At 39.1% G+C, this 123,228-nt stretch overlaps 6 protein-coding genes and 1 non-coding gene across 9 annotated transcripts; 3 read left to right on the top strand and 4 right to left on the bottom strand.

Annotated features, from left to right (window-relative positions):
• Nucleotides 1-3,737: 3,737 nt before the first annotated feature.
• On the top strand, nucleotides 3,738-19,652 carry st13 (ST13 Hsp70 interacting protein). Its single transcript, XM_038309321.1, has 13 exons — nucleotides 3,738-3,898; nucleotides 4,275-4,426; nucleotides 13,609-13,657; nucleotides 13,921-14,011; nucleotides 16,120-16,193; nucleotides 16,296-16,362; nucleotides 16,479-16,563; nucleotides 16,648-16,758; nucleotides 16,953-17,055; nucleotides 17,152-17,268; nucleotides 17,356-17,395; nucleotides 17,581-17,669; nucleotides 19,022-19,652. The coding sequence occupies exons 2-13, from the start codon at nucleotides 4,317-4,319 to the stop codon at nucleotides 19,154-19,156; spliced, it is 1,071 nt and encodes a 356-aa protein (XP_038165249.1). The 5' UTR covers nucleotides 3,738-3,898; nucleotides 4,275-4,316; the 3' UTR covers nucleotides 19,157-19,652.
• Nucleotides 19,653-22,482: 2,830 nt separating this feature from the next.
• On the bottom strand, nucleotides 22,483-26,234 carry rbx1 (ring-box 1, E3 ubiquitin protein ligase). The gene is made up of 5 exons (XM_038309334.1): nucleotides 26,078-26,234; nucleotides 24,282-24,360; nucleotides 23,303-23,373; nucleotides 22,735-22,820; nucleotides 22,483-22,656 (listed from the first exon to the last, which is right to left on the bottom strand). The coding sequence occupies exons 1-5, from the start codon at nucleotides 26,153-26,155 to the stop codon at nucleotides 22,644-22,646; spliced, it is 327 nt and encodes a 108-aa protein (XP_038165262.1). The 5' UTR covers nucleotides 26,156-26,234; the 3' UTR covers nucleotides 22,483-22,643.
• A 124-nt stretch (nucleotides 26,235-26,358) lies between these two features.
• On the bottom strand, nucleotides 26,359-26,430 carry trnaq-cug. Its single transcript has one exon. It is a non-coding gene; the product is annotated as a tRNA-Gln (tRNA).
• A 1,420-nt stretch (nucleotides 26,431-27,850) lies between these two features.
• On the bottom strand, nucleotides 27,851-54,178 carry LOC119771674 (chondroadherin-like protein). The gene is made up of 11 exons (XM_038267792.1): nucleotides 54,034-54,178; nucleotides 53,503-53,658; nucleotides 51,105-51,299; nucleotides 50,858-51,013; nucleotides 50,632-50,777; nucleotides 50,266-50,504; nucleotides 46,203-46,468; nucleotides 28,930-29,266; nucleotides 28,500-28,843; nucleotides 28,203-28,369; nucleotides 27,851-27,956 (listed from the first exon to the last, which is right to left on the bottom strand). The coding sequence occupies exons 2-11, from the start codon at nucleotides 53,656-53,658 to the stop codon at nucleotides 27,851-27,853; spliced, it is 2,112 nt and encodes a 703-aa protein (XP_038123720.1). The 5' UTR covers nucleotides 54,034-54,178.
• An 815-nt stretch (nucleotides 54,179-54,993) lies between these two features.
• rangap1a (RAN GTPase activating protein 1a) lies at nucleotides 54,994-78,274 on the bottom strand. Of its 2 annotated transcripts, none has more exons than XM_038309308.1 (16): nucleotides 78,117-78,274; nucleotides 77,416-77,535; nucleotides 77,017-77,144; nucleotides 76,519-76,578; nucleotides 76,258-76,437; nucleotides 76,034-76,168; nucleotides 74,749-74,907; nucleotides 73,869-73,982; nucleotides 71,688-71,787; nucleotides 71,467-71,551; nucleotides 71,159-71,303; nucleotides 58,820-58,936; nucleotides 57,487-57,592; nucleotides 57,071-57,159; nucleotides 56,797-56,960; nucleotides 54,994-55,604 (listed from the first exon to the last, which is right to left on the bottom strand). In XM_038309308.1, exons 2-15 carry the CDS (start codon nucleotides 77,525-77,527, stop codon nucleotides 56,835-56,837), a joined length of 1,656 nt encoding a protein of 551 aa, XP_038165236.1. In that variant the 5' UTR covers nucleotides 77,528-77,535; nucleotides 78,117-78,274; the 3' UTR covers nucleotides 54,994-55,604; nucleotides 56,797-56,834. The 2 variants fall into 2 exon arrangements, with proteins under 2 accessions (XP_038165236.1, XP_038165227.1); XM_038309299.1 differs by having other exon boundaries at nucleotides 56,839-56,960.
• Nucleotides 78,275-82,317: 4,043 nt separating this feature from the next.
• Nucleotides 82,318-105,019, top strand: LOC119799406 (zinc finger CCCH domain-containing protein 7A-like). Its single transcript, XM_038309287.1, has 22 exons — nucleotides 82,318-82,532; nucleotides 82,652-82,732; nucleotides 82,849-82,885; nucleotides 85,209-85,406; nucleotides 87,731-87,889; nucleotides 87,991-88,071; nucleotides 90,193-90,250; nucleotides 90,352-90,497; nucleotides 90,610-91,171; nucleotides 93,157-93,218; nucleotides 93,305-93,401; nucleotides 93,484-93,645; nucleotides 95,882-96,096; nucleotides 96,177-96,277; nucleotides 96,357-96,538; nucleotides 98,514-98,599; nucleotides 101,186-101,340; nucleotides 101,619-101,724; nucleotides 103,007-103,115; nucleotides 103,260-103,396; nucleotides 103,494-103,663; nucleotides 104,256-105,019. The coding sequence occupies exons 2-22, from the start codon at nucleotides 82,674-82,676 to the stop codon at nucleotides 104,434-104,436; spliced, it is 3,063 nt and encodes a 1,020-aa protein (XP_038165215.1). The 5' UTR covers nucleotides 82,318-82,532; nucleotides 82,652-82,673; the 3' UTR covers nucleotides 104,437-105,019.
• A 3,996-nt stretch (nucleotides 105,020-109,015) lies between these two features.
• Nucleotides 109,016-118,015, top strand: tefb (TEF transcription factor, PAR bZIP family member b). 2 transcript variants are annotated; one of them, XM_038309274.1, is made up of 4 exons: nucleotides 109,016-109,289; nucleotides 114,184-114,747; nucleotides 115,631-115,833; nucleotides 116,123-118,015. In XM_038309274.1, exons 1-4 carry the CDS (start codon nucleotides 109,184-109,186, stop codon nucleotides 116,336-116,338), a joined length of 1,089 nt encoding a protein of 362 aa, XP_038165202.1. In that variant the 5' UTR covers nucleotides 109,016-109,183; the 3' UTR covers nucleotides 116,339-118,015. The 2 variants fall into 2 exon arrangements, with proteins under 2 accessions (XP_038165202.1, XP_038165192.1); XM_038309264.1 differs by lacking the exon at nucleotides 109,016-109,289 and adding an exon at nucleotides 112,215-112,540.
• Nucleotides 118,016-123,228: the final 5,213 nt, after the last annotated feature.

Raw genomic sequence — 123,228 nt, 5'->3', positions numbered from 1 at the left:
GCTTTCCGCACTTTTACAGTTTTCCTTAAAAATTATATTCTTTGCCTTTGAGGAGTGTTGGCCTAGTGCTTAGAGCAGTGCACTTGTGCTCTGAGAAGGTTGCTAGTACTCGGTTTGATCCCCTCAGCCTGCACTCTGGGTCCCTGAGCAAGACCTTTAACCCCCAAACTGATCTGTTGACTGATTAATGAAGAATTTGAATTCTGAGCAAATCACGGCTCTTAGTGGTCAGATCTCCTCAATCCATTCTTTTGCCGGCATTAACTGTTCATTTGAATAGTAGCATTAAATTGTTTCATTTCCTATTGGGATGAATGAAGTATTTTTATTTATAATTATTGCAATCATTTGTGCTGTGTATATAGATAAACCTTAATTTAGCATTCTCACTATATTGATTTTGAATTCTGGAACTACAACTGCTGGCCCGTTTGACCAGATGAACCTTAGGATGCATCTGTATCAATTTGAGCTTTAAATTTGTTCTATACTATTTTACTGTTATTTAATTGCATAAAAACATTTTACCTTTAAAATAAGATAGAAAATCCCTTTATCTTCCCACAATGGAGAAATTGTTGTGTTAAGTAGCATTACAGCAAATGTTATCACACAAATGTGGACCTTAAAAGTGTATAAAAAAATAACAGAATAAGTGCCAGAGTAAAGTACTGTTTCAGATGCTGATCCATAAAGTATATAACTATAATCAACTTTAGGTCTAATCCGGCTAATGTAGATAATTTTCTAAGCTTGTCTATCATTCATACCGAACTACATATCTCATTATATTCAATATGTTTTGATATTTCTCAATAACCTTTTCCATGTGTATTTTACAGGTTCTTCTACTGTATTTAATGGCAGCCTACATATCAACTGTGCAGCAATGTCTTCAAACTTCAGCTCCCCAGTAAACCACAATAAAAGGTTTCCTTTGAATTACATACCTTTTGCATGCTCTGTTGATTGTATTGCAGCCACTATACCAACCAAGGAGATGTATTGCCATCTTAAAAAGGATACTATTTAGGAAACAATGACCTGTTCTTATTCTGTTTATCACTACCTATATTAAGTGAGCCACAAAGCCAAGGTTGCATACTCCTGATCTAACTCTAATAACTGTGATCCTACCTTAATATGCCTGGAGCTTAAAGATGACTGTAATTTCCAAATAATTGTTAAAGCTACAGTGTGTAATTTTCAGCGACATCTAACATCCAGACTGCAGACTGCAGCAACATGAACATCTCCCCCCCACCACTTCTCCCCCCTAACAGTACGGCGAGCGTTACGGGACAAAATGTCTTCCACGACGTCCGCATCACCTACCCTCTCAAGTGATGAGGTTTGTTTACATAGATAATTTTACAGATAGTATTTCATTAGTCTGTGTAGGGTATAGATTTCAGTACCGTCTCAGTTCATCTCTCTCAATTTGCCGTAGTTACTTTCGAGCGTAATGGGCGATCTCGCAATCGCTAGTTTGGTGGCTCTGCGCTACTGTAGCGCAAAGATGTCAGCCTCCATGGCTGCGAGACCCGCTCCTATGTAATTATAAATAATGAATTCTAAGGCAACGCAAATATTAAGGTTAAGAGGCTGAGCTCGTAGATGATGATAAATAACATAGTTATGTATAATATATTACATTTCTGACTGTATATCCCTGTAATTTTTACACACTGTAGCTTTAAAGCAAATTGGACAGATGAAATATGCTGGTGAAGGTTCTTTTTGGAAACAAAGTCCAGTGGATTGTTTTTAATTTTCTTTTTTGGAATGACAGATGAAATGTTGAAAAGGCACAAATCAGTTATAGTCTCTGCTACCAAGTCATATCATCATAACTTCCTTTATTTAGTATCAAACTGCAAAAACTGATTAAAATATATATTTTTATTTTTCAATCTGTGTATTTGCTTTTAATTTGAGCAGGTATATAAGATGATCTGCCAAAGGAATGAGTGTTTCTTTCCTCTTAAAATAAGATAATTAGATACGATGCACTTGATATAAGATAATTAGTTCTTTTTCCTCACTTTAAGCATAAATTCATCCTATTCCATTGTAGGGTTGTCACGATACTAAACTTTTCAACTCGATACCGATACTAAGGAAAATATTCGATACTCGATACCATTTTCGATACCACAAGGATAAAAACAAAGATTCCAAAATTCTACAGAAAATTTTCATTAATAAATAAAATACAATAAATAAATACAATAAAGGTTGTATGCTGTGCACAATATTAAGCAAGCTTGATAAAAAACGTATAAAATTAAAATTAAGTGTTCCTTCCTTGGCTATGCTTTGCATACATAACAATGACACTAGCCAAACCGGTTAAGAAACAAAAATAATCCTCAGCAGCTGCACCTGTTACAAAAAAAAAAAAAAGTCTGAAACTGAAAAGTGCGTAGAATTATTCAATCACACAGTGTTCTGATTATGCATTGTCCTCTATTCTGCACTTTAGATGAATGACTGCTTAGGTGCCACTGGTGGTGGCACTGTATCGATACTTTTAAAAATGAGTATTGTATCCGGATACAACATTTTGGTATCGATACTTTTTTGAGTTTCGATACTTTTGACAACCCTATTCCATTGGTACATTGTCTTACTGTGTGCCTAAATAAAGGGAAATATAACAAATTAAAGAAAAAATTACTCAGATTTTATTTTTTTAGTGTATTTCTTTCAGTGACCTGTTCTACTGGGCCATTGGCCGCTGTTAGCCCCCATCTAGAACCGCCCATGTTGCAAATTAGCCTTCAAGAGGTTATAATTTTATTTCATAGATAATTTTCACAATTTATTATTCAATTTTTTTCTAGTATTGGAAATATAAGTGCTTTCAAAATAGGATATTTTTTTTAAATGTGTTTTTTTTCTTCTATTTTCATCTTGCTATATTTATTCTAGATATGTTCTTTTTTTTCTGGTGGAAAACATTTTAATCTACCATGTAGTCTGACGAATGTGGCCTATTATTTCCCTTGTAGAGATTTAAAAACAAAACAATAAAAATACCCTATAACCATTATCTGCCTTTGCTAGCTCCCTGCACTGTTAGCCACACTCATTCTGTGGGTCAAAATTCTCCCTGGGTTTGGTTTGTCAGGCATAGAACAGTTTTTCAAGAAATTAATATAAAATTTTAGCATAAGTTATGTGTGGGTTATGTAGATTAAGACAACCATGATACATGTTTATTTTGCGCACACACACATAATCATGGTATCACAGACAGTTCCCTGTTTTGATCAGATTATAACTAGCTTCAATTTAGGTAAACACTACATTTCTCTGTGTATATTTCATTCGAGGGTGTTTTTAATTTTTCTGCGTATTATGGGTTTCTAGTTTCATAATCATAGTAAGGTTAGTTTTGTCACTTCAGTGTTTCAGATCTTTAAACATATTTTATTATCCTGAAAACATAGCCGGAGTAAACTTTATTTTAAGTTCCTAAATTAGAAAATGATTTACAAAGATGTCTCTGAAAAATACTCATTGTCTGGCTGCATAATCCAAAAACCTAATGACTGGACAGGTTCCATCGTGTTTTGGAACATTTGAGATGGACCTTTAAACATTTATTTTCAATGTTTTATTCAAAACCCAAGCTTTGTTAATTTGGCAATATTCCTTTCATATATCTTGTCCGTGTTACACAAATTTCTATAAAACTCATCCCGTCAAAAACCCTTCCTGAAAAACCGCGTTCAGGACAAACTTTACCCATGCTCCTTGGGTCTGTCCGATTTGTCGCCTGAATGAAACATAAAAGCGACGCAGCCTCCAGCAGGGCATTGGTTGAGGCGATAAAACCGACCACAACCTTCTTCTACATCGCTTCTGCTCCTCTTCAAGCATTCCCAGTCAGGTTTGTGTGCTTTTATTTTATTTAAAACATGCAAATACCGAGTTTCATTCAGCGGAGGATGGTTGTTTTCATGCGTCAAAGGATCGGCGCGTCACGCGCTGATCCACATTTCCAGAAAGTTCTCTCTTTGAACTATTGTAATATTTATTTAAATTGTTCTAATTTTTATTTTTTTATTATTTATGTTGGTTGCTTTATCTTTCTTTTTTTGGTTAAGCTGAAATATTTGGTGAATTAGAGAAAGTAGAGCAGGTAGCTCAGGTTTATTATGCCATGACATGCTAGCATCTCCTAGCTTACAGAGGAGGGTATTATCCGCTCAGCATTTAAAACGCTCTACTTGGCTGAGTTTGCCTGTCTGTTCCTCTACTTCCAGGCCGATCGCAGCGCTCCGCGTGCTGGACCTTGAGGCGCCAGCATGGACCCTAGAAAAGTGAGCGAACTGAAGAGCTTCGTGCAGCTATGCGAGTCTAATCCAGGGATCCTGCACCTTCCAGAGATGGGCTTCTTCCGCACCTGGCTGCAGAGGTCAGGATCTCTGAAACACACCGTTCATTGGGGCCTGTTTAAGGGATAAACTGACAGAGACGATCTTTGTTTGAGTTTTATCTAATATTTTAAGTCTATAACACTCTGCAGTCTGACCACGTGTTCTGACCCGCCCACCTTCCAGTTAGAACCAGCAGCCATTTGTGTTTGTGCGGAACCAGCAGGATATCAACATCCATTCAAATAGATCTATTCTCCTCCTCTAATGATATTAAAAACAGAAAATCAGGGTATAAACTGTAATGTTAATCACTGAGGAGGGCCTGGCAGGTTGCAGAGCATTATGTATGAAACAGATAGCTCAATAATGTAAACTGAGTGACACATTTTTATTTAAAGGTGGGATATCTAAAAATGCATTGCCTTGTAACAATTTTCATACCCCTTAACCCTTTATTGGGCACTAATTGAAATACTTTGAAAATCAAAATTTCAAGCCGATGGTGTTATAGCAATCCAGGACAAGACCTTATTCTTTGTAATTATTCAAAAGAATGTGGATATTTTGATGTTAAAAATAAATGTCAATGTAATAACAAGAAACACCAACTTGGCAGAATATATTAAGAAAAATAAAAAGCCCAGTCGACTTTAAAAAAGCCCAGATTGCTTTGTTTAGTCAGCCGCGGCAGATGGCCGCTCACACTTAGCCTGGTTCATCTGGAGGTTTCTTCCTGTTAAAAGGGAGTTTTTCCTCTCCACTGTTGCTACAAGCATGCTTGATGTGAGGGATTGCATTCGAGTCAATGAGTCGATGTGATCAACTGGTTTTCCTTAGATAGAAAACTTTGAATCAATTGGACTGGATGATCTGGTGAACTGTAAAGTGCCTTGAGATGACCTGTGTTGTGAATCGGCGATATATAAATAAACTGAATTGAATTGAAATAGTGCTTCTTTAAGAAATTCCTGATAAACACTCTTTGTTGCAACATAACCTTAAAGGCATTAATGCTGATACTGGCACTAACATTTTTTTACTTTGTGACTAAGCATATTAACTTTTTAACTTTTCACATAACTTTTTAACTTTCACATAAGCATATTAACTTTTTAACTTTTCAGATGTGTTTGTAAGGGGTATTCAAGTTATCAAAAACGCTAACTCGCCTTATAGAGGGTTAAACAACTAGGTTCAGTTCGGCTACACACATTAAGAAAGAATTGTGTGCCTTTTTTAGCCTTTTCTTTTATTTGGCAGTAAAATAATGATTTCACAGCCAGCCAGTTAGTGTTAACCTGACTCCGTCAGATGGATTTGCTCCAACAAATAAACAAATAATAACAACAAATAATACAACAAAGCAACAAATAATAAACATATACATAGCCGATTACTTAACAACTACCAGTTTTAACATATATAAACACAAGCCATGCATCTAAATGCAGAGAGAAAAAATATATAGAAGTTTACAACTATCACAATATTAATGAACTGTGAGAACGGCTCTGAAAATGCCATCAATGGGCGCTACATACAGAAGCTAACAAGTTCATTTAACTCTATTTTTAGCATTAGACTCGACTAGCACAACACCACAGTAAGCTAATATAACAGTTTAGCTAGCAAGAACGTGGCTATAGTTAGTACCATCAATATATTCATTTTACATTACACTAAACCTCAGTAACATTACACAGAACTGTCCTAAAACTATTTACTCACTTTATAATTCACGCACAGCTCTTTCAGAAACTTCTACCGTTACAGCTGTCTGTGTAACCATCTAGCGATCTGCGATTGTAAACTCGAACGGCAGTTGCTGTGGGCGGTCCTAGAAAGTTATAACTGGAATGCGATTGGCTGGCTGTGAGGATGACTGACAGCTAAATTAACCAATAAAGAACAACAAAACTATAACAACGGGACTGGCCTTTTTAACAGCCGCCCCCAGATTTCTTATGGAAATCTGCACATCAACATAAAAGGCCCAATAATTAGGAGAGATCCTAGTCAGGCAGCAACGGGAGGCAAATGACCCTCGCTGCTGGACGCAGGTAGTTGCGGTCTCCAACTCGCACTCTCACAGTCCTGACTCGTTCATCCGGGCCAGGGAGGACCTCTGAAACCTTTCCCACCGGCCAAAAGGCTCGAGGCAGCTGTGGATCCACAATCATGACCGGGGTGCCAACCTGGAGGTTAGGCGTTTCTGTGTGCCATTTCTGACGTGCTTGGAGACCAGGTAGGTAATACTTCAGAAAATGTCTCCAGAAATGGTCTGCCAACAGCTGACTGTGTCTCCATCTCCGCCGGCTCAACATCTCCGACTCCGGATACACGACTTGTGGGAGCGAGGCATCTAGCCGCCCCATAAGGAGAGAATTTGGGGTTATGGGGTCCGGGTCCGAGATATCTGAGGAGATGTAGCCAAGCGGTTTTGAATTGAGGATCCCCTCAATCTCGATGAGGACTGTCCTCAGGACCTCTTCTGTCACCGACTGAGCCCCTAGAGTGACCTGCAAAGCTTGCTTGAGGGAGCGGATCTCTCGTTCCCAGCAACCACCAAAGTGTGGAGCACTTGGAGGATTGAAGGCGAAGTGGATTTGTTGGGCTTGCACTTGAGGCTGTAGAGCTGCGAACGCTTCCTTCAACTCTCTTTCGCCCCCTTTGAAGTTTGTCCCTTGATCGGACAATAACTCCATCGGTTTCCCTCACCGAGACACAAATCTTCGAAGAGCCATTAAGAACGAGTCAGCATCTATGCTGCTGAGAAGATCAATGTAGACTGCACGCGTGGTCATACATTTAAAAAGAATGCCCCATCTCTTTTCACTCCTGCGGCCAATTTTAACCTCGTAGGGGCCAAAGCAGTCTACTCCGGTGGTGTAAAACGCAGGCTTGTGGAGCCGTAGTCTATTCGGGGGCAGATCCGCCATTCTTGGAATCTGGGGGGTTCCACGCCATTTCCGACAGTCAACACACTCTCGCTGATGACGACTTATGGCCTCTCTACCACGGATGACCCAATATTTGCGCCGAACTTCAGCGAATACTCTCTCCGGGCCAGGGTGAAATAGCTTCTCGTTAAAATCTTTGATGATCAACTTTGTGATCCAGTGCCGGGTGTCAAGCACAATAGGATGTATAGCATCCTGATCTAGCAGGGTGCTGTGCCGCAGACGACCCCCCACTCTGATTAACTGAGTGGTATTATCGAACTCTGGAGCAAGAGCGACCAGGCGACTACAGCTGGGTACCACCTTTCCTGCCTTCAAGCGTGCCACATCTGTGGGGAAACAATCTTGCTGCACTCGCTGGAGAAGGGATGTCTCTGCTTCCTTGAAGTCGCTAGCCGAGGGGCTCCCTTCTGCTGGTTCGTGAATGGAGCGTGCCGTAGCCTCCAGGAGCTTGCCAAAGGTGGTGAATTGACTAGCTTCTGGGATGTGTGAGACTGGCGCTGCAGTGGTGAGGCCACAAACTAGAGTTTGTCGGAGCTCATCTCCTTCTGCGGATGTAGTGACTGGTTTCTTAGGCCACTGCTCAGAGGTCCCTTGAAGGAAAGATGGGCCTTGGTACCACCGACTCTTTGTACCTAACTCCACTAGAGTTTTCCCTCGAGTAATGTCATCAGCGGGATTACTCGATGTGTCCACATAGCGCCATGCCTCACGGTCTGTGAGGTCTTGGACCTCTGCCACCCTCGTGCCAACAAACACCTTGAACCTGCATGAATCTGATTGAAGCCACGTAAGGACTGTAGTGGAGTCAGACCAGAAGGTGGTATGGCGGATGGGCAGAGAGAGCTCCGTCCAGAGCACCTTAGCCAACTGCGCTCCACTAAGGGCAGCACATAGCCCCAAGCGTGGGATTGACTGCTGCTTCCTTGGTGCTACTCTTGATCTGGCAGCCAGGAACGCCACCTCAACTTTACTGCAGGAGTCCTCTGTCCGGAGATAGGCCACTGCGCCATAGGCCTTTTCCGACGCATCGCAAAACACGTGGATATCTCTGACACTGGTGATGGAATCCATCTCCCAACTGCTGTAGCACCTGGGTAGGGAAATCTGCTGCAGGTCTGGTAGCTCACTCTCCCACCGAGTGCTGATTCTTGAGTGTCTGTCTTCCCTTGAGCAATCCAGAGTTCGGCGCTGTCTGACCTTGCCTCGGGGGGAAGGTGGCGGATCACTGAAGGGACGTTGCTCGCCCATTGGCGCAGGTCAAACCCTCCTTCAGCTAGAAGGTGTCGAAGCTGGTCCACAAGAGCCTTGGCCTCCTCCTCAGAAGCCAGACTCAACATGCAGTTGTCCATGTAGAACGACTTCTCGACTGCTTCCCTGGCGGCGTCCCCTGCGTGGTGGCTATTCCTGGCATGTTGTTGAAGGGCGAATGTTGCACAGCAGGGACTGGATGTTGTGCCAAACGGGAGGACACGCCACTCATAAACACTTGGCAGTTCTTTGCGGTTCAGATCTCTCCATAGGAATCTAAGCAGTGGTCTATCTTCAGGGAGAAGCCTCACCTGATGAAACATCCCGCGGATATCGCTACTGATGCCAACCGAATGTTCTCGGAACCTGAGGAGAACTGCGAGGAGAGAGGGACTCAGTGTGGGCCCAGGGAGGAGGAGCTCGTTGAGGTTATGACCTCTGAACTGAAAAGAACAATTGAACACCATGCGGTTCTTGCCGTTATGTTGCACCATATGGTGGGGGACGTACCAGCTAGTAGCTGTGTCCTCTTCAGCACCAGGTGCCAGTTTGACCACATAGCCAGCTTGTTCCAGCTTCTGGATTTCAGCTTTATAGGCTTGGGCTTGATCTGGTGCCTTTGCAAGCCTCTTTTCGATGCTCCTTGGCTGCGGAAGCACCGCCTCTTTTGGCGCTCGCAGTTGAGGCATTTTCTTGACATGCAAGAGCGGGGTGGCGTACCGGTGAACCCCGTCTACTTCAACTCTCACAGTCTTGGCCTCGAGGAGGTTGATGGCCTCTTGGTCTTGGCGTGATCTTACACTAGTCTTCTCACTGCGCCACGTCAGCACGTCCATCTGCCACAGTCTTTCCACCTGACTGTACAGGTCCACAGATGAGGGAAAGGTAGAATTGAAAAGGCACTGCTGTTCAGTGAAGTCGTGCCTCAGCTCCTGTACAGGGCCCTGCAGGGTCCATCCAAGGCGTGTTCTAATGGCGGCTGGCCCTTCGGGCGGCCCAAGACGAACTGGTTCCACTGGTGTTATCAGATGGGGGTAATCCGATCCAATAAGCAACAATGGCTGGGCTTCGTCGATGTGTTGCAATGGCAGTCCCTGAAGGTGATGAAACTTACGTTGCAGAGTCCTGACTGGGTGAGTATGCTTTGCTAGGCTGAACTGTTTTGCAGTGAATGCTCCCCAGATGGGGTACAGCCTTTCGGGTTCTGTAACTGGAGATATGGTAAATGAGACGGCTGCCCCATGAAGAGCCTGTAATTCCTGTCGTACTGTACGGAGAGTTATGTCTTCTGATTGTCCCTTGAGTCCAAGTTGCTGCGCAGCTGTATGAAGGAGGATGGTTCGTTCAGATCCATCGTCTAGGATCGCAAAGGCCTCCATACTTCTGTCTCCGTTTCTCAACAGGACCTTAATTAACTTCAAGAGGACCTTGCGACCTGCGGCCGGCCTATCTACGTACAGTACCTCATTGGTGGTGTTAAGCAGGACAGAGTTGGCAGCTTCGGGGGCATCCTGCATTTTCTCTGGCCTTTCAGGAACCCTTTCAGAGAACTCATGGAGCACCATTAAGTGTCGACGGTTGCAGGTTTTACATCTCATCTTAAGGTTGCATTCCCGCGCGTGATGGTCTCGGCCACAGCGCCAACATCCATTTTTCTCCTTAACCCAGCTTTCTTTCTGTTCACGGGTTAACCGCTGAAAATTGGAACAACCGTTGAGCGTGTGGTTCCCGCTATCACAATACGGACACTACATTTTCACTTTATCCCTTTTTGCAGGAGCCCTTTTCTGTGCACCTGGTGGCTCTGTCTCAGTACCCAGGAGTACCATGGTTGTCCGAGCTGCAGGCTTGACCTCCTTTCGTCGGTCACGGCTTCTGGCTGGGGGCTCCCTTCTTGAGCTACCAGTAAACCTTGTGTTATCCTCCTGTACCTGGATCTCGAATTCCAGCCAGTCTGCCAGATCAAGCAGAGTGGGAATGGGAGTCCGGTGTGGATGGATAAAACGGCGGAAGTTAGACCTTAGGTCATGTGGGAGTTTCCCTAGCAGTCTTGAGACATGTGAACCACACTCAAGTTCCACTTCACCTTTCCTCCCCAGCTGCTCCAACAGACCCACCAGTGAACGCACTCGCAGAGCGAACAGCCTGAAAGCCTTGATGTCACCACTGGTGATATTTGAACCATCCATCAGCTCAGCGATTCGCTGTAGAGCTAACTGGTGTGGCTGCCCGTACTGCTTGTCAAGAGCGGCCATCGTGTCAGAATAGGGGGACCTTGAGTTGTTTTAGGAGTCGGCAACCAATAGAGCTTCTTCCAATTTGAGATGGTCCATGAGAATCTGGAATTTGAACCTCTCATTTGCATCTTCGGGGAGGAGATTTTCCAGGGCTATTTTCATCCGGGAGAACTCTCTGGGATTTGGATGTGTGAAGTCTGGTATGGTTGGCGTAGGTCCCTTATACAGCCTCAAATGGCTGGTTGGTGAGGGTGGACTCTGCTTACTCTGGTGCGAGCGCCGATGGTAGGAAGGTAATAATGAGCTCTCCTGCTGGTAAGACCGATGAGAGTCTCTGCGGTGAGTGTAGTCTCGCGGTCTAGGCGTCTCCTGCCTATACCTGTCTGCACTGGACGAGCGTGAACAGAAAGTGTCTTGGTCAGTGTGAGACGACCGATCCTTTGCTGGCCCCTGTGGTCCAGCCTCTGGGCCAGGGCTGCCTGAGTGTGCTGGGTTGGCAGTGGGTCTCCTGGTTCGTGGGGCTGGAATAGGTCGGGTTGGTTCTGTCTGTTCTCTCTCCTTACTTCGCCGAGGTGCTGGGATTGGTCGTGTGGTGGAGGAAGACCGGGAGAGGTAGGACGGCTCCACTCTTTCATATCTAGGCTGGTGCTGATGGTCCGAATGGTCGATATCCATTCTCGCCATTCCTAACTGCAGGGCGTCTTGCCGACGACGGAGGTATTCGATTTCTTGCCTCATTTGTTCCTTAGTAGTTTCCCAACTGTCCTTTACCAACCACCTTGGTGGTGAATAGGAGGCTTGACTTACAGGAGGTGAGGATGTAGGGGCTGCTGAGAATCGCCACACCTCATTGTCCGCTACATAGCGGCTTTGTATGTATGGTGGTGACGAACGCCTCATGGAGCCTAGGTCTCGGTCACCATGGGCTGTGGCATAAGATGCTCGTAGCTCAGGGCCCCTGGCACATTCCTCTTCGTCTGAATAATCCAACATCTTATTCTGCAGCGAGTCTGAATCCGGCTCGAAGGACCATGAAAAATACGGTTAGCTGTATGAAGCTCTCACCCGTACCAGAACGGTTGGCTGGCAAGCCCTCACCCGTTCTACTGATGCTGATTAGCTAAAATTCAGACACACTGCAGCTGTCCAGTAAGAGACAGATTCCAAAAGGTTGAGTGTTGGATTTTTATGTAGAAGAAGTTTCCAAAATACAGTTAGGTGTGGTTCTGCAACAAATAATAAACATATACATAGCCGATTACTTAACAACTACCAGTTTTAACATATATAAACACAAGCCATGCATCTAAATGCAGAGAGAAAAAATATATAGAAGTTTACAACTATCACAATATTAATAAACTGTGAGAACGGCTCTGAAAATGCCATCAATGGGCGCTACATACAGAAGCTAACAAGTTCATTTAACTCTATTTTTAGCATTAGCCTCGACTAGCACAACACCACAGTAAGCTAATATAACAGTTTAGCTAGCAAGAACGTGGCTATAGTTAGTACCATCAATATATTCATTTTACATTACACTAAACCTCAGTAACATTACACAGAACTGTCCTAAAACTATTTACTCACTTTATAATTCACGCACAGCTCTTTCAGAAACTTCTACCGTTACAGCTGTCTGTGTAACCATCTAGCGATCTGCGATTGTAAACTCGAACGGCAGTTGCTGTGGGCGGTCCTAGAAAGTTCTAACTGGAATGCGATTGGCTGGCTGCGAGGATGACTGACAGCTAAATTAACCAATAAAGAACAACAAAACTATAACAACGGGACTGGCCTTTTTAACAAAACCAATCAGATCAACGAAGCATATGATGTACTGACAGACCGACAACGAAAACACAACCACAAGCCAGGCTACTCTTGCCGAAACCAGTCGGGAGAAGAGCAAAAACATCTTTTCCTCTGAGAAAAGCCTCCAGAGCAGTGTTTTGCTCTTCTTTCAGTGAAGAAATACTCTGTAATTCCGATAAAACTTGCTCGATAGCCACGATAACGCTAGTTTCATCAGCTGAAGCCGCCATGTTCTGTAGACTGAACTGTCGCGCTTCTCGTTGCGTCACACCTCAACCCGCCTCAAAGCCAACGCTGATTGGACGTTCGTTAGGTGAACGGCTCCAAATTTTCTTCAACGGAGAGTCTCCAGACTGATCTGCGAGTGAAACCTTGAAAGCTCGCGAGATCAGAATGGTCTCACGAGGCTAATTTAGTGTTGACATGGAGCCGATTGGAGAATCTTTGAAAAGGTTGAAGATGAGTGAAATGATACAAAAACCAGTGAAATGTTAAAGGCTGCTCAGTAATTATATGAAAGATTTAATCGCTGTAAGACCAATGACTAATTGCTAATGGAGAAGGGTATCTAATTTATAAATCCTATTTAATGAAATTAAATAAAACAGTTTTTTTAGAATATTTTCTTATTTTGTATCTAAAAACAAAGTTCTTTGTTGAATGAAAATGATTATGAATCATTGTGTGTTAAACTGAAAGCTTTTATCTAACCCAGTGGTGGGAATCCTCACTGCTCCTCCTCCTACTGTGCATTTTAGGTGTCTTTATAACCAATGCTGGTTCAGATACTCAATCATCCCTATGAAATACACTGGACTTTGTTGCTTTAAGAAAATATGTTGAGAATTGATAGGGATGTTATCCTTTTCTGAATCGCAGAATAAATTAAAATATTTTGGATCCATTTTATAATCATAGTTGCATTTACTATATCCTCCTCATGTTCTCTTGCAGTATGGGCGCTAATATCCCTCCGCCGGCTAATAAACAGGATTCATGCCAGGTAATGTGCAGATTATATTTTACTTTCCAAAGGTTTTGGTGTCGTTTATGAGAAAGAAACAACCCCCCCACTCTATAAAGCCTCGAACTTAATGCTATTCCTGACATTTTGAATTGACAAAACTTCCTGGATGGGAAGCGAAAGGTTTTCAAACTTGGAAACAATGTCTAGCGGATTGTTTTTTTTTTTTTTTTTTTTTTTTTGGGAATTTTTTTTAAAAACAACAATAATTATGAATGACAGGGTGTTTGTGTGATGTTTAGGGTGGCTGTCCATGCGGTCCTTCTCCTTCAGCAGCGTCGCCTCCTGAGCCGGAGTCTCCAGTGGACCCTGAGAGCGAGGAGAGTGAAATAGGTACTGAGGAGATGCAATAATTGTCTGATCACAGCTTATGGGTTGATTTTATGTCTAGTGATTTGGTTATGTGTGTTTTCTGGTGAAAGATCCAGTTAGACCAAATTTAAGTCCAGACAGAACCCTCAAACCTAGTATTTATGATGCCACAGTTTTTTTTGTTTTTTTTTGGGGTCTTTGGAAAAGAAACGGCTCACAGTATCAGTTTATGCACAGCAGGCATGAGGGGATTTTCTACACCTTTATCATCTGATTGTCAACAAACACACCTGAGAAACTCCGTCATAGTTTCATCGAAGTGACGGTTTGGGCTCCAATGGTTATTTTTAATGTCACTCTTAAAAGACTGGTCAGCTTGGTGAACTGACATCGACGTTTTGTCTAACTAGACATGGTAGCAACATAAACATGCGTTCTCCAGGAAATTAATATCAGTGTCATCCTTAAAGGGCAGTTTTAGCCAATTCTTTAGAGCTAATATTGGTTTGAAAATGACGAACCAAGTTCTTCTCTTTGTTTCTCGTTTAATCGGCTTCAAAACACAAAAGTCTCTGCGCCTTAACGTAGGACCAGGATGTTGGTTTCTTTATTGTATTTTTTCATTAAAGGAGTAATTTTACCTGAAAAATCCCTCGTAAATTGTCTCTAATGTTTAATAATTTTAGTAGAAAAAGCAAGTAGATACAGTCCATTCTGACATCAGAATTTGTCTTGTAAATCTTCTGTTCGTGGATTTAGCATTAGCAGCTTTAGCAGTTTGCCTTGGTTCGTTTGTTTTCCCGTCTGCTACACAGTAGCCGTGTTTCCATTCAACTGAGAATAATATTTTAAACGAACTTTGAAAGTTCTTAAAAAAGGAAATGCGAGTTGGCTGTGTTTCCATTTGGTTCAACTAATGATTATTTTGCAAATCAGTCTGTTGATTATTATTATTATTATTATTTTTCAATTAATTGATTATTAATCCGATAGCCAAAGGTTCCTTAAAGATTTTTTATGAAAATAAACCCGATCAAACGAAAGCTTTACCACTTGAGGAGTTCTGATTAGATCATATTGACAGATGAAAAATATTTTTATCTTAAATGCAAAATATTTATATATTTTGATATAATTACTGCTCTATGTGGGTTCCTCTATCAGCTAAAGGCATGTCTTAAAGTCTCTGTACTCCAGGCAATGATTAATAGATTTTTTAATTAGTTGACGATTATTTCAATAATCAGTTAATTGTTTCCCCCGGGTTTAAAGAGAATTACCCAGCAGCACAAAGCGTATTCCCATGTTACGTCATCACGCATGGCTGTAGTAAATAGGAAGTAGAGACTTTAATCTAGCACTGACCACGGGTCAGATAATGGATGTAAGTTTTAATGAAATATACATGTACACCCATAATGGGAACATCCTGGAAGACGTTGACAGTTTTGGCTGATAAGTCATGTGAAGTGAAGTATGTCAGAGCTGATTTTAAAGTGTTTCATCTCCTTTGTGCATTAATCCTGTTTCACAAAAACAAAAAATCACCTCAAGCGAGTCAAAAATTAGATTTTATGGGAGTTTATTTAAATTTTTCTGTTTTTATCAAGCTTTACTGATGCGATACCTCGAAATGGCTAATGGAAAAACACCTAATGGTTGCTATCATCGCAGTTAAAATTCAGCACACCTCATCAGGGTTGAGGTCGATACAGAGGAAGGGCCAAAACCACACTGATTGGATTTACTGATTAAAATAATGAATCCAACAAAAAACAAAAAAAACAAAAGGATTTTATGACTGTGTTTAGCTGAAGCCCAACATTATTCTTTTTTTTTTTTTCTCTTGTTCTCTCTTCCTATTGAAAGCGACTTCTGACGGCATCCTTCTTGCAGCTTAATGCAGTACGTTCAGCTGTATTGTATTTCCCATTTAGCTGAATGTTGTCCAGCCTGGGAAGCCATGACTTAGTTTTAAAGCTTCTCTGTTGCTCCGTTTGTCCTCAGTAGGGTCGAGGCTTTAGATATGTTGAAGATAAGAGGATAGGAAGCTGACAAATGCAGATAAGATTGTTTGGAGTGTCTGCTTTGGGAGAAAAGAAAAAAGACCTAATGCTTCTTTCTTTTAGAAATCGACAACGAGGGAGTGATTGAGCCGGACACAGATGAGCCGCAGGAGATGGGAGAGTTTGAAAACGCTGAGGTGAAATGTTTCTCCTGTACCAATGAAGAGGTTTAAGTGAAAGCTCAGCAGTTCAGTCAGACAAAGGCTGGAGATGAATCATTTCAATTTGTTTTTTTATAGATTACAGAGGAGATGATGGACCAGGCCAATGAGAAGAAGACTGAGGCTATCAACGCTCTTGGAGAAGGTTGCAACTCAGATCCACGAGTGATCTATTTATTTAAAAAATAAAATAAAATAAAAAGCAATCTTCAGGACTAGAAGGGATTGTCTTCATTAACCTTTTCTTTCATTATATCCTAGGTGATCTTCAGAAAGCTTTGGATCTTTTCACAGAAGCCATCAAGCTGAACCCTCGTGTTGCCATTCTTTACGCCAAGAGGGCGAGGTGAGCATGTTGGATTGCTTTTAAATGGACCTTCCTACCTCAAACATAAAACGGCTGTTTAAAATGTTCCTGTCTCTGTGTTAGTGTGTATATTAAGATGCAGAAACCCAACGCGGCCATCAGAGACTGCAACAGAGCCATCAGCATCAACCCAGACTCTGCACAGCCCTACAAGTGGAGGGGCAAAGCGCACAGGTACTAGAATAAAACCCGGTAATAGAAATGTTTGTCTCCTCCAAAGGGGAGGATGTTCAGTTTTAATTTTACAACCTCTTACTCCTTGCACAAAGTAAACATCCCTTAAAACTCAATGCATGAAGGATAAAGGTTGTATGATGTTGAAATGTGCAGCAGTTTGCTTGTTTTACTTCATGCGTGTTTCTTTGCAGGCTGCTTGGTCACTGGGAGGAGGCAGCCAAAGACCTGGCCATGGCCTGTAAGCTGGACTACGACGAGGACGCCAGCGTGCTGCTAAAGGAAGTCCAGCCCAAGGTACCAGATTGGGGAAGCATAGATGCTCTGCAACTTTACAGATGGGATTTTAAAGTATAAATGGTTTAAATTGCTCACTTTACTGTCGTTTATCAGGCTAATAAAATTCTGGAGCACAGACGCAAATATGAGCGGAAGAGGGAAGAGAAGGAGATTAAACAGAAACAGGAGCGCATAAAGAAAGCCAGAGAGGAGCACGCACGAGCACAGAGGGTGAGTCTCCCACTTTCTTGGAGATTTTAAATCCAATCTGATCAAATTGCCTCACTTTTATTTTTATTTTTTTTGGGGTCATGGCAGGAAGAGGAAACCCGACAGTTTGGAGGAGGATTCTTCCCAGGTACGAGTGGCAGTATTTCCTTTCTGCTACGCACTGCATGGAGTTATTAACAAGTTGATCATTGAAGTCCTACTCATGTTAATAAGAGGGTTGTGTTTAGATTTGTTTTCAGAAGAAACACAGGTTATTTTATTTTAGACTATTGATTCTGTTCACCATAGTAACCATTTGGATCTGTTCTACAGGAGCTGCTGGATTCCCGGGGGGGGTCCCTGCTGGTATGCCCGGTCTGGGTGATTTCCTCTCAGATCCCGAGGTTCTCAACGCCATGAAGGTGACTCTCAAATTAACAATAATCCCTCATGTTAAACCACCTTTCATTATATTTTATAGATGCTCAGCTTCAAATATGGAGTTTCTTTTTATTCAATAAGTCTGGAGGAACCAAAATGCTAATGTCAAAAATGTTTGGTTTATATCTGGATCGTTCTGTTCATGCATGTTTTTACGACTCAATCAGCAAACAAAACGGTTAATATTAGTTATAAGAGCTGGATTAAATAAATGTACTAACTTATTATATACATGCACTGCAGACTTGAACCAAAGTCTGACAGCAAATAGGAGTATATTTTCTCACAAGTCAACACTAACTCACCATGGGGGGAAAACAAGAGGGCAAAAGGAGCGTCTAGAAATTTTAGCATCATAATAATATATATATTTCAGTAATTAGATTAAACATTTTAACTGTTAAAAATATATTTGAGATACTAAATTATTTCCATTCTGATCATGAAGACTTACATTTGATTAAAACTCCAAATCACAGAGAATGCTCAAGTATTCCATTAAAATAACAAACCTTGTTCCAGAAATGAGTTTACTGAACAGAATATTCATTTATTACTGGAGCGGGGCTCCTTTTGCTTGCATTACAGCCTAAATGATCAGCCAGCGGTTCTGTTGAGGGTTTAAGCTAGCCCAAGATGCTTCAGCATTGACTCTGTATTCTTCAGGAATGTCAGAGTCCCGTCATAAAGATTTACTAACAATGGCCTGGTAACGAGACAATTTTTGTTTCAGCTGAGGTGGAAAAGGGATGCATCTACACGTAATAGGATAGTAGCTCCTTAGGACTGAAGATAAGGACCTTTTATTATAATTAATTTACTGATAGGAGAGATGCTTGGAATAAATTACTGCAGTGTTTCCCACAGGATTTTAGAAAAGTCTCTGACCCTCGGGGGTTTTTATGTGTACCAATTTTTAAGTGTGGTGTATTCCACTTAAAGGGGAATGCTGTTTTTTTTTTTTTTTTTTTAAACATTGGGTCCATTATTTTAGCTATGACATCATGTTCTACTCACCCATATGGGGTTTGTTTCATTTGGAGCCGTTCTGAAGATTTTCCGTTGGGTTACACCAAGTGCTTGGAGTGGGCCCCGCCTGGGTAGTAGAACCGTCACTGACCATCTCTCTTTCTCCGTCTATATAAGACTGCGGCGGGCCCAAACTCGTTCATTAATGGGAAAACACAGTTACTGTTTAAGAGTTTCACTGAATTAGAGGAATAGTTTAAGTCTTTTTACAGCAGGTTGAATTATTAAGATGTTCTTTATGTCAGTCAGATTTGTTTCTAAGGGTCTGTTTTAAGCTGATTGTCTGTTTCTGATCCAAATCCAGGACCCTGAGGTCATGGCTGCATTCCAGGATGTGGCCCAGAACCCGGCCAACATCTCCAAGTATCAAAACAACCCCAAAATCATGGCTCTGGTCACCAAGCTGAGTTCCAAGTTCGGAGCCCCCCCGCAGCCGTAGGCGGGAAGGAGACCAGAACCGAGTGGTGGGAGGATCCAGAAAGCGCCGCTTTTCAACAATTGTTCACTGTGTTTAGTTCAGAGTGGGGGGGTGATGTCAAACTGGTGCGATGGCACAGAAAGAAAAAAAACCCTGTTGAGCAACTTTTTTGCGATGTTCTTACTCAGCCTGTTAGCACTTCACTGTACCAGTTAATGAGGGGGGTTCAGATTCTTGGGCCACCTCTCAGACGGGACTTTTCTTAACCTCTGTCGCTGGAACGGCTGATCTGAAGCCGCCTGCATTAAGACTCTAGTGTTTCCTACAAACATTTAAATACATTGTCCAGTTTTTGGTTTTTCCCTCTGGTTTTCTCTGAACTCTGTCTTAGATCACTCACACAGCTGTCGGTGTGCTTTATCTGATCTGTTGAAGCTAAAGAAAGTACTAATGTTAATGTTTTAACCTGCTGGAAAAAAAACGTTCAAAATAAAAAATGACCCTTGATTTAAAACAGGTTTTATTATAACTTCAGCTTGTATTTTATTCTAATCCATTTTTTTCTTTCCTTATTTGGCCCTTGATTCCCTTGGTTGGTTTTTACAGGGTCGATTCCAGTGGACCAGGAGACTGGAAGTGATGAAGCAGAGTTATTTTTTCTCCAGCAAAATGGAGAGAAAATGGTTTGATGGGATTGATCTGAAGTTATTACATAGTCGTTAATGATTGTAATAAAATATAAAGGAGCGAATTTAGCTGATGAGCAACTCTTTCCCCTTTGTTTTTAGCGTCAATTTCTAGGATTTTGGTTTCAAACTTCTTTACTTAAAATAATGAGAATTGTTTACATTAATCAAATCTTTAAAGAAAATTAAAAACTGACTATTTTAGTGAAAGAAGCTACCTGGATTTGCAGCATCTCAGCCTGTTTGACCAATGGAGATTCAGAAATTTAAAATTATCAGCTACATTTGAGCTGCTGGCTTAGATAATTTACTACTTTTTCCATAATAATCATGGTTTTAACTATTAAAGCAAAATTCTGACATGCCCTCAGAGGTGGACTGCTGTTTTTAAGACTTTAAACTTTTATGGAATAATGGAGCAGATTAGGAATCATTTCATTTAAAACTTTAGAAAAGTCAGACTTGGTTGTTAAATTCGGATCCAACTTAGGCTCCATAAATCTCGATTGGTATGAGCCTCAAATTCAAACCTGGTTCAACTAATGTGTTTTGCCTTTCACAAAAGCAAATGATGCAGTCGATCATATTTCATTGCGAAAAAGGAACTTGCAGTATTTTATTTTATTCAAATATAAAATGCAATTCCTGTAACTATCAATAAGAGCAGAAAGGGATGTTGGGACATTGCTGAGATTAAATGTGCAATTTGTCACTTTTTTCATATTTCAAAGTGATATATCCAAATGTAACTGGTGTCTATTTGGTCATTTAAAAAAAGTGTTCCATTTTCAATAAAAAAAAGGAATTATTTTAATGAAAATGTAGTCTAATACTTATGTCCCAGTTTGAGAGTTTCTGTCTGAATATCTAAGTCACAGTTTTATTCTTGAACTGCTTTTAATTAAAGTAGTCTCATTTTAGCCAAAATCTTGCATGGATTAAAGAAATGATAAAATATTCTAATCTAAGGAATTAAAACTTTCCCACATTTAACGCCTTTCAGTAACCTCAGCAGTGGAACACCAACCTTGTAACGGGTGAAAAAGAACAAAAAGCTCCTTTAAAAATGATTGCTCTGATTAAACTGTCTTTATGTCAACATAAAGACCAGATTTTTACGTTGAACTGTATTCATATATTCATGACTTTACACTCCTGGCAGAAATGCACAGGCTTCTGCACAGTGTGTGGCAAACGAGTTTTCTGTTGGAACGATGAGGTCGAGTTCAAGTAGTTAAGGAAATTAACCTTGTCTGGAAATTAGTAACATTCAAGCATATGAGTCAGGGATGATTTAATTTTGTGACATGTAGATTATAACTTTCATTTTTAATGACACCACTCATTCGGGCTAAATGATGACGCTAAAACCTTTCTGTCCTGACTGTGGCCTCTGGTGCTGGATTCGACAAAGACACAGTTTGAACTCAGTCGGTCCTAACCCTGGAAACTAACCGGTTAAGTTTACTGGCTTTATTGTCATAGTAACCGAGGCAGACTTATAGAAGCCAGACTTGTTCAACTAAGTCTGACTAGAAAATAAGCCAGTTTAATTAAACAACCCTCTATTGTCATTTTCTCAGTGTTATTGTTTCGGCACAGATCAATCCTTTTCCTGGCATCCATAGGATCTGAATTAAATATTAGATGGTATTTTTAAGTACCGGTAAATAACTTCAGAATCAGCGGAACTAATGTGGTGTTACATTTCGAAGAACAATACAGTTGTATTAAGAAAAATCTGTTTAACTGCAGCCAGTAATGTTGATTCCAGCCCTTAGGTTTTAAAAGTGTCTAATATATTTGTGATGTGGAAGGAGGACTGGCAAGATCTTCCCCAGATAGCTCTGAATAGGTTCCCATCTGCTTAATGTACCTCCCTATTAAAGAATGATGTGTGCAATGACAGACTAGATTCCCACAATCTGTCTAGTGTGAGCTCTAAACTAGAGAGCTCATTTTTAAAATGTCCAGGCATTTATTAAATTAGTTCTGACTCCACTTTATTACACATACCAAATCTGCAGTCATTTTTTTCCCCACTAAATGCACACAAATCCAGGTACCAGATGTTATATACTGTATTTTCATGACCATAAGGTGCACCGTACTAAAAGGCGCAGTCCCAGTTATGTGTGCCATTACTGTATTTAACACACACATAAGGTGCACCGGATTATAGGGCACAGGTTTTATATTACCGGTACATGTCCTCTACTACGTTTAAATACCTCTACTGCGTATTTAAAAATAGAGCGGGAGCAAAACTGAGTATGTTTGTGCTTTATTCATGTATTTATCAAACCTGGGAGCTGGCCGTGAGACAGATACATCGTTGATGACACAGAGCGCTGTGATCACTCCTCTGATACAGTTTATTGACGCATAAATTAACTTAAAATGCAGAAATCTGCCGGTATAATATGTTTGCACCACACATTTTGAGGGGAAAAAAAGATGTTTGTATGCTCCTTATAGTTGTGATAATATGGTAAATCTTTTTAAAACAAAGAGTAGGCCAGGACATAACTAAGAAACCCAAATCAAGAATCATCGGGCTTTCTTCCATAGGATTACTGCTCTGTAACACAGTGAGCCCTCTGGACGCTCTGAGCCTTTATCCATCGCGATGCGATTCATAAACCAACTCATAAACAAGCGTACCTGTTTGTGATAACATTACTCTTTATTCATGTACTCACAACATCCCAAAAACAAATAGGTGTAAAACAACGTCTAGTATTATAAGCAAAGGAGGGGGGGTATGAAGACAGAGAGGCCGGTGTTTGCAGAAGCCATTGATCGAGTCTAGAATAAAACAGCTAGTGTCCGTATCTGTGAAGACATGATGGAGACAGAGAGTCAGCACAGCTGTTAGAGGAAAATCTCCACCTAGCAACTCATCATACTCACTTCTGAAACTCCCACTCTCTGTTGTCCAGAGGACACACCTGTCTGGTTTTCAGCCAACGGGAAATACAGTGAAAATGAAAGGCGTGCTGTGGAACGAAAAAGGAAATGAGTTAAAAAACAAAATGGAAGTAAAATGATATTAGCAACTTATTGGGAGACGTCTGTTATGTTTCTATTTTTTAATGTAGCCCTAAAACCAAAGGTTTGAATCATGAGCTCAAATGTTTAACAGCCAATTAAAAATAATGTCAATAAAAAAGTTCATAAAATTGAATATTCTGCTTAGATAATTTTGTTATCAGATAAATTAAATTATTATTTCAAATTCAAACTACACAGTGTTTTATTTTATAATTATTTTTTTTTGCCTGAGGTTTACCCATATGATGATAGTTTCTAACCTTTAGCATTTTTAGGAGCAGATTTTTTTAAAATTAACGTATATTTCCAGAAAAGAAGTGAAGGAATTTCAAAAACATCTAAGCCGCTTTAAATGAAATCACTCAAAATTTTGAGATTAAGAAAAAAAAAAAAAAAGATCTTGAAAAATGTCAGAGTTAAAGCTCACATTGCAGACGCCCCAGGCCACGGTGCACTCTTCCGATGTGGCAGAAGCCTGGTTGGCCTGACACTCTATACCTGAAGGAGAAGTTTTAAAAATCATCAATCGACAGCATGCAGAGACAACAAAATCATTTGCTCTTTAAAAAGTGGGCAAAGGATTATGATGTAACACAGCAGACAAGTAAGCCCCAGATTCCACATCCTCTGTCACCGCTCTGCTCACGTACGTCTTCTTTATCCTTTACCGTCAAAATACGGAGCCAAGATATTATTGCTCCGCTGAAAGCCAGTCATGTTAAGATACGCAATTGCAATCGAAACAAACAGGAAAAATAATGTCGAGAAGATACAGTTTGTCAAATTAAAATATAGTAACAATAGATCGAAGACTACAAATTAGAGCACAATTCTTATATATTCCCAAAAACTAAGACTGTTTAATTAAATTATTGGATGCAAACTATTGGTACTTTAACATACCCGGAGGCAGCTTTCTCATCTCAATCAAAACATTTCTTTTTTGCTGAGAGGATTAAAAAGTTTCATCAAATCCAGTCAAAACTTCCAAGAGCGCATCTCACAACTTCAAAACAAACTTCCTATCACAGGTGTGGATGAAGAGATAATGAGTTTGGAAGTAGAGAACAAACATAGTTAAAACAAGCCAATTTTGTATGATCCTTGTTATCCCTGATACAAAAAAATAAATAAATATTTAGGCAGAAACTGTACATATTCTTGATGAGGGGGATTTTTTTCAATATTTCATTTTACATTTTAAAGTGTTAATTTCTGCTTGTTTTGCTCCTATGAATTTAACAATAATATCGTGCATGCTCTCCTTGAGCCTCGTGGAAGTCAGAGTGGAGGCAGATGGGAGGGAAAGCCGAGGCTATATGCTTTGCTTTGCACAGGCGGTCTGGAGCGGAGCGGAACAGAACAGGGCGGTTATGTAGGATGTGGATTTCAGTGTGAAAACTCACAGAGATCCATGATGTGGTTCCTACAGATGGCACAGTTATCCACCACTATGTCCCAGGCCCACAGCGCAACAGCATTCCACTGGGGAGGAATACAAACAGGAAAAATTATCAACATGGCCTGAAGCGTGCTGTCTGGTGGGCAACAATAGCCTTAAAGTATATGGAGATTTATATCTCAAAATACCTGGTAGTAGAGGGCAAACATTAGACATTAGGTAGCCTGTGAATATATAGTTCTGAAATCAATGTGATAAGTTCTGTAGTTCTTGCAGGTCATTTTTAGCCTGCAAGGGTTTACGATAAAGGTCGACTGATAGATGTTTTTTCTTTAGGCCGATGCTGATTATTTTGACATAAGTATAACCTTTGTACAGCTGATTTTTGTTTTCTCTTCCTTCCTTCATTTATAAAATAAAAATGACACAATGATAACAAATAGAAGCATTTATTAACAAATCGTAGAAAACATTAACGGATAGCAAATGAGTGAGTGGCAATACATGTGCCTTACATGATCTAAAGGCATGTAATAATGGGCTGATAATGATAGGAAAAAAAAACAAAACACAAATATCACCCAAAAATACCTAGTCATTAACTGTCATAAGTGGTTCCCAGGAATAGACGGTAGTGTCGAGGAAACACAAATTTGCTCCCCATCTGTCTTCTATTGAGCGTTTGATCCAAGGGGTTAATGAAAGACCAAAACATCCACCAACCGATATTTTTCGCTGATATTAGCGATATAAATGTTGTTTAAATTGAGACTTGTATAACAGTTAAAATTGAGGAAGAAAAGCAAATATCGGCTAAAAAATATTGGCAAAATATGTCAGGGATCAGTAAAATGCTGTCAAAATTATTCATATCAACCTTAAAAGACCTAGATTAGTCAATCTCTACAAGGGATAGTCAGAGCAGTCCAATTCAACAGACTTTGGATACATTAAATAAGTTGTTGTTTGGTCCGCAGTATTTCAATATCTGACTACTTGCGTTTACCCCACGTCCTTGAACCATGAAGTAAGAAATTCATAAAGAGTGATGCTTTACAAGGCCTAAATAATCCAATGCTAACATCATGATGATTGATCCCACAGCACACCTTCTAATAAAGTCCATCCTGCAATGAGGCAGGGCTGATCTGGCAGCAGAATTAGGCAGGTGGTCATTATGTTATGCTCGACCAGTGTATGAAATAAGAAAATGGGAGCAGATTATGTTTGTCACCTAAATATCTTAACATAATTAAAAGGTGAAAATGTATTTTGTCTTTAATACGGTGACGACAACGATGCAGGGCTGATTGTGTTAGAATGAAAGTGAGTTCTCTGTATATTAAGATGGGGATTAAGAAGTAATCCGTCTGATTCGTTTGAAAATAAGCCAAGATGACATTGCAAAACCAAAATACATACATAAAAAACACAAATAAAGAGTACAACTAATTGGTTTTGTGAAATTACGCCTGTTGAAGCTAACTGAGTAAGCTAACGTAGCATATGGGGAAGCATTAATTTGTCTTAAAACAAGGGCGGCTTATCTGTTTCCACTAAAAATAGTTAGTATCATACAACTAATAAAGACATTTGACCTCTTTTATTTAAAGCTGATTCGAGGCTTTTTGTTGCTAGTATGACGCATGCAAATCCCCAATGGGACATGCTAATAGTTTAGTAGCTAACGTTAGCTGTATTAAAAGGGCTTAATCTGGGTTTAGCGTTAAACTGTAACTAACAGCATAATGTCGACATTTACGAAATACAATTTGACCACTCTACTTCACACAAAGATACCTTTTTGACTTCAAATCGCTTCTTGCTCGCTCCACTGTTAGCACCGCTCGGTGTGTCAACATCCATAGCTGCTGCCATCTTGGATAACCAGGGTAGCTTAGCTTAAATTGTTCTCCCGGAAGGAGCGGCAATTTCCGTTAACATGTTTCCAAATTAAGTATTTGGTGTGAAAATGTTGCCACAGTAAGGTTATGTGAATAGACTATACCATTTAAACGATTTGACATAATTTAATGTATTCTTTATATATAAAGGCTTATTTTAGAGAAGAAAAAATAATTAGGTTCCACCGAGATTTGAACTCGGATCGCTGGATTCAGAGTCCAGAGTGCTAACCATTACACCATGGAACCCCATGACTACGCAATGCACAAAAAGCGGTTTAGATAACTGGTAAGCGGTAGCGTACCCCCGACCCGAGTGTATCAGCTGTAGTATTCTATTCTGATAACCCTTTATAGTTGCAGGATTTGCAGATAATCTTGCTTACAACTGGTGTTGGTGTCTTTTTGACTGTTTTGTTAATGGGTAGACTCATTTTCTTTCATCATCACTTTCTTTTTGACTTGAAAGATTGTAAAAGTTTGGTTTGCACTACAGGTGAGCGTGAAGTGGTATTTGTTGGTTTATCCAATTGTCTGCCTGGGTATGTATTAGTAGATTTTGCAATTCTGGTAAACAGAAATTTTTTTTCCAGTGCCTAAAAAAACTGCCTACATTGGCAAGAACATAAGGTACAGGTTTTATAACAACAAAATAAATAATATGCTCTTACAGTCTTCTTCAACATGTGTTTTATTGTTGCCAATTTATCTTACATTTAAGCTGTTCATTTGTTTGTTTCCCCCACAAATACAGTTCAAACCATTTGCTGTCTTGGTATAAAATACAAGTAAACACATTTGATCCCTATAAAAGCTGAATACAAAGAAGACAAAAATCAGAAAAAACAAACAAAAAAACCAAAACTGAGCTTCTTTTAGAATAAAACTCCCATCAGTTGGTTTGTGAATGGGAATGTCTTTAATCTGATTGAATAATGATATGCATACTCTAAATATATATTACCATACTGGATAACAAATAATATGTTTATCAACAACTAATACTGGCAGTTAAATACATTCAGAATTAAATAAAACAGGAGCATTAACCTTTGCTTAAAGCTTGGTGTTACTAAGGGGTGGGTCTATGTAGGATCATTGTTGACAAATAACCAAGGTTAGAGATACAGATTGTTTATGTAATGTTTTTTAATCTTAATGAAGAAACTTGGGTTTGTAACTAAACTTATTTATTAAGGTAACAAGTCAGGATACAGGTACACCGTGAAGTAGACATTCTTCATCTACTGATGACTTGCAACACTCAGAAACACATCCGAGGGATTACATAGTATCTGTGGCCATCTATAGCAGGAGGTAAAACTGCAACTCCTTAACTTATCATCATAGTTTGTGAAGTTTAATGGTATCTATTATTATTATTTGTTCTTAGATGTGACAGCAAAGGTCATCTAAACATGTCAGAGAGCTCCAGTATAGGCCTGGTCTTTATGTACCATCAGGACAGGTCATCAAATACACATTTATTGCTATCATAAGATAACACTTTCTAGACTAATTTCAAACAACCCAGAAGAAAAACTCAATTCCCTCTCTTAGTCTTCTTGTTTTTGGTCTTTTTATGTTTTCCAGTCTTCTGTAGCCTTGGTTTCTCTCCAACGGATTTTATTTTTGCAGGTCTGGGTCTCAGCGCTACTGTCTCGGTGTTTCATGGACAGGTTGAGAAGGCACTGGTGTCCCCCACCTGCTGACATCTAAGCTTAAGATGGTTGGCACATGTAGCTGAAACTTCTAACTTCACACTCTCTATCCACCTGTGCAAAGAAGATAAAAGAAGTTACATGTACTTACATGTGTTTTTAGTGTTATTGGAGCATTTAAAGATGAGTAGAAGGCCCTGCTTTTCAAATGTATCATAATGTTAGGCTGCTTTTCTCATTCACAAAACAGTTTTGCTTTGGGGGTATGTCCTGTTGAAACAGTATACCCTAGAAAATTGGTTACGATGGATTCAAGGACAACCCAGAACCTCAAGACTAACATTAAATGCATGTTCTGACCTGCAAAGGGCCAATAAGGAACAGTCACACAGGAGAGGGTTGTCCCACAGGTCGATCATCTCGAGGCCAGAGAGCGCGCTCAGGTCAGGGAGCTCCTTCAGCTGATTTCCTCTCATAGACAGAACTTTAAGTCCTGGACCCAGTGCCAGCAGGGCCTCCTTTGATATCTAACCGAAGGTAAAAAATGTAGACATGGATGTAGTTCAGTAAACAGTATCATGGAGAAATCATTCATCAACACTGTCATATCATTGCAATTTAGTACAGTTGTTCTAGAAAGAAAAAAAAGCCTTCTACCTTTTCAATCCCCATCTGGTCCGTGTAAAGTCTCTTAAGATTCTGCGATATGTTCTGGAATGTCTTGGGTCCAAGCTGGCGAATGACGTTACGAGACAAATTCAGGTCCTCCAGATGTAGGGCTTCAGCCAGAGCATCAGTAGGAACCGGGCTCAGTTGGTTGGAGTCCAGGTGAAGCGATTTAATGAGAGTGGAGCTCAGGATACCTCGATCAATTACCCTGATGTTGTTGTTGCTCAAGTACAGTTCCATCAGTGTCGGAGCGGAGGAGGAAAGCGGTTCCAGCTTTGAGATGGCATTTCCCTCCAGATGTAAAACAAACAGATTGGGTAATTGTGACAGAGCTGGAGAGAGAAAACAACACAAAACATCAACTTTACTCTAGTTCCTTACATGGATTCAGTTCAAATCTCCAAACTTTTAACCTGACCTGCTGCAGGGAATCGTGTTAGTCGATTACCATCCAAGTGAAGATAGGTGAGCTTTGGAACTCCAGCAAAAGCTTTGGGATTCAAGAATGTGATGTCATTGTGAGAGAGATACAAATAAAGCAGGTTTCTCATTCCCTGGAAGGCCCCGCCTTTGATTTTGCTAATTTTGCAGGACTCTAGATCGAGAGACACAACTTGGCTGGTGCCTGGAAAGCTGTTGGACGGGATGTAATGGAAGTGGTTTCCACGGAGATTGAGCAGCTGAGTCCCGGCAGAGAAGCCCCGTGGGACTTTGCTGTAACCACGGCTCTCACATGTGGCATGAAGGGCTTCAGTCTGCGATTGGAGAAAAAGAAAGTTGCAGGCGTCTTAAATCATAAAGATCTATTTAGTCCTATCAGACTTTTCAGTTCGTTCCTGCTGAATGTCTTCTGTCTGAGGCTTTCTTCCTGTTCCAGAAAATGTTTCCTGCCCACTGTCTCCAGCTGCTTGCAACCACTGATTATTGAACTGAATCATATTTTCAGGGTAACATAATTCTTGGTGTTATTCTCCCATTTCATTTCAGAAATAGTGGAAGAAAATGAGCAGAAAACATCAGGAACATGAGATATATTTCTCAAAAAGTAGGCTAATTAAGATGAAGGCCTCCATGGGGCCCTGAGCAATCAACGGCACGGTGATCAGATCATTCACACACATACTTAAAGTGATTGCAGCTCTGTTTAAAGTCTCCTATTTACATGCTAAAAGTAATAAACTAAACAAGTATGCGGTTTATTTATGCTTTTAGGTTATAACCAGAGATGGCAAAAGTACTCATTTTCCGTACTTGAGTAAAAGTACAGATACTTGTGTTAAAAAATACTCTGGTAAAAGTGGAAGTACTGATTAAACTTCTTTACTCAAGTAAAAGTAACAAAGTACAGGCTTGTAAATTTACTTAAAGTATAAAAGTAAAAGTAGAAACCACTTTTTTCATGCCGTTGCCTACATTTTAAATGGATGTCTGCCAATAGGACTAGATCTCCGTTGTGTTCATTTTCAATCATCTCATCGTCCATGCTACTATGCTAACGCCACCGCCACCAAGCTGCAATGATTTGCCGCGAATGAATACCGCCGAATCTGTCGATTCATCTTGTAGTGGTGCGTCAAATGCAATGTAGATTCCCATCCAATTAGATTGAATTTGGTATTGATGACGTGAAAAATAATAACGGTAACTCCATTGAAATGATTCAAAACTAAAGTAACGAGCCAATTTTTTAAAATGTAAGGAGTAGAAGTAAAAAGTCGCCATAAAAATAAGTAGTAAAGTAAAGTAAAAATATCAGAAAAATCTACTTGAGTACAGTAACGAAGTATTTGTACTTCGTTACTTCCCATCTCTGGTTATAACTGCAAAAACAACCTGAAGGGCAATAATAATAACAACAAACCAATAAAATAGCTTTGATGAATAAAAAATAATAATATTTTACAAAAACAGAAAATTATCTTAAATATGCAAACAAATATCTTCTTCTTAAATATTGTAAACCAATATTTTTTCTTTAATGTTTCAGGTCATGATTACAATTTGATTAAAACGATATTTATGTTAAAAAAAATGCACAATTTAATCATGAAATTGTGTAATTATTATAGTAATGATAGAAATAGCATTATGCATGCAATAAGCAAAGAAACAGGTTATTGTCTTAGGAGGCTCAGGGGGGCCCTAGCCAGGGGCGCAACTACATATTTTTGAGGTGGATGCGAAAACACAAAATCGGCGCCGATTTTGTGTTTTGGCCATGTACTGCCATGGCCAACTGGTTGGCCATTTTCAACCATGTACTGCCTAAATATGTCCCCCATTTTGTGTGGGGGTCAACTTCTGCCCATTGGTTGGTTAGCAGCCACTGGCTACAGTCACAACAAAGATGGCTACCTACGATAAAGTGGTCAGTGAGCTGAGGCATTTAGCAACTCTTTTTGAAAACAATGCTAACGTTATAAGTTTTGACTTTATTATTTTTCTTTTTGACACTCTGACAGAACTTGTGTTTATATTAGCGGCAGACATGGACACAGATGTCGACAATGTAGTTTTTCAGAATCTGGAGGAAGAGGCCCATCTTCTTAACTCGGTCGCTAAAGTTAATTACACACCTGGGATAGCTGGTCGCCCTGCTTATATGTTGCGTGTGGGCGCTCCATTTTTTTGACTATTTCGAAAAATTCTTTGAGATAGGGCCAAGGATGAGGGAGGTCTTGTTGGTCTCCATCTCTCGATACACTCTCGCCTGTGTCCAACCTTTCAGACATTTCAACATCTTTTTCTGAATCCGACATCATAGCATGGCATAGACAATTCACATTTGCAGTTTGAAGAACTCATCCAGTTACACTAGTTTTCACTAGATGTGGATGGAGCCAATGATCTGCATTGGATGGCACACATGACGAGAAATAAATATTTATAAACATTAAACCAGGGGTAACCAATTAAAAATCAGCAGGGTGAATAAAAAAATCATCTTTATGAGACATTTTTAATTTTAATCTGTTACTTTAAACAGAATTTAACACTGAAATAAAATTAGGTGTTTATGCATCCATGTTATACATTGAATTTTTAAATTAAAACATTTTAAAAAATAGAAACATTTTCCATTTTGTTTTTTGAAGTAGAGAACAACAATTGTTCAGTTTGGTATATAGACAATTTCCTGATTCACATATTTTACAAAACACCTAAACTGACCGTTTTTTTTTTTTTCTGTCTTAATGAGAGCAGTGGGCTTTAGGCTGCCCTGCAAGGCTTTAAACCTGGGTTTGAATGGAGACAAAGCCATTCTCTAGCATATATCAAGGTGCTCATTTTGAGCCTGGATCGATACTTATTTTTTATTCTGTTCATGATGGAGAATCCTGCTTCACAGCAGCAGGTTGAGCCAAACATACTCATAATATATTTGATTTATACTGCACTTCTTATCAAAAAGACCTCAAAGTACTACAAAAAAGAAAAGCATTAAAAAAGAAATACATAAAAATAGAAATGAAAATAATAATAATAATGACAAAAAAATTATAATAATAATAAAAGCTGTTTTAAAAAGAGAGAGAGAAAAAAACAAACATGTAAAGGTGACCAAACACTCAGTCGATTGAGGTGGCCTTAAGGTGTCAGGGAGGGCCTGACACCTTAAGATGTTGGGCAGCAGCACAAAATGCTCTATCTCCCACTGTCTGGTTCTGGGAGTGTGGTTCTGGGAATGTGGAGCCGGTTTGAGTGAGTGGAGCGAAGGGAGCGGGTTGTGTTGTGTGGGTTGATAAGTTCTTTAAGGTGGGGGGGTGGGGTGGTGGGGGCATGTCCATGGATGCAATGATGTGTGAGGAGGGAAACCTTGTATTCAATCCTGGTGGAGATGGGAAGCCAGTGTAGTGAATGTATAATGTATAAAGTGCTCATGTTTCCGTACTCTCATTAGGATCCTAGCTGTAGAGTTTTGAATGTACTGAAACCTCTGCACTCTTTCTAGGGATCCCAATGAGAACTACGTTAGAATAGTCCAGTCTGGAGAGAATGGGATGTTTTGGAAATGTTATGGAGGCGATAGAAAGAGGTCTTGCATAAATGATTTATGTGGGCTTCAAAAGTGAGTTGTGAGTCGATTCTTACACCAAGATTACTAATTGTTGATGAGAGCGGGATGTTAGTACCAGAAAAAGTGATGCTGGTTATGGATGATGATTTGGTTTGATGAGGAGTTCCAACCAGGATGGCTTTGGTTTTGGAGCTATTGAGTTGAAAAAAGTTTTGCTCCATCCATACCTTTATCTCCTTCAGACAGGTGGTGAGTTTTGATGGGGATGACTGTGAGGGTTTGGGTTTCATCTGTGACATTTACATAGAGCTTTATGTCATCGGTGTAGCAGTGGAATGAGATATTGTGGCAGCTGATGATTTGGCCAAGGGGGTAAGGTAAAGGATGAAGAGGAGGGGGGCTAGGACTGACCACTGGGGGACACCATATGTAACTGTGAGTGGATTTGATTTGGGCTGGCCTAGGGAGATGTATTCTGTCCGGTTGTTGAGATATGATCTTAACTAACTGAGAGCAGTGCCATTTAGTCCAGGAGTGAGGTGGAGCCGGTTTAAGAGAATGACATGGTCAACAGTATCAAATGTGTTAGTTTAACGAGTTTTTATTTAAAGAGAACAGCAGCATTTCTGCTACATATACAAATCTTATAAGCACTAAACACACAAGATGCTGTTTATCAATGTTTAAAGCATCACTGCCTCTGACCAATGTGGAATTAGGACTTTTTCCACTTTTATAAAGGTTTGTATTTAAACTTACCAGCGACTAAGACAGTTGGTAACTATATGCCTATTTAACAAAATATAGTCTAAATATATTATATGTGGATTTATCCTGTTTTCTTTTAAAGATATAGAATTGTGCACAGGTAAACCCCACTCTTAGTTTTTAATAACTAATATGCTTTCTCTGTATAATGCAAAATAATACATTCAAGGGACAGCAAATAAATGTATTATATTCACACGTGCACGTGAACTAGAAGAGGAACTGACACTGAGCATTTAAAATATTAACCTCACTATACAAGTTGTACATCTGGGGTGTAGTTACTCTGTGTAGCCCATTTCATTTATTTTATCTAGGGCTGAAACAATTCATGACATTAATTGATTATTTAAATATTCACAAATTAATTTAGTAATTGATTAATCATTAACTGGGCCACTTAAAGGGCCACTAAAATGTGCCTTTAGCCGATTATACCAAGATTGTAAAAAATATGTCAACATTTTGCATTTAATATTAAAAAAAAATTGTCTGTCAATATTCTCCATTCAGAACCCCTCAAGAGGAAATGTTTCTGTTTAACATAGTTTCATTTCGTAAAAAAATCTGCTTTAAGGAACCTTTGGCTGATCTGATTATTAATCGATTCATCGGAAAAATAATCGACAGATTAATACCTTTTCAAAATAATCATTAGTTGCAGCCCTAATTTTATGGTAACATTTCAAACACATTTCTTCCATCATGCAGCACTGAAGGACAGCTGCTTCACCCTGAGGCTTCCCTGCAGCATTATATCTGTTTCCTACAATCATATAATGTTTCTATTATACATGTGTGTTTTTCATAGTAAAGGATTAAATGTAACACAACCTTTTATCATCATCCTATATTGCTTACTGTCTGACTGTTTAAATTGCTCTTTATGTCTATTTTCTTTTTTAGTGGCATCATCTACAAACACAACACTAAGAATAAGCCTAAGTTTATTAAAATATAAAATCACTTTTAACAATTATAAAAGACAATATAACACTATCTTATCTGTAATGTAATAATATCCAAAATAAACAGCCAGATTCAAGCATTTTTACCAGACATTAATGTCTGTACTAATTTACTTATGGACCAATTGGAAATCTAGAAAAATAGAATCAATGTAAATAGAGTTCCTCTGTTTGTCTTTATCCTATTTCTAGAATAGAAGTCAATAAAACAATTTTTATGTGGAAAACAAAAAACAGCAGATCTTTAGCACCCTTCTTGTTTCGTTATGTTCTACAAAAGAAATAACAGCTGTTATTTATACCTGAACTGCCTTCAAAAATGAAAACAAAGAAATATTGGTGAAAGGGATTCAGAAATAGTTTACAGTCTTTGTTCATTTTAACAGCAGTTTTCAGAACTTCTGTCTGACTCAGAATATTTCGTTTAAGAAAAGAAATCCTAACGTTGGTTACTTACTTTTTTCAAGTTCCACAAATCCAATCTCTCTCCTGCTTCTTTACAGAACTGCAATCAGAAGCCTTCGCCTGTTTTAGCCTAGATAATATTTATTTTTTTCAATTGGTACTAGTTTCGTAGCCTAATATTAACTTTTGTAACCGCCCTTTCTAGCGTCATTTTTTTTTTTTTCGCGGTCCAAGCAGACATGGGCGCACACATACCGACTAGAAAACAAGCAATCAGAAAGAGAGAAGGAGGAAATTCAGGCAGAAAAATCAGAGAGTTAGTATGGGAGAATTATCCTGCCATAATGCAAGAGCACATAATTTCAATTTGAGAGAAGAATTTCATCTTCTTGCACTCAAAACTTATAATGCTCACACTCAAAACATGCACTCTCTCTCAAATATTTTCTCTTCTCTCTCAAATCTTTGTTTCTTCTATCAGATTTCATGCTTCTTGCACAGATATTTTCTCCTCTCACTTGCCTCCTTCTCTTCGCGCACAAACCGCGCACTGCTCGGGTCTCAAATACGCTCGCAAACCCGTAGGCTCTGCTTACGGATTTTTTCTGCTCTCTCTCAGATTGCAGCTGGATCGTCGCCTAGCAACCTTTCCAGCCAATAGAACGATAGCCTCGGAAAGGGTGCGCTTGTTTAACCCTACTGAGTGTGCCTGTGCTACTACGCCACTTATAAGAACGTCAGCTGAAACTGAACTGCTATTTACAGTTTTTTGTTGCTCGATTCAGCAAAGTTCAGTACTTATGGATAACCCCAAAAATTCTGAATTAAGTAATTTTAAACAATTAGTGGTTTGTTATGTACAAAAGCAAAGAACAGACTTATTAAATTATTATCTTGAAATGCTTTGTTAATATTGATTTCAAAATGTAGGGGAAAAAATACATTTTTTACAAAAAGTTAAAATGTTGGATAGTTATTTTTCAATTATTATTATAGTGTTATGTGTCCAGTCAGCTTTCTTATTGACGTGAACACCCAGGTATTTGAAACTCTCCACAGTTTCTATGTCCTGCCCCTGAATTTTCACACGGGGGTCGTCTCCTGAAGTCGATCACCATCACCTTGGTCTAACTGGTGTTTAAACACAGGTGTTTTTTCTCACAACATTCCACAAAGTCCATGATGACTGACCGGTACTCCAGCTCATTCCCCTCAGACACACAGCCCACAAGGTGAAGTTGTAGAGGGGCAGGACATAGAAACTGTGGAGAGTTTCAAATACCTGGGTGTTCATGTCAATACGAAAGCTGACTGGACACATAACACCATAATAATAATAATTGGAAATAACTATCCAACATTTTAACTTTTTGTAAAAAATGTATTTTTCCCCTACATTTTGAAATCAATATTAACAAAGCATTTCAAGATAATAATTTAATAAGTCTGTTCTTTGCTTTTGTACATAACAAACCACTAATTGTTTAAAATTACTTAATTCAGAATTTTTGGGGTTATCCATAAGTACTGAACTTTGCTGAATCGAGCAACAAAAAACTGTAAATAGCAGTTCAGTTTCAGCTGACGCTCTTATAAGTGGCGTAGTAGCACAGGCACACTCAGTAGGGTTAAACAAGCGCACCCTTTCCGAGGCTATCGTTCTATTGGCTGGAAAGGTTGCTAGGCGACGATCCAGCTGCAATCTGAGAGAGAGCAGAAAAAATCCGCAAGCAGAGCCTACGGGTTTGCGAGCGTATTTGAGACCCGAGCAGTGCGCGGTTTGTGCGCGAAGAGAAGGAGGCAAGTGAAAGGAGAAAATATCTGTGCAAGAAGCATTAAATCTGATAGAAGAAACAAAGATTTGAGAGAGGAGAGAAAATATTTGAGAGAGAGCGCATGTTTTGAGTGTGAGCATTATAAGTTTTGAGTGCAAGAAGATGAAATTCTTGAAATTATGTGCTCTTGCATTATGGCAGGATAATTCTCTCCCATAGACATGTCCCTATGCAAACCTACGCCCATGCTCTAAACATTGTTGAAATTCCTCACCTCCTGCACTCCCAGGGGAATCTCCAGGTTTTTGCCAATCCAGGCCACCTTCAGCTTGGCGTCATCACAGCTGCACCTTTTGGGACAATTTCTGGCTTTGATGGTTGAGCTCAGAGATAAAGTGAGCAGGAACACTGAAGCAGGGATCTGCATCTATGCCAGAAGAGTGCATTAGAATATTAAAACATCAGAGATTATTCTGGAAATCACTATCTCATAGAATATTCCCTTTTTGATTCTTGGAAATGTGATTGATCAAAACTCTGGATATTCTTTTCTGTGGTACTTTTTTTTTGGAGTTTTTGTGGCACTAATGGTTCGTCCTTATGACAGAAGGCTGACAGGACGAGAGTGGGGGAGAGACACGCAGGAAAGGATCACAGGCCGAACAAGGCCCACGTGCAGGACGTGTTCGGGGCGTGTATATGACGTACGAGTCCAGAGTCCAATCACAGCCACTTACAGTATGCAGCGCTTTGCTCGAAATTTCTCGTCGACGTGTGCCAGCATTCTTGAGGGTGCTCCTCATTTATACAAAACAGACTCATAACTTATCGAGTGTATGCCTGCGTTTTTGCTAGGGGTGTAAATCACATCCATCATGGCGATTCGATTCAGTATCGATTTCCTGACCCAACGATTCGATTATTTTCGATACTTAAGAATACACCACGATTCGATTCGATTCGATTAATCGATTAATCGGTTAATTTTTTTTTATTATTATTATTATATATTTTTTTTTTTTACACCTTACAGGCTAAACAAAGTTTCAAGTTTGAAATAAATCAATGAAAGCTGTAAAATCATTATGCATTTTCTTTAGAAACAACAGCAAATAACAGAAGTAGAAAAGTTGCATCAAAAAATACTGCAAAAATACTGCACAATATCAGTGTAATGAGTTCAATGCAATACCTCGGCTCCAGAGAAACTGTCCAACATATTTTTTTAGAATGTAATAAATATATTCAGGAAAGAGATATGTTGTGTAGAGAGTTAGACAGGAATAAAAATAAACTAGATATAAGGGAATTGTTTCAAAGGTCATCTGGGGATGTAGTTTTTGGTAGTACTTTAAATTTTCTAAGAAGAACGGGTATTTTAGGGAGAATATAATAGTTTGTCTGGTCCATACTCCATTCTGGAAGGTGGCGGTAATGCAACTATAAGTTGTTTGCCAACCGCCATTAAAAAAAAGAAGAAGAAGAAGGCTCCAGAGTGTCGACGTCACCGCCCCCCTTGAGAGACGCTCCGCTGCTCCTCTCCCAGATTGTAGCTGACCGCAAACAGTGCACCAGACAGGAGGCCGGCTTGTTTTGTTTTTATGACCGAAATTGCGGAAAACAACTCGTGAAGTTTGACCCGCTAGAAGAGCGAGGTGCGCGAGAACGCTGGGAGCCTTTTTCCAGCTGAATCTCCGCTCTTTTTGCCCCATTGTCCCTCCGTCGTCGGACTAAACTCGCCGCCACTTCCTCATCGCCTCGGCCGTATCTAGACCCACAGCGTGTAGCCCAGACCACGCTTCAATACTGAGCATAATTTAAAAATGTCTGTGTGAAGCTTGCTGCAACAAACTGCTGTAAGAGTATAACCAGGAAGTGCGGTAGGAGGGCAAAATAGGTTTAGCGCCACCGCAGCACGGGAGGGAGAATTACGCCCAGGAGCAAATGGATAAAAATAGACCGGAGGAAAAAAAACATTAATCGATTATCTTGCGGACGTGTCGATGCATCGGATCGTCGGCTTTTGGATCGATGCATCGATACAAAACGATTATTATTTACACCCCTAGTTTTTGCTAGATTTTTACACATTGAGTACCTTACACTGAATTTAATCAGGTGGAAAATAAGCTGCAAAAACAGCTGGCACTACAGTCAAATCTCTTATTATTTGAAAAGAAAATTAAAGTTTTAATTTATGGTTTATAAACTTCCTATGCACACATAACCATTGAAAGCCTAAGTAAAGCCAAAATCAAATTAGGTGCAAATTTTAACAGCAACAAACAGTAGTGTTCCTTACCTTGGAGTCCAATCCAACATTAACCGTTCCTTTGGTGTTCTTTAAATACTGTGTCGGCAGCGAACAAGGCTTTGGTAAATTCCTTTGCGTTCAACCCCTGATCTCTCTGCTACTCTAAAAAATGATACACTGGCGTCCCATTTAGAGCCAAGTCAGAGAAACAGAACAAAATTGTTTCCTTAAAGGGATAGTTCGGTATTTTTTACATGAATCTGTATGGCATCCCGATCACCAGCGGCATGCAATCACACTGACTTACCCCTGGCAGCGTCCTGTGAGCAGAGTTATCGTCCAGTTTTGGTCAAGCCGAAAGTAGTCCTGCAGGTTTTTAGGTACAGCGAAATAAAACGTTTCTCTTCCCAAAACATTATGTGTCCAAAAGAGTGATATTTTCGCATCCCAAAAACATTGTAGTTGAAAAAGTCACACGTCGTTATCAATTGGTCCTATTTTCTCTCTGTTCGTATCAGTGCGCGCCGTCATTCAGACAGCGAGCCCAACAACAGCCATGTCTCCTTCCGCGGCGGAGGAATACCTGACAGTATTTTTCCAACTACACCGGCCCGCTTGGGTCAACGTGGGCAATATGTAATAATGTAATAGATGCAAAACCCCATCATGCACCACGACATATTTTTGCAAAAATATTCTAACATAAATTCGGTAAATATAAGAGGAAAATCGTAGTTTGGTTTAAAGAAAAGATTTTAGTTTTATTATAATTTAGTTTGTTGGAAGGATTTCACAGTTTGAAGTACACCATGCCAACCGTCCTAAGGATGTGCATGACAAGGAAGGACTATATACTGCATGCATCATTGACGTGCAACTATTATGATTCCTTTAAAATCTCTTAAAGCTGATGGAAAATGTTATAAGCTATCAGAAATTCTGATACACGGCCGCAGTCGTTTAAAAAAGAAAATGTGAAAGTGTCCCTTTTACCAATACTTCTATAATGTTACTGTTTTCATTTTTGACGATCCTTTGAAGCAGTTCAGGTGTAGCTCGTGTTATTTCCCTTCTCAACACGAGATGGCGCCTAAACATCTGACACCGGAGTCTCCCTGATATAGATGCTCACGGATGCCCGATAGTTGGATAATTATCCCGGATTTTAGACTTCGTGCGCTATGTGGGGATTAGAACTACTGCGATTGCGCAAACACAATAAGAGAGTGCTGGTGTGGGGAGGAGATTGCTGGTGAAATCTGTGCAGCGTATCTTTCCAAAGCGATGCTCTGTTCAACCAGCGATCCAGGCGACTGGTTGAATAGAGAGCTGGTTGGATTAATCAGAAAAATAAGCCAATAAGATTCCGTTCACTCTTTTACAGTCACCTCATTTTACAGTAGAATATACTAAAGTGTATCCATGTCTAGTGAAGATGAAGAATGATCAGGCGCGGATTCAGGCGGGGGCGCGCGCACCCCCCTTTGGGATATGGCAAGCCGATTGGGCCAATAATCGTCCGTACAATAACGCGCGGTTCCAACCCGTATTTTACGCGAGCGCGCGTTTTTGACGTCACCGCGCGTTCTGGCTGGTGGCTGGAAACGCGCGGTGACGTAAAAAACGCGCACTCGCGTAAAATACGGGTTGGGACTGCGCGTTATTGTACGGACGATTATTGGCCCAATCGGCTTGCCATACCACAATAGCGTCGTTGCGAGCACGAGGAGACCTGGAAGATTTAAGGCCAAACAAGAAAACCAGACAACCATCTCTTTGAAGATTCTGGTCCAATCCAACAAAAGGGTAAGTAGAAACCAACTTTATCACTTTATTTTCTAAAGGCTTATATCTATAATCTAAATAACACAGATTGAAATGTTTATATCTTGTTTTCTATTCTTCAGTGGACCTGGCACAACTACAGAAATGACCACAGCGTTGACCAGTATGAACGTTCAGATATTGGAGACACACAGATAAAAGGTATGATGATTGCTAGAAAATGTTGATAATGAGAAAACATTATCAACATTGTTGATTGTTGATAAACAAGTTGTTTAAAGTTGCAAAGTAATGCAATTGTAGGAATACTTTAACCAGTAACGGGAAAGTTATGAAAATTGCAGTGTTTGATAAGTAATAAAAAGAGTGTACAATTAACAAAAATAAGCAACATTAGTTGCCATTGACATGTATACAATAGTTATTTTGTAGTGTGTATTTTTGGGTCTAAACCTGTACCACATGTGTTGTACTGTTAAAAATAAGAATGGTGTCCTTTACGAAAACATTACTAACTTTTATCAATTGGTAAGGATCCAAATCAATGAATGCTCTAAGCACATGCTTGGAGTCTAAGGGAGTCTTGTTAACATTGTGATATGATAACTACAAATCTGGTGTTATTTGTTTTCAGTGCATTTAATATTTTACAATAAAAATACAATTTACTTTTAAGTAAATTCAGTTTTGTGCACCTGGTGATATGTGTTCAGTGAATTTAATAATTTACCATAAAAACACAACATTAAATTGTTTTGTGGCTCCTCCTGAGATTACAAGGTTTACCTGATCACAAAAATAATTTTCTTTTCCAGATGAACAAGGACCGTGTTTCGATGTAAAGACAACCGAAGAGCCGGCGCTCAACCAAGCGGATTTGCCCCAAACAACTTATGACATAGGTTAGTAATAGTTGTATTTTTTTCAATGTCAAAACAACTAATTTTGTTTTACATGATTGACTTTTTTGCTTAATCTTGAAATCTTACATTTCATAATAATTATTTCATAATAAAGCAAGACTATACAAAATCTTCATGTAGGCAGATTTACAACTCCACCAGCACCCATGCAAAATTGACAATGTAAATATCAATCTTCTTACAGATATATCAAAGGCCAAGGACCAGATTAGTGAAATGGACGACTCTGGAAAATTCCAACTTCTTCAGACCAGAAAACCACCCAAATCTTTCAATTTCCCTGCCAGAGAATTTAAAGACAACCGAAGAGCCAGTGGGGTGACCAAAAGAACATGCCAGAGGGACTGGCTGGACAAGTATGACTTTTTATCATTTTTACATCATATAAAGATGATCTACCGTCAGGATCAACATTCAGGCAGGAAGTGAAGTTGTGGCACACAAAGTGGTCATCAGTGGAAAAACCCTAGCCTGGCGTAGTCCGACTCAATTCTAGTCAGAATATGAGTCTGATACTGCTCCATAGAGTTGTGATTATGGGGCGTGTTTTGAACGAACCAGGGAAAAAAATGCCTCTGCACTCAATTGGATAGACCTACAACCAATAAGAGCAACGGAGTGCGTGACGTATGTTAAGCGAGGCATAGTTGTTGTCCACAAAAATCAAAGCGTGCAGTTTCACGCCTAGAATAAGAAGATGAGACTTGATCGCGTTTCTCTGTTCCTCTTTTAAAATTAATTTGCTGTCGATATCTTCTAGAACAGACCTAATAGCAGAATCTACTCACCCAAACTCTCCAGCGGCAGCCATTATTGTTGTCACCCTAGCGCGCTTTGGTCACGTGGTTGATTACGTTACTCTTGATCATCTGTCCATCATCGTATAAAGTCCACCCTGACAATTTGATTGGATCGCCTGACAGTGGGCTTTAATACTAGCGCTACTATGGAGCAGAGCCAGACCGAACTTCCCCGAACTCAAACCTTGTGGGCGGGACTAAGTTCTGACTGGCACCCAGGCTAGAAAAACCCAGCTCTCTCCCTGAAATTCTAAAGATAACAAATATGAAGTGCTACCCAAACATTTATATGATTCTTCACCTTCTGTCAGTCATACCTTTTACCAGTGCTTCTGTGGAAAGTGCTAAGTCGGGTCTTAAAGCAGTGAAAACTTTGCTGAGGTCAACAATGGGACAGGAAAGGTTTGTGGCTTTGCTACTTTTGTATGTGCACAAGGACATTCAGTTAGACATCAACAAAATCATAGACATATTTGCCCAGAAGCATCCCAGAAGGTTGACATTTGTAAATTCATTATCATCATCATAAAGTTTGTAGTAGAGAACAATATTCTTTGTCTGGTTTAACTTTGTTTTTTTTTTTTTTTTTTCAACAGTTTATCTTGTTAAAATATATTCAAAACTCCTTTGTCTTACTTGAACCATACTTGAACCCAAGTCCTTGTTTTTTGTTTTTTTTTTTATTTAATGTTCTGTGTAAATATCATTTCTGGAAATAAAGAAACTCCTTGTTTGATTAATTGTTGATAAGGATCATTTTTTTCTTCAAACTACCTTTTAACCTTGTGCATGCTTTAAAAACCGAGAGATCCTTTTTTAATTACAATAATGTAATCATGCTAATTCTACTTATGTTCATCCATTAAAATTATCAATTATAAACCCTTGGATGAATAATTAGGGTAGCGTGAAAGAGTGAAGATGGTATTCTTTGGTCTTTTAGCCTCACATAGTCTTGACCTGTGACCCTTGACCCCATGACCCTTAGGTGCGCACCCCCCTTTGAAAAATCCTGGATCCGCCCCTGATGATGGAGTGTGCATGTATGGGGCACGGTGCGGCCAGGGGCGTCAGCTGACCCAGCACTATACAGGGCACAATAGGGCACCAAATAAAATGCGAGCACGCAAAGCACACAAGCAGAAAATTTTTGGGCAATTATTTATTTAAAAAAAAAAACATGGTCACAGATAATTAATGCAAGCACGCGAGCAAATATTTTGTGGCACTTATTTATTATTATATAGCGTCATAAATAAATTGTACAATAAGATTGTTATTTTCTGAATCATTAAATATCTACCTGAACCAAACTGAATTGAATTGGCCCACTTGTGAACTTAACTTTATATTTCTAATGCACTGCTGATGAAGGCCCATTTTATCTTCATTAAGTACTTGAAAACTACCTTGAAATGTGCAACCGTAAAAGGAAAAACAACAAAAAAACACCTCTACATACATACTTTTAATTTCTATTCCAGCCCATCCTATGATGGTGTGATGATCCTTTGAGGTGTGTATATTATGGCCATAAAGATGGGAGAGCTGTTAGTTTATTTTTTAACAGTAAACGGTAGAGTCTTGGCCAGTGGCTACTGGTGGAGTTTTCTCCGAAGGGGGTGGGGGTGCTATAAATTCAACATGTATATACAGTATACGTATACTAAGTTATCACACCAGTATATTTATGTGAATGCCAACAACAAAAAACATTATAAAACAAAACATAATTTCATGAACAGCTTTACATTTTGTACATAAATCTTGCCCTTCTGAGGCTTTGTGAAGGTAAATCTGTGTTTTGCATGGTCCAATTTTATTTCACAAACCTAAAGAAATAATGTACCAGTTTAATAATAGAGAATCTACTGGTCATTATTATATTTTTTTAATATATAAAAACTGTTTATATTCTTAGAATGTGAGCAACTGTCCAGATTAATAAACATCTACAAGAAGTACACTATATTCTATTATCTTCCATGTGAATACCAGATTCTTGGCCTTTTCTAAAAAGTGCGGCCGCGCGCTGGACTGGAGTTGTGACAGGCAGCCCAGGGCCACAGGCGGCTACGCTCTACCCCTTCTATTCGTTCAGCTAGCTAATCTGAACCATTCAATTCCATTTGGAGAGCGAGATCATCCGTGGTAGTAGAACTAGACATCTTCCAGGCATGTGAGTAACACTAGCAGCAGTTCAGAGGACAGGATGAATTAATGGTAGCCGGCGCGCGTGTGTCACATCACACACACTCCGCTTTGTTTTTAAAAGATATAAATATAAAAAATATAACCGCGGATGTCTGGGGGACAGTGATTTGCCTACATGTTATGAATGCTAAAGTACCATAAAGAATACTTTATGAACAGTTTAGTTTGTGCCTTCAAGTCGTTGCCCATAGGAAGACATTACTTTGATATAACCTAACGGAATATCTTCAGAACAGCTCCAAATGACACAAAACTCATATGAGTGAGTAGAACATGATGTAATAATGTAAAATGAAAAAAAAAAAAAAAAAAAAACGTTCCCCTTTAGTAACCCTTTTTTCCTTTTCAAGTTCCATACAATTTTCATCTTCCATTTCAGTAAGTGGCTTAACCCCGTCCTCTGGTGAGTGAGGTTTAGAAAGACTCTTTGCCATGACATCTTCACACATTTTCATTTGTTCAAACTGACACAGATGAACCCTCTTTTAAAAGTTTAAGCATTCATGATTTATTTAATTTCCACAAATGATAGGTATGCATTCAATTTGAGTTCAATGTGGCATTGCTGGAGAATTCTCATTTCAATTAACGTCATTATGCATTCAGCTATGATTCTGGTTGTTGGGTAAACATTTGCTCCGTCAGGGAGCATAAACGTATTGTATCATTGTCTTGGAGTTGGATTGTTGTGTTATCCACTTGACTTGACCACAAGCTGGCGATGTTCTTAATGCAGTTTTTGATGAAATTTTAGCACAATCTTTCCAATAGAGATGCTTGGTTCAGAAGCATCCAAGTTAGACTCACTTCAGCGCTGTCAGATGGTTTTTAAAGTGACCATGCAATTATTTTGCAACTATTTGGTTCTGGCCTGTACTTTTCACACTCAATGAAATTGACATACAGACCAGCCCACTGGTTCACTGGCCCAAGAACATGAATAGAGGTAGATGTAAGACACCTGTTGAGCCTTTTTCTGTTCCAGAAAATGTTTCCTGCCCACTGTCTCCAGCTGCTTGCAACCACTGATTATTGAACTGAATCATATTTTCAGGGTAACATATATTTCTAGGTGTTATTCCCCCATTTCATTTCAGAAATAGTGGAAGAAAATGAGCAGAAACATCACGAACATGAGATATATTTCTCAAAAAGTAAGCTAAATAAGGTGAAGGCCTCCATGGGGCCCTGAGCAATCAACGGCGCAGTGATCAGATCATTCACACACATACAATAAACTTATTGCAGCTCTGTTTACAATCTCCTATTTATATGCTAAAAGTAATAAAGTAATAAACTAAACAAGTATGCAGTTTATTTACAGTAAAAGTGTCACATGGTTTATGCTTTTAGGTTCCAACTGCAAAAACAACAAACCAATAAAATGGCTTTGATGGATAAAGAATAATATTTTACAAAAATAGAGACAATTATCTCAAATATGCAATCAAATATCTTCTTAAAAATTGTAAACCGTCTTTTTTCTTTGTTTCAAATCATGATTACGAAATAATTAAAACTATATTGATGTTCAAAAATGCACAATTTAATCACAGAATTGTGTTATTGCTACAGTAATATTAGAGGAAGCATTATGCATGCAACCAGCAAAGAAACAGGTTATTGTCTTAGGGGAGGCCTGGGAGCCCCTAATTGCCCTAAGCAGATGCTTAGTTTGCTTATGCCTTGGGCCGGCCCTGAAGATTATACTAATATTTATACTTCCTATTGTCGTAGTGAGGTCTGGACTTACCCTTTTCTACATTTGATAATAAACTTACATCACATTCACAGTTATGTGGACACTTGACTGTCTGCTTCGGCTTGGCAGTGACTGTGATGTTTCCATTACTCTCCTCCTCTTCCTCCTCCTCCTCCTCCTCCAAAGCCTCAGCCCTGCTTCGGCAGCGTAGATCTGAGGATGAAACGGCCTGTAGCGGCTCATCGGAGAGGTGAGGAGGTACTGCACAGGCTCCCAGCAGTTTTACTCCAGCCGTTGCCCACTCCTTCAGCGGCCTCATGTAGCAGTCACAGTAGATCGGGTTGCCTTGAGGAGAAATCACTGTTACTTTACAGTCATTTGGTAAAGTAATTCAAACCTTAAACGTTTCCATACCTCATTTCAATACAAGCATAAACTTCAGTGCAGTTTATTTAACATTTATATGATAGACCAAACTAAACAGTGTGTGGAACACAGCAAACATACCAACACAATAAATTTGAACTAAATTTCAGTTTTTAAGGTTAATAATTCGGAGTGCTGCAGGTTAAAGTAATAATCTTAAAAATACATTAAAACTGTATTGATGTGAGATTTTTGTTTGTTGTACCATTTAATGGCGATTAAAGGCTTTTTTTGCTGATACATGTAAAAAAGAAAGTACAATAGTCTAAAAGATAAGAAATAAAAGCATTATAAACGCCCTCAAGATAGTGTTATTTCCTAGTTTGGATAAAATTCCCAGATAATTATGACAGTTTCAGACAACTGGTTCAGAGTTAAGTTCAAGACATTGATTGATCTGAAACAGCTCCTTTGTTTCATAAGTTGTGGCAGGATGGGGCTGATCAGACGAAACCTGGCACTTCTTTGAGTTATATTTTTAACCAGTTTCTTATTTCTTTTGGACCATAAGGTTATTCTTATAATTTGAAGATTTAAGAAATTTTAAACTATAGTACAACTGAGGCTCATCTGCATAAATAGGTGATGAAAGATGTTATTAATAAATAAATGATCTCCCAGAGGAAGTGTCTAAATATAAAAACGGGGCAAAACCAAGCCTCAGAGTTTACATAAGTAGAAAAAACTTGGTCAAATGAGTTTAGGGTTTAATATTTTCACTTGGGTGGGGCAGCTGAGTAGGCAGCGTAGTTATGACACATCTTGATGTGCCCTTGGGCACAAAAGGCATTTAACCTATGTTGGCTGCTGATTTGCATATCTGTTAGCAAATTTGCTCTGGTGTAAAGTGCTTTGAGTGCTTTACACCAATATAGATCAATTCAGTCCATTTAACTCTTTACATGTACAGGTGCTGGTCATAAAATTAGAATATCATGAAAAAGTAGATTGATTTCAGTTATTCCATTTAAAAAGTGAAACTTGTATATTATATTCATACATTACATACAAACTCATATATTTCAGATGTTTATTTTGTTTAATTTTGATGATTACAAATGACAACAAATGAAAATCTCAATTTCATCATATCAGAAAATTAGAATATTGTGAAAAGGTTCAAAATTGATGGCCCCTGGTGCCACACTCTAATCAGCTAATTAACTCAAACCACCTGCAAAAGCCTTTAAATGGTCTTTCAGTCTAGTTCTATAGGCTACACAATCATGGGGAAGACTGCTGACTTGACAGTTGTCCAAAAGACGACCATCGACACCTTGCACAAGGAGGGCAAGACACAAAAGCTCATCGCTAAAGAGGCTGGCTGTTCACAGAGCTCAGTGTCCAAGCACATTAATAGAGAGGCGAAGGGAAGGAAAAGATGTGGTCGAAAAAAGTGTACAAGCAAGAGAGATAACCGCACCCTGGAGAGGATTGTGAAACAAAACCCATTCAAAAATGTGGGGGAGATTCACAAAGAGTGGACTGCAGCTGGAGTGAGTGCTTCAAGAACCACCACACACAGACGTATGAAAGACATGGGTTTCTGCTGTCGCATTCCTTGTGTCAAGCCACTCTTGAACCACAGACAGCGTCAGAAGCGTCTTGCCTGGGCTAAAGAGAAACAGGACTGGACTGCTGCTGAGTGGTCCAAAGTCATGTTCTCTGATGAAAGTAAATTTTGCATTTCCTTTGGAAATCAAGGTCCCAGAGTCTGGAGGAAAAGAAGAGAGGCACTTCATCCACGTTGCTTGAAGTCCAGTGTAAAGTTTCCACAGTCAGTGATGGTTTGGGGTGCCATGTCATCTGCTGGTGTTGGTCCATTGTGTTTTCTGAGGTCCAGGGTCAACGCAGCCACATACCAGGAAGTTTTAGAGCACTTCATGCTTCCTGCAGCTGACCAACTTTTTGGAGATGCAGATTTCATTTTCCAACAGGACTTGGCACCTGCACACAGTGCCAAAGCTACCAGTACCTGGTTGAAGGACCATGGTATCCCTGTTCTTAATTGGCCAGCAAACTCTCCTGACCTTAACCCCATAGAAAATCTATGGGGTATTGTGAAGAAGAAGATGCAATACACCAGACCCAACAATTCAGAAGAGCTAAAAGCCACTATTAGAGCAACCTGGGCTATCATAACACCTGAGCAGTGCCACAGACTGATCGACTCCATGCCACGCCGCATTGCTGCAGTAATACAGGCCAAAGGAGGCCCAACTAAATACTGAGTGCTGTACATGCTCATACTTTTCATGTTCATACTTTTCAGTTGGCCAACATTTCTATAAATCCTTTGTTTTTATTGGTCTTCAGTAATATTCTAATTTTCTGATATGATGAATTTGAGATTTTCATTTGTTGTCATTTGTAATCATCAAAATTAAACAAAATAAACATCTGAAATATATGAGTTTGTATGTAATGTATGAATATAATATACAAGTTTCACTTTTTAAATGGAATTACTGAAATCAATCTACTTTTTCATGATATTCTAATTTTATGACCAGCACCTGTAAATGCTAATAAATGCACCATCCCAACAGTGAACTGTGGTGCACATAGCATCACACCGAGGCAATGCTTTCTTTCTGCAGGTTTAGGGAAGTTTCTAGGACTGGTGGGAGGAATACTTGAATAAATACAGAGTCATTCTACACACACTGTATAAAAGCAACAACTTGGAACTGGTGCAGAGGTTCCTCTTCCAAGAGTGTAAAACATTCAGCCAGTGGTTTAGATCAAAGTATGGTCTGTGGAATGGTCCACTAAAAGTATGGATCTAAAGCAATTAAAACTCAGTTGAAAATTGTTGTTCATTGACATTTCATTAAATCCAGTCCCCACACTGTTTGGATTCGTATTTGGAAAAACATTGAAAATCATAATTTTTTTTTCTTTCCTGTCCATAAATATATGTTTTTGTGTCAGTTAACCATATAACATTTCAATAAAATACATCAAGCTTTGCAGAGGTGTCAAGTAACAAAGTAGAAATACTTCATTATCTACTTAAATAGAAATTTTGACTATGTCTTACAGGAGTAATTATTATTTTCTCAATTTTCAATCAACTTTTTACTTCTGCTCCTTACATTTTTTGGCAATTATTTCTACTTTCCACTCCTTACATGTTAAAAGTAGACTCAGTAGTTTTGTTTCCTTTTAGCTCATTTTCATTATGGCCTGCTGGTATTAACAAATAAATCAAATGGTAAAAAAAACATCAAAATAATTTGTTTCATCCAGACAATTAATTTCTTTGTGGTTGGACTCGGTATTGCATCAACTTGTTGTTCACCACATCCCAAAAATAAAATATAGTTTTTCAAGATGGTGAAATTACCTTGTAACCGTTACTATTAGTTATAGTACTAAGAAAATTAAGTATAAGAAAGTTATCATTCAGAGTTGCAGAAAAATGTTTATTTAATAGGGTAGTGCAGTAAAGCATCTGTCCTTAACATTTTTTCCTGCATTACTTTTACTTTTATACTTTAAGTAGTTTTAAAAATTGTACTTTTACCCAAGTAATAAGCTTAAGTTGATACTCTAACTTCTATAAAAGTGTTTTTTAAACAGTAGGATTCCTATTTAATATGCATAAATACTTTTGAGACCTCTGGAGCTTGGTACTTGCAAAGGACCCCCCTTGCTCAAGGCCAGACTGTCGACTGAGGCGGACTGAAAGTGAGTGCAGAGCTACAGCATACCGGTGAGGTTAAGGATGTGCAGCTTTGTTGGGCCTGAGAAGGGTTCAAGATATCGGAGCTGATTGTGGCAGAGGTCAACATGGGAGAGGAGCCGGGCCTGGGAAAATGCCTGGTCAGACAGGTCCTGAAGGGACATATGATCCAGATAGAGGTGTGTCAGCTTCCCCATCGACACTGATTCTTCTCCCAGGTATGTCATGGGGTTGTAGCTCAGCTCCAGCCGTTTCACCTCACGGAGCCTAAAAGGGAAGAACAAATCTATTGTTAATCTATCTCTCTTAAATAATCAAGTTAAACTTTATAGTTTTCCTAAGAATACTGAAACTCCCTCTGTGTTCGGGTCATGGTACTACATCAGTGTACGACCTTGTCATTGTCTGGGTGGGGAAGAACTGCAGCTCGTTGTGATCCAGGCTGAGGCGGCTGAGACTGAACAGCCCAGCAAAGGCTTCAGGTGCCAGGTTACTCAGGGAGTTGTAGCTGAGACGAAGCCACTTAATGTTCTGTAAGCCCTGAAGGAGCACTAGTGTTACAATCGAATAATGCGTCTAACTGCATCAACGCTTTTAATTCCATCAGTGCATTTAAGTACCTGAAATGCCATAGTGGGGATGTAAACCAGACGGTTGTGGGCGAGGGTCAGCATGTTGAGAAAGCCGAGCTGCATAAAGGCTCCAGGCTGGATCTCCTCGATGTGATTATGATCCAAGTAAAGCTCCTTCAAAGATGAGAGGCCATCAAAAGATTCCTGCAAAGAAATAAAGCAAATGTTACTTTTTGGTTCCACCTCAGATAAAATGCAAAGAAGGAACCATGTTTTTCCTTTTTCCCCTTCTCACCTGGTAAAGGATGTCGATTTTGTTGTAAGCCAGGTTAAGGGAGACCACTTGACCGAGACCACGAAACGCACCCTCCTTTACTGTTAAGATGTTGCACCTCTGCAGACTAAGGTGGGTCAGATGCGGAGTGTGGAGGAATCCACCTCTGGGTAAAATACGGAAGTTGTTGTTCTTTAGATCCAATTTAACGGTTATCTGTAGGAATAATACGTTTTCAGTTTATTTTACTCTTAAAAGTCTAAATACTGAAGTAAATATGCAACCTACTAAAAAAGGTGGACGGATGTTTTTGATGGTATGAAAGGCTGAACAAAAAGATGGTATTATACATGGATGTCAGAAATATGCACTGATGGATGTTGGCCAAATGGACGATGGAAGAACAAGCAGATAAATGCTAATAGGTAGATAATAGTTAAGAGGGAAACTTTTGATCAAAATAAATGTACATTTTCAAACAAGACAGATGCAGAGGTAGATAGAGCACCCAAAAATTCACTTAGATAAGAGGAATATTACTTTATCATGTATTTATTAGTAAATTGTAGCTATCTAAGTAATTACTCAAGTAAAAATAAAAAAAGTAACTGGAAAGATGGATACTCAAATAGTGAGTAACTGTCGGCTCATAGCATCTGATTTGATATTTAAAATGATGTAATAAACAGTTATGTTAGAATTATACTAAAAATTGGTATACCAAAAGCTCACGCCATAAGAACTGTTTCTGTTTCTTAATCTCCCTCTGGAATTATTAAAGTATTGCTGATTCTGATTTCTGATTCCCATTCGCTACCAGCCTTATCAAAAAGGCCCAGAGACCCCCATGACCATTGGCGTCGGCAGACCCTTTTCACGGGGGCACGTGTCCCGTTGTGGATCTACGGTGCTGGGGCACTGATTTTTTAATTAATTCATTTTCCGCTCTCACAGCGGAGTTGAGAGAGGAGATCTCTCCAAATTAAGCTAGTCACAATTGATCGACAGCTTAGCAAAAATGAAGCTGAGACGCTACCTTTTACTGAAAAAAAAATGATCATATAGTTCTCCTATCTTTCTAGCCGTGATATACACACCTCATATGACCTCACCATCAAACGCTCATAGGGTGGACTGAAATAGAAACGATAAACGTAGACCTGCATGCATATAGAGGTGTTTTATGTTTTTCCTTTAACATTTGCACATTTCCAGTTTTCAGTTTACAACTTCATGTTTGCTGACAGATATTTAATGTAGATAAATTGTGCCTTATTCAGTTGTGGATTAGAGATATACAGTTAAGCTCACAAGTGAGCCAATTCAATTCAGTTTGGTTCAGGTAGATATTCAATGATGCAGAAAATAACAATCTGATCCTAGAATTTATTTATGATGCTTTATAATAATAAATAAGTGCTATAAAATATTTGCTCACGTGCTTGCATTAATTATCTGTGCCCATGCTTTTTTTTTTAAATAAATAATTGCCCAAAAAGTTTTTGGGTTCCCATTTCTTTTTTCTGCCCTATTGTACCCCTGTATAGTATTGGGTCAGCTGACGCCCCTGCCCGTGACACTGTCATTGCCTCTCTCCCTCCCCGATTCAGGACCTGCAAGCTACAGCTGTGTAGCATCTCCAGATCCCCTGCGTTACATTAATGCAGTCTACTGTGTAATTAGTATATAGCTATATTGTATATACTGTAAATAGTATATTGTATATATAACTAATTTGTCTGCACCATCAACACCGAGTCAAATCTCTTGTAAGTGCTAACCTACTTGGCAATAAACTTGATCCTAATTAAATACAAAGAAAATACAATTAACATAATTAATTAAAACACATTTGAGCAGAAGAAACAAAATATTTTTAAAAAGAAACTTGCAGGAACCTACATATTGCATATATGCTGAAGAGGGATAAAGAAATGTAAGTGATATCAACTTTTATCTGCATATTCACCTGATCGCCAAATAACAACTTACTCCTGCTGAATAACCAGAAATTTTACTCAAGTATAAGTAGTGATACTCTCACAGGAATATTATGTAAGTATGAGTTTAAATAAGCTAATGCTAAAAGTCAAATTCTTTCTAAAAATTACTCAAATAAATGTAACTAGTTACTACCCATCTCTAGTTAGACTGATCGTGGATGAAATATTAGTATTTTCCAGGTCCAGTTATTTTAAAAATAGACAATTTTCTGGACTGGAAAAAGATCGTTTTCCAAACAGGGTCTGGTATCAGCACAGGGAGAAAAATCAACCAATTCAAATATATCTTTCTGCATTTTCCATCCAAACCCTCAGGATTACCCAATAAATCCCTTTTTAATCCTAACCCCTGCTTATTTGATTCAGTTTCTAAGCCAAGCAAACAGCAGATTCTGAAAAGGGTTGGAATTCCTCACCTCCTGCACACCCAGGGGAATCTCCGTCAGGTTTTTACCAATGCAGGCCACCGTCAGCTTGGCGTCATCACAGCTGCACTCTTTGGGACATTTTCTGGCTTTGATGGTTGAGCTCAGAGCTAAAGTGAGCAGGAACACTACAGCAGGGAACTGCATCTATGCCAGTAGAGTGCATTAGAATATTAAAACATCCGAGATTATTCTGGAAATCACTATCTCATAGAATATTCCCTTTTTGGTTCTTGGAAATGTGAATGATCAAAACTCCAGACATTTCTTTCTGTGGTACTTAAAGTTGATCTGCAGTGTACGGCTGCAGCTTGAACTCAGACCTTTTATTCTTCAGTTCCTTTACTCTTATTATTTGAAAAAAATACAAGTTTCAATTTATGGTTTATAAACTTGCCATGCACACATAACTATCCAAATGGCAGCTCTAAAAGTAAAGAAGACACAAAGCTAAAGTAAAGCCAAAACAAAATTAGATGCAAATATTAAAGCACAATAATAACAAACAGTAGTGCCTCTTACCTTGGAGTCCAATCCAACATTAACGGTTCCTTTGGTGTTCTTTAAATACTAGCCTGTGGCGGTCCAGTTGGCAGCAAACAAGGCTTTGGTAAATTCCTTTGCTTTGACCCCTGATCTCTCTACTACTCTAAAAAATGTACACACTGGCCTCCCATTTAGAGCCAAGTCAGAGAAACAGAACAAAATCGATTCCTAAAATGTTCAAATTGTTCTAAATCTGTTTTTCCAAACAGGAACAAAATAAGTGTAAGTTTGTAGTTGTAGGTAGACAAAGACAAGTTTCTTTGAATTAAACCAGTTGACCAAAATAAAGTCCATTCTTTCCAGAGATCATTTAGAAACAGTAATCATTACTACCTGGCTGGATTAATGTAATGAACTTTATGAAGGGAGTATTGGCTTCTACAATGCTCAAGTGCAAAATGCTGCAGCATATCTTATCTGGCACTCCTAACACATTACCCTATTTCAGCTTCATCACACTTGCTGCCCGTGTTTTAGGATTCATTCTAAAGTTTTGTTTTCTTCATGGTCTTGCTCCGCCTTATTTCTGACCCGCTGCAGCCTCCTGTTTACTCAGGTCAGCTGCTTCTTCTGGTGCCTAATACTAAAAGGAAGCTTGGGTGTCTAAGAGTCTACCTCTGTGTGATTTTAAATCACTTCTTAAAATCAATTCTATACCTTAGCTTAGAACACTACATGAGATGTTGATGTTAGCCTGCGATATTGAATGTTTTTTTGTTATATACATTTGTTTTTATAATTATTTATACAAGTGTTCCGTTAGCATTTTATTTAATTAAAATGCTCAGTTTGTATGTTGTGTTGTTCTCTGTGCAGCACTTTGGTCCCTGGGAAATGTTAGTGTTTTATAAATATATTTGGATTGGATGTGATTTAAATTTTTACTCACTTTTCATGAATATATATTTATTTAGGAACAAAGACTCAAAGCCATACAACAATCAAACATTTTATTTTTGCAAATCAAATTAAAAAACAGAGCATCTGAGGTTAGAAAAGCATTTCAATTCCTTTCGAGTGGTTCAACTTACCATCCCTTTGTCATTGATATTTCTAAACATCTTGCCGTATTTGTGGCTTTATTAAACCTCTAGAATAAAATAAGAGAATATTTAATTTATTAAACATAAAAGAGATAAGATCTAAGGATTCAGACAGCTCCTGGTCTGATCTCCTCCTGATCACATTGAAGTGTAATCTGTAATCAGGTCAGGTCGGGGGTTTAGAGGGTGCTGCTGTTGCTGCTAAACTGTGGCTTATTCTGAACGGACAAAAGTAGCTCATTTCCAATGCTTTGCATTCAAGTTAAGTCCAACAAAGAAGTTTGATAAAGAAATGCTTTAGATACACAGCAGGGATTTTCCTTATTGTGCCAGAATAGAGATCTTCTCCTGGGCAGCTTCTTTTAATTTTTTTAAGGAGGTGTTTAAAGGTCCATCAGTGAATAGAGTTCAGTCCATGAGCCTCAGCTCTGAGATCGGACTCTCTGCAGTGTGGATTGGAGGCCGTTTCTGGCGTTTCCACATGACTCCAAGGATTTGTTGCTCCTGTGGAGGACAGCACAGAATTTTAACCGATATATTAAACATCATCACTGCTGCATCACAGAGCTTTGCAGAAGTATCATAGTACCACAAACTGTGATGTAGTTATTAAAGGGATTTTATTTATTAGGCCCCCACAAAGTAGTGCATTACTGTAAAGTGGAAGGAAATGATAAACGATTCAAATAATTTTAGAAATACATTTGGAAAAAAGGATTACATGCATTTATATTCAACAAAATCTGAGGCGTTAAAAGCTCAGGATGTTTAATGCCTATCTGTATCTCAGCTTTGCTTCCTGGCTTTCATAATGTAATTTATTCACTAATGTTTTCATTTGAAGGCCATCACAGACCAGGTGAATAAGCATCTTAAAGGTATAGTGTAGGATTTTCAAGAAATTTTTGAAAAGACCCGCCCTCTCCACTAGAAAAAAAAAAAATGCACAAGTAAAACCCTGTACCCGCTACCAAGAGGGAATGCCTATTTAATGCATGCATGAGCGTGCACAAGCTCATTTCTCCTCATGCACGCTCAGTTTAAAAATTGCTGTTTGCATCGCTCATAAAAGCTTAATTTCTAAAGATTTGTAATTTTCCACTACTTCAGGCTCAAAATTTTAGGGCACCCGCGCATATGAAATATCCTAAAACCTCAGGAATATGTTAAAAAGTTTACTTTTCGTTCATATTACAATCTGTTTTCTTCAGTTTGCGATAGGGGAGGTATTTCTCGGCATAGGGTTAGGTGAAAATGGGGACGAGAACGTAGGACGGCCTTACGTACATATCACCAGAATGATTGACAATTACTTAGATGATCCAACACCCAAAAGAACACCCTCCACTATACCTTTAGGGAAGTTTTCATTCACCTTAAAGAAAACTAAACAATCATGTCTTTTTCTGCTTTTAGTTCTTAGAGGATATTGAGAACCTTTTAATTAATGATGATGAACCGCTTTCTCATGAAGTCATCTAGTCAAATAAACAGTTTAGTACAATTTCTTGCAATGGTATGAAGTTTGTAAAAAGAAAAACATTTCAAGGGTTGTGACAACCCCACAGACTGCTGAAATACACCCCCTTGCTGCTGGATTTTAACACCCAAACCATAAAAACCCCTACAGTAAGCCACAGTTATTGAAGTGTCCACCACCATCAAACAGGCGGGTTGTAAACATTGCATTTTGTACCTGGAAGCTGCATGCTGATTGGCTCATTCACCACGCCCTTACCGAGACATGAACGCCTCGAGCACTGCCACGTTTTCTTTGGGGAAGTAGTCCTGCCGAGCGACGTGCTCCAAGGCATGGAGATGACCCGGGACGACGAGCACGGGCTTGATCTTGTCCTCACTCTGAGCAGCACAGAGGGCAGGATGGTGGGACGGATGGGGGGAACAAGAGGACAACTGAAGACTGGACAAAGCTAAATCAAACGTGTTGATTGTGTCCTGATAAAGCTTACCTTGATGAGCCCCAGAAGCACTAACAGGATGGACACAAAGCTGTAACCTTGAAACGAAGGACTGCTGAAGGCTTTACTCAAGAGGGCGTCTGGGAGGAGAAAAAGTTTCTCAGCTAAAACAAGTTAACTCAAACTCTGAAACTACTAAATAACACAACACAGCAATGTTACAATGGCAGTTTTACATAGGGTGAACTTTATACGATGGAATTTTCCAGTGATTATACCACATAAACTACATCAAACAGTTGAGTAAAAATCTATTTAAAATAAAAATATTTCAGCTATTTATTTCTAGGAGTCATTAAATGCCAAAACAGATAAAACGTTTAAAAAAAAAAAAAGAATAAAAACATTAGGCCACATTGTGAATAAAAGCAGGAACCATTCACCCAACCGAAGTTCATGCTTCTTACCAATCGTATCCAGCACTGCATTCTTGACATCATTAATATCCTCCTTATACACAGAAGCGATCTTCAAGAAGGCTTCAGCTGTCTTTCGTGCATCTGTCACGTCCACCTGGATGGAGAAACAGATGGAAGCGTTTGTGGATTTTACTGCCAAGTTAGACTTTTCCACACTGAGGCCATGTTCACACAGCAGGCTTTAATGCTCAGTTCTGATGGTATTTCTTTGGTCTTTAATGTTTCCAAATGTTTCATATTTCCAAATGTATGCTACTTGTATGTCATCTCCTGTGTGAACTGAATTAATAATACTTAGTAAAGGGAGCAGAGACATCACAAGTAGGGAGCGTGGTCTGCTTGCTAAAGTAAACATGGATGTTAATTCTGGAGCACAATTTGTGCTTTTAATTTCTTTTCCAACGGGCGGCCAAAGCATTAACAGCGCAACATTTTTTTGGCCATCTGTGGGCCTGAATAGAGCTATACCCACAAATATTTTAAATCAGAAATTTTGCTTTCTCTCCATTGGAACAAAGTAGTCAAGTGCCCCTCCTTGACATGTGAACAAAAAACTACCCAGATCTCTGACAATCACCTCGCGCTGCCTTACCAGTACCCATAGAAACCGTCCCACAGCCTTTATTACTTCATTCCCATGAAATTTTTAATATTAAAGGCCTATAACAAGTCTCTGGTATTTATCTGTTTCAGAGACGCAGCAAAGACTCTTGAAGCGTGGCTTTTCTTTATAGCTGCAATGGTTGTTTTTATTTTGACCAAACTTTTCATCTTCTAACGATGTTCCAAATTTGGGACATTGTTTAAATTTGTTGGGCACAGAGACTGAAGGGGGAAAAAAAATCTGCACAGATCGGGATCTGCTCACCCTGTGTAGTAGGAGCCATTATGTGCACAGCATAGTCAGTGGGACATAGAAATAAAAACAGCAAATCTGATGCGGGATATAAATGTCAGAATCAACCAGTGTAAACGGGGCTTCAGTGTGTTTTCAGTATGCAGTATGTTTATTCAAAAACAAAATGATAGAGAAAATGCTTAAAACAAATAAATAAAGAGCAGAGAAAAACAAGCTACATATGAAAAAAATAAAAACAATAAAAAAATAAAACATTACTTTTTTTTCAGAACAGGAAAACAAATAAATAAACTTTTCCAGGCTGTATAGAAACCATAAAAAGAGGAACTGTGATCAAAATGTAGGAAATCGATGTGGAGGGGTGATTTTTCCACCTTAAAACCCAAGGCAGGTGAGCATTAGCATGATAGGGTGTATTCTGAAAAACCAACGCTGCCTTCCTCGTGTCCCATGTTTCCTTACCTGCTGCTGTACTAGCATTGCTCTCTTGGCGCCAAGTTTCAACAGTTTGTCAGGAGACGGGAAGCTGAGGAAAGAAGAGACGTCTGGAGGCCGCTGCGCCGACACAGGGGTAGAGAGCTTTGAGGAGGCAAAGAAAAGAAAGGAAGAATCTTAAGTCACAGACATGAGGTAACTATTTTAGAAAAGACTGATTGTTGGAGCCGTTTTGCATCTCTTTTGTTTTTCTTTTTGTTTTCTGAATTTATTATGAACTTATTGGCATTCTAATTCTCCTGATTTAGTTTTGAATCATTAGTTGGAAATATGTCTGTTTTCATTCTGATTTGTTCATATGCTCTCTTCCTGTCTGTGGGCGTGACGTTGAGCTGATTTGATTAATAGGTGCTGTCACCTGCCGCTCAGGGAGAGTGGAAGGGACAAACAGTTTTTCAACCGCGTGATGCGGGAGCGCTTTTGTTTTGTACGTTAGTGAAAGACAAATAAATGCCTCTATTTTTCGAAGACGCGCGTTGGATCTGATCTATATCCACTCTGAAGTGGTGGCTCCGAAGTTGCCACTACATTAAGTTGAAAAACTGTCCCGAAGTGTCGGATATTGCCTGATTGTGGATTAACGTTTCCAATTGTGGATTACTTCAAGACGTGTGTGGAATTAACGTTACCTGGCAATCATCGTCTCAGCTGTTGTGTGAGTAACCTGGTGGCTTATTGTTCTTCGACCCAGGTGAGCAAACATTTCGAGAGACTGGAATGGTTTGGATGGACAATAACGTTAACAGCGCATTCGCTCATCTAACGTGACTGTTGCTGAACTGAATGATTATTGGAAGCGGACACTTTTAATGTCGCTTGACGATGTTAATACGATCAAATAGAGTGTTTGTGGACGTTATTTGAACCGCTGATTAAAAGGAAACAGACGGGCCTGCAATAAAAAAGAAGTTTAAGCGCTTGGATGCGCGCAAATGAAACTAAATGAATGCGCGTAATAAACGGAACTGAACTGTTGAATACTGACGTTGTTTTTGGAAAGACACGAAACGAATTTAAACGAAAGACTTAAAATAAACTGAGATCATGTCTGATGAAGAAGGCCAGAATGAGGCCAGAAGCTTGGAAGAGCAAGGCTATAAAAGCGAGCTGTCTTTCAAAGCGCTCAGCGCAACCCGACGTGGTAAACTTGGACAATGCACTCGCAAAATGAATGAGATCAAAGCTCTAATGTGTGAGAATGTTGATGTTGAGGATGTGAAACGGGAAGTGGCTGCGTTCCACACAATATTGAATGATTTTAAGTTCTGTCATGAGTCTACTCAAGCTTTGTTGTCTGATGATGTGAGAGAGAGTGAAAATCTTGATTGGTATGAACCTAGAATGGCTAGATATAATGAATTCCTTGTTAATGTTGATGAATGGTTGAAACAACAAAATATAGATCCACAGACTCTAGTTGATGTGACTGACAGTGCGTCCAGGGTATCTAAGACTGCATCAAAAACTTCCAAAATATCCTCCACAGTTTCATCTATTCGCGTTCAGATAGCAGTTGACAAAGCTGGTTTATTGGCTAAAGCTAAAGTTTTAAAGGAGAAGCACGAAATAGAACTGGAAAAGGTGAAGTTACAAGCAAAAATGGAAACACTTCAATTACAAGAAGATCTTGCTATTTCACACAGTAAATTAAAGGTGTTAGAGGAACTTGATCCAAGCCAAGAAACAAAACCACAATATGAAACAGAGGATGATATGAATGCATATCTAGAAGGATATTTGCAAAGTCACAAGACCAAAACTGTTGAAGTTAAATCCAGTGAAAGCAGCAGAATTGAGTCTATCCTGTCTCCCCCTCACTTCGTTGAACTAGGAGCAGTACCTAAAACCCCCTTACAGAAAACCCTGCGTGAACATCAAATGTCTGAACCACTGGTAACAGCAGCAGCAGCACCCGCAAAACAAAAAATGAAACCGAATTCATCTAAGGTCACCATGACAGATGTACAAACAAGAAAGGAATCCACTCCTGGAAGGGACCGGTCTGAACATTCAGATATTTCAATACAAAGACAGTCAGACTTGACAAATCTGCTTGTTTTAGTTGTATCTCAAACATCACTCCCTAAAAAAGAAGTTCCTGTTTTCAGTGGTGACCCTTTAGAGTTCCAGCTCTTTATGCAGGCATTCAGACACAATATAGAGAACAAGACTGACAGTAATGAGGACCGACTGTATTTCCTTGAACAGTTTACAGCGGGCCAACCAAAAGAACTTGTCAGAAGCTGTTTACATCTGGATGCTACAGCTGGTTTTATTGAAGCAAAGCGTTTGCTGAAACATCATTTTGGAAATGAGTTTAAAATCGCATCAGCTTATATGAATAAGGCCTTGACCTGGGCTACAATTAAACCAGATGATGCTAAAGCACTGCATAGTTATGGACTGTATTTAAGAAGTTGCAAGAATGCTGCTCAATCCTTTCAGTATATGTCAGAACTTGATTTACCATCAAACATGAAATTAATAGTGTCAAAACTTCCGTACAAGCTCAGAGAAAGATGGAGATCTGTTGTATGTGACATTATGGAGCAAACACAGCAGAGACCCAAATTCTGTGATCTTGTTAAGTTCATCGAAAAACAGGTAAAAATATTGCAAGACCCTGTGTTTGGTGACATTCAAGACGTCACTAAAATCAGCCAACCAAGACGGGTGGTAGCAGATCTGCCACATGTAAAATCTGGTGAAAAGAAAAGTTTTGCTACCACAGTATCCCCAGTCGTTTGTGTTGCTGACCCTAACAGAACTTATCCTGTAAAAATGGAAAATGGGATTAAAGGCCCTACAGCCGATATGAATGATGCATTTCTTAGACCATGCACCCACTGTAAAGGAAATCATGCTTTGGAAACATGTCAGAAAATAACAAAGATCCTTCACCAACAGAAAGTTGATTTTCTGAAGAAAAATGGTTTCTGCTTTGCGTGTTTGATTAAAGGCCATTTAAGTAAATCATGTAAGAACCGTTTGATATGCCGCTCATGTGGTAAGAAGCACCCCACCATCTTGCACATAGCAAACAGTCCTCCAGATGGCGCTGTAGGAAATGTGACTGTCTCTTCAGTAGCCAAGAAAGATGCCAGCAGTGGCACAGACTCAATCATCCTGGGCATGGCATCAACAGTCCAAACAGGGGCCGGTACCATCGACCACAAACTGCCTATCGTGCCTGTAAAGGTAAAAACAGCAAAGGGAACTCATGTTGTTGAAACGTATGCCTTTCTGGATTCAGGAAGTTCCGCAACATTCTGTACAGAGACGCTCATGGAGCAACTGTCCATAAGAGGAAGGAAAACGGACATCTTACTTCGAACCATGGGTCAAGAAAAGCCTGTGCAGACCTACAAGGTGAGTGGAATCCAAGTATGCAGCCTAGATGGTGATGACTTCATAGAGCTTCCGGAGGTATTTACACAACCTGCCATACCTGTTAACGGAGGGAACATCACACGTGAGGAAGAGCTCAAACAATGGCCTTACCTTCAAGCAGTCCAGTTGAAGTCCATCAGTGCCGACGTTAGTCTGCTGATTGGAGTGAATGTTCGCAAAGCCTTAGAACCACTGAAGGTCATTAACAGCCAAGACAAGGGGCCGTACGCTGTCCTAACACACCTGGGTTGGATAGTGAATGGACCTCTGGGTACTAGCCCACCCTTAGACCAACATGGCCGACCACAGATAACATCCAACAGAATATCAGTGGCTCGTCTGGAAGAACTCTTGGTCCGACAATACAATCAAGATTTCTCAGAATTGGCACACCAAGAGAAAGCAGAACACTCTGTTGAAGATAAAAGATTTCTTAAAATAATGAATGAATCCATCACAAAGAAAGAAGGTCACTATGAGTTACGACTGCCGTTCCGCAGAGATGACCTTCATCTGCCGAACAATAGGAAAATGGCTGAACAAAGAGCTCTAGGTCTCAAGAGAAGACTAGAGAAAGACCAGTCATTTAAAAAAGATTACGTCAACTTCATGAATGATGTTTTCAATAAAGGGTTTGCAGAAATGGTACCTGAAGAACAGCTCCTCCGGATGGATGGAAGACTTTGGTACATCCCACACCACGGGGTCTATCACAAACAGAAAAAATCTATCCGTGTGGTCTTCGACTGTACATCTTCATTTCAAGGTACGTCTTTGAACTCCGAGTTACTGCAAGGCCCAGACCTTACGAACACCTTATTGGGTGTATTCCTTCGTTTCCGACAGGAATCAGTGGCAGTGATGGGGGACATAGAGGGAATGTTCCACCAAGTCAGAATTCCTGAAAATGATGTGGACTTTCTGAGATTCTTATGGTGGCCAGATGGTAACACTAACCAACCACTCAGAGAATTCAGAATGGTCGTGCATTTGTTCGGAGCAGTTTCCTCCCCAAGCTGCGCAAACTTTGCACTCCGACAGACAGCTGAGGATAATAGGAATAAAGCAGACACTTCCGTTCTTGCCACCATCAGACACAACTTTTATGTGGATGATTGTCTTAAATCAGTTCCAGATGCAAGCAAAGCCATCACTTTGGTCCATGACCTGACGGCAGTATGCGCCACAGGTGGATTTAAGCTTACCAAATGGACTAGTAACAGCCGTGCTGTCCTAGCCTCACTACCTTCAGAGGAACGGGCCAAAGACATTAAGAACATTGACTTGGAGAGAGACAAACTTCCAGCGGAACGTGCCCTTGGCATGCGATGGGACATGGAATCTGACACATTTTTCTTTAATATCACTCTGAAAGAACAACCACATAATAGAAGAGGAATTCTGTCTGTGCTTAATTCAGTTTACGATCCCCTGGGATTCTTATCACCAGTTATGCTGTCTGGAAAAAAGATCCTCCAAGAGTTATGCAAGATGAATTGCGGATGGGACGAAGAAATCCCAACAGCTCTTGCATTTAAATGGAAGGAGTGGCTGAAAGAACTTCAGATGATTTCCAGCTTCAGAATTGGAAGATGCTACAAACCAGCTGGTTTTGAAGTCACAAGCGCTCAACTGCACCATTTTTGCGATGCTAGTGAGAGTGGCTATGGGACAGTAAGTTACCTGCGACTGACCAGCAGATGTGGACCTCCTCACATTGCCTTTGTGATGGGGAAAGCAAGAGTGGCTCCTTTAAAGGTAGTGACTATTCCAAGACTGGAGCTGACATCAGCAGTTCTAGCTGCTCGGATAGATCGAATGCTGACGAATGAACTGGAGTTTGAGATGATAGACTCTGTGTTTTGGACTGATAGCACATCTGTTCTCAAATACATCATAAGTGACACACAGAGATTCAAGACCTTTGTGGCTAACAGAGTAACGGTCATCAGAGACCTGACACAGAAGTCACAATGGCGTCACATTGGAACTGATCTTAATCCAGCGGACAAAGCATCCAGAGGAATGTGGGCAAAGACCTTTCTAAAAGGCACCAGTTGGATAGAAGCCCCAGACTTTCTGTTTGAATCCGAAGTAGCCTGGCCAAAGCTCATCATGGACCCTCTAGAGCTGTCTATCAGTGACCCAGAGGTAAAGCAAGCTGCCATGACTCTTGCCACAGCAGCCTATGAGAGTCCTCTAATTCGCTTCATAGAGTACTTCTCAGAATGGAACAAACTCCTCAGATCTGCAGCCTGGCTACTGAAGTTCAAGAAGCATCTGATCCAAAAGAGGAAGACAAGTGTCACATTAAATCTGTCAATAAAACCAGATCCTGCAGACCGACAGTTGTCAGTAAAAGATCTCAGCGCTGCTGAGGAGGCTCTTACGTCTTTCATTCAACATCACTCCTTTGGAGAGGAAGTATATGCTTTACAGAAGGGCCAAGCTGTGAAGAGAAGCAGTCGACTCTACAAGTTAGATCCTGTTCTTCAGGATGGAATTCTGAGAGTTGGTGGCAGGCTGAGCAGATTGGCTATGCCTGAAGAGATCAAGCACCCGGCAATCTTGCCTAATGACAGCCACCTGTCAACATTACTGTTGCGCCACACTCACAAATTAGTAGGACACTGTGGAAAGAATCAAATGCTCTCCAAACTAAGAACAAAATACTGGATCCCAAAAGCCAATTCGGCAGCAAGGAGAATAACCCGTGACTGCACACGCTGCAAACGACGGCATGGAGCGGCTATGACGCAGAAGATGGCGGACTTGCCTTTGGTGCGAGTAACCCCAGATCTGCCCCCCTTTACCCACACGGGCTTGGACTACTTTGGGCCCATAGAAGTTAAGAGGGGCCGTAGTCGAGTGAAGAGGTACGGCGCCCTCTTTACATGTCTTGCCAGCAGAGCTGTACACTTAGAGATGGCCTACTCCCTCAATACAGATTCCTGTATTTCAGTCATCCGCAGATTTGTCTGCAGACGAGGCCAAGTAAAAGAGATTCTGTCTGACAATGGAACCAATTTCGTGGGAACAGAGCGGGAACTGAGGGAAGCTCTGGCTCAGCTGGACCATAGTAAAATACAGAATCAGATGCGTACAGAAGGAATTAAATGGACATTCAACCCACCTTACGGCTCTCATCACGGAGGTGTGTGGGAGCGCCTCATACGGATCATCAAGAAAGCACTCTACTCCGTGATCAAAGAACAGACCTTGGACGACGAATGTCTTCAAACCACCCTCTGTGAAGTGGAGGATATTCTCAATGCACGTCCAATAACAGTAACATCTGAAGATCCGACAGATCCTGAACCTCTTACTCCGAACCATCTACTACTGCTTAAAGCAAAGCCCATCCTTCCACCGGGGCTCTTTAACAAGCAGGACTGCTACGCTAGGAGAAGATGGAAGCAGGTTCAGTTCCTCTCAGATCTCTTCTGGAAGAGATGGACACATGAATACCTCTCACTGATGCAGGAGAGACAAAGATGGAACGAAGTAAAAAGAAATCTTAAATCTGATGACATTGTCCTCATCATTGATGACACATCACCCCGAAATTCCTGGCCGATGGGACGTGTAATAGAAACTTTCCCTGACGCAAAAGGATTTGTACGTCGTGTCAAAGTCAAGACTCAGACTGGTGTTCTAGAAAGGCCAATCACAAAGCTTTGCCTCCTCAGAGACATGGCCTGACTGACCGTTCCTTATTGACCAGTACACTCATACTCTTTACTGACCATAGAAAAGTTTATTGAATTAAGCTTTCATGTTTTCTATGTAATGTGTAAAGGTATTTATTGAGTGAATGGCTGGATATGCGAAAAAAATTGTGAAAATATGACTAAAAACAGTCTGACTATGGCGTTGACTGTATGTTGTCTTATGGACTAAATGAACTTAATTCTTGAATTTTTTGGAAATCCTTTGATTTTCTTTTGAAAGGACTACTTTTTATTTATGAATGATTTATTTATGAATGATTTATGAATACATAAAGGGACTTAACGTGAAAAAAGGGGAAAAAAAGGATGGAATGTGAAAGACTTTATTTGAATGCTCTTTTGAAATGCACGGCTCCTTGTGAATGTATGTGTTTAATTGCCATAGTATGATCAATTAGGGGCCGGAATGTTGGAGCCGTTTTGCATCTCTTTTGTTTTTCTTTTTGTTTTTTGTTTTCTGAATTTATTATGAACTTATTGGCATTCTAATTCTCCTGATTTAGTTTTGAATCATTAGTTGGAAATATGTCTGTTTTCATTCTGATTTGTTCATATGCTCTCTTCCTGTCTGTGGGCGTGACGTTGAGCTGATTTGATTAATAGGTGCTGTCACCTGCCGCTCAGGGAGAGTGGAAGGGACAAACAGTTTTTCAACCGCGTGATGCGGGAGCGCTTTTGTTTTGTACGTTAGTGAAAGACAAATAAATGCCTCTATTTTTCGAAGACGCGCGTTGGATCTGATCTATATCCACTCTGAAGTGGTGGCTCCGAAGTTGCCACTACACTGATACTGAAAAAGAGGAAGCGGATTTATAGAAATGATTCTAAATGCATTCAGACCGGTCTGTGTGTTTAAAGTGTTGATGATGCAATATTGACATTTTCTAGTATTTTTTTTGTCGCCCAAAACATCAATACCATTGATTAATGTAATCATTCCATGTTTGCCTGTAGAAAATAGGCAAACATGTAAAATAGTTTAAAAAAAAAACAATTTCACATAATTTAGAGGACTTATTTGCGTTGGGTTGCAGCTTTTTGCTACAAACCTCTTAAGGATAGCGTAGGTTTCTTAAAGTTTCCTGAAGATCCTGAGCTGCTTTCAAAATTTGTGAAGCAGTTCAGATGAGGTCGGGAAAAGAAGGAGGACCCCATGGCGCTTCTTCTGCACTTTGAACATTTTGGGAAAGAGTTTTTTTTTGTTTTTTAATATAAGAGTTGCTTGGTTGTTCAGTAAATTAGTAATGTGTTCTGCTGCCAATGGATGTGATTTCTGGGCTCCAAACAGGCAGATCTGACAACACTGGCATTGAAGGGAAGGTGAAGTTGCTAGATATGCCTCTAAGAATATGTATGTCATATCTTTTAACAGCGATGCCAGATCATTTGAAAAGCATCTTCATTTTAAGTATAATTTACTTATTCATATTTAAAAGCTAATAACTGGTTATACTCTGTACCAGAGTATAAGTATAAACATGCAAGCAGTGTTTCCCCGTTGTGTTTTCTGCAGCCATAGTAGTCGTCACCCTCCGCGCAGAGTCTGGGGATGTGTCCGAACATCTGCCCTAACCACTATATAGGGCACTATATAGTGTTTACACCATTTGAAATGAGTGTCCAAACATCTAGTGAACGAAAAAGTAAGGGGACTCTAAATTTCCCACAATGCAACTTGAAAATAAGTGATCATCCACGGTCACTAGATAAGCATAGAGATATTCTGGAATGCTTTGCTAGAGCTCTCCCTCAAAGCGCTATGGGATTTCTTGTGACAGCGCATGCACTGTGTGGGGAGGCGAGGTTACCTGACCAAGCGGGAGCGATAATCTGTCCGAACAGCAAGTTACTTTAGTTAACAATATAGTCCCCACTCTATGTAGTGACTGAGGGATCTAGCTGTTAGATGTACGTGTAAGGTATGATGCCTCCATGTTCCTCAGCATCACTACCCTCTCCTGACCTCTAACTGGCTGATAGTTCAACCACACAAATCAAATCCAGACTAGGATGTTTCTCAGTCCAAGCAGTGTTTCAATTCACAAGAACACAAGACCGAGAACAAAAAAAGTCCCCGGATGTTATTCTCACTCCTCACTCTTTACCCAGCATGCATCAGAGCAGACTTGTCCATTCTCAAAATTGACAGCTATCCCAGCATGCACCGCGGCAGCAGCAGCTTCCAGTGGAGCGCTCACAGAGCTCAGCGTATGAAGTTAAAAGTTCACTTTTCTGTTGTCCTAAAAAATTTAGTTCTAAGATCATTTGAGAGGACATTATACTTTTAAGCATCACTATATGTGACCCTGCCTATGAAAACCCAGCTAAAGTCATTTTTTGGTGAATCTCAACTTAATGTATAAAACCATTCTACACAATGTTAAGAATGTATTCTGAAAAATTCAGATTGATATCTCTAAAATTCACAGAGTAGGGCCATATCAAAGATTGTGCTGCATACGGGTTCAGAAAAACTGACTTTTGAGAAATTCCAATGTAAAGATTTGGAACTCAAAATTCTAAACTAAAAATACTTTCAACACTGATGCATCTTGGAATCACAATTATCCTGGCAGTGTGTCATACACCAAATTCAAGTTTAGATTCTGCTTTTTCAAGTAATATCCGACAGATGTATATAAAAATGTTCATGTTTAATAAAAATTTATCTATTTAGTATGATGATCATGGCGAAAAAGCATACAAATTACACTAAATGAATGTCTAGGTGGTACCAGATGAAGCTGATTATGTAAGCAGTTGCATAACACAATACCATGATGTTACTATCAGATCATGTAGTCATGTTATTTCATTATTATTATTATTATTATTATTATATTATTATTATTAGTAGTAGTAGTTGTCAAGTGATTTGATCTTTGCTGTGCTATTCCCACACTTGAAGGGTTGTATTAAGCTGAACATTAAACTGGATTCCACTCAATGACCAAACTGTTGTTTCATTTTTCCCTTTTTTATTCTTCTTCTTGTGTTGTTTACAGGTTTACAGAATCATTTAATTAAGCAGGTGAAAAACCTTTGAAAGAAATGAAACCAAACAAAGCATTTACCATATAGGAAATTGTAATAGTTCTGAGAAATGCAACATTAAATATATTTATGAAAATAGACTATGTTTTTAACTTTAAATTAAGACCATTTAGTTTTTAATTATCATAAAAAATGCATCAAAAAACGTATTAACGCATTTTAACCGAAGCAGATTTATGGAGGTTATTTAACTCCATAGATTACATGAATTCTTAAATAGCAATAATAAATAACCAGTGAGTGATTTTTAATTTGTTTTAAATATGCATAACATAGACTATGAAATTTCATTTTAACTGTTAGAAGTCTATTTTAATCACACACAGAAGAAAGATGCAAAAATTACCCCGTGCAACAGTTTCACAAACACATTAATTTGGATTGTTCAACCGCAATGTTAAATCACTGAAAAAAAAAGTTACACCAGCATTTTTTCCAACCAAATAAAGCAAGCAAGCAAGACTTACAAGCCAAAATTTTCATGACGTACCGTGTGAGTATTTATAAGCTTAAAACTACAAACAAACATTTCCCGCACGTCTCAACGCCTCATCAGCACGGCGCATACATTCTTTTCACAACAGAAATGCAAGCTTACCGGCTGTCTGTTCAGTCCTTTGCTTCCTTAATACACATTTTGCACAGCTTCTTCCACTGCCCGAGTAAACGGGGGCTTTTTATTTTAATGCGGCGATCCTCTGCTTGAACTAGGAAGTTTGTCTCACCTTTTGATTGACTGATTGATTGCACACAGGTAAACTGCGCGCTCACGCTTAAACAGCTGATGTAAACAAAAGGGGCGTTCGCCGCAACAGTAGTAGTCGTAGTAGTAGTAGTAGTAGTAGTAGTAATTTAATAGTATCACATAATGTCACTTTGCATTTTGCTCAAGTCATGGAGAGTCATAAGATGGGGTCAGGGGAAACAACGAGCAGAGGAATGGAAGCAGGGAGTAGACAGTGACTGAAACCAAACTAGCGAACTGATTTGACTAACTTGAGGAGTCGTAACAGATGCGCATTGATCTCAAAGTTTGTACACTTTTTAATGATAGAAAACACAAGTCTTTCGATAGAAATGCAGTGCCTAAACCAAACCCCACCCAATTTAACCGTTGTTTGTACACATAAAATAATCCCAAAGATCATAGAAAAAGCAGCACGAATGCATCAAACTTCCGGAAATTTTTAGCAAAAACAACACGATGTAAGGTTTATAAAATCACAAAATACGCTATTTATCATGTTAGAAATTGACTTTTAAACAAGCCATCCATAAACCTCAGTACTTAATCTATCATTTACAGCAATAATCTCATATAGCACAATTTTGACATTTTTATCGATATGACAGCTTTGACGACCTTTATTGAATAATTAGACGTTGCGACTTTAGCCGGGTTCTCATGGACGGGGTCACATATGGTCCATTTACTGATTTAGTGCATAATTTAAAAAAAAGTTTAAATGTTTAGAGGACCGCGCCAACCAGCGGACCGAGGCTATCCGCAGCAAGTGTTAACGTTACCCTGTTTGCAGTAGCCCTCTCTCGGCAGAGCCGTGTGTTAAGTACCCCTGACTCTGAAGGAGGTTTTTTTTTGGCAAAATAGACATTTGATTTGTGTCTGACTGTTTTAATCATTATTTCCCTACTAAATGAAAAAAGTAAGAACTTATTATTATGTACAGACTATTAATAAGAGGGGGTGAAATGCAGCTCCAGATGAGCTTTGAATAGGTAACGTCACGACTCCATACTTCCTGTGCTCTTGTCAAAAACATACTTGGTGAGAACACCGAGTCTATACTTGTGTTCTTGTGAAATGAGAAATGGCCTAGATGCTCTGGAACAATCATTGATGTTTCCATCATCACTATTATAGAATGATAAGCTAGCTCCAAAAGTGTTCTCCCTCTGATCTCACCAGAGGAGATACGTCTTTACAAGTCCTAAATCAGATCTACTGTGGAGCTACTAAATCTAGGATATTTGTGTTAAAAAAAATGCCTGTTTGATTCCTGATAAAACAGAACCACCTGGTTTGTCCTGCTGCATGATTTTAAAGCAAAATTACATCAAACCAATATGGCGTCATCAAAACCTTAAGCCTCATATTATAGTCCAATCTGACCTTGTTGCTGCCGTTTTCCTCCTCCTCCTCTTCTTCTTCTTCCTCCTCCTCCTCAATTTCCTCTTCATCCACATCTTCGTCGTCATCATCATCGTCATCCTCATCATCTTCATCCTCATCATCTTCAGGCTCACCCTCATCGTCACTGTGGAAATGTCAGAAACAAGAATTAGGACTTTGATGTGAAAATCTAACTTGGGGAAAAGTTGCAGGCAGATCATCTGTGGTAGCTGGTATGATGGGAGTTTAAACAGTAATCAATTGGACCAAGTTTTATAAACATGTTTATCACTCCACAAAGACATTACCTCAATGATCCTAGGAGGCTGATCATGTTTAAGCTTTCCATGCCGTCTTTCACAGCTTTGCAGCCATCCTCTCCCAGATAGTTCCCTGTAAATCAACAAGACTTTTACTCACAAAGTTAGACATAGTGGGAAAAAAAATGTTAGAAGGTCTAAGCAACCATTTTCCATTTTATCAGAGAATAATTCAATACATCCAAAAAAGCAGTTTCACAAATCTTTACCATTCAAGTCCAGTTTCTCCAGCTGGTTCTTGTTCTTCACTGCCTGTACCACAGCCAGAGCTGCGTCCGCTGTGATCTCACCAAACGACAGATTGAGCTCCTGTCGAACATCAGCAAAGAAGGGAAATGATGGACATCCTGCATTAAAACAAATCAGTTCTTTGCCCAAGTCACAGAATGTGGATTTCATTGCAAATTCAATTACATTTTTTAGAATTGAACAACCATTTTAAATTAAATTAACTGGGTAGTATAGTTGGAAGAAACATAATTCCTGGTCCTTAAAGTCGTAGGGAAACGGCTGCTCCAACCGTTGCATTTCCGAATTCTCCCGAGTGGTGCACAACTTTACATGAGTTAATAAAGCGAATGTGATTGGTCGTTTATCAAGAGGGCGGGTTTGTTGTGGTGAAGGGTTCGCAAGCAAGTTTGGTTGTGGCCAGTGTATGTGAAGCATATTGCTAACCACTTAGCAACTTAGTGCTAGTAGGTTCCCAATGGGAAATTCCATTGGGACTGAGTAGCACTATATTGGTGACTTAGCAATGACACTGTCAAGGAACGCTATGGACAGAGGAAACATGCAAGAGGAGGAGAGTTTTGTGTCGGAGGTCGTGGATGAGTCTCCTCCGTCATACATTTTTTATTTAGAGGAGGAAAGCGGGGACGAAGATGTTGTGGAAGAGGACGCCAGGGTGGCAGAAGCTTGGTTTGGTGTATAAGGCTTACAGCCGTACATGTTTGAGCCCTTGCCTCGCAACGCTGCCAGTTCTGTTAGCGCTACGCCTGCTGAAGACACAGACGTCCATCCCCATGAACACTGGGGCGGAACTCAATGGGAAAGTAAATGATTCTTATTTCTTATTTCAACCGTTGCGTATATTAGCTGCGGCATATGAATCAAGATGCTATGACCGAAAAAATTAGATTGACAAATGACCATAGATGTATAATTGGCTGAATTTACGTGTACAAGCTGACGTTTAACTAACTGGCCTGATTAAGATAATGAAAAAACACCCATAGGATAAAAATAAAAATAAACATGTTCTAACTTTGGGACAATACGGTCTGATAAAGAGTACATTTATATACATGTTTAAGCCAGAATGATTTAAAATTAGAAATCATTTCCCTACGACTTTAAATACACAAACTAAAGAAAATTTCCTAAAACATTTTCTAAACAATTGGAGCATGACGGCAGTAAAATAAAAGAGGTAGGAAAGGATGAATTATGGAATTTAAAGAGCTTAGTGTCAACAGAAAGATACTGAAGACTTTAATTTATAAAACAGTATCGATGGCTTCACACACATTTATTGCACACATCACACTGTGTGAAAGGGAGAGATTGTTCCACACACTGAATATGATTATAGCTGATGTCAATGATGATGTCACCAACAGACTGCAAACCGACCACGATATCCTAGGTTGTGACTAGGGCTGCAACTTACGACTATTTTGAAAATCAACTAATCTGTCGATAATTTTTCCAAATAATCGATCAATAATCGGATAGCAAAAGGTTACTGATAGAAGACTTTTTACGGAGTTAAACCAGGTGAAACTAAAACTTTTCCACTTGAGGAGTTCTGGATAGAGCAGATTGACACACCAAAGAGTATTTTTTTTTTTATTTAAAATGCAAAATGTTTATAGTATATCATATATATATATATATATATTTTATTTTATTTTTTTACAATTTGGGTATAATTGCTGCTCAAGGGTTGGTGGATCTGTCACCTAAATGCATATTTGACAGTCTCTAAAATCCATTTAATGATTAATCGATTACTAAATTAGTTGACGATTATTACAATAATCGATTAATCACGATTAATCCGATTAATTGTTTCAGCCCTAGTTGTGACAACAAATTATTTTTAAGCCTATTTTTAAGGAGTTTATCAAAACATGTAATCAGAAGCATATAATTTGTTTGGGATAATCCCTCAAAACAGTTGTTTACTTATTACAAATTCTGCAATAGTAACACAAATATTGTTTTAAATTTTAATGGGACCCCTCAATAACTGCTACTTGGCAGGTTGAATAAAGTTCAGGCACAAACTCCAAACCTCTGCAGAAACTGTTAGGAGCAATAAAATGTTGGTACAATTTAGACAGCTAATTACATCTCGACTGTACCGTCCAAGTATATAAAGCGCTCACCTTGAGGACAGGAAGGCCTGCAGATACAGTTTCCGCGATGGCTTTAGCGCCTTCTGAGCGAACCAAACAGTCTCCAAAGTTGATAACCTGGATGCTGTTGAGGTGTTTTAGGGCCTGTAAGGAAAAAAATTGAATATTCAACGTGTGTATATATATGTCTATATATATGTCTATATATATATATATATATATATATATATATGTCTATATATATGTCTATATATATATATATATATATATGTCTATATATATATATATATGTCTATATATATATATATATGTCTATATATATATATATATGTCTATATATATATATATATATATGTCTATATATATATATATGTCTATATATATATATATATATATATGTCTATATATATATATATATATGTCTATATATATATATATATATCTATATATATGTCTATATATATATATATATATGTCTATATATATGTCTATATATATATATATATATATATATATATATATATATATATATATATGTCTATATATATATATATATAGACACACAGGTAAAATTAGTCTGTCTTCTGCAAATATTTAAATAATCCACAGAACATTTCAGCATTTCAGAGTGAAACTAACAGATAAAAACAGTGATCTGCAGACTAAATTTCATAAAAGATTTTTCAAAAAAGTTTTCATTTGGCCATTGTATGGAAATCAGTTAATTTTACGAACAGATAAAAATATTCAGCTAAATGTAATTTAAATGCCTTTTGTTTGTTACTTTAGCTTCCTAAGTGTGAAACTTAACTCCAAACATTTTTCTTATAACATGCAATATATTACAACTAAATAATCCAGCCTTAGTAGTAATATTTACTTCATGTAAGATGCTAACATCTTATGGTACCTGAGCCATGGCGAGTGCCCCTTTCTCAGTAAAGGTGTTGTCATTGAGGTTGAGGATTCGGAGTCCTGGGTTCTGCTGCATTGCTGAGGCCAGAGCTGTCACACCAGGATGATTGATACCATTCTGGGGCATGTGAACTTCTTCCAGGCTACCAATTAACTTAGAAAAAAATAGATTTAATGTTGCAGTTATTATTAACCTGATGGTTAGCAAAACATTCCGACAAACAGAATGACAGTGAATCTAGATCAACTACACCAGTCCCTGTGATACTATAGCTACGTTTACATGGACACAACTAATCGGATTGAAGGCCTGATCAGATCAAAAATGTTTCATGTAAACATGTCAGACTGAAGATTCTAATCCGATTCGGTCCGATCGGATCTAAATTTAATTCCGAATGAGAGAGGTGGTTTTTGCCGATCGCCATTCCGATTGGCGTCCATGTAAACACCCATTCGGATCTTAAGAGTAAAATAATCTTCACTGCGCATGTGTGCGACGTCAGCGTGACGTTTTTCCGCCTTGTCAACAACAGGAAACCACCGGTCGCTCTCGCTGTGAACAACATGGCTTATACACTCAAGTTCATTTAAAGCTGCAGGAAGCAGGGATTTATCCTCCTCCTCTTCCTCTTTTCTCTCTCCACAGCCCACTCGCTCTCCCACGCCGGTTCAATCGCTCATTCTCTACATTTTCTCTCGTACATTTCGCTGCCAAGCGCTTTTTTCCTCCTCTCTCCTTTTTTCTTTCCGCTCGCTCCGAGCGCATCGTTTGTCAGGCCTCCCAAAAACCAGACGCAGACAGAACTGCCAAGTTTGGCAGGAAGTTCTGCGCATGCTTAAAAGATTTAATCTGATCCAACGCTTGGTACATGTATACACACGTCATGATCGGATCATTTCATTTAGAGTACATGTAAATGGAGATTTTGAATTTCCGATCAACCAAGGTTTGGATCGGATCGGGGAATTTTTGCGCATGTAAACGTAGCTAGTGATACTTTAATATTTACCAAACCATTCCACTATAGAAATCACCCAGACAGAGTAAGGTACACAGGTTTTTAGTCTGATCACATGTTGTATTCTAATTAACTATTTTGATATTATTGGCACAATCCAGTTATTTGTGTTTTTAATTCAAATACATTTCAATTGTGAAATTCTCATGTAGGTAAACATAGCCACTATTTGCATTCCCACCATTCCATCCAATATACTCCAAACAGAGATCTTTTGGTGAATACTACAATCAGTTCAAACCCAAAACAGTCCTGTACCTGGAAAGCTTGAGCGAGAGCGGTTGCTCCTTCGTTCTCTAAGCGGTTCCTCCCAGCAACAAACACCTTCAGGCTGAGGGGAGTGTTTTTCTCACTGGACTGTTTATGACAGTAGATCAAAGAAGCAGCCAAGATCTGAAGAGTTAAGAAGAACAAAACTAAAGAGAAGAATTTTTTACACTTTCCTTCAGACAACAAAAGCAGCGATAAAACTAGAAATGTACCTTTCCACCTCCGATACCCATACCGCAGTTGTTGAGCCGTAACTCCTGTAATGTAAAGCAAGCTGTGCTCTTGAGCAGTTTCTCGATACCCTTCACCCCATCAGGGCCAAATGCGTTGTCACTTAGGTCTAAAACCGTCAGTCTGGCACCGGCCAGCATCAGGGCATCACCCAGTGAATTCTACAAAACAGGAAATAAGATTTCAACCAAAGATTGTGCTTCTTGTAAACACAGATTAAGATATTACCAATAATTCATTACCAAGGCAGGTGGGATTTCAGAGCGCAGGCGACCTGTAAACATGTCACTCCAATAACAGCGCTAGAAGAAAAGAAATGTAAACACTATTATAACAATATATCAACAAAAAAATATTGATTATTTTCATTCATGAATCAAACCGTAACTTAACTTGTCTGACTGGCATGAAACTCAACAAACAGCATCAAAGTACAAATAGTGGATTAATGGATTTATAAAGATTTTTAATAAAACTAATGAAAAAACAATAACAAAACAAATAAAACCAGACTCTAATCTACAAAATTTAAATCTCTGGATACAGCTCTAAAACTTGGGTAAAGCAAACCAGGAAGTTTGTTGACAGTATTTTGATTAAGCAAAACCATATTACTGTCATCTTCTCTCATCTCAGTCCACAAAGAGCCAAAACACACCAAAGATGTGACTTTCTGTACATGATTTCACCGAGTGTGATGTCTAAAACCAGATCGATAACAGAAGTTTAAAACTTTGAACCTGGAAGTCACTCTTTCCCTCCAGGGCTTTGGCGATGGCCTGTGCTGCTTCAACACCAACAGTGTTTCCTTCCATCCTGAGAGCCTGCAAACCCTCAAACTCCAGGATATCCTTCACTATCTCCTCCGCTGCAAAAAGGGGGAGCGATTTCATATAGAGAACCAACGCAACCATCAATGCAATAAACTCTTTAATGCCAACACTCTCTGTATATATTTATACACAGTCGCTAATTGCCAGCATTATTTTCCTATTTAAGAGCTTTTAACAGAGCAATGAAAGAAATAGCATATTTGAATATTAGCAATTGTGATGTCAGAATAGAAAAAACCATATCCTTATAATAGAAACAGTATTTAAAACACTGAGTGCTTACAGAAATCTGTTAATAAGACATACCTGACTGGGCATTATCCAGCTTCCTTCCCTGGCCTTTATAGCTCAGCTCTCCATCCTCTACTCCAGTCTTGGCCAGTGAGTCGGCCAACTGTGCAACAACGTCTGTTGCCATGGAGACCCCTGAGGACCAAAACGATTATTCATTTTTTTTAAACCCCATTCAAATATCTTAAAAACTTGTTTAAAACAGTTTTTACAACTACTTTAAACAGATTAAGTGTTTTAAAACGGATTAAAGATGGCGTACTGCCCTCAAATCTGGATTCATTCGCTAGTTAGGCGGTTTTTAGAAGATAAATATGCCATTTCAAACACCTGGCCTATGAAATAATACCAATAAACGTGTGGCTGCTAACTTATTGCTAACCAGTGACAAGCAACGTGAAGCCGACATGGTCGTCAGACAACTGCAGAGTCAGCAACACATTACCTGCTGGTTACATAAGTCAAAACCCTACTGATATATTAAAATAGAAACAGAATAAAAACTAATCTTAGTCCGGAGTCGCCAGTTTATAACAGGGAAAACTTCAGTTTGCTAGCTAGCACTGACGTTTCACGTGAAACGGACAGAGCGTGTCTGTGACTCGGCCTTTTTCAGTTGGCCACCTAACGTTTATTGATATAAGTTTACGGTTAAACTTTAATCTCCCCGAAACTCTTGAAAAGAAACTAGCTTATCTTTACTGCTAAAAACTTACGTCGCCGTTACCAAAACACTCCAGTTACGATTGAATTCAGCCCAGCTAAGCACTCCCGCTCGCCAATGCCGTTCAAAACCAAATAATAGCCGCACTAAACCACTTGACGACCGATGAGTAAAGAAACAAGGGACTTGTAGTTCTATTACGCTACAATGGGTTCAGAGTTATTCTTCCTCTGGAACCTTTACTGGCCGTTGGGAAACAACAACAATGGTGCATTACCGCCGCCAACCGGTATGTAGTGAAATTACAATATTTCATGCTGAAACAAACCAAATTTGCAAAGAACATCCAGAAACAAGAGTTAATTAATTATTTATGAATTGCTAATTAAAAAGAACATTTTGGAAGGAATATAAAAACCTTATAATTTCAAATAAAAATACAGTTTTTTCAATCTATTATGAAAGTTGTTTTTTTGGTTTCCATTGAAAAAGAAACAATAGTATGAATAGGGTACTTGCAATTTATCTAATCATTTTACTAGGCATATTTCTTATTCATAAATGTAAATTCTAACCACCCTTACCTTTTTCCAATATTGATTTGTTAGTTGAAATATATCTATCTACTATTTCCAAAAGTACAAACAAAAAAATTAGATAAATATATCTGAGCGTCTTAATCAATTTATTAGATTTATATCGTCTTTATTTCCCTATTTATTTGTCTGTACTGAATATCTAAACATAGATACCCTTTCCCCTTGCATCCCTTGTTACATGTTTTGTGTTCTATTTCTTGTTCTATGTTTGTTTCATAGGCAAATATGTGCATTAATAAAAAACAAAAATAAAGAACAAGCAAAATCAACACAGCAGAAATAAGACTCAGATTCTTTTAATAATAGTGATTGTTCTAAGACAATGAAAAACAGTTATGTAAGGTTTAAATAATAAAGCTTAAAAGCTTTATTGTGTTTACACGTACAAAAAAATAATTTTGGTGATAAGATGCTAAACATCATAGAGAAAAAAATATGCAGTTAACTTAAATAAATACAAGAATATATATGGAATAACACTGCCCGAAAGGTTTTTGGTATGAAAATAAGGAAAAGATGATCTGATATATAAATATTGAGAAAAGGACAAATGTATTGCAGTAATAATTTTTATTCAGGGTTTTATCTGAACCTCTTTAACCTTAAACTGATTATCAAAGGATGATCGAAATGTTTCCTTTAACAGAAAACAGATGTTTTTCTTACAATAGAAGGTTCATTTTGGTTAAAGCAAACAATATGTATGTATCACTACATTTGTTTTTCATTTACAAAACTCCAGATATCAACAATGGCACATTTCTTTCTTATATTTAAGCATATATTGTAGAAGTACTGCTAAAGGAACCACCTTATTGGGGTAAGAGGGCCCCGTGGGGCCAGTGTACGGCATCCTTGTTTCTATCAGTGAGCCCCGGGCAACTGTAGCAGCCATCAATGTGTAAATGGATGAATGATTGAATGTAGTGTGAAGCGCTTTAGTCGCTATATAATTACTGGCCATTTACTATTTATTGTATTTAAGTATGTTGTATCTCAGTGGTGGAAAATAACAGTAAATTTACTTGATTATTGTATGTATGATTACTTGATAATTGTTTGGGGAGCTACCTTACTTATAACGTTCTACTCCCCTACATTTCAATTAAGCTGCTAGTTAGTTGTTACTTTTTAAATACAATTTCAACATGGCAGATTGGAGCCTTTAGGACTGAATTTGGACTCCACTTTTTTAGATATTTGCATGAAATTCCAGAAATGTGAGAAACCCGTGGCAGATATTATTTTTATTTTATTCTTATTAAGGGTGTTAGTTGTTGCCATGTGACCAAGTTGTTCAGTAGTGTGAGTTACAGGTTCTCTGTGGTAATAGATTCAACCTTAAACCTCTATTCCATAGTGAAAGTGTGAGGTGAAACAAGACAATCCTCTTTTCTTTTTGTGTTTTTATTTTTTTGTGTGTTTTAAATAAAAGATAATCAAAATATCTGTTCTTGTTTTTGTAGGCATTTTTATGCTGAAGTTCTTTCCTTATGTTCTTATCAGGTGGTTTCGAAGGTTACAAAGTTCTTTAAAATTACTCTGAAAATTAAACTGAAACTTTCACAGAAATGTACCGATATTGGAAAATGTATTTAGTATTTTTTAATCCATGTAATTTAAAATACTTAAGTATTTTGTGAGCACTTCAATGCTTTAACTTGAGTAGATGTTTGACTGAGTAACTTCTACTTGTAGTTTATTAAGATTTGACTATGAGTGTCAACACTTTAACTCAAGTACTTATTTTGAGTACAATAAACATAAAACACAATATGGTTGATTGAAAACTGGAATGTTTTTCAGTGTACAGAAGTAAATTTATTTGTCTCTGCAGATTTCACTTGAGACAGGACTAGAAAAAAAGTGGTGTTGAATAGGTTCAACAGGACAAGAAGGCAAATCCAGCTAGATCAAACTTAAAATGCTTGTGTAGAAAAGGCCGCCACTGGATACATTTTATAACATATTTTAGAGTGAGTCTAAACAACTTTAACTGCATGCATTCTCCTCAGTTGGAGAATGCACACATTTCTCAAAAAACATTACTTTGTCATTAAAATATTGGATACATTTCCTGGGGTACACACTGATCCCCAAACTGTTGCCCACTGTTAGAAAAAGATATGAACAAACATTTCAGTCACAGAACACGGTTTTCAAAAAGAGTCATTTGAAAAACACAGTCAGGGACTGCAATGCTTCCCTCTGACCCAATTAGGAGTTGAATTTGTGTTCTAGCTGTTATTTCTGGAGACATCTTTTTCGTACACTAAATATGGAGACTCAGAGAGACAACAGCGTTTTAGCTTTTGTAGTACACCGGGCTAATTTTGACAATACGGGGCGCTTTTGAGTTTGCAGTGCTTTGTAAAATATTGGGAAATGTGTGCTATTTTTCAGTAACACTGTTTTATCAATTGAGAAAAAAACATGGGAACAACCTTGTTGCACTTTTTATCTGATAGATATTGTTCATCATCAATGTGGATAGAATTTCAGGGACAATTGGAGGACCTTAATGTGTGTAAGAAGGAGAAGGGCATCAGGAATACCTTTGCCCTTGAAGATATCTATGGTTACTACAGTTCAGATTAAATGTGTCAACAAATTCACCATGCTCTAACAAAGCTCCATCACTGTCTATCAAATCAGAACATTAAATGAAATAATAGATCAACTGTTGATGTATCATTCCACAGTTAGGGGCTGCTTATGTTATTTTTTTTTTTACTGTAATAAACTCAATTTAACAACCAATGAAAACTTTATTATTAAATTAATTAATCACAATTTTAACACATTATTAGCTGCATAAAATATTTTGGCACACAGATCTTGAAAACATATTGGAATACTACGGGAGAGGATTAGGGCCACTGGAGAAAAAAAATGATTTCAGTTTAATATGGGGAAAAAAGTCAGAATTCTGACTTTAATCTAATAATTCTGACCTTTTTCTCAGAATTTTGACTTTAATCTCACAATTCTGACTTTGATCTCATAATTCAGACTTTAATCTCAGAATTCTGACTTTAATCTCAGAATTCTGACTTTTTTCTCAGAATTCTGACTTTAATCTTAGAATTCTGACATTAATCTCAAAATTCTGACTTTGATCTCATAATTCTGACTTTAATCTCAGAATTCTGACTTGGATCTCAGAATTCAGATTTTTTTCTCAACATTCTGACTTTAATCTAATAATTCTGTCTTTTTTTCATAATTCTGACTTTAATCTCATAATTCTGATTTTTTTTCTCATAATTATGACTTTAATCTCATAATTATGACTTTTTTCCCTCATAATTATGACTTTTAACCTCAGAATTCTGACTTTAATCTCATAATTCTGACTTTTTGCCTATATTAAACTGAAATAAAATTTAAAAATCTGTTAATTTTTTTTCCAGTGGCCCTAATCCTTCCGTAGAATACCATTGAAAGAACAGAAAAAAAATCAACCTAAATAGTCAACTTACTTTAAATTTTAGTTTACGTGTGGCAAACGTCTGTTTGGTTATGCGTGAGCTTCGACGATGTGTCTGTCGTTTAACAACTGTCAATAAAGTTCTTTAAAAAAAATAAAAAATAAAAAAACAACATCGCCGACGTAGCGCAGCAGCGCGCAGCAGTCACGTGACGCCCCAGCAGCTGGTGCAGCCTTTTGCTTGCAGTTGTCTGCGGCGGACCTAGTGGAAGGAAATCGAAACTTATCTGAGCCCATGAAGTGAGTCTTTTCGTCGGACTCAAAGCTCGTCCTTTAGCTCCTTAGCTCGCCTCCCCCAGCAGCTGCTGCTCTGTTCCTGCTTTTCTCTGCAAATATGACCCGCCTTTAAACTTTGCTTTGGTTCGCTGAACTTTATCAGGTAAGCGTGTCTCTGAAGTTGTTCCCTCCATAAAGTTCATGTTTGTATTTTGGTAAATACATGGAGAAGTAATGGCAGATAAATATGCAGAGTTTATTGAGTCTATTGTCCCACCTAAGATCTGCTATGGTGTGACCAACCATGGACCCAGCCCGAGAGAAACGAAAGGAAGAGATCATCAAGGATCTAGCTTTTATACAGTGAGTTCATTGTTTTTATGTGGAGGCCAGGCCAAAATGAAACTGGCCTCGACTCTTTATCTTCCCCAGCTCTGATAATTCAGCGCTTCTAAATGAGTCAACATGTTTTGTTTCAGGTCTCCCTTGGCTTATCCAGATCCTGCAGGCTACCAGGTAGGAGCTTTGATTCATCAGTTTGAGTCTGGAATCAGGGTTTATGTGTCCTTCCACTGTCTGTGTGGAAATGAATTCAACATCAGTGTCATGTGTGAAACCGAAAAGTTAGAAAAAAACGCTAGAAGTTTGTACATTTTACTTAGATTTCATGGTGACAAATTAGGACAGAGTAGTACTTACTTGAAGTGCAAAGAAAGTGATTTATAGTGTATTCTGCACTGTAAAAAAAAAAAAAAGAAAATCTACCTATGTTGGCAGCATCATGCTGTGGGGATGCTTTTCCTACAACATGGCTGGGCAACTGTTCAGTCAATAGAAAGCTATGAAATGTTATTAACCCCTTAAAACCCACCTTAAGTTGGGGTAATAATTCAGAATGCATAAAATTCCAGTGGTAAAATTTTTACCAGCAGGTGGAGCCATTGCGCACAGCTCCAAGCTGACACCAAAGGTTCCAAACCCCACAGCTCTAGAACTGTTATAGCTAGAGGTCTGAAAAATTTTCTACATGCGTGGTTGACAAGATGTAGAACAAATATCATACAAAAAACCTGCCTTTTCTCAAGAATATCTTTATTACTGATGTTCAAAAAAGACCTATCATTTCCAAGAATAAAAAACAACAACTTTGAGTCATGTATGAACTGATGCAGGTTGGTCTGTGTTCTAGTCACCCAATTTTAATTTATATATTAGGAAACTAGACGGTGTTAGCTTTCAAATAATGTATTGGTCATGGAATTTGGGCTTACAGTTCCTAAGTTATTTGCTTTCCATTTGGCTATGGAAAATAGGCGAGAATTACCCAAAATGTGGTGGATGTTAAGAGGTTAAAATTGTAGGGAAGTCATATTTAAATGTCAAATCATTCTGGCTTAAACATGCCTATAAATGTACTCTTTATCAGATGATATTTGCCCAAAAGTTAGAAAATTTCTTTAAAAAAAAAAAAAAATCCTGTCTTAAAATCTGTGATTTTTTTCTGTTATTTTATGCAGGCCAGTTAGTTATACGTCAGCCTGAACACGTAAATTCGGCCAATCATATATCAACGGTCATCTCTCAATCCAATTTTTTCAGTCATAGCATCTTGATTCATATGCCGCAGCTAATATACGCAACAGTTGAAATAAGAAATCAGAATCATTTCCTTTCCCATTGAGATCCGTCCCAGTGTTCATGGGGATGGACGTCTGTGTCTTTGGCAGGCGTAGAGCTAACAGAAGTGGCAGCGTTGCGAGGCAAGGGCTCAAACATGTACGGCTGTAAGCCTTCTACACCAAACCAAGCTTTAGCCACCCTGGCGTCCTCTTCCACAAGATCCTCTTCCCCACTTTCCTCCTCTAAATAAAAAATGTATGACGGAGGAGACTCATCCGTGACCTCTGACGCAAAACTCTCCTCCTCTAGCATGTTTACGCTGTCCATAGCGTTCCTCGACAGTGTTGTTTCTAAGTCACCAATTTAGTGCTACTTGGTCCCAATGGAATTACCCAATGGGAACCTACTTGCACTAAGTTGCCAACTGGTTAGCAAGATGCTTCAGAGAAACCGGCCACAATCAAACTTGGTTGCGAACCTTCCGCTACAAAAATCCTGCCCCCTTGCCAAACGACCAATCACATTCACTTTATTCACTCACGTAAAGTTGTGCACCACTCGGGAGAATTAAGAAATGCAACGGCTGGAGCGGCCGCTTCCCTACGACTTTAAACAAATTCAGATTTTTGTTCTTTTTTTTTCTGTATCAAAACAACCACTCCTTTGCTCTGTATTCAGATAATTTTTTTCCATCAAATTTTCCAGAAAGTCTTTGTCTGAGGCAATGTGAGGATTTGTTTCAGTGGAACTAATGAGGCCAGGTCTGCCCAGTTGGATAAAAAAGAAAAAATCAGAATTATATTGTTGTCCAATAACTCAGATAATGTAGTAACTTGCATGTGCTGAAATCAGGGGAACTCTTCTGCAAATGGTCTGACTTATTTCAGCAATGGAATTCAGCCGTATACTGAAACGTAACTACGGAAGCCCAGAAGCTTTGCACTGCTGAAATGGCATATTAAGCAATCAGCTTCTGAATGCTGTTTAGTAAACCGCAAAACAGCTGTAAATAAAACTTCTTTGTCTCCACAGTTAAAATAAAGCAGCAGATATTCAAGCATTAACGTAAACATGTAAAATACACACTTGATTTTTTCTGCAAAAGCTTCTAAAGAAATGAAACCAAGAATATTATCCAGCATATATCCTATAGATACCCTACTTAGGTTGTGACTGTCTGTGAATAAAACTTCTGTGTGCATCTTTTCCTCTCCCTCAGGACTTTTTGACCCGCTTGGTTTGCAACCTTCTTGAAGAGGGCAATGCCTTCTTCCGAGACGAACAGTGGAGCGAGGCCGTCAAAGAATTCAGCGAGGCCTTAAATGTCTCCATCTATGCTGAAGCAGAAGAGATCCAGATCCCTGAAGCCTTGCTGGAGAGCCTGTATGTCAACCGAGCCGCTGCGTACCACAGTATGGTGAGCGTTTCTGCTGCTTTCTTTAGACGATCATGGCACAGAGCTGTAGATGTCCAAATGTTGACAGTCATCCAGGGTGGAGTTTAAAAGCTGAGGCAGAAGCAAATTTTGCAAAAACACAGACTTGCAGACGGAGAGGAAAAATCTCTGACTTGAGCAAGCTCAGTACATACATTTATACAACAACTCCCAATACACACACACACACACCCTACCTGGGGAACCAACCCACCCCTGCATACAAAAAACTTCCTCACACACGAACGTTTGGAGGAAAATAACTTCAGTTTATCAAGGACATTCCCTGTTAGGTTAATATATCTTTCCCTGGCCAGATAAACATTTCAGAACAGGTGTGTTCTGTTCACGGCATGAGGAAGACTGTGTGAACTCATTCTTTATTTCTCATGACCCACACGTCACCTTTGTCTAGAGCAGGGGTCGGCAACCCAAACCGGTCAAAGAGCCATATTGGACCCAAAAAAAAAAATCTGTTTCTGGAGCCGCAAAAATGTAAAAGCCTTATATAAGCCTCGTATAGCAACAGGGGCTCTAAGTGTATTATCCCACTATAGAAAAGGACTATATGGGCTTAATATATAATATATAATAAGCATTCACGATTAAATGTTTATCCTGAAGCAAATGTCACATACTGTAGTAGCCTGAGGTGACGGAGGAACAGTGAACCCTCCCGTCGCGCACCGCTTCACCGAGCGCCGCTTCACCACCTTCACCGCGCGGTTTAAGTTTTCTTGCAATGATGAAATTATAGAAACACAATAAAGGATTCTTTGTATGGTGGACGTGTTTCTGTTGGGAGGAGTTTATTGAGTCATGAGGAACCAAGCAGGAATTAACATCAGAGCTGTGCTCTCTAACCCCGAAATCCCACATCCTCCGTCACCATCGTTCCTTGGTCTGATTAATATTTTTAGGATTTGGGGGAAAAATGGAAGAAAGTTCAAAGCGCTGCCTGTTTGATCTGTGGACGGTTTTCCATCCTTGCAACAAAACTAGCAGCAGTAGTGGAGTTTGGAAATGCAATCCACTTCTTAAATCTATCTTTGCACTTTTTCTCTCACTCCTGGCTTGGTGGTGGGCTGCAGATTTAGCCTTACCTGGAAATGCCTTTGCAAAAATGCAGGCAATCGTTCAGCAAATGAGTCGGCCTATTTGAATCCTCTTTTCTCATCAGCTATCTTTCTTTTTTTCCCTTTGGGATTCATATTCCGAGACACACCTGCAGCTTTTTTTGCCTGGCACCGTGCCACGCTGGTTCCAATTTATGACCACTGATCTCTATGGCTTTGACGCAAATTATTGTTTACATTTTTTTATAATACAAATGTTTAAAGCATTGGAAAACATTCATTTTTGTTTGCAACCTGCACACCATAAAAAAAAAAAAAAAGAATCGATTTTCATAAATTTTTGAAAAAGCTCCAGGGAGCCACAAGGGGGAGGCTAAAGAGCCGCAGGTTGCCGACCCCTGGTCTAGAGTGAGGAGGCAACTGCTTTCTGTCACCCCTACCTTAAACAGTCCAGCATACACTGGTACAAGACTTCTCTACAATCCCTCCGATTAGAACAAAAGGCACACTCAAAATATTTCATCTCACAATTAGGCCGAGGAAAAACATGCTTTCACACCAGCTACAAATGAAAGATGATCGGTCTGTAGAGTGAACTGCTAACCACTTTGAACAGCTAATATTTCCCAACATTGAAAGAAAACAGTGAAAATTATCTCTTAAGTTTAAAAAAAATCAATTATGACATTTATAAAACATAGCGCGGTATCCATATTTTTGTGATAAACATCCGAAAATAAAAGTATGCTGAAAGACATGCTGACAAACCCCCCCCCAAAAAACAAGAATATCATTTCAATCCATTTTAGAATTAGGCTTTAACTTATAACATAAGAGCTTTACATCCTGTTTTTTTTTTTATATAATACACACAGTGTGTTCTCCTCTGATGACCTAGCTTGATGTTTTGGAGGTAAAATATTTTATTCCCACAACGATCTGCTTCATTGTTTGCTTTCCTGTGTTTTTCCGCATTATTTACATGTTTCTCCAGTGCAGACATAATTTATTTTGCACCAGCCTCATAAACTTTCCTTCCCCACTGTGTCTAAATCATTCAGTGTTTGATCAGCATTAAAAGGTCATTGAAACTAAACCTGTACCAAGGAAAACCTACCCAACAGCTCCACCTGTTGGGTAGGAAACATTAGAGGAAAAAAAGATGGAGCAATATTTACCTTTATACTTTACTATTAACAATGTCTGCTCACCGCATCTGTCTTTATGAAGGGAATGTACAGTAAAGGTATTGAGGACTCTGACAGCACTCTGAAGGTGTGTGAGGGCAGCCGCAGGGCTCTGTACAGGAAGGCACTGTGCCTGAAGGAGCTCGGGAAGCACAAGGAGGCATACGACTGCACCACCGTCTGCCTGCTCAGTAATCCTCAGGTACCAGGAGGACGGAAGATTCTAGAGTTCATGCAAAGCATGTCAGGTAGCCTGGGAATGGGGAAATCTGACGAGACGCTCTTTTTTTTTACTCTCAATAGGACAAGCAGGTGAATGAGCTCTCCCAGGATCTGGCCCGCCGGCTGGGGATGAAAGTCCGAAAACCCTACATCAGCTCAAAGGTGAGGGGGAAAAAAGTATTTATTTTTCTCTTATATGCTGTAAAAGAAGCAGAAAAACAAAAACAAACATTGTCTGAGACTTAGGGTGGGTGTATTGTTGAACTTAAGTTAAAATAAAAACAATGAAACTAAACTAAAATAGAAGGTAGGGATTTTGGAAAAGGGAGAAGAATAGTTTTTCTTTCCAAAGCATTAAAAGTGATATTTGCTTTGCATGAATGCTGAGAATGTGCATGAAATGCAAAATATTAACTGATATCTGTTGGTCTATACTAGCTTTAGCTGTAGGGTGGAACACACCTTCATTTTGCTTTAAGATTAGGGATCAGATTTCTTAGTTTATGGTTGAATTTACCACAAAAATCTATTCATTTAAAGGGGAAATGAAACTCATTGAGGTTTCTTGGAGTCTGTGTAGATGTTATAGCTGCAGGCATGAAGGATCTCCTGTTGTGGTCTGTTTAGCAGCGGCTCTGGCTGAAGTTACTTTGTTATTTACAACAATCTGAAGAAAAGATGATCTGGGTCCTCTATAATTTTCCAGATTTCCATAGTAAAAATTTTTTCCAGAGGTTCTAGAGAATTTCCTATAACAGAATCTTCTTGATTAGCTTGTTAAGCTGAAAGCCTATTTCATTGATGCAGTTACCTGAAGAGATGATGGTAGAGGAGATCTCTCTTCCCACAACAGACATAAAAGATATGCAGCATCTTGCTGCAAATGCTGAATGATCTAAGTACAGTTAAACTAGTTAATGCTGGGGTGTCTCTGAAGTTAATTTTTTATACAATTAATTTATCTGGCTCTCTGTTCGTTGCGCCAGGCTCAAACTGAATTAAAAATCATCCATGGTGCAGTGTAGGCGCTGTTACCGAAGCAAAGTTGGACGCAGCAGCACTCTCTGCATCAAACCCCTGAATTTCAAATGTCAAACAGGAGAAGCAGGCTGCATAGTGGATAAAAAGTCCCAATTTCAGAAAAAATCAACCCACCAACATACATCAGTTGAGCTCTGAAAAACAAAAAAGGAGGAAGTGAAACATTGGGGCTATCGGATGATAAAACGGGAAATTTATATTCATTATAACCAGTGACTGCTGGGTCGCAGCGTTCAGTGTGATTCCAGTGTTACTCTGTCACCTCCTCCTGATGCTCTCAGCGTTGTTCATCTCGTTGAATTTTTTTTTCCACTTAATGGAAAGTCCTCCTGATCCCCTTCCTGTGCAGCACATCCATGGCTGCCTGCTCAAGCTAAGGAATCACTGCAGAAGGAACCACTGGGTGCAATAAACCTGACGGCACCCGGAAGGTCGCCCAGCTTACACAGAAATGCAAGCTAGTGCGAACAAAGCTCCAGCAAACTAAGGATAGTGAAGCTTAATGTTACACAAGTCATTTTGACGCCTTTTATAATTACAAAAGTTGATGAGTTCATGTAATGTATACGTTATAAGCATTAAATGAGCAAACAATAAGCTAAACATGAGCAAAATGTAAATATGACAAAAAAATGAAGGAAAAGTTTGTCACTGACCTACAGATGATGAACCACTGACATGTTGAGCTGCTCATGCAGCACCGCAGTGTTTCCTCACTGACGACATTTAGCTTATTTCAAGCATCATTTCTATGTCCGTTATTCCTTCCTATGCAAAATCCTGCTAACGTTATCAGAGGAGCTGCTGCTGGGGAGCATCGTTTCACTTCGAGGTCAAATCTAGATCACATTCTGAGATTGATTGACAGGTGGTATCACCTCAATTTGCTGAGCTTCTTTTAGACAGGAAGTCTTTTTTCCTATTTGGCATGACTGTTTTTAATAAACACTGTAATGTGTGGATTAGAGCTCTCCATATGTGGTTTGATTGGAATGGATGGCTTTAACCCTTTGGCTTGTGAGGTCACTTCTACCGAACTGGAAAAATATAATATATAAGGCTTGCTGTTTTTTGGGTTTTTTCTTGTTTTTTTTGTTTTATTTTGATAAAAATATCCAGTTACTATATGTTTGTGGATTTATCAGTGTATTCTTAAGGCATTCATCCTCCTAAGGTTTTTTTTTAATTAATAGGAGAAATAAAGTACCAAAATAAATGTGATATTTTGACCCCTCCTTTCAGGCACCTGTTAATAATGGCGTCCAGAATGGTGTGAACCCTCCGAGTGTCGACGCAGCAGGTCAGAATGGTTCTTCTCTGCTAGCTGATAGAAATATCAATAAAAGTTTAGTGTTCTGATCAACGGAGTCTTTTTTTTTTTTTTTTGGTGCTTTACTACAGTCGCCTTTCGCAGCGCGCCAAAGTCCACCGCTCTCCCCACACCTCCTGCACATCAGCTGGTGGAAGCTGTGGAGGACTTGGAGGTGGTGGGAGATGATCTAGACAGTTTGCTGGACAGCCTTCCTTCTGGGCAAGTCCCATCAGAGGTATAGAAGGCAGATATTTTCTTTCATTGAGGATAAGTAAAGTATAAAGTTCTAAATAGTATTTTTAAAGCTGTGGGTTGTTTTGACTCTTGTTTCTTTAAACCTTTTGAAGGTTCTGCAGTTCTCTGACTCTGGCAATGCACCCTCTCCCCCTTCCTTCCTTCCCGCCCCGACTCCCCAGCTCCCTCCTGCCTTTTTTAGCTCATCTGGCAGCCATCTCAACTCCTTGGACTCCTTCACTAACGATGATCACGGCCCAGCTGCTGCAGCGCTGGACATCCTTGATGACCTCCAAACCCCCGGGAACGGAGATGGAACGGTTGCCTCAGACGCGTCACTTAACGTCACAACACTGGATAACCTGGATGGTCTGGATTCTCTTGACACTCTTGATGACCTTTTGGAAATGATGCCGAATGCTGTCGCTGCTAAGGAGGCTAAAGCTGAGAGAGAGAAAAACCCAGAGAACCTGATGAGTGAGGTGGATGCCCTGGGGCCTCATATAAAAGCTCAGAATGGTGACCTTCCTAAAACGGGTGCCATCGCCAAGAAGCAGGTGGGCTCTCTTGATGCTTTGGACTCCTTCCCCACTGAGGAAGACGTCCAGGCTGCTTTCCAAAGAGTTTCAGCCAGAGGAACAAGCCTAGACTCCCTCTCTGATTTCAGCTCAAATGGTGATTACCTCCAACCTCGTTTAGATTTATCCTCACCTCACCTCACCTATTTGAAAAAAAAAATGTTTTTTACATTTTAAGCTGATGCACAGAACAGAAGCATTTTTTGTGTCAAAGTGCATTTCAGAGCTTTGTAGCATACAAAAAGGTTCAGAATTTATTTTTATTGCTCTGGTGAGAAAAAAAAAATCACTCCTGCAGGCTTTAAGATGGTTTGGAGTGTAAGATAGCTCCTTGGATTTCCTCCTGGTATTTCCTCATTTGAGGATAAAAATTGACTCAATATTAGAATTCCATAAAAGAATTTAGCTGGACCGATTTCTTCACATGGATGCAAACAAAGCCTTAAAAGAAATCCTTCTATCTAAGGTAGGGCTCTGATAGAGAAAAAGGCCCACAGCATGACATATACACACACGTGTACACAGCATATCATTCTGGAAAGGATCTGGCAAGACAAACCGAGTCAGCAAGAAACCGTTTAGAACAAAGTAGAATAAATACGAATGTGGAGACTTAAACTTGGACTTAGGCAGTACTTTATTGATCCCTTGGGAAGACTCCCTCCGGAAATTAAGGTTACCAGCAGCCAACAGGGCAAAAAAGTATTAAGTTAAATTAAGTTAAAATTAAGCAAAATACAACTACAAAAAACAAAAAATAATACAGATTAAATACAGTGTACTGTATATAATAGGAGTTTTGTGTATGTAATATAGGAGTTTGGCGGATAGATTGATTCAGTATGGTTTGCACTTGCACTATGTGGTTTGTCCTGATATATATGGAGTTCACATTTTACAGAAAAATGTGTTGTTACTCCTTCCCTCTTCCCCCTGTCCTGTGTCGCTTCCTCGACCCCTGTGAGGCATTGTACAGTCTGATGGCGTGGGGGACAAAAGAGTTCTTAAGTCTATATATATATATATATATATATATATATATATATATATATATATATATATATATATATATATATATATATGATGCAAAAACATCTTTTTTGTTTTTTAAAATGAAAGCTCTTACAGAAGCCAGTTGTTGACATTTTTATGATATAAAAAGCTCTTTCTGGACATAATAAGGAGCATTGTTAAAGCATCGCTCTGTTAGAGCTGCAGTCTGGACTGTTATGGTTAAAGAAAATCAGTTTCATTGTAAGCTCGCCTCCTGCGCTGTGATTGGTCAAAGAGTCTTGAGCTTTTGTTAGTCAGTCTGGCTAACCAGATTTAAAAAGATCCTCCAACATATTTAGCTTTGGCTGCATATTCTTCATTTATTTCAGACATTTACCTCCCTCACAGTCCTGCTGTGTGCTGTAGTGAGATGACTACAAATCCTCCTCCAGACTAATAGGCAGTGAATTCACCAAAAATTAGGAAGTCATGTTTGATAATCAAAAGTTCAATTAACTTAAACACATAAATAAATAAAAATGAAAGATGATTCTGGTAGTAAAACTCCTAATGGATTATTTCCTTAGCTGTTTTCTTTTCCCATGTGAATACATTTTCTGAAATGAAAGGTTTGATTAATTTTCAGCAACAAGAACACTAATACATCTTTGCACTGGTTTTAAGCCAGATCTCTTTCTAGTTCAGTCTTTTAGCCCTAAGAACTAAAGCAAACATGGTTTACTGTAGGCCTAGCCCTCATTTTTATTTCTCTTTAAAATTCCCATGAAGATCATTTATTGTATTGATGTCTAACCTGAAAATTCACGGCGCAAGGAGTTCTTAAATTGGGATATAGGAGGAGTTTTCCCTCTTTTAAAAGCGTATCTTCTACTGTTGCTTTGTTGCTGCTAGAAAAGTTCTGGTGTAGGACAGAGCTGTGGTCTTCATTTTATTGTAATTTGCAGTTTATCCCATTAGGTGTCACTAATCCTGGTCCATTAAATGATAAACCGCCTGTTTTTTACAATAGAGCATCACTGTTGATATTTTACCGCCTATCATCTGTGCTACTCTGCTGTTATTCCTCAGGTTTCTCAGAGTCTGACACTGCTGCTTCATCTCTAATCAGATCTCCAAAACACCAATTTAAAGTAAGTGTTTTATTCCACGGATTGTTTATCGTTTTATTTTTAGATATTTTCGCCATGTTAACTGAAGTCGTTTCTCTTAACTGAAGGCGAAGGACAGCCATAATGGGACTGCAGCCGTCTCTAACCCTCTGTCCTCCACCCACGAGTTCCTGCAGGCTTGCTCCCTCTGTTTTCCTCGTCTTGGTCTGTCCTCTTATGAAATCAACTTTCTCCATTTGGTTCTATTTGTTTTATTTAAATCTAAATGTATTTTATCCATTTCCAGGTCCAAGTGTTTACAGCTTTGTTCACAAGCCAGACCTCGTCCATGACTGTAAGTGTGACATATTGCTGTGCAGACGGAAGGCTGATTGTCCTTCTGAATGGACGAGAGTGAGACGGCTTCCTTCCCGGACGTCGTTCTCTGGACCTTTTATTCTTTGTAAAGGTAGGAGAACATCAGAGAACATCATCATAGTATTTAGACAATGCTAATTTCTGCTCCTAGGAGGATCTTTTTTATTATGGAAGCCCGTTTCTGCAACATGAAAGTAAAAGAATGACTAAATCTCGCAATTTCTTTTTTTATTTTCATGTGGCAGAAACGGGCTTCCATACATTTATTCCTTAAGTTTTGGTGCTGTTCAATCTGGTGATTGACTGCTACATTGGTTGGCTGATATTTTTGGCCAATATTACCATTCGTTTTAATGCATCAAGCAGCCTTGAGATCAAGTGAAGACTGTTGCGGTCCATTGTTAATGTTTTTTTTTCGATTTGTTTGACAGTTTTGTAATCATTTTGTTATCATTGTTTAATTTTAATAACGTAAACTGAGGAAGAAACAGCAGTATCAGCCTAGAATTGGCCCCAGAAAATCAAGCGTCAGTTTGATTTCAACATGATCAGTATTTGCACTTGCCTTAAACAAAGCAAGTATCAGTCAATCTCTAGTTCAGTTAATTATAAGTAGTTAAGGGGGATTGTTAAAGCTTAGAGCTTATCTTGTTCAGGTATTAAAAACTTTAATTTGTTTATGTTTTAGTTTCTTTAAATTTAGTCGGTTAAGCCGCCACTATATTGTGTGGTGTTTTTTCTCATATTGTCACCATTTGATGTTTCATATCCTCGAGCGAACATTAGTATCAGAGAAGCATAAATCGAAATACTATTTATTTGAATGATTTATTACTTGACTAAAGACATAAATCAATTTAATGAAAAGGAAACAATTAATTGCCCCCTAAACTTCCTAATACGTGCTAGCCTTAGCAGCAACAGCTCCACCAAGCGTTGATTCTTTTCTATCACTGTGGATAACTTTGTTTAAACTCCGACAGAAGGTTTGTACAGGAAAAGCCTCCAATACAGCTAAGATCATCCCTCAGCATCTCATCGGGACTTAGTCCACATTTAGACTTTTCTTAATTTCCCCTTTATGTGAAAATCCATTCCTGTTTATGCTCTAGGATTTCTCTGCTCACACATTACTTCTTTTCTAAATACCAGTGAGGCTCTGGTTCAGAATAACACCATGAAGAAATTCCTTTTAACCAGATGTTACCTTTACTTTACTTTATGAAAAAAAGAGAAGGATCTGTGTCTCTGCAGTCATCAAGTAGTCTTCCTTGAGATACAGAACCACTGATCAGCCTGTGATATGTGTAAACTACTTGGAACTCGTACTCATAAGGTATCAGAAAGTGGGGGCATCAGTCTCAGCAGAGACTCCCAGGCCTCCCTCTGCACAGATACCTCCTCCAGCTCCTGCTAGGGGAATCCCAAGGCACTTCCAGGCCAGCAGAGAGAGTCACTCCAGCATGTCCTGGGTCGCCCCCTGGGCCTCCTCCCGGTGGGATGTGCCTGAAAAACCTTCCTGTGGAGGCATCCAGAAAAATATGTCCAAGCCTCCTCAGCTAACTCCTCTCGACGTGGAGAAGCGGCTCTACTTTGAGCCCCTCCCGAACGCCAAGCTCCTCACCCTATTTCTAAGGGAGAGCCCAGCCACCCTGTAAATAAAGCTGCAGTTCTCTTGGTCATGATCCAGATTTCATGACCGTAGGTGAGGGTATGAACATAGACCAACTGCTAAATCAAGATTTTTGCCTTTTCACTCAGCTCTTGATTGCCGACTTAATGCCAGCAGAAATTGATAGAAAATGTTCTGACAGATAATTATCGTCAGGTGAGTACAAGAACAAACATAGTTATGTTAAAAAAGTGTTATAAAATCGCAACTTGGGTCGAAAACAAAAAAAAATCTTTGCTTCTCTGCTTTGATGTATCACAAAAATCACATAGCTCTATTTCTCAGCGGCTTTATTACAGTTTCCAGACCTGCAGATGTCAAAGAGTGCTTTTCCGCTCTTGCATTAGATCAGCGCCTCTTTACTGCAGACAGCTTCTGTTTGAGTGAATCTTTATTCTGAAGGTCAGGCAGGACTCAGGCCTGAATGTAGCTCCTAAAGTTGAACCAGGAAAAGGTTAATTAATGAAACAACAAGGAGGGTGATTACATTTTTGCAGGGTTTGCAAACTACGTTTGTGCTTAATTAATTTTACTTTTTTGTCACACGTCTCAAAAAAAGTCTGTAAAGAGGCTAATATTTCAACAGAGCTGTCACATGATCTGTGTTTTAATGGTGTGATCTTACTTTGAGTATTTTATGTTTTCTTTTATCCAGAGCTGCTGAAGTCCGGGGATCTGGGTGTGTGCAAGTATGGAGAAAAATGCACATTCGCTTACAACCAGCTGGAGATCGACGTTTGGACAGAGGAAAGGAAGGGAAGGCTGGACAGGAACGCTCTGTTTGGAGGCACACCTGTTAAAATGGACCCAGTGAACAGCATCATTGGTCTCCTGCAGGAGCACAGAGGCAGGTTTATCTTCCTCTGTCAGGTCAGTGCAGCCGTCACATCTTCTCCCATCTCACATCTTACTTTTGAACGCAGGGTTTCATTTTTGGTATTTCTCTGTAGGAATGCTACGACGGCAAACCTAGAATAATCAGCAAGCGCTCCTGTGTCAGTCAAGCAATCTGCTCCAACTTGGACGCTCATCACAATTTTGATGCTAATAAGTGAGTCTGCGGTCTGAGGCGACCTTGAAACGTCTCTCATTTTCAGGTTCCTCTAACTGCTGCTCTTGGTTCCCTTCAGGTGCCTGGCCTTTGTAGTGACCACCCACAACATTAACTACAGCAAAGTGCGTCCTCTCAGCGTCTTGTGCCAGTTGGGTTTGTGTCGACAAGCCATCCGATACGGCTGCCTGCGGGAGGACAGTTGTGTATTTGCCCACTCCGTCATAGAGCTGAAAACCTGGAGGGTCCAGCGTGACACAGGTGGGTTCCTATCACATAGATTAGAATATATTGGATGAGCTTTATTGATCTCACAGCAGAGAAATTCACTGGTCACATAGTAGTTAAAGAAGGTGCAAACAAGGAGGAAAAAAGTGCATTAAGAATAGACAATATATATACAGTATATCAAAACCAAAACACCTAAGTTATCAGAAATCCTTTTACTGATGAGAAGTATGATGTTATTAGAAACAGCCCGTCTACGTTCGTTTGTACCTCTTGTCATTATGATGTTACCTTTCTACTTATTCATAATAAAAATCCATGTTTTTATCATGGAAGCAGGAAGAATAATTAAGTGGCAGCAGTTAAATATTTAATTAAACCATTGTTGCAAAACAAAGAGGGACCAAGTTTCTAGGTTATGTAACTAATATGTGTTGGTGGGTTTGTTTTTCAGTCGTACAGAACATTCAAACATTTCTTTAGACATTTAAACAAACAGTCCCGTTTAAATAACTGTAATCATACTCAAAGTGCTCCTGGCTTTACAAATTGAAACAGAGGGACGTGTTTCGTTGGTGCAGCGGTTAGCGCACACAATCATGGCCGTTTCAGATTTGAATCCGGTCCTATATTGTATTTCTCTACTCCCTTATATACCTGTCAGCCCAATTTATAAAAAACAAGCCACTAGTGCCGTAAAAGCAGTCATATCAGGACACAGAAGAAAAGAGGAAGAGTTTGAAACAGAATAAATAAATGCATATGAAATTAGATTTTAAAAACCATAAAAATCTGATTTATTCCTTCAGGAAAAAAAAAAATTTGAGAATAGGAAGTAGATTGACTGAGTGAAAGTCTTGATTTAAGAAAGGAGTGTTGGTCTGCGGTGTCAGCATGCTGTACACAGTTGGGACCGATCGTTTGGGCAAATCAATCTCAGCCAGAAATGGATCAAACTGATCCAGTAGAAAAAGGATTAAAACAGGATGGTTATGCTTTGATCAACCTTAAAATAGCAGAAGATGTGGATTCTTGCACCATGCCTCACAGTTAGCTTCATGTTGTAATTCATCACCTACACTGCAAAAAAATGAATCTAAATAAGTAATTTTTTAATTAAAATAAGTGCATTATTTCTTGAATGGAGCAAGACAATATACATTTAAAATAATAAAGAATTGTCTTATTTCAAGTGCATATTATCTTATTTTAAGAGTAAAACATCCCAGTCCGTTGGCAAACCATCTTATTTGCCTTTTCAAAATTAAGGGTAAGTGCACTTAATTTAAGAAAATGTTATTTATTTCTAGATCTTTTTTTTTTACAGTGTAAAATACTCCCAATTCGGCCCAATATTTGATGGAAGTGACTTAATGTCTGTAAAGCTTTATCCCTAAAGCAATAATCATATAGAAAATATTATAGAAATTTAAATTCTCACATCTCAAATCAACCATCACTGGGCCATGCTAGTTTCTCTGCGTTTGCTCTGAAAATTTTTTCCTTTTTAACCATTGAATAAAAGTAGAGGTGATAGCACACAGCCTTGAGTTGACGCAGTGGAAGTCAATTAAAAACCTTAGATTCTGACTAATTCACCCTGGTCTTAAAAAAAGATTGGTAGTCTAGGATCAACCCCACCTAATTTTTAATCTGTTTTTGGTGCCTTATGAACAAAATCCTCAGTGCAAATGTCTCGAATTAAAATGCAGATATCTAAAGAAGTGTTTAACATAGTGAGGGTTGTACTCTTTTCTCTGTGAAGCATGTTTGCATAAGGTAAAGGATATAAAATATGTTCATTCTAGTTAAAGTCTAATATATAAAATGAAAGTTTGTAATATTTGTAGAAAAACTATGGTTAAAGCTTCAGGTCTAAAATCCTCTACTGAACCAACTGTGATATTATCCAGCTTTACGGAATTAAAGTCTTTTTATTTGACCTTCTGAATGCTGATGTTAGCAGATGATAAGTGAATATATTTTATTAAAACATGTTTATTTACAGGTATCAGTCCGGATGAGATTGTGAAAGTTTCAAGGGAATATTATGACAAGCAGGAGCAGAACTACAGAAAGGAGAAAGAGAAAAGGGTAAAGATTTTTGTGTTTTGTTTAAATAGTAGTAAATCACTTATTGTAAATAATGTGGATCTGTTATGGTTAAATTTTCATTCAGTAGAAAAATATTCTTGCATTTCTAATGATTTTATCTGTTATTTTTGTTGTCACACTGCAATATTTAAAATGTTCAGATTATCTCTGTGTCATATTAACATTAATCTGAGTACAAAGTGAAATATTAGAATAAATGAAGAAATAAAAATTAATCTGCCCATTTGTGTAAAAGTAATCACATATAAATCTATTAGCTCTTTATTAACCCTCAGAAGCAACAGCTGGCATTAAGTGTTTCCATTAGTTCTCTTTTATGTAGCTTTGTCTCTCAGTAACCCTGCATAAGTCTATACAACTTCTTCAGATACTTTATTATTAGCCACATGTTTTTTTCATGTTCTACAGTTAAACAAGTCACAACTGTAGTTTTTCTTTTTTGTGCTGCACATTTCCCTGCTTATCATACACTGTGTGCACAATTATTAGGCAAGTTGTATTTTTCAGGATTATATTTCTTATTGGGCCACAATTGTGTTCTCAATCAACCCAAAAAACTATTTAATATCAAAGTTTCATATTTTTGGAAGTTGATGTGCGTTTTTTTTTTAGATTTGGCCATTTTATGAGGATGTCTGTGTGTGCAGGTAAATATTACTGTGCAGAATTATTAGGCAACGTAATAAAAAACAAATATATACCCATCTCACTTGTTTATTCTCACCAGGTAAACCAATATAACAACTCAAAATACAGAAATAAACATTTGCAACATTCAAAATTAAAAAATAAATCAGTGACCAATATAGCCACCTTTCTTCACCATGACGCTCAAAAGCCTTCCATCCTTAGATTCTGTCAGTGTCTTGATCTGTTTGCGATTCACATTGCGTGCAGCAGCCACCACAGCCTCCCAGACACTGTTCAGGGAGGTGGACTGTTTTCCCTCCATCTAGATCTCACATTTTCATGAAGGACCACAGGTTCTCCATGTGGTTCAGATCAGGTGAACAAGGGGGCCATGTCATTTCTCCTTTTAGACTTTTTCTGGCCAGCCACGCTGTGGTGTATTTTGATGACGGAGCATTGTCCTAACCTGACTCCACCAGATGGATTTGCTCCGCATATCCATCTGGAAACCTTCCGTAGAAATAATTTTGGGAAGGGGCGAAAATACTGGTTAGCTGATTGGCCTATGTTGGTGATAGACGGGCCATATAAACCAATCAGATCAACGAAGCATATGACGTAACCGAGCGACGACGAAGAGGAGCCAATTGATAGATCAAACTCTTGCCAAAACCAGTCAGGAGAAGAGCAAAAGCATCTTTTCCTCTGAGAAAAGCCTCCAGAGCAGTGTTTTGCTCTTCTTTTAGTGAAGAAATAGTGTAATTCCGATAAAACTTGCTCGATAGCCACGCTAACGCTAGTTTCATCGGCTGAAGCCGCCATGTTCTTTAGACTGAACTGTCGCGCTTCTCGTTGCGTCACACCTCAACCCGCCTCAAAGCCAACGCTGATTGGACGTTCATTTGGTGAACGGCTCAAAATTTTCTTCAACGGAGAGTCTCCAGACTGATCAGCGAGTGAAATCTTGAAAGCTCGCGAGATCAGAATGGTCTCACGAGGCTAGCATTGTCCTCCATGATTATCATAATTTTTTTTGAATGACGGCGACTTCTTCTTGTACCACTGTTTAAAGAAAGTGTCTTCAAGAAACTGGCAGTAGGTCTGGGAGTTGATCTCGACTCCATTATTAACGCGAAAGGTCCAACAAGCTCATCTTTGATGATACCTGCCCAGACCAATACCCCACCTCCACCTTGCTGGCGTCTGAGTCGATAAGGAACTTGCTGCCCTTTACTGATCCAGCCTGGTGCCCATCCATCTGGTCCATCAAGACTCACTCATTTCATCAGACCAAAACATCTTGGAGAAATAAGTCTTTAGATATTTCTTGGCCCAATCTTCTTAATTCATGGGGAGTTATTTTGCGTCTTCTTTTTTCAACACGCTTCTTGCGCGCCTGTTGGCTATTTGCCATGAACCGCTTGATTGTGCAATGATCCCGCTTCAAAAGCTTGGCAATTTCCAAACTGCTGCACCCCTCTGAAAGACATCTGACAATTTTTGACTTTTCAGAGTCTGTCAAACCTCTTTTCTGACCCATTTTGCCAAAAGAAAGGAAGTTGCCTAGTAATTAAGCACACCTTTTATATGGTGTGGATGTCATTAGGCCACACCCCTTCGCATTACAGAGATGCACACCACCTGATTTACTTAATTGGTAGTTGGCTTTCAAGTCTATACAGCTTGGAGTAGGACAACATGTATGAAAACGATGATGTGGTCGAAATACTCATTTACCTAATATTTCTGCACACAGTGTAGTGATTTCAATAAATAATCACACTTTCAGCTGTTCATTAAACTCTTCCTACAACTTTATTTTAGTTTTTGACTTCTTAACTTGGAACCTTAGATTCTTTGTTTTAAGTAAAAACTGAATAATCTATTTTGAATATAAGATAACTCACTTAATTCTTTTTTTTTTCTTTGTACTAGCTGTCCTCTGGTGGGGGTAAATTAAAAGGAGCCAGCGGTGCGGGGACAACTCTTAACATCAAAATGAAGTTTGCATGTGCACAGTGCTTACGTGGCGGCCTGATCAGTGAACCGGACAAAGCTCTCAAATACTGTACAGCTAAAGCCAGACACATGTAAGGAAAGATGAAGTCTTAGTTAACTTTGTCTGATTTGTTCAGTAGAATGTTAATAAATGGAGCTGATCAACTTTTATTGTATTTAATGTGAGAGTTTTAAGATTCTTACAGCAATCAGCATAAAAAATGTGAATAGAGTATTCTAATTAGTAAAACCACCTTTACATTTTTTGGGTTTATGTCCATGAAAAACAATCACTGACCAGCTCTGTCCAGTATCAAAATTTAATCCGGTGTTTATTTATTGTTTTGTTTTTTTTTATCTTAATTTCCAGGTGGACCAAAGATAGATATGTGCTACTGGTCAAGAATTCTACTCGGGGTAAATGGACTCAAGTCCGACCACTGCCACATGCTAAGAACTTCCCGCTGCAATATGATGTAGGTGTGCTAATCCTGACTATAGTTAGCTCATCCCGGACGAGCCCCCAAACCCTTGTTGTACTGTGCATAGCGTAATTGTACATCGGACAACGATATGCTGCATCAGTGTTTCCAATTGACGTTATTTCTTGAGGTACATCAACTCCTCCTTCTGCAAAGTCCTTACAGTTAAGATGTTCCCAAGCTTGTAAAAATTTCCCATTTTTTTCCAAAAATGTAATGTCCAAAAATGTTCATTATGTTAAAAAACATTAAGTTTGGTTACATTAGCTTCAGCTGGCATCTTTACAAAGGCACATTCATCTTTGGGGCAAAGAGCCTGCCTCCTTCCTGAACCACATAATAGTTGGAAATTCCAATACTGTTTATACTGACATGTCACTCTTTGAAAAGATGGATGTGATGCCTTCAGGCATCTGGAAATTGTATCTAAGGACAATCCAGACTTTTGGATTCTCTTCCTGATATTTTGGCCAATGTCTTTACATTTTTACTGGACACTCAAATAAGAAAACAATGTGTTTGATTTGTTCCTTTAAAAAACCTTTACTGTTGCACCTCATTTTAATAAAAAAATTAAGGATTTACCATCAGATGCTTATAAACCCAAAATTTCCTTAGACTTTATAATTTTTAAGACACTGTAAAGTTGCAGTATATACATGCTATTAATTTAAGTGTTTTATTTTTTAATGGACATTTTTGATGTAACATCACTAAATTAAACCTGATTAATAAGTCTTTCCCCTGAGAATATTTGTACCTCAAATTTATTTTCCTAAACTTTCACACATTCAGATATTTTTTAGATAAAGCAGGAAAAACTACAAATAGCAGTACTTTACTTGATGCAGCCGTACCCTTGCAGGGTTGCATCTTTGCAGAAAAATTGATGTTAACAAAATCATGGAAAGGTCACTTAAAAAAAATTTCAACCCCTTTCCCACATTTTGTCTTTCAAAATCACAAACTACAGTGAATTTTGTCTGATATGGAACATTTTTAAAAGAAAAATCTCAAGTGAGCTGAGGCCGATTTTCCCCTCCTGATATCTCTGTTGCGTCTCTGATTAATACACACACACTCCATACATACTCCAAACATTTTTAGATTTTCTTTTGTAAAACAAAAGTAATTTATGATATTTAACTGTGCACCATTATTTGCTAGTTTAGCTTGTCTTCCTCAGTTCAGATGCTTTTAAAAAATAAGACATGGTGATTAAAACTTGACAACCTCAGAAGGTTGCATTCAATAACGCGATCCTTTCTTCTGTCAGATGTGTGCACAGGTTGTGGATAAGGGGAAATGCTTCTATACTGGAAACTGCACCTTTGCTCACAGTCAAGAGGAGAGGGAGATGTGGATGTACATGAAAAATAACGAGTGTGAGTCCCTCTCTACCGCAGTAGCCCAGGAGAAAATGAAGTCATGCTAATGCTGCCTGGTGTGATCGATGGTGTTGATTTCATGGCTGCAGCTTTGCCAAACATCCACATGTATTCATAGGATAAGTGTGTTTCTGTTTGCAGTGCTGGACATGCAGCAGGTGTACGACATGTGGCTGGCTTTGGCTGCTCAGAGCCGCCAAACAGATGGAGCCACCATGAGCCAACCCAACCCAGAGGAGAAATTCATCGCCATGCCAACTGACTTTGCTGAACCTCTGGTGGGTTAATGGTGTCTTTGCTTATTTAATGCCGTTGAATGGGGTTTAAAACACCGAGAATGGGGTTTAAAACACGCACATCCTGTTTGTGTTTCAGAATGGCTTCCACTGCCGTCTGTGTGGGAAACACAGTAACAGTGAGCGGCAGTGGCAGCATCACATCTCCTCAGAGAAGCACAAAGACCGGGTGTTCAGCTGTGAGGGAGAAGACGAGGCCCTGAGGTGGAGCTACCGTTTCCCTGGGAGGTGTTTAAAAATCTGCCCCAAGTAAGCTCCGTATCCGGTTACTCTCTGCTTTATGTAGGATCAGCTACCAGGACGCTTTGTTCAACAGAGGCGTCCAAAGAAACATGGCTGTCATCTACAGACTCAATGCAAAACACAGCAAGGTTGATTTATTTAAGTAATTTAGAGAATCATTACAGAGGGAAATATTTCTTTTGTGTTGAGTTTCTTTGATGGATTTTTAACCAATTTGTTATACCAGGAGGATTGGGACAATGATCACCGTCATTTTTCAAATTTGCAGTTTTTTCCTGATTTTTTGGGACGTATCACAACATTTTTCTATTATAAATATCTTTCTGTTTTATTATATAATGTTGTAATAATTCTCCAGAATGCTGAATTCCTGGTTTTGAAGCCAGAATCTTGAAAATTCCCAGACATAAACATTTGACGTGCCTCACTCTGTATCTAATAGATCCACATGATAAAAAAAAAAAAGACAAACCGCCGATGGATGGATTTGAATAGCCATAATGAATTAATTATGTGTCAACATGCTGATATATGTATATGATCTGGACCTAATGTTGCCATCAGAGGTGCTGACTGAATAAATGATTTTGATTTCCAGAATCGACGGCGGCTGTCCGGATGGTTTTAGTTGCGACTACGCTCATAGTACGAAGGAGTTGCAGGAGTGGATTGAGAGACGGGAATTTCTCCGCCGCAAGCTAGCTAAAGCCAGAGAAGACATGCTCATCATGCCTGACGAGGTTGACTTTGGGAAGTACAACTTTTTGCTTCAGGACTGAGAATAAGAGAACATGATGATCCAGTGTTTGAACCGACAATCAGATTGCTTCACGCCTTGTTGAACTGAAACTAAAGGGGCAGTGATCAGGATGTTCAGCTCGCCAAACGAACTATTGAATCAATAGTCCAAAACTAATGCATCGCCATGAAGTGTCTATAACTACTTCTTTTTGGTTTGTTTTTTTGCTTATCCTTGTATGATGCAATAAATGTAATCCACAAATACTAGCCCTACTGTGAAACATATAGCTGCCATAAAAGAATCAGAATTGGTTATCTAAGAACAATTTTAAATTTGATTTTTAAACATGCTAACAGTGTTTGTCTTGTTTCCTCTGTTTCCTGCTTTATTTTGCTCTAGCAGGCAGTTCTTGTGTTCCACAGTTCATCAACACAGGGTGAATGTTGGCAAACTTTAAACTTCAGTACTATACTTGGAATTAATTAGTTGTTTTCATGCAAAGGAGTTATGAAAAAATTGTTTTTCTTTGTTGCTGCATTTATTGATCATCAGAAAATGTTGTCAAAGGTTTTCCTAATTTCTGACAGACAGATATTAAACCTCTATCCCTTTTATGCAAATGTCTTATTTTGCAGAATTATCTTTTCTCTTTTTGAATTGAAAATAGGGGTATATTTTTTTGAATTTGCTGAATGTATTAAGGGAAGGAGAAAATTACCAAACCCATTTGGTTATTCCAGCTGCTACATCTAAGAGATCTTATAAAAAACTTGCAGCAGCATAATCTTACACTTCAACTACAAGTAAGAACTTAATAAAAAGCAAAGTTATGGAAGGAAGTTTGTGTTTTTTATATTTTTTCAGAAAAATCCATGGTATTTGGTATTTAGTCCCAATTATATTTTTTTCTTCATATATTTAGCTTTTTAGGTTCTTTGCAGCTTGTAGGAAAATAAATAATAATTGATGATTGTGTTTCCCTGGGATGAAAATAAGATGTAACACAGGGGTTCGTTGGTGATTTTATTTTTTTTTATTTAATCAGTCATTGCTTTTGTGGATGATTTGTTTCTGCTGTCTCCTTCCTGCCAGGACTTACAGCATGCACTGGGGCGGTTTGCAGCCAAAATGAGAATCAGCTCCTCCAAGGCTGAGGCCATGGTTCTCAAAGGTGGTCTGTCCCCTTAAGACAAAAGCCCCATTTACACTATCCCTTTGAAACCATGCAGAGATCGGTCTGAGCACGGTAACAAAGATAACCGTTGAGAGACACAACCGAACTGCACTAAACTGGTACTAGTTCATCAGTAGGGCTCGGCACGGGTCAGTTCTCAGATAACAAAGAGGGCATGAGCAGACCACAGACCACATCATGTCCTTACAGTCAGCCTCCGTAATTAGAAAATTTCAGACTTTCATTAAAATACTAGCTTCCCACCTGTGCCACACCATTTCAGTGATTTCAGATTCTGCTTTCCAGTGTGATGAACCTCAACATCCGTCGTTGTTTCCTGCGTCTGTAAGCCCTGATTAAACTATTGTTTGTCGTATCCTCTTCCCAGAAGCCGTCTCTGTTAAGTAAATTCACCAAAGGCTCCTTCTTCGCTAGCCTCGTGAGACCATTCTGATATTGCGAGCTTTCAAGATTTCACTCGCTAATCAGTCTGGAGACTCTCTGTTGAAGAAAATTTGGAGCCGTTCACCAAACGAACGTCCAATCAGCGTTGGTTTTGAGGCGGGTTGAGGTGTGACGCAACGAGAAGCGCGACAGTTCAGTCTACAGAACATGGCGGCTTCAGCCGATGAATCTAGCGTTATCGTGGCTATCGAGCAAGTTTTATCGGAATTACAGAGTATTTCTTCACTGAAAGAAGAGCAAAACACTGCTCTGGAGGCTTTTCTCAGAGGAAAAGATGTTTTTGCTCTTCTCCCGACTGGTTTCGGCAACAGTAGCCTGGCTTGTGGTTGTGTTTTCGTCGTCGGTCTGTCAGTACGTCATATGCTTCGTTGATCTGATTGGTTTATTTGGCCCGTCTATCACCAACATAGGCCAATCAGCTAACCAGTATTTTCTCCCCTTCCCAAAATTACTTCAACAGAAGGTTTCCAGATGGATATGCGGCGCAAATCCATCTGACGGAGTCAGGTTACTTCTTCGCCTGACTCTCAGCAAACTTCCTGAATGTCACTGGCACCGCCATGTTGATTTACTTGTTTACCACAAGAGAGCACTAGTACGTAGATCACCACTAGAAAGCGAGGGACCGTGCTAGCGTTGTGTGTAACCGGTCGCACGGAACCGAGCTCGGCACGGATCGGTTTCCAGAGGGGAGTGTAAATGGGGCTTTAGTGTCTCGTTTATTAGAGAGACCAGTTTTACAAAATATTAAATAGTATAATGGATATAGTATAGATGACATGATGATAATTCCCTGCAGCCTGAGCTGACAAAACTAGGACTAAATTATAACACTTTTTTAAAAGCCAGATAAAAACCTCCTTTTGGTTGCCACATCACAGTTTCATAGAAAGTTCTGATATTTCATCTTCAGGGATCACTGTTCCACTCCATGTGGTGCCGCTGTGTGACAACACCTCCGTTCTGTTGAGTAGCAGGAGGTGAGAGCAGAGCAGTGAAAGCTCTCACTATGTGGGATTCACCGCTGGCCACTTCCCTGCCCTTTCTCTTACAGTTTGCATTGGGGTACTATGTAAATCCACCACCCTCAACCTGGATATTGTGATCAGTCTGAATGCACCATTAGATGAAAAATGAGTAGAAGTAAACATCTTTGAGAGAAAAACATACGTGGGAGTGTAGCATGCAGTTTATGCATAAAATGCAGCTTGTACCAGAGCAGAATGTGAAATGAGCTGCTGGTCAATTTGAAGTCAGGTGCGTTTGTTTGTGTGTTATTTGGAGTGTCTGACTACAGGGGGACAATATCCTTCACAGCATTGAGATTTACTGTAAACTATTAAGTTTTTGTTTTGTATTTCTGCTGGTGAAGATTCTCAGTCATCCAGGTCATACTCATTCTGAAAAAATATTGCAGATCAGGGCATGCAGTTGGTGTATGCAGTACAGTATGGTGTATGTAGTTCAATGCAGTGGGGAATGCCCTGATCTTTATATTAAAAAAATCAAACAAGCTCTCCACAGAACTATGGCTCAACACAGAAGAGCTACTTCCTCCAGAAAAGACTCTGCTGTCAAACCTGCACATTAAGGACAAGAAACACTCATTTCAGGACCAGAATGTTCACATTTTGGATAAAAAAAAAAAAGAGGTGGATTGAAAGGGCTGTGACGGAAGCCATTTATGTTAAAAAAGAAAAAACAACCTTAAACTGAGAGGATTGACTCTGATTTTAGCTCTCAAAAACCTACAATGCAGCAATATAGTTGATTCCTTCCCTCTATCATCGTAACCTCCATCCCCATACAGGTAAACAGAACACCTCACCTGGGCAGCCAAGCCAACCCTTTCTAAGGCGTAGATCAGTATTTTGGTATTCCACGCTAACAAAGAACCCAAAACGACTCACGATTCCTAAGGGGCGGACCTGTTCTTCTGGTTCAATTTGCATGTTTTCTAAGCCAAAACAAGTTTTTTCTGATGTTTTGAATCGGAAAAGGCTTCTTGGATGGGAAGCGAAAGGTTTTCAAACTTGGAATCCAAGTCCAGTGGCTTGTTTTTTGGACTTTTTTTAAATGCTTTGAATTTATGTTTCTATATCGTCTTTCCGATGGAAGTGGGACAAACGACTCGGGTGGAATGTGACTCTTTTTCTAGACTGGTCCAGTATAAACCTAGTCCTAATCTGGTAGCCAGCGTCCCACAATCCCATGTGTTGTCTTCACTACCTGTATAAAGTCTTTAGTCTCCTCCATCACCACAGTGAGACAGAAGGCGGCCCAGGAGAGTGTTTCCTTCCTGTGTTTGACATTGTAAACCCTACACCTTTCTTTTTCTGAGAGAACATTTCACAGGAGCTGCAGGTACCGCTGTGTTGTTTCGTTCAACTACAAAAGTACAGGTTTGGACTATTGGGTAACAATCAGGTTTGCAAAATGGAGCAGAGATGCCCTTCTCTTCATCCAGGACAGGTAGGACAGGAAAACCTTTAAAAGCTCTGTAGATTATCCAGGGTTGGGGTAGGGGAATCTCTGCAGACCCTCCAGACATCCTGCACTCTTGAGACACATGTGAACTTTGTTTTCCAAGGCTCTCTGATGAATAATGAAGTACTCGGATCAAAATACTTTTTTATTGGTTTATATTTAAGTGGAACCATAATCAAAACTAAATTAGCTTGAGGAATGAAGCTGATTTCTATTCTGAAATGTTCTCAGCCGGGGTTGCATTACCTGGATCAGACACTAGGTGTCACTGCACGTCACTTATATGAACACCTGATTCCCGCCGCACGTGCAGCCGTGCATGGTGTGCTGAAACCATTTGCACTCTGCAAAATGGTTTTGTTATTGTTGCTTTCAGGGCCCGCCTCCCACTTTCTGATTGGCTCTGCGGCTAAGCTTAAAGGCTCGCAATTGGTCGATTTCACCGAGATTGTGGGCGTGTCCCCTGCTACTCGGTAAACCCATAAAACTTGGACACACTCAGGCGTCCCTGTGATCCAGAGAAGTTAGTGAAAAGTCAAAGAAGTGAGTTCCAGAACCATTACACCAGGTTTGTTTCGTACTTTGAGGATCTAGTTGGAGCAGTTTGGAGTTTTCTGTTTATTTTGGAGAAGAGAAAGTCCGTCACTGTTTGTTCATCATGTCTTTAACGAGTGAAATCCTTTTTGGAGAAAGAAGTGACATTCCTGATCTCCTGAAGGCCTTGGCTGAATACCCCTTCTCTTTTCCAGCCTTTGATGACATCGGTGAGTTACTTTAAATTGCATTTGTTAATTATTCAATCAAAAGAGAAACTCAAAACGATCCATTGTTTTATATTTCTCCTTAATGTACACTTTTACTTACATATTTAGCTGCGTTAGAGCGATTAAAAGCTTAACTATGCATTATAATTTAAAATATATTTGGTTATCAGAATAAAATGTGTGCCTGCATGTCAGGGGTGATTATATTAATCGGATTGAAAAATCATGGGTTCAATCTACCTGACAGTAGAATTACACTGTAACAAACAGAAGGCTATCTTTTTGACATAGTTTGCTCACAATAAAAAATGTTTGTAAAAAGAAACTAAAACTAATGTGAATGCTGGAACAAAAAATCTTAATTAAATTTGCACATAGATTGTCATGGACACCTGATAAAAGATTGTGATATCCACAGTCTGCCATCTTCAGTTTGAGAAAGGTCAGAGCAAAATGCATCATACATTGTTTATTTATATATATATATATATATATATATATATATATATATATATATATATATATATATATATACATATATATATATATATATATATACATATATATATATATATATATATATATATATATACATATATGTATGTATGTGTGTGTGTGTGTGTGTGTGTGTGTGTGTGTGTGTGTATGAATTATCCATCCTACTACTGTATCCTAGAAAAAATAAATTGGGATTAAATCACACAAATGTATGAATGAATAATTCAAGCTGCTAAAGTTGCTAAAAAAAAACAACAACTATTGAACTATTACAAATATTTCCAATTATGAGGGTGGTTTCAGCACTGGATAGCTCCCCAAATTGTGTCAGATTAATAATTCCACACTGCCACAGGGGGCATATTGTCACATCACATGCACAGTAAAATACTTGGAATTCACAGACATTTTGAAACTTGACACTTTTATATTATATATAATATATATATATATATGCATTCTGCCATGTTTCTTTTTCCATTTCAGTAAAGAATACCCGTGGTAAATATTTTTTTTCTCTGATCCTAAGTTTTGTGATGCACGTTTACCTGGGGTCAGGCATGCTGCATTCTTTTCTGCTAGGGTTGACTAGACAATGGCCTGGAGAAAGAAAAAAAAAACAGAATTGGTGAAATAGTCACGGGTACACAACACCTGCTCCTCTTGGCCCCATGGAAAAATACTGCTGGGAGTGGATGAAATCGTTCACCTGAAATGGGTCAAATTTTCCACACTATCACCCATGAATCTCTCAGGTGTCCCACAGAACCACCTGTGCTTTCTGTGCCAACAGGCATTTCATTACCATGAATGATCAATAACAATATCTGCATGGACCTGTATGATTTTTGTCCTGGAGCAGTACAAGTAAAAAAAGAAAGAAGAGTGTTTTACAGTAAATAATATATCATAAAAGATTCATGGTTTCATTTATGCCATCTTGAAATTTATTTATGCTAAAAAACAAGTAAGCTTGTGAGCTAAGTGAGCTTGATTTATCTTGCCAATAAATTAACATATATGCAAGTTGCACCTTCCCAGCTGTGGTTTTCATAGCAGTTTTATGTCAAATTTAAAAATTACTAGGGACCAAACCTGTCTTTCTTGTAAGTAAGAGGAAAAGGTAGGAGCCTCCCTTCAGCCAGCTGACAGGTAATGTGCAGCCACAGGTGTGGAAGAATCAGCAGTTAAATATGTCTCAAAGGTTGGTCCCTTCACCACTTTTTTTTAAGGCAATGACTTAAAAGCACTTAATATTTGCAAAAATATATTTCGAAGGCATTAAAAAACATGGTGCACTGGTCTTTGAACTATTTGCTTTTTATATGTTTGTTTTTTACAGCATCTTACAGGATTAAGGCAATTAGATCTAAAGTAAAATGCATGTTATTCACCCATTTAAACATTGAAATCAAAGTTTAATGTAGGGATTGATATTGTCTGATCATATGCTACTTTTGTAACGTTGACATGGTTTGAGGGCTGCAATACCCTGTTAAGCATTCATGAACAGCTGCATGGAGTCCTTTCAGCCTAACTTGTTTACCAGGCTGCTATTATTAACGGTGTAAACAGATACAGGGAGTGAAGGTGGGCCGGACATTGTGAACCCTACACCTTTCAGTTTGAGAGAGAACGTGACAGGTGTTCAAAAATAAAGGCGTGTGAAAACGTGAGGAGTCCTTCCATCTTTTATTTAAACAAATATATTTGGCCTACTTTTTTTACGGCCTCTGTGTGCATTAAAGGAAAACTTTTTTTTTATGTGGAATTTAATATATGTTTTGGGAACTAAGAAAATAAAAATAAAAATTCACATGAATCTAAAATTATATAGAGCAGAGGATGGTGTGTGTCGCGCTCCCCAGCGCGTGTCCGCTGTTTGCTAAACGCTCGGGCACGCGCGCTCCTGCTGATGTTCTCGTTGAGCCACACGTGCGGAGGATTCGAAGCCACGCCCTTCGAAAAGCCTGCGCCCTCACGTGCGCGAGGGTGGGGGTGAGCCGCACATGTTTGTCCGCGAGTGTCCCGTTCTCAGAAGAGAAGTGGGGCAGACGTTTCCTTCGGGTGGGGGCGGGGGGGATTTGCTGACATTCAGCTGATTGGCTGAAGCTGCTCCATCCGGAGGCTACCAACATTTGATACTTATAGTGCGTCACTGTCTTTTCAGGGCTTTGACTATTGTTTGGCCTCATTTAACTCTTATTTCCATTTTCTTTATCTTATAATAGTCCAGTTAATTACACACTCTAATTAATTTTAAATATGTATTTCGTGTTTAATTCTATTTAAATGTTATTATTGTATATCCTGGCCTGAAGAGCCACAGTAATTAAACGTACTAATGCATATTCATATCCGTCCGCGGCGAGAACCAATCAGCTTCTACTATTCTTTTAGTGGGCGGGACAAACGTCTCATGAATATCCAATGAGCGCGCTCGGTGGGTACGCACGAGGAGACGGCTGTGAACTCTATTAGACACGTCTTATTATTGATAAAGAAAGTCCAAGATTAGTTGCGGGAGCAGAAAACGTGGAAATCCGTGTTTTTTTTCGCCGTGGAAGTGGATCTAGCACTTGCTAACTAATCAGCTACCGTCTCCGCGGAACCTTGGCACCGAACAATGCCTGGCAAAGCAGCGGTGTCAGTGGCGCTCCCAGCCGCAGCGGCTCCTCACAAGTCATATCCTTTTGTTTTAAAGAAAATCATGGATATCCCACCTCCTAATATCCTGGAGGAAGGAGACGACGGTAAGCATCGGATGGCAATCCGCTCAGATATTGGCAGGGATTTCATTTTAGGGTCGGACTGCATGTTGATATATCTCCAAGAATTTATCAAGCAAACCTTTGATCATAATTAGATTTTTATAATATGATGAGTGTTTAGGATGGAGTTGGTTTTAAAGCCCTGTATGTTGGAGCCTGTTTCATGCAAAGCTGGGAGGAAGCGTGAAAAGAACAAAAAGTTCCCACTTCTCTGAGCTGGTCTGAAGCTAATGAAATCACACAGTATGGACATTTACAGAATGAGGAAATGGCTTTTTAAAAAATCCAACTCATGGTTAAGATGTTTGTTTGTTTTTCCAGTTTGGATTGAGTGGTTTTGTTTCTTGGGTTGCTTATGCCGAACATCCATCTTCTGACTTCCGTGACGCCTCATGCTGTAATGTTCCACTCCCTCATCACAGGCAAACTATTTGGTTATAATCCTCCTTTATTTACATGGCTGTAGACTGTGTGACATCATCCCTGTTCACTTAAGGATTTACATTTTCAGTTCTGCTCCACACACACATACACACATACATATATATATATATATATATATATATATATATATATATATATATATATATATCTATATATATATATATATATATATATATATATATATCTTTGCAGATTTCTCTTATCTTTATTTTTGCGTGTGTGTTTAATAAAAACCCACATTTTCTATGTGAGCTTTATTGTATCCTGCATGACTCCAGGAAGGCATGCAGCAACAGATCATGAAAATGTGGGAACTATAAAACCAGAGGCGTTCCTAGACCAAATATACCAGGGGGGGCAGGGTGGGATCGGTGTTTTTTTTTTTTTTTTTTTTGTCTTGGGAGCATAGGAAAAAAAACAGGAGAAACAACAAACGGATAAAGTTATTTCATTTAGTATATAAAGTAAACCAAGTATTCATTTTCAGCCCTGGTAACCTTAGATCTAGCAAATGAAAACTGCAAACCTATCTCATTATGATTGAAACTAAAGGTGCAACAAATAATTTTTTTTTATTATCAATAAAATAAAACTGTAAACAAACAAACAAAAAATGGTCCAAGGGACATTTGTTGTGGTTTCTGTTCCAGCACATATAATTTATTTACCATAGATTTATTTTGTATTATATCTTAGCTCCAGGGCCCCTGTTGCCCCTGTGTTGGAGCGCCCGTGCATAAAACATATGAAAAAGGATCCAGTCAGACAGATTTTATCAAATATTTTTAATCATTTAGATCCATGTTGGTTTAAAAAGATAAAGACTTGTTGATAACATTTAGCAATGTGACCAATGGATTGTCATACAACATCTGTGACACTCACAGTCATTACTTTTTTTAAAATCAGTTATTGTAATAAGACTGGTATAAAAAAAGTTTAGACATCATTTATTCATGCTTATTTTGTGTCTTTTGGCTCATCAAAAGCCTCCCAGCTTTAAATCAGAATCAGAAATACTTTAATAATCCCAGAGGGAAATTACTTTTGTTACACGTAATCTCAACCCTGCTGAGACCAAAACAATTTTTTTATGGTTCCACCCCAGTATTTAAGGTAAACTTTTTTGGAAGCTTCTTTTATAACGTCGTTAACTTCTTTTTCTTTTCTACTTGATGCAGAAATCGAGAAGGAAAAGCAGAGCTCCTCTGAGGATGTGGAGGGAGGTGGCACCGTGGCATCCAGCACTGGTGCCGGCACCAGAGGAGGAGGAGGAGGTGGAAGCGGAGGGGGTGCAGGAGTCTCAGCCTCCCTGACCCCGGCCATCTGGGAGAAAACCATTCCTTACGACGGCGAGACCTTCCACTTGGAGTACATGGACCTGGATGAGTTTCTTCTAGAGAACGGGATCCCTGTGAGCCTGGAGGAAGAGGAGCTCCAGAGGACTCTGACCTCAGTGGACCCCAAAGGAAAACCCATTCCCAAAGTGATCGCTTTGGCTGCACCAGCCCCTGCACCGGTCGCCGCCCCTCCAGCTGCTGCTGTCACCGAAGTCGTCCCGGCGCCGCCTGCACCTTCTTCCTCCGAGGCCACTTCTGATGCAGAGGAGACCGTGACGGTAACTACGCTGCAAACAGCCAAACTGGAGAAGGAGGAAGAGGACGAGGAAGATGAGGAGGAGGATGGACAAGAGGAGGAATCTTTAGCTGAGGAAGTCCCAGCAGAAACGGAAGTGAAAAAAACAGGCAAGTATTTCAGATTTTTCAAAACATCAGCTACTATTGAAAGGATTACTTGTCATTTATAATCAAGCAAAAAAACAAAACAAAAAATCGACAAAAAAAACGTTTAATTAGTGTCTTAAACATAGAGTACTGGGGAATGAAGAGTTTCTTTGTCTCTTTAAAGCCTTGCAGGTTTTAGTAATTATGGACAAGTCGCAGCTCAACAACTTTAAAACATTCACAGAATTCGATCGTTGTTACATCAAAAATCTAAAGTTCTTAAAGTTGATATTAAACATCGACATAAAAAAAAGACCAAAAAAGTTTATTGTCCTAACTTATAAAAACGAAATAGTGAGAGAAAACCGATTTCCCCGTAATTTATTAATTAAAAAGAAAAAGTTTTACCAAACTATTGTTGCTCCCATCGCCAAATTCATTGAAGGTATTTTGTTTGCGATTTATATGATACATTAAAACATCAGGGGTACATATGAGATCTTTAAAGTGGGGTTAGATTCTCAACCGTATCCCAAGATTTACAATATTGTTCAACGATAACAGACAGATTTGTCAGATGAGTAAATAGATGCAGCTAAATAAAAACACCCGTTAGTCTGCAAAAGATATGAAACTGAGGTGGAGGTGAGAAACATGCAGCCAGAGCTTCAGGGGGAAGCTTTAGATCAAAAATATTTTTATTTGAGGACAGATTTATACCAGTTTTCTTTTTATTTCTAAATTAATTGTCTTCTTTCCTCCTCAGTTTATATGTTAACATAAATCCATAATAAATGCATCATTTTTGAAGGCATTTTATAATAAAATTCTTTAAGTCTCATGTATTCATAGACTTACTGAAACGTTGATGTGACTATTAACGTCTTTGTCTTTACCCCTACAGAGCGAAACACGCCCTCCCCCATTGACCCAGATGCCATTGAGGTGGACATCAATTTCCAGCCTGATCCCACAGACCTGGTCCTGTCCAGCGTTCCCGGTGGGGAGCTGTTTAACCCCCGCAAGCACAAGTTCTCCGACGAGGAGCTGAAACCGCAGCCGATGATCAAGAAAGCCAAGAAGGTGTTTGTTCCCGATGAACAGAAGGTAAGGTTTGTTAATCTGAGGCCTCTTTTTGGATCCCTTTTTATTATTTGTTAAGGTGGATAATTTAATTAGTTTCCATTTAGTCAATTTCTAATTAATTAAGCTTAATTTATTAAAATTCAGTTAGTTTATTTGGCATGAAATTAGAACAAAGGATTATTTTACATACAATCAAATCATCTTAATTATATTAAACTAGAAATACTGATGGTTAAAAAGGTCTTTATAAAGCTAGCTGCATGCATCTAGTCGCTGACTCTGTCTTTCTGTTTTTTACTGATCCTCCAAGGATGATAAATACTGGTCCAGGAGGAAGAAGAACAACGTTGCAGCAAAGCGTTCCCGTGATGCGCGGCGGCTGAAGGAGAACCAGATCACGGTGCGAGCCTCCTTCCTGGAGCGGGAAAACGCCGCACTGAGGCAGCAGGTCGCCGAGCTGCGGAAGGACTGCGGGCGCTGCAAGAACGTCTTGGCGCGCTACGAAGCCAAGTACGGCCCCCTGTAAACCAAACAGAAACATAAAAAACAAGGACGAAATAAACAGAAATGTAGAATCCATGAAGCATCTATGAGACCGAAGCAGAACTCCCTTCCCAACACAAACCTAAATTTGCACTGTAAGTCATCACCAACCTTCAGTCACTGCGTCGAGCTCCAGCTGACGCTTCTCAACATGATGCTGGAGTTTTTTGGGACACACACTGGGAGGTGGTGGGGGTGCGATGGGAGCGGTGGTCGATGGAAGGCCTGTGGAGAGCGCCTGGCTCCTGCACTGAGAGAAGAGGTGGACTGTTGGGGGAAGAAAATGCAGGTTTAGTCCTGGAGAGGTCCTAAAATAAAAAACAAGAGGATAACACACACCGGTTCTAATAGGACCAATGCAAAAAAAGACTCAATCAGGCTAAATAAACGAGCAAGGGTTAGATTCATGGTGGCACTTCCAGCTTAAAGACGGAGGGAGTGGAGGAGGGCGGAGTGGGCTGTCCCAGTTCTTCCCTGTGTACACACTAACACAGCATCTGAGACATCTGTGTGTATAAACAGTCGGTTTTCTGTACTGTCGTGTTTAGTGTGTGTTTGGCGTGTGTAATTAATCATTGCACTTTTTCCTTTAAAGAAAAAACTCACACACCCTCACGAACACATGTCCTGTGTTAGAGCAGCTAGCAGTTAGCCGCCTTGTTCACCAGAAAACCAGAGAAGGGGAAAAGATGGTAGCTTCCATGTGGGGTTATAAAAAAAAAGAAGCATGACCTGCATTTTAAAGCTGCTGTGATTTAATGTTTTTCCTTTTTTACTGATCTCAGATCAGCTGTCAGAGCCTCTTAAAATATATATGTATATATAGGAGCGGTTGGTGAAAATGAAGACTAATTGAGAAAGAAAGTCAATTAGATGGTCAAAGAGTGACAAACCCAAAGGCCCTCACCTGTGGAGGGGTATGTCTGTATGGAGAGATGTTTATTTTACTGCACATTGTAAGTAGGGGGCGCTAGAGTCACCGTCTCCCAATCAGAGGCGCAGTGACAGGATTGATTTATTTTCCTTTTTTTATTTTTTCTATTTTCTAAAGATGTAGCTAGGGCCCAGAGCCTGTGTGCTTGTACATATTTGTGTATCAGGGTTTCTATTCTTTAAAACGGGGACTATGCCTGTGTCTTTGGTAACTTGGTAATATCTCAACACTTTCCTAACAATAAGTGCTGTATTCTTTCTGATGGTAATAACATCTGTTAACTGTGATGTATAAGAATATGCCATAAGAATATATCTATTTTTCCTTTAAGAAACAGCTATACTATGAAACCAATGACTGACCAGGGAGTTTAATCGTTTAACTGTGCTTTTAAGGCGGATTTCATCATGTGTTTGTTGTGAAGGTGTAGATCTCTGTTTTACCGTCTCCTACATCTATCAGGTCCAGCCCCGGGTTCTAACTAGCACTTGATCCAGGATGTTTACTGTATATTTAACAGGATAGAATCCATGAATACAGAAAAAAATCTTGCAGAAGAGGAATCTAAATTAAATGAGGGGTAAGCTTCAATTTTCCTCATTTAGTCGGGTAATCGCTCCCTTTGCATTCTAGAATCAGAGTTTAAGTAAATCTATCAAACTCATTTATATGAATATTTCAATTAGTTTTTTGTTTTTTTTAAACATAAAATTATGTTCTAGTAATTTTGAAACTGAAAAATCTAATTTAGAAGGTAGCCTTTTACTCCTAAAAATCTCTTAAAGGGATAGTTCGGTATTTTTGACATGAATCTGTATGGCATCCCGATCACAAGCGGCATGCAATCACACTGACTTACCCCTGGCAGCGTCCTGTGAGCAGAGTTATCGTCCAGTTTTGGTCAAGCCGAAAGTAGTCCTGCAGGTTTTTAGGAACAGCGAAATAAAACTTTTCTCTTCCCAAAACATTATGTGTCCAAAAGAGTGATATTTTCGCATCCCAAAAACATTGTAGTGGAAAAAGTCACACGTCGTTATCAATTGGTCCTATTTTCTCTCTGTTCGTATCAGTGCGCGCCGTCATTCAGACAGCGAGCCCAACAACAGCCATGTCTCCTTCCGCGGCGGAGGGAGACATGGCTGCACATAATGTTTTGGGAAGAGAAACGTTTTATTTCGCTGGGTCTAGCAAACCTGCCGGACTACTTTCGGCTTGACCAAAGCTGGACGAGAACTCTGCTCACAGGACGCTGCCAGGGGTAAGTCAGTGTGATTGCATGCCGCTGGTGATCGGGATGCCATACAGATTCATGTCAAAAATACCGAACTATCCCTTTAAGCTGTAAGCAGTGAGATATGTAAAATGCTCCTAGACGCCCCCTACTGGCCTGATTCTGCAAAGCATTGGCTAGATTTGCTTTTTCTGGGGCTGGCTATGTGGACCCGCCCTCTCTGATTGGATAGATGTTTAGCAGAGCTATAAGAGTTAGATTTACTGAAGGTAAAATCACATTAAAGCAGGTTGGTTCTCACTGGTAAAAATTTGGTTGAGTTCTTTTTTTGCCAAAGTGGCTGGGCCTGTTTCTAATTCAACCTCACAGACTGTTAGGGATTTCTACATTTTTTAATTGCTGGTTTGGGCTCCATGTCACCTTATTCTTGGAAAGATAATAAACGTGGCAATAATAGTCTGTTATGTAATGCCTGTTCATTTTAAATAATGTTATCTGTAAAATTTGCTATGATGTACTGAAGTCCCAAAGTCATTGTGCTTCCAGTTTCTGGTCCTCTTTCATTAAGGATCCAAATGCATGAAACCCAGTAAGGCTTGTCTTTATTTTCTATTGTTAATCTCACACCAAGTGTACTTATGTCTGTCAAACCATCACTAAAGATAGGATGTGTTTTTTGATGCCTAGGATAATTGTTCTGTAAAATCAAATAATTATAAAAAAAAAGGCCTCTGCTTATCATGGACATGACAGCACCATCTGTTCAGCTGTTCATCTTTTTCTAACTATTATAAGAACGGACTCCTATTTACTGCAGATTGAATTATTTCTGCGTTATACACTGGATCGGGTGGTGCTTTATGTGTTTTCATAAAGATGTATAAAAAAACATTTTAGGCATTGTGCATTGTTTTCTTTATGCCTTTTGAACAGCTTTGAGTTTTTTTTTTATTAAATAAAACAATGTTTGGCTTTAAATTTGTGAAAATCTAACGTCACCTCGATAACCATAGGGTTAAAAATTAGGAAAATATGTTTTACAGAAAATGCCATACTAGGCATCTTTTATTCTCATGTTAAGCACTTTAATAAAGATTTATAATGTGAGAAATTAAATAACTTTTAACAAGTTACCAATGTTCGACTTTATACACATTGAATCTTGAATTTTTCTTTAAAAAGAAAATAGAATGCAATCACAGATTTAGTAAATGGAATTTTTACAAATCGATTTAACCAAATCTTTTAAAAAATTTTTTTAACTCAAGATCCTCAAAGTAGAGCTTATTTATCATGTTCTGAAAAGCAAAATAAAAAGAGATTAACAACGCTAGCAGTGGATAATCTGGCTGGGTCGGCTTACTCTATCAGTCTTTAACAAGTTAAACCCTTCATCTGCATCAGTTCATTATCGTTTACTCTTCATAGTACCTGGAAGTACTCCTGAAAGAATTTAATGTGTTTTCCTTTCTTTTTATACAAACATGTTTTTGTAATCCCACTATCTGATACATGAAGCTGTAATACTATGTAACTGTATTTGTTAAAAGCATACAAAATAAAGTGGACTTTACTGACAAGCAGACTGGCTGTATCCTCACCTGTCACCAACCGGCTGCAGCATAGCAGGCCCAAGGTATAAGCGCATTAAGCTGCTGCTAGTGGAACCCAGACCAGAAGAGGGCGCCCAAGTCCCACAGAATCACAGTTCCTTTAGCATAGGGACATCCCGATGTTCCTATTGGATGCCTATACAGATTCCCAAAATCCTTTGTGAAAAATGACATATAGAGTCACAGCACAAAATGTAAACAAAACTACATTATTTTGGTAAATTTATTCAGTTTGGCACATGCAAATGATCAAACCCTTTTTTAGTTTTACTATAGAGAGCTTCAACTGTCCGGTACGTGTGTAACTTTGGTAGTTCTTTATATTTAAAAGCTGCGATCCAAATTTGACAAGCATCATCCATGTTTCTGTTTTGTCAAGGAGGATGATGGCTGTTTGGATTTGGTACGGCAGTCAGGGCTTCATTTCTTACCCAGTTGGTGAAGAAATAGGAGATAGGAATAGATGCTAGGCGATGCAAATCGGGAGTCTATTCATATGTGTGAACAATAAAGGAAAATGTTCACATGTTTGAGACATGATTCATAATGAGATATGAATCATCAAAAGTGCTCATAAATAGTCGCAACCATCACTGCTACATACTATATTCAGTGCAGGAGAGGATGTAGCTGAACTTCCTCTAACTACCGTAATTTTCGGACTATTAGCCGCACCTGAATATAAGCCGCAGAAGCTAAATTTCATTATTTGTACGTATACAAGCCGCACCGGACTATAAGCCGCAGGTTTTTTATGTTTAACACAAACTTTCTTGCGCTCGCAATGTCCGTCTTTCTTGTTGTCGTTCTTTCTCGTACCACTCGCGGTAAAAGTCTGCTTCCGGCGGACCTCCACATTCCCGCGTGCGGCTACCGTACTTGCGTGTTGAAGCAAATGTGACGTCAACATGGTGGATGGTAAAATCCATAGATTTAGGTATTACCCTAGTGGCCGTTAGTTGTAAAAGTCCATAGATAAGCCGCATTGTTATACAGGTGCTGGTCATAAAATTAGAATATCATGAAAAAGTAGATTGATTTCAGTAATTCCATTTAAAAAGTGAAACTTGTATATTATATTCATACATTACATACAAACTCATATATTTCAGATGTTTATTTTGTTCAATTTTGATGATTACAAATGACAACAAATGAAAATCTCAAATTCATCATATCAGAAAATTAGAATATTGTGAAAAGGTTCAAAATTGATGGCCCCTGGTGCCACACTCTAATCAGCTAATTAACTCAAACCACCTGCAAAAGCCTTTAAATGGTCTTTCAGTCTAGTTCTATAGGCTACACAATCATGGGGAAGACTGCTGACTTGACAGTTGTCCAAAAGACGACCATCGACACCTTGCACAAGGAGGGCAAGACACAAAAGGTCATCGCTAAAGAGGCTGGCTGTTCACAGAGCTCAGTGTCCAAGCACATTAATAGAGAGGCGAAGGGAAGGAAAAGATGTGGTCGAAAAAAGTGTACAAGCAAGAGAGATAACCGCACCCTGGAGAGGATTGTGAAACAAAACCCATTCAAAAATGTGGGGGAGATTCACAAAGAGTGGACTGCAGCTGGAGTGAGTGCTTCAAGAACCACCACACACAGACGTATGAAAGACATGGGTTTCTGCTGTCGCATTCCTTGTGTCAAGCCACTCTTGAACCACAGACAGCGTCAGAAGCGTCTTGCCTGGGCTAAAGAGAAACAGGACTGGACTGCTGGTGAGTGGTCCAAAGTCATGTTCTCTGATGAAAGTAAATTTTACATTTCCTTTGGAAATCAAGGTCCCAGAGTCTGGAGGAAAAGAAGAGAGGCACTTCATCCACGTTGCTTGAAGTCCAGTGTAAAGTTTCCACAGTCAGTGATGGTTTGGGGTGCCATGTCATCTGCTGGTGTTGGTCCATTGTGTTTTCTGAGGTCCAGGGTCAACGCAGCCACATACCAGGAAGTTTTAGAGCACTTCATGCTTCCTGCAGCTGACCAACTTTTTGGAGATGTAGATTTCATTTTCCAACAGGACTTGGCACCTGCACACAGTGCCAAAGCTACCAGTACCTGGTTGAAGGACCATGGTATCCCTGTTCTTAATTGGCCAGCAAACTCTCCTGACCTTAACCCCATAGAAAATCTATGGGGTATTGTGAAGAAGAAGATGCAATACACCAGACCCAACAATTCAGAAGAGCTAAAAGCCACTATTAGAGCAACCTGGGCTATCATAACACCTGAGCAGTGCCACAGACTGATCGACTCCATGCCACGCCGCATTGCTGCAGTAATACAGGCCAAAGGAGGCCCAACTAAATACTGAGTGCTGTACATGCTCATACTTTTCATGTTCATACTTTTCAGTTGGCCAACATTTCTATAAATCCTTTGTTTTTATTGGTCTTCAGTAATATTCTAATTTTCTGATATGATGAATTTGAGATTTTCATTTGTTGTCATTTGTAATCATCAAAATTAAACAAAATAAACATCTGAAATATATGAGTTTGTATGTAATGTATGAATATAATATACAAGTTTCACTTTTTAAATGGAATTACTGAAATCAATCTACTTTTTCATGATATTCTAATTTTATGACCAGCACCTGTATAAGCCGCAAGGTCGAAAAATGGGGAAAAAGTTGCGGCTTATCGTCCGAAAATTATGGTACCTCAGTAGGAAATCCATCTCCAGGTTGTTTTTCCTTGTATTTTGGAACGTATAAAATCTGACCCCTGAATAAATAGGGAATATATACTTTTATGGATGTCCCTTTTAATTAAAGTAGATTTCATTAAATGTTGGCTTTTGATGTTCACAACTGAATATTGACAGAGAAGAACAGGCACAAGAGGAGGGGTGCGGCCAAGTATGCATTCAGTAGTTACCTTAAATCAAGTATTGCATATTTTCTACTAACATAACCACAATGTTTGAATGAGAGTTAAATTATTTACCTCAGGCTGGCTTTAAACAAAAACCGACCAAATTTAATTTGAAAAAGATCTTTAGCAGGGAAACCCTGCAAACGACCAGTTCATGAGTCATGCTATGTTCACACCGGAAGCAGCAGAAGCAGCTGGTTCACATGGTAAGTC

The sequence above is a fragment of the Cyprinodon tularosa genome, unplaced genomic scaffold (assembly GCF_016077235.1).
Source record: "Cyprinodon tularosa strain WSP-4 unplaced genomic scaffold, ASM1607723v1 ctg118, whole genome shotgun sequence".
NCBI lineage: Eukaryota > Metazoa > Chordata > Actinopteri > Cyprinodontiformes > Cyprinodontidae > Cyprinodon > Cyprinodon tularosa.
The sequence above is the reverse complement of the archived record's forward strand: the minus strand, read 5'-3'. Positions and strand labels throughout refer to the sequence as shown.

Bases quoted from the DNA above. Each gene is read 5' to 3' on its own strand.
- rangap1a (XM_038309299.1), bottom strand. From the start codon at position 77,527: ATGGCAACAGACGTTGTTGCACAGTTGGCCGACTCACTGGCCAAGACT. The intron at 71,788-73,868 runs GTGAGCGCTTTA...GATGTTCGACAG, and splicing joins CAGGCCTTCCTGTCCTCAAG to GAGCTCAATCTGTCGTTTGG. The intron at 71,552-71,687 runs GTAAAGATTTGT...GTTGATTTACAG, and splicing joins GGAGAAACTGGACTTGAATG to GGAACTATCTGGGAGAGGAT.
- rbx1 (XM_038309334.1), bottom strand. From the start codon at position 26,155: ATGGCAGCAGCTATGGATGTTGACACACCGAGCGGTGCTAACAGTGGA. The intron at 24,361-26,077 runs GTATCTTTGTGT...ATTCCTCCCCAG, and splicing joins AGCGATTTGAAGTCAAAAAG to TGGAATGCTGTTGCGCTGTG. The intron at 22,821-23,302 runs GTGAGCTTTAAC...TTCGTTCCACAG, and splicing joins TGGCCTGGGGCGTCTGCAAT to CACGCCTTTCATTTTCACTG.
- st13 (XM_038309321.1), top strand. From the start codon at position 4,317: ATGGACCCTAGAAAAGTGAGCGAACTGAAGAGCTTCGTGCAGCTATGC. The intron at 14,012-16,119 runs GTACTGAGGAGA...TCTTTCTTTTAG, and splicing joins GAGCGAGGAGAGTGAAATAG to AAATCGACAACGAGGGAGTG. The intron at 17,396-17,580 runs GTACGAGTGGCA...TCTGTTCTACAG, and splicing joins TGGAGGAGGATTCTTCCCAG to GAGCTGCTGGATTCCCGGGG.
- LOC119771674 (XM_038267792.1), bottom strand. From the start codon at position 53,658: ATGCAGTTCCCTGCTGTAGTGTTCCTGCTCACTTTAGCTCTGAGCTCA. The intron at 51,300-53,502 runs GTGAGGAATTCC...TTATTCCTACAG, and splicing joins TTCCCCTGGGTGTGCAGGAG to ATAACCGTTAAATTGGATCT. The intron at 28,844-28,929 runs GTCAGGTTAAAA...TTCTCTCTCCAG, and splicing joins AACACGATTCCCTGCAGCAG to CTCTGTCACAATTACCCAAT.
- tefb (XM_038309264.1), top strand. From the start codon at position 112,414: ATGCCTGGCAAAGCAGCGGTGTCAGTGGCGCTCCCAGCCGCAGCGGCT. The intron at 112,541-114,183 runs GTAAGCATCGGA...TACTTGATGCAG, and splicing joins CCTGGAGGAAGGAGACGACG to AAATCGAGAAGGAAAAGCAG. The intron at 114,748-115,630 runs GCAAGTATTTCA...TTACCCCTACAG, and splicing joins AACGGAAGTGAAAAAAACAG to AGCGAAACACGCCCTCCCCC.
- LOC119799406 (XM_038309287.1), top strand. From the start codon at position 82,674: ATGGACCCAGCCCGAGAGAAACGAAAGGAAGAGATCATCAAGGATCTA. The intron at 82,886-85,208 runs GTAGGAGCTTTG...CCTCTCCCTCAG, and splicing joins CAGATCCTGCAGGCTACCAG to GACTTTTTGACCCGCTTGGT. The intron at 101,341-101,618 runs GTAAGGAAAGAT...CTTAATTTCCAG, and splicing joins ACAGCTAAAGCCAGACACAT to GTGGACCAAAGATAGATATG.